Source organism: Phyllostomus discolor, chromosome 1 (genome assembly GCF_004126475.2).
Source record: "Phyllostomus discolor isolate MPI-MPIP mPhyDis1 chromosome 1, mPhyDis1.pri.v3, whole genome shotgun sequence".
Taxonomy (NCBI): domain Eukaryota; kingdom Metazoa; phylum Chordata; class Mammalia; order Chiroptera; family Phyllostomidae; genus Phyllostomus; species Phyllostomus discolor.
In genome coordinates, this window is record NC_040903.2 from 146183761 (window position 1) to 146320849 (window position 137089).

At 47.1% G+C, this 137089-nt stretch overlaps 11 protein-coding genes, 1 long non-coding RNA gene and 1 other non-coding gene across 37 annotated transcripts; 4 read left to right on the forward strand and 9 right to left on the reverse strand.

Annotated features, from left to right (window-relative positions):
- Positions 1 to 5703: 5703 nt before the first annotated feature.
- Positions 5704 to 8276, reverse strand: TMEM253 (transmembrane protein 253). 2 transcript variants are annotated; one of them, XM_036030860.1, is made up of 7 exons: positions 8180 to 8275; positions 7922 to 8084; positions 7424 to 7534; positions 7274 to 7330; positions 6886 to 7002; positions 6626 to 6772; positions 5704 to 6310 (listed from the first exon to the last, which is right to left on the reverse strand). In XM_036030860.1, the coding sequence occupies exons 2-7, from the start codon at positions 8027 to 8029 to the stop codon at positions 6230 to 6232; spliced, it is 621 nt and encodes a 206-aa protein (XP_035886753.1). In that variant the 5' UTR covers positions 8030 to 8084; positions 8180 to 8275; the 3' UTR covers positions 5704 to 6229. The 2 variants fall into 2 exon arrangements, with proteins under 2 accessions (XP_035886753.1, XP_035886750.1); XM_036030857.1 differs by lacking the exon at positions 5704 to 6310 and having other exon boundaries at positions 6324 to 6772; positions 8180 to 8276.
- Positions 8277 to 14200: 5924 nt separating this feature from the next.
- On the forward strand, positions 14201 to 18872 carry ZNF219 (zinc finger protein 219). The gene is given in 6 exon segments (XM_028504221.2): positions 14201 to 14707; positions 15389 to 15480; positions 15766 to 17185; positions 17429 to 17560; positions 17809 to 17952; positions 17955 to 18872. Coding segments are annotated over 5 exon segments (2154 nt in total). The 5' UTR covers positions 14201 to 14707; positions 15389 to 15474; the 3' UTR covers positions 18407 to 18872.
- Positions 18873 to 19347: 475 nt separating this feature from the next.
- ARHGEF40 (Rho guanine nucleotide exchange factor 40) lies at positions 19348 to 37255 on the reverse strand. Of its 8 annotated transcripts, none has more exons than XM_036030802.1 (24): positions 35411 to 35443; positions 34438 to 34635; positions 32584 to 33826; positions 32268 to 32435; positions 32017 to 32137; positions 31335 to 31431; positions 31146 to 31226; positions 30915 to 31031; positions 29888 to 29983; positions 29680 to 29795; positions 28948 to 29074; positions 27044 to 27166; positions 26801 to 26944; positions 25710 to 26320; positions 25343 to 25577; positions 24943 to 25029; positions 24174 to 24389; positions 23337 to 23507; positions 22368 to 22545; positions 21495 to 21599; positions 21132 to 21275; positions 20491 to 20633; positions 20031 to 20093; positions 19348 to 19895 (listed from the first exon to the last, which is right to left on the reverse strand). In XM_036030802.1, the coding sequence occupies exons 1-23, from the start codon at positions 35426 to 35428 to the stop codon at positions 20055 to 20057; spliced, it is 4578 nt and encodes a 1525-aa protein (XP_035886695.1). In that variant the 5' UTR covers positions 35429 to 35443; the 3' UTR covers positions 19348 to 19895; positions 20031 to 20054. The 8 variants fall into 8 exon arrangements, with proteins under 8 accessions (XP_035886695.1, XP_035886730.1, XP_035886722.1 ...); XM_036030819.1 differs by having other exon boundaries at positions 19360 to 19895; positions 20031 to 20078; positions 20491 to 20621; XM_036030809.1 differs by having other exon boundaries at positions 19360 to 19895; positions 20031 to 20078.
- Positions 37256 to 48850: 11595 nt separating this feature from the next.
- LOC114490380 (ribonuclease 8-like) lies at positions 48851 to 49180 on the reverse strand. Its single transcript, XM_028504349.1, has one exon. The coding sequence runs from the start codon at positions 49178 to 49180 to the stop codon at positions 48851 to 48853; it is 330 nt and encodes a 109-aa protein (XP_028360150.1).
- Positions 49181 to 51356: 2176 nt separating this feature from the next.
- Positions 51357 to 51463, reverse strand: LOC114490392. The gene has a single exon (XR_003683951.1). It is a non-coding gene; the product is annotated as a U6 spliceosomal RNA (small nuclear RNA).
- Positions 51464 to 64978: 13515 nt separating this feature from the next.
- LOC114490355 (ribonuclease 7-like) lies at positions 64979 to 65623 on the reverse strand. Its single transcript, XM_028504336.2, has one exon. The coding sequence runs from the start codon at positions 65575 to 65577 to the stop codon at positions 65107 to 65109; it is 471 nt and encodes a 156-aa protein (XP_028360137.1). The 5' UTR covers positions 65578 to 65623; the 3' UTR covers positions 64979 to 65106.
- A 7330-nt stretch (positions 65624 to 72953) lies between these two features.
- Positions 72954 to 75326, forward strand: RNASE13 (ribonuclease A family member 13 (inactive)). The gene is made up of 2 exons (XM_036030875.1): positions 72954 to 73529; positions 73896 to 75326. Exon 2 carries the CDS (start codon positions 73904 to 73906, stop codon positions 74363 to 74365), a length of 462 nt encoding a protein of 153 aa, XP_035886768.1. The 5' UTR covers positions 72954 to 73529; positions 73896 to 73903; the 3' UTR covers positions 74366 to 75326.
- A 284-nt stretch (positions 75327 to 75610) lies between these two features.
- TPPP2 (tubulin polymerization promoting protein family member 2) lies at positions 75611 to 78361 on the reverse strand. Its single transcript, XM_036030866.1, has 3 exons — positions 77425 to 78361; positions 77027 to 77180; positions 75611 to 76262 (listed from the first exon to the last, which is right to left on the reverse strand). Exons 1-3 carry the CDS (start codon positions 77595 to 77597, stop codon positions 76074 to 76076), a joined length of 516 nt encoding a protein of 171 aa, XP_035886759.1. The 5' UTR covers positions 77598 to 78361; the 3' UTR covers positions 75611 to 76073.
- A 5135-nt stretch (positions 78362 to 83496) lies between these two features.
- NDRG2 (NDRG family member 2) lies at positions 83497 to 92278 on the forward strand. Of its 11 annotated transcripts, none has more exons than XM_028504228.2 (17): positions 83497 to 83649; positions 85239 to 85305; positions 86028 to 86108; positions 86443 to 86484; positions 86898 to 87003; positions 87247 to 87367; positions 87560 to 87622; positions 88537 to 88597; positions 88823 to 88909; positions 89105 to 89161; positions 89337 to 89440; positions 89924 to 89968; positions 90262 to 90313; positions 90559 to 90606; positions 90865 to 90900; positions 91034 to 91085; positions 91319 to 92278. In XM_028504228.2, exons 3-17 carry the CDS (start codon positions 86034 to 86036, stop codon positions 91483 to 91485), a joined length of 1116 nt encoding a protein of 371 aa, XP_028360029.1. In that variant the 5' UTR covers positions 83497 to 83649; positions 85239 to 85305; positions 86028 to 86033; the 3' UTR covers positions 91486 to 92278. The 11 variants fall into 11 exon arrangements, with proteins under 11 accessions (XP_028360029.1, XP_028360034.1, XP_028360035.1 ...); XM_028504227.2 differs by lacking the exon at positions 83497 to 83649 and adding an exon at positions 84162 to 84303; XM_036030882.1 differs by lacking the exons at positions 83497 to 83649; positions 85239 to 85305 and adding exons at positions 84248 to 84303; positions 84620 to 84759.
- A 79-nt stretch (positions 92279 to 92357) lies between these two features.
- SLC39A2 (solute carrier family 39 member 2) lies at positions 92358 to 98390 on the reverse strand. 4 transcript variants are annotated; one of them, XM_036030947.1, is made up of 4 exons: positions 97817 to 98384; positions 97490 to 97620; positions 97207 to 97252; positions 92358 to 92523 (listed from the first exon to the last, which is right to left on the reverse strand). In XM_036030947.1, the coding sequence occupies exons 1-3, from the start codon at positions 97929 to 97931 to the stop codon at positions 97241 to 97243; spliced, it is 258 nt and encodes an 85-aa protein (XP_035886840.1). In that variant the 5' UTR covers positions 97932 to 98384; the 3' UTR covers positions 92358 to 92523; positions 97207 to 97240. The 4 variants fall into 4 exon arrangements, with proteins under 4 accessions (XP_035886840.1, XP_035886834.1, XP_028360089.1 ...); XM_036030941.1 differs by having other exon boundaries at positions 97207 to 97257; positions 97817 to 98381; XM_028504288.2 differs by lacking the exon at positions 92358 to 92523 and adding an exon at positions 95822 to 96770 and having other exon boundaries at positions 97207 to 97257; positions 97817 to 98390.
- LOC118501649 lies at positions 92522 to 94730 on the forward strand. Its single transcript, XR_004904283.1, has 2 exons — positions 92522 to 92752; positions 93918 to 94730. It is a non-coding gene; the product is annotated as an uncharacterized LOC118501649 (long non-coding RNA).
- A 764-nt stretch (positions 98391 to 99154) lies between the features above and the next one.
- Positions 99155 to 105440, reverse strand: METTL17 (methyltransferase like 17). Of its 4 annotated transcripts, none has more exons than XM_028504323.2 (14): positions 105306 to 105439; positions 105001 to 105154; positions 104781 to 104915; positions 103615 to 103696; positions 103280 to 103361; positions 102887 to 102960; positions 102363 to 102457; positions 101646 to 101716; positions 101333 to 101440; positions 100982 to 101050; positions 100231 to 100281; positions 99878 to 99970; positions 99477 to 99661; positions 99155 to 99402 (listed from the first exon to the last, which is right to left on the reverse strand). In XM_028504323.2, the coding sequence occupies exons 1-14, from the start codon at positions 105384 to 105386 to the stop codon at positions 99297 to 99299; spliced, it is 1386 nt and encodes a 461-aa protein (XP_028360124.1). In that variant the 5' UTR covers positions 105387 to 105439; the 3' UTR covers positions 99155 to 99296. The 4 variants fall into 4 exon arrangements, with proteins under 4 accessions (XP_028360124.1, XP_035886856.1, XP_035886860.1 ...); XM_036030963.1 differs by having other exon boundaries at positions 105001 to 105121; positions 105306 to 105426; XM_036030967.1 differs by lacking the exon at positions 99878 to 99970 and having other exon boundaries at positions 105306 to 105440.
- Positions 105441 to 131235: 25795 nt separating this feature from the next.
- Positions 131236 to 132139, reverse strand: LOC114490266 (non-secretory ribonuclease-like). Its single transcript, XM_028504216.2, has 2 exons — positions 132060 to 132139; positions 131236 to 131839 (listed from the first exon to the last, which is right to left on the reverse strand). Exon 2 carries the CDS (start codon positions 131832 to 131834, stop codon positions 131379 to 131381), a length of 456 nt encoding a protein of 151 aa, XP_028360017.1. The 5' UTR covers positions 131835 to 131839; positions 132060 to 132139; the 3' UTR covers positions 131236 to 131378.
- Positions 132140 to 137089: the final 4950 nt, after the last annotated feature.

Consider the following 137089-nt stretch of genomic DNA (forward strand, 5'->3'; position numbering starts at 1 on the left):
CAGAAGACCACTCCCACTAAGTAAATGGTTATCTGAATTTTAAAGAGAAGCAACATGCAGTAGAGCTTGGTAGCAGGCTATCTCTGGCCTGGGGCCCTACAAAATTATGCCAGGAGGCCCTGCCCTCTGACTTTTTATTCAGAGGAAGGTAGGTTAAAACACCAAAGGCAGTGGTTTCCACTCCTCTGCCACCCATCCTCCTTCCTCCTCTTCTGAGGTTAAGGGTAAAGGGAGTGGTAGAGTCAGTGCTCTCCAAAACAGACAGACAGACAAACAAACAAACAAACAAACTGTAAAATGTACAGGCAAAGCTAACAGGAGGGACAGTTCTAAAAAATTTGCTTTAGCAATTTGCAAAGTTTTAATAAATTATTATAATTAAAGAAAAATAGCACCAAGTAAAAATATTTTTCTAGCCTTTTCTCCTGTGCTGAGTCACTGCTCAGTCACCAGTACAGAAGTTCAGCTCAGGGCAGCCTCTCAGATCCAGTGCTCTGGAGAGGGACCTCTGATAACTTCAGTGCACAGACCCTGCATATTTATAGGAAACACCGTCTCACAGCGACCACACTGCCACTGTTCTGCTCATCAATCAAACATCTAACTTGAGTCAGTACCGGCTGGGCAAGACAAGATGAAGGGCGTGGACACAGAGCAACACACAATGGACCTTAGACAAGAAAGTGAAATCTAGAAACCCCACGGAGTAATCTTTTCTCACTGAGATTAAGAACATTCCAGTCCCAGGTGGAGAGTGGTGAGTGGCTACCGAGCATTCATCAAGCCAAGCAGGCGAGGTCAGCTCCGATTACTCCTGGGTAGTTGAGTGATTTCCGTCGCGTGACTCATCTCCAGGATTGCATAACAGACAGAGGCCCAATGGGGCGAGGATGAGTCGGAAGGGCCCTGCGCTTCACACCAGCTCAGGAGGTGCAGGTTCTGAGCCAAGCGGAGTGTGCTGCTGCCCTGGTGGACTCATTGCAGAGGAGGGACCCAAGGAGTGAGCCGCAGAGTACAGTGATTCTTGCCCCAACTAGGCAACTGCCACACGCCATTACTCCATTACTCGGCGGAAGGCTCTTTGTGAGACCTCAAGGCAGGCGGCCAAGAGGCCACGAGATGGCAGCAGAGGACATAGACCGGCCACAAAACCTGAACCATTTGCAAAAGCAGATCGTTTCATTTGGGAAATATTAGTTGTATATGATCATGTGCTCAGGGCCAGAATACATGTCTGAAGTTTTTTAAAAATGAGGATAAAATTCATCAACATTGGAGAAATTTCCACTTTTTACAGAATTCAGCTGCATATGATGCAATATGAATTGGATGTTTTTTCACTGCTTACCGTTAGGTGTATGGGTGAAGGCCTTTAAAACTGACATCAGCAGGAGCTTTAATGGTCACTTCGTCATGTGGCAGCAATTACCATATTTTGCAGTGTCTAATGCGCTCCCTTGTATAGTGCACACCTACATTTTCATCCCAAACTTTCAGGGAAAAAATCTTTGTTTTTTAAAATTATTTATATTTAGAAAAAACTGACCATATTCCAAGGTATTATTTTGTACATGGATATCATTATTGCTTTTCTAGAGTTACACTTTTAACACATAAGCATAAATAAAGAATTAAAAACATTTATATAGATATGAAATTAGTACTACCATTGTATAATGCGCATCCTTATTTTTCCCTCAAAAATTTGGGCAAAAATTGGTACTGTACAACAGCAAAATAATGTACGTAAAATATGAGTGACTTTCACAGAAGCTGCCAAACTGATGAAAGGGTAGGTACTTTGCTGGGAAGCATTGTAGCAAAGAAGAATGCTTTCATGGAGCAGCCAGGGACTCTGGCACCAGGCAGTGTGGAGGAATAATGAGGATCACAGGACAAGCCTCAGGCAGTCTTCACTTACAGGTGGCAGGATAATTAATGCACAGGAAAGGGACTGAGTGAGTATTGGGACTTATATAATGCCCTTTTTGTTATATATCGCCCTTCCCCCAGTTGTTACTACCAAAAACATCTCTAAAAATTGTCATAAACCCCTGGGGCAGGGTGGGGATGGGGGTGGGTAGAGATACTACTTGAGAACCAGTGTCATAGAGGGATTTGATGTTTAAAAAGTTTTAAGAACATGTTAAACATCTCCAAGACTTGAATTTCAGAAGAGGCCTCAAAGGCCTACCAAAACCACAGTGCACATCTAAAATCTCAATTCTTTTTTTTAAAATCCTCACATGAGGATATTTTTTGTATTGCTTTTAGAGAAACATCAATGCAGGAGAGATGCATTGATGGGTTGCCTCCTGTATATGCCCATACAGGGGATCGGGGATTGAGGATTGAGCCTGTAGCAATGTAGGTATGTGCTCATACCTAGGAATTGAACCCTCAACCCTTATAGGAAGATGCTCCAACCAACTGAGCCACACCAGCCAGGGAAAAACCTCAATTCTGTAATGTAAGAAACATCCAAACTTGTTAAGAATGTTTGTGAGTTTATTTGAGCAAAACTAATGAAAACTGCCAGGAAGCAAAATCTCAACAGATTAAGAAAATGCCCTGGAAAATGGCAGTTCTACCACTTAATTTATATATCAAAGGGGAAGATGAAGGGGGTTACATGAAATTCATTGGGAAAATGGGAGAAAGAAAAGGGGGGGAGGTATTTCTGGGATTGCATAAAAAATAAAACTGAGACACTTCTTTTACATAGGTGGATCTAGGATAGTTATTATTAACAATTAGCATGATAATAACAGTGAGGGAATTCATTGTCTCTGCTCTGGTGCATGAGGTGGTTGTGCTTTGAGGAGGGGTGGGTTGATATTCCAAAGGAATGTTATCAGGTATGTTGCTGTAAATGCAAACAAAACAACAACAAAAAACCAATGACAGGCTCAGGTTAGGTAAAGGTTTAGCTTTTTTAGGGAAAAATACTGGTCTAGGATGTGACTACCTGCCACGAACTGCTTTTAGTTAGAAAGTTTTAATTTCAGATCATCCTACATGGTTACTTTAGGTCTCTGAGTTTTTAAGGCCGCTATGTAGGCCTCCCCTGAGCTTATCAAGTTCAGTAAGTGGTCTTTTTTTCCTGCACAATTCCTACCATGTTTGTATAATGGAGAAACTATAATTGAAGAACTATAGACTGAATCTTGTCAATTTTTAAATAATTGGTTATTAACATTTTAAAATCAGAAGATTTCACCCTGGCTAATGTAGCTCAGTTGGCTAGGCATTGTCCCATAAAGTGAGATGTTGCCAGTTTGACCCCTGGTCAGGGCACATGCCTGGGTTGTGGGTATGGTCGCTGGTTGGGGCACATAGGACTGATAGATGTTTCTCACATCGATGTTTCTCTCCCTTTCTTTCTCCCTCCCTTCCCTTCTCTCTAAAAATAAATAATAAAATTAGAAGATTTCCTATTTAAAGTCAGAATTTCTGACTTTAAATGGACAATTGGAACTATGGAAATACCAGGCCCAGAGTCCCAAACAGCATATGTTTGGATGGAGTTGAGTAGGGGTAAGATCATTAAACAGAATGTGTGCTTTTCCAGTTTGCAACGGTTCCCACCACTCCCTATCATCTAATACCCTATCTGTTTCAATCATGCACACTACTCCTCATCTCTATAGGCAATTTATTTTTGACCTCTGAAGTGTTTTATAGTCTCAAGTTATTTTCTATATATGGTTTTATTTTAGCCTTGATACTCCAGTAAGGTTGAGAAGTTAAATGCTAGGATTCTTATCTTGATGCAAGCAAAATATAGTTCAGAGAGGTTTGACTTGCTCAAACTTACACAACAAAACCAGAATCTAAATGTACTAATCAGTTCTGTCCATTTTGGGGAGGACTCTATCGAGAACTTCATTTAGTGGTCCATGGAACAAAACCAAGGAAGCAGGTATGGAAATAACTGCTAGAATAGATGAGTTCCAACTGTTAAGCTGTTCAAGAATCAGTGCAAATGATCAATTCTTTTAATGAGTATTTCAGCTTCCCTTCTCTTTACAGAAGTATGAAAAGACTGCCCTTCTAGATGTCTTGAGTTTGAATGTGGCTATACGACTTACTTTGGCCAATAAAGTGTGGGTGGGAGTGTTATTTGTCCCTTTGAGAAAGAAGCACTTAAGAACTCATGAACAATTCTTCATGCTTGGAGAAGGGGAAACTCTAAGCTTCAGGGTGACATGGCAGAATCTCAAAATGGAGCTCTATCTGCTTGGATAACTGAGTAACTTAAAATGAGCAGAAGCTCCTGCCAGACTGCTCTAAACATGCAGTGTGAAAGAGAAACCTTTGTGATTTTAAGCCGTTGCAATTTTGGCACTGTTATCCCAGCATAGCCTAGCCCAACTTGACTAATATAGCAATTCATTTGGCCAGTCATTGAACTACTCCAAGAACTAGAATCAATTCCTACACTTCTGATCAATTCACTAAAAACTGTAGTTCTTATCTGGAAGACAGTGGGACTGAACTGCTGATACTTGACCCCCGCTTACTCACCTACCACCACCTTCTGACTTGGGAAAAAATTTATTTTGTGTATCTTCACACATGAGCTCTCCATTAGTCTGGCAGTTAGATTGGGAGGAGAGGGAGGCCCAGATCTTGTTTTCTCCATTCCAAAGCCTAATCCCAGAACTATCCCCACCCACTAGTATTCACATAACCTTGTCATAGGGTGACTATTACCACTCCCAAGGTGTCACAATCAGAAAGGAGTTGCCGCTGGCACCACTGCAATGTTAGGGCAAGGCAGCCAGGCTGCGCTCTTTCCTCACTGGTGTCTGGGCTTGGCTAAGTCCGGAGAAGCAGCAATCTCTAAGGGAAAGAAGCCTTCTCAAGTGGAAACAAAAATGAATGTGATGCGCACACCCATCCTGGGCACTATGTGAATTTGGGGTGAGTTTTTTTAGTACTCCAGCTCTGGTCAATTTCTAGTTTCTCTAGCGGCTAATAAGCTGCTCTGCTTAGTACTACTGGGCCTCTCAGTTTTCCTGGGCTTTTCTCAAGCCCACATATGCTTGTCATCTTTGCACACTTGCAAAGGTCATAAACGGTGGGGGGTTGAGCGCAACCAGAGCTTCAGCAACCGGACCGCTGGCGGGATCAAAGGTCGGCTGGGCCACGGAGAGGCTGAGCCTGCGCAGTCCTGCTCCCGCCTTGGCGAGAAGGGGTGGCGGCAGCGCGGGCTCCTTACACCGCGTGCTCGCAAAGGCGGGAAAGTCGTAGGTTGGATTGCCGCGTCCCTCGTTCTTTCTGCCCCGTCCACCCGTCTACCCAGCGAGCCGGTCCTCCTCAGGCGCCCAGGCCTCAGGGGAAGAGGGCGTGAAGGGCCCAGGGTTCTGACTCATCATCTCCAACCCCTTTCTCGCGCGCGCTCCAAGTCTCAGGACTTTGGACCTGGGCACTGTGGGAGGGGGCGCGGCGACAGCATCTGGGGAACCCCCGCTTTGCCGAGGGCCATCCCCCAACCCCTACCGGTTTCCGAAGCTGCCAGAGAGAGGAGTGTGGCCCCAATAGTCAGCTCTCAGTCGCTGTGGTTGGGGTAGCGGCGACCCCTTTCAGAATAACCCGCCCAGCTCCTCCCTGAACGCGGGGCCAGTGGTCGCGTCCGAGGAAACTGGGCTAGGCCCGGACTTTCAACGCCTCGTGTCACTCAGCAGATGCACAGCGCCCTCACCGCAAAGAAAAGGTTTATTTCCCAGCAGGCCACGGGGGTAGCGGGGCATCCCGGGACTTGTAGTCTCCGCTGGAGTAAGAAAGGAACCGGGTCTGGGGGAGAAAGTGAAACACCCAAGGATTGATTTCAGAGAGTGGGCGTGCCCGGGAACTCGGGCTTGGAGTGGATGGGATGATAAAAGGTGGAAAGAAGAGAAATAGTGAGATGAGGAAGATACGAATCCGTGTGGGGAGGAGGTGGGTAAGAATGGAAGGGAGGAAGCTGAAAGTTGGCTTAAGGATGCCCTGCAAGGGGGCAGCTTTTCAGGGCGGTGAGGGGACAGAAGAATCTGGTCTAGGTATTAGCTTCCCCTAGAAGAGAAATTATTCAGGTCTGAGTGGAAATTGAAGGCATTCCACCCAACTTCAAGTAGATTTCAAGGGACTCCATCTAACTTCTGAATTTGGTGGGTGGGGTGCCGAAGGGTCTGGAGAACTCTCCCACACGGTAGAAGAGCAGTACCGGCCTGCTGCTCTTACCAGCTCATTCAGTTGTTCGGTTTGCTGTGCTAGCCACCGTGGAACCATTCTCCAAATCAGTAACTTCCTCCAACTCAGAGGGACCCTGAAAACCAGAAAGAGGTGTGAGGCGTGAGAAAGGAGGAATTCCTTCTCCTCTCTGATATTTTCTTGTGTTCGCATAGCCCTTCCAATATTGAGGTGGCTTCCTAAGGGTCTCCCACATTCTAGCTCCAGCCATTTAGATAACCCAGTTCCCTCTTACCCACCACTAGGGGACGAACGTCCAAAGTCAGAAAACAATCAGCTTGAGTTTAGGACCCTTTGCTTTCCATCCTTAAGTGCCATTAGCCAGAACAGCCATTGAAAAAAATGAGTTCCTAGGTAAGCTGCTCCATACTTTCCTCCTTGCCCTCAGTACCTCCTGCAGTTCCTGGTAGTGCAGACTCTGTCTCCTGCAGCATCCTGGCTTCCTCTGGGTCAACAGGAATAGGGAATGTGCTGAGACCAGCACTTCTCCTAGGGTGAAGGCCTCGGCACTGAGCTCCAGCACCAGCAATCCGTCCAGCTGCAGTTAGACAGGGCTGAGGATGCTACAGGGAACCCAGCACCTGTTTGCCCGTCCTTATCCCTCTCCATCTCCTCTTGCCTCCTCATCTGCCCACCTTCTCCTTTACTCACCTGGACCTTGGAGGAAGCAGTAACAGCAGGCCCCAAGGCTGTCTTCATTACCTCAACCACCACCACGATGAGGCCAAAGATCAGATTGAAGGTGTTCAATATCATCATGGCCCGCACCTGCCAGTGAGCCAGTTTAGCCCTGCCTAGCTTAGGGGACTCATTGCAACCCCAAGCCCAACCTGCACCTACCCCAAAACAAAACTCAACTCGTTCTTATACCTCCTAACCGGGCCATCAGCCCTCCAAGGTTGTTTTTGCTTTCTGTCCTCAGTCTTTTAGGACAGTCAGAGGCAGAGAGCTGACTGGATTAGTTTAGAGGACCACTTTCTGGGTTGAGGTGTGTGTGCTTTGGGTGGGAGAATAGTATTGAATTCTCTTTCCTGCTCACCTTCCAAAGACGAGGTGCTCTGCACAGCTCAAGGGTAACAGTCCCAGTGAGGAAACCCTGAATGTTGAGAAAGGCAAGTGTTAAGCTCTGGCTCCATTAGTGAAGGGCCCCCAGGATCTTCCTTCCAACCTCTGGTGTGGTGGGTCTTACCAATGCTCCAGGTCCAAGGGGCAGTGCTGTGGCCATGTGACAAGCAGAGCTCAGACAGGCAAGTGAGATAGCAACGGGCACCACAGCCACTGCTAGCCATAGTTGGCTCATCTGGAGGCCGAATGCAGGGTGGTTGAAGGGGAACTGTCAGGGATCCCCTTCCCTCCTCCCAACACCCTCCTCTTCCAGAGACAAACAATTGGCAGGAATGCCTGGTGGCAGAAAGTAGTCAACCAAAGGCAGTGAAGGAAGGGATATCATTTAATTTGTTCTACCTCATGCCGTAGTTTAGTTTCTTACCTATGTGTTTTTCTTACATGATGGAAGCTACTTATAGATTAAGGTTTTTGCATTATTTATTCTTTACCTCCTCCACCCTCCTCCCTCTCAGAGTCTAGCAGTTTCAAACACATGGTAGGTGTCCACAAAACATGTATGGAATTGAATTAGGGTACAAGTGGATATGCTGAAGCTTGGGATGGGGCATCCTGGACTCACCGCCAGCACCAAGAGGTGCCCACTCTGCCTGTGCCTTGTCCAGTGCTGTAGCTTTTCCAGACGAGGGCTGGGTGTCTCCTGCTCTTGCTGACTGGCTCTGTCTTCCATGGCTCTCTTGATTACTGAGGCGTGGTGCTTTCCTGGGAATAGTGCATTACAGCACCTATCAGGAGACAGGTCAAGCAGGAACCTCTATTTCAGCTACCCCTCTGTGTGCTTCTAATATCCAGAGAATTGAGGCCCAGGGCCCTCACCTACTTACTCTGAAGCAGCTACTCCAAAAGGATGGGACCTAGTTGGGCCTGGAGCCCCTGGCAGGACTGGTAGCTCAGAGCAGACAACAAACTTGTCCTGGCGGACACAGGCTATCAGAGCTGGGGTGTGGTGGGGCAAAGGTCCCTATGAGAGCCTAAGGATCCAGGGAGTTGGCCGTAGGTAGTAGATACCAGCCTCTGTTTACTCCACAAGATACCCAGCTCTGCCTAGCTCTGTTCTTGTTTCCCCCATCTCTGTCCATTGTGGGTTCCTCTTCTTATCACTCACCCATGAACACGTCTACCCTGGGCCCCAATCCTCCCCATGCCCCTGCCACTTTCATCTAATCTTTTTCCTTTTTTTGGCTTCCTCCTCAAGTTACTTGATGTTCCCTAGGGAAATCCGACATTACTGTCTGGATTGTCCCCATGTCATTACCACTTGGTCTTGTCCCAAGACCAAGCAAGGTTTAATTCCCCTGGTTTCCTGTGTGTCATTTTCTGAATGGTTTCTTCTCTCTCCTTCCTTTCTTGAAGGATTTACTGTGGATGGGACACTGACAAAGTGGATGGGGTACCCTACTTATAGTGGGGATTTTCTTTGACTCAATGATAACCTGAAGCTAGGCATGTATAGAAGATAGCTTCCAAATGAGCAGTCTTGGGAAAGATGCTATTGCAACAATTAATATTTTTGAGAGATACAAGTTGCACTGAAGCCAGGCTGACCTGGACTAAAATCTCAGCTCCTCCTCTTTCCTAGCTGTGTGACCTTGAATATATTATTCAACCTATTTGAACCACTGTTTGTTCAAACTGAGTGATAAAACATAGGCTAATAATATGACTGTGAATGGTTGTTGACTCATGGTGAGTGCTTAGTAACCGTTAGTGGTGTTGATGAGGTCATACTGTTGTGCCTGATGCCCATATACTAAAGGGCTTATTCAGAAGCTAAGCTGGGAACATTTATTTCTATAGTGAGAAGCAGAACCAACTCAGCCCAAGTATGTACTCTAGAAATAAAAAATCAGGGAGGTCCATCCTGATGCAGAGTCTGAGGTCTGGAGGCAACCAGACCTATATTTGATATCTTCCTGGGTTACCTTGTGCAAATTGCTTAATCTCTTTGTTTCCTTACCTGTAAAGGGAAGTCAATACCACAGGTTTGCCTTGGGTATTAAAAGAGAAAATGCATATGAACCAGTTCAGCCCAACATGTGGCACTTAAGTATTCAATAAATGTTAGTGGCTATTATCATTATTATTACTGATGATGAAAGAAGACTGAGCAGAAGATCCCTGGGAGTTACTGCCAGGCCATACACTGGGAGGAAAGTGGCTTTCTTTGTCAGCCACTTCTGCCATGCTAAGTGCTGGGTGGACACTCACTGGAGCATTGTGTCGGTTCTTCTCTCCTAGGGAGTGGGAATCACAAAGGGGTGAGAACTGTTGAGCATCTTCTCTCTCCTCCACCCCCACATCTATTAACTTTATTTGGTGGCCATGGCCTGACAGAATGTGAAATGTTGGGCTTGCACTGAGGATCCCTGAGCTGGCAGGCCAGAAGAAACTCTTGAGCCTCATGTTCCTTTCCTGTAAATGCAGACTACTTGTATCTCAGAGTGTTACTGTAAGGATTATATACTATTAAATATGTGAACTGGCACTCAATAAATATTGACTAAATCTGAGTATACTACTTACACATTCGTAGCCCCTGTGTAGATTATAATTTCCTCAGAGGGTACTACCCCCACAACTCACTTTTCATCCCCCGAAAGCGCTGTGCCTAGTGCCTGGTACTTAGTAAGCACTCAGTAAATATTTGTTGTATTGAAGAGCCATTAAAGTGACTTAAGGAATGGAAAATAGAATTCGAGAGGAAGGCGTAGGAATTGTTTATCAAGAACAGAAAGGACTAAGGAGTAACTTTAATAATGTTTCTTATACGGCAGACATTATCTCTATAATCGCCCCTCCTCCTCCCCAAAAAGAGAGACAGAAATTGTAGGGAGAGGCTTTGAGATAAAACCCCAGGAAGAACTTCCCGAGTCTGTGCATGTTGGGGCAGAAAAAGCGGCAGAGCCAACTCCTTCCCTGGTATGTCCGGGTTTAGGGTGGGAGGGGCAGCGCAGCTTGGAGGCTGGGGGAAGGACGAGATGACCTTTCAAAATCTCTTCCAGTCTTCTGTAGGAATCGTCTGTGCGCCCCATCCCCCTCCCTCCGATAGCGCCCCCCGTCTCCCCCCCCGCACCCCGCCCCTGGCGGCCGCTTCTCCCGGCTCCCGGGGTGTCCCCAGCTCCCAGTCCCCGGAGCCAGAGCCCCGCTCCCCGCGCGGCTCCCAGTGCCGCCGCGCCGCCCCCCGCATGCTAATGGCCGGGCCACCTCCCGCGCACACAATGCGGGCCAGGGCCGGGGGCGGGGGACCGGGGAGGGGCGGGGCCGGGCCGGGGGCGGGGGGGGCCGGGGCCCGGCGCATCTCCCCCGGCCCCACGTAACGCTGACGCCCCGCCGCCGCCCGCCGCCCGCCGCCGCCGCCGTCCTTGCCCGCGTCCGCCGCCTGCGGTCCTCCCCCCCTTTGCCTCGTTTATTAGCCTCTTCCCCCACTCCCTCCCCCCCTCCCGTCCTCCCCTATCCCGCCTCCCCCTTCCCCCCTCCCCCCTCCCTTTTTTATTCCCACTCCTCTCCCTTTCTCTCCTTTTCGGTTTGCGGGCGGGGAGGGCGCCGGCTCGGCCCCAAGCAAACTTCGCCCAGAGCTCCTGGGGGGGCGGGGTGGGGGCTGCGGCCTCAGAATCCTGGAGAGCTAGGGGGGCCTCGCGGGAGGGGGCCAGGTAGGGGAGCCGAGAAAAGGGACACCAAAGGGGAAAGGCCAGCGGGGGGGGGGCGCGGGGACGAAGACGGGCGTCTTTGTAGGGGCCCGAAGGCAGGTCGCGAGGGCCCTGGGGGTGCAGGGTGGCAGAACCGGGAGCTAGAGTGGATGACCACCCCCCGGCCCAGGTAGGGCTGATGGAGGAGGGGAAGGGACCCAAACTCTCTGGGAGCCTGGGTGGGGGAGGGGAGAGGATGGGGGTGCTTCCCTCTCTGCGTCCCAAACAAAGTGTCACAAAGAGCTCGGCCGGCGGCAGCAGCAGAGGCGGCTGCAACTCAGCTTTTTCTCCCCGGCCTGGGTAGCTGAGCTCTGGCCTTCCAATCTCCCGACCCTGTCCCCCATCATCCTTCTGGCCTATCTTCTTGGGGAGGGGTCTGGGGTGCTGCTGGAAGAACCTCCTGTGCACGATCACAGGTCCTGCTCTACTTGCCAATCTACTTGTGGGAGGTGGATTTTCCCAGAGGCTCTCCTGCCCACCCTCCACCCCCTAATCCAGGCAGGACTGAGGCCCATATGGGTGCTAAGACTCTGACCTTTCTAGGGTCAGTTCCAGTTAAGGGGACTTAGGGCTGGCTATATGCCCCCTCCCCCAAATCCAGAACTTTCAGAAGAGGGGTCAAGTTGGGACATGTCTCTGGAATAAGATTAACCATGGTGGGGTGGCAGTAGGTGAGCAGGTGTACCTTCCTCTTGCCTGCTGGAGTCCATGACTGAGATTCCATGTCACCAGCTCAGGGCAGTGAGGATGGAGGGACAGAGGCCTTACCAGAAACTCAGTGTAAAAGGTGGGCAAGCTGTGGTCTGGTCAATTTGGAGGAGCTGCCTGAGCAGTGAGGTTCAGAGGACCATGGAGAGGAGACCATTAAAATGAACTACTGTCATGTCTGTGTGATAAAGGGTGGTTTTGACTGTAGACCACCTAAGGAAGCTCCTTTTCCTTTTAACCCCATCTAGTGCAGTGTTAACCATAATTGCTAGAGGATTTGTGGAGGTGTAGGATCCTCAACAGAGGGAAAAACATCATTAGAAATGATCAGTGACAGATGCCTAGTCACAATATACCTTAGAAGTGCTGAACCCTTGCCCCTTCCAGTTTGATCCTAACTATTGAACCACAAGCTTTAAGGGGCAATTTTCATGGTACTCTGGTCAGCAGACATTTCTATGTACTTGTCCTTGTTGTTTCTAAGAGTCTTCTCACCAAGCCTTCCATTCTTTCCTATCCAGTACCGGTTGGTGGTCCACACCCCCTTCCCCACCAGCTCTCCTAGCACAAACAAGTACTTGGCCTGTTGCTTTGGGAAGGCTTCTGATCCCTATCGCTGGCCTTGCATCCCTATAGAATCCAAATAAGGGCAAGATAACCCCTAACTCCCAGTGGGTGAGGAAAGTAGGTCAGTGCTACCGTCTGGCCAACTCTTGTGGATGGCATTTAGGGCCTGACTATAGGAAACTATAGAATTATCAACTCTGTTGATAATTGCCAATAGGCAACACATGCATGACCTGAGTTCTAAGACAGTTCACAGAAATCTTGGGCCCTGTCAGTGCTTTCTCCTTTTGAGGAAAACTCATGGGATCAGATATCCAAGACCTGGTTTGATGTGGAGGTAATTCAGAAGATCTTGATTGCACCTAGAGGGTCTCTATGTGGGTTTTATTGATTTGAAGCCACCTTTTGGGGGAAGTTTCCCTGCTTAGGAATACAGCTCAGTTTGGGTCTTTTTGTATATCACTGTATTTTTATCCTAGGAACTGCCATGTGCAAAGCAGATTTTGGGGTGAGGGGGGCGGAGGAAGATTTGCCTTATTCCTGCTTTACTTGCCTTGGATATGAGGTCAACTTCCCCTGAAGTATTTTGCTTACTATCCTACAGGCAGTTTCAGGGGCCCTAGAATCTTCTTAGAATCAGAGTATGTGCCTGTAGGTTAGTCAGCTATGACCATGCAGTATTCCCAGCCTCCCCCCCCTCCTCCCCCACCATCTGCTTCCTCTGAATATACCAGATTGGCTGTACACCAGGATGTTCCGGGAATCCCCAGGAGAGCAACAGAATGTGATGGACCCAAATATGATGCCTCACTCACTCATTCCAGGATGTACAAACTGTAACTGTCAGGACACTCCTTATAGCTAATTAAAATTCTTCTAGTTACATCTATTTTCTGTTACATCTATCTATTTTCAGTGTCACCCAAAAGGCAAAAATAATCCCTCTGGTACCACTGTTCCACCCCCACCCCCCTTGGCTCCAGAAAGGAATTTAAAAAAAAAATCCTCTCGCTTTTCTCGGTGCCTTAACTGGGGTGCTAAAATGTCAAATGCGGCCCCTCTAGCACTTAGTACCTTTATCTATGGTATTGAGGTGGCCACAGTGGCTCCTCTGGTAGCCCACTGCACTCTCCATGGTACTGAAGGGATGACCATTTGTTTTAACTTCTATCTGGGGTCCATGAGAGTCCTGTGACTCGGAACTACAAAGCTTTTGAGCTGGAAGGGACCATCCATATAAATTAGTCCAACCCCCTTATTTTATAGATGAGTAAGCTGGGATATTAAGTGATTTATTGAAGGTTGCAGGGCTATTAATGGTCAGATTGGGCCCACAATAGGCTTGTACCCCCCAGTCCTATTCTACCCCTAGAGTAGTGGTATCTTTCTTGATATCACTACTCTACCCCTTTCTTGAGCCTGGCTAGGCTCTTGATCTCAGAAAAGGGATTTGGGGAATCCAGAAGATGAGGGTGGATGCCCTAATTTGGAGCTACAGAAATACAAATGTTAAAAGTGTGGTGGAGGTTATTTAGTGACCCTTGGACAAGGACACTTTCTTAATTAACCTCCTGTTAATAAAATTTCCATAACCCAGATTCCACACATGACAGGTACCTGCCTGTTCCTGGAGTTTTAGCACATCCACTAAATACCAAAAATTAAAGAAGCCTTGGATTTCCAGAGCCTTTTTTCTTTGCTGATAAGCAGGGCTGACTTCTGGCCCAAGTCTCATCCATTAAAGATCCTTAAGCAAAGTAATGCTTGAGTCCTTTTCTTTCTCAGTATCCCATATCATGCCTATTGTATGGAAGTTCTTTGTATTTCAAATATTTTTCTATATGAGGCCAAAATACACACACACACACACACACACACACACATATTCATTCCACATTTGTCTAGCCTTGACCAGATAAAATTCTATATGTAAGCAGGAAGGTATACTGACTAACTTCTAGTCATCCTCCCAGGCCTATTTCTAATGAATCTTAATTCTGAGATTGCTTTTAAGTCCTAATGCTAACCTCTGCAGCTTAGAATCAGGAGTGCAGCACCCCCCCCTTCCTTTCAGTGCTCTTCTTCTTCCTCAGAACTGGAGCTCTGCACATCCCAGGCCCAGGGAATTTTAGCCTGGAGAATTTTAACCCTTTCCTGCTCAGAGCATGTACTGAGCTCCTATCTGTGCAGATGGCCCAGCCCCGCCCCCCGTCCCTCACTCCAGCCTCTTGAGCTCAGAGCCAGTGTAATCCTCCTCTTGTGTGAGGGAGCCTCTCCCCTGCAGAGAGGAGGAAAGCCTGCTTCGGAACAGCCCTGGACAAAGGGGCTGAGATGCCCCATCAAACTGCAGGCTCTAAGGTTTGAAACACGGGGATGAATCCTATCTGGTATTTGGTTTTTAACCCCTTCCCCAGGCCAGCAGCGCCCCTTAACTTCCACTCCTCCCCCAACTCTCTCTTCATTCCCTCTCCCTGTGGCTCTCTCCCCCTTTGTGCCCCTCCCCCTCTGTCTGTCTCCAGACTGCTGCTGCTGGGAGGTGTTTCTCTCCCATGCATGAATGAGTCTCTGTAATGAATGGAAATGAATGGATCAGGAATCCAGGCGGAGGGAGGGAGAGTGAGGGGGGAAGACAGAAAGACAGGGTAAAAGCAAAAGGAAGGACTGTGGAGCAAAGGAAGGATGTTTGGCTGGCTGGTCAGTTAGGTGTCTGAGAGCAGTGGTCCCACCTCATTTGCTTATCAAGCTGCACAGCCCAATCTAAATGAGAGAGGGCTGTACTGTGATGGTCTTCTCCCAACATCAGGGGTGGTGATAGTGATAGTTCTGGACCAGAAATTTAAAATGTATTTGGGGGGCGAAATCTGTGTTCTTATGGAGTCTTGGGGGTTGGCAAATCAAGGAGTATAAGTTTTGAAGATAGCAGCCCTCTCCTGCCTCGGGATGTAAGGAGGAAGAAGGGATAGGTTTCAGGAGTCCAGGGTGCTAAGAGTCTTGATTTTGGGGTGACTCTTTCCATTGCTGAACATCAGGACTTATCTTTTCTTTCACATCTATCTCTCTTGCTTTAGCTCTTCAGCACCTGTTGCCTTCACTAGCAACTTTTCCTCCTCCTCTTCCCTGCACTCCCCAGAACCAAAGAATGTGAAGGGGGTCCATGGAGGTGAGTGAAACTTGACCTGAACCTGCAAATACCTGCAATTATGCTCCCTCCCCTCCCTCCCTTTCTCTCCTTCTGACCAGCCATTGTGATGTTATCTCCGTGACCCCGTCAACTCAGTTCCCAGGCATCCTCCATCTTCCCCAAGATGAATGGGAAGGGTACCCGGTGTACCTGGTTCAGGCCCCAGCACACCTTCCCTTGGGCTCTTCCAGCTCTCCATGCCCTTATTACCCCACACAACTCTCCTTTTTCCACCCTTTGCTCCATATACATCTTTCTCCACAGGGCTCACGTCCCCGCGCCCTGGGCGGCCATTTAACGCCTTCACCGCCGGCCTTTGAGGGCGAACTGGATCTGCAGCGCTACTCCAACGGGCCAGGCCTTAGCACAGGGTCTCCAGGAATGGGAGCGGTGGGCTGGTCTGAGAGTCGCGCTGGCGAACGGCGCTTTCCCTGCCCTGTATGCGGGAAGCGCTTCCGCTTCAATTCCATCCTGGCTTTGCACCTGCGGGCACACCCAGGCGCCCAGGCCTTCCAGTGCCCACACTGCGGCCACCGGGCTGCTCAGCGGGCTCTGTTGCGCTCGCACCTGCGCACGCACCAGCCCGAACGCCCGCGCAGCCCCGCCGCACGCCTGTTGCTAGAATTGGAGGAGCGTGCGCTACTGCGTGAGGCCCGGTTAGGGAGATCCCGAAGCTCAGGGGGCCTGCAGGCCACCCCTGCCACTGAGGGCCTGGCGCCGCCCCAGGCTCCCTCGTCATCCTCCTTCCGTTGCCCCTTCTGCAAAGGCAAGTTTCGCACCGCAGCGGAGCTCGAACGCCACATGCACATCCTGCACAGGCCTTGGAAATGCGGCCTATGTAGTTTCGGCTCCAGCCAGGAGGAGGAGCTGCTGCATCACAACCTGACGGCCCACGGAGCTCCTGATCGCCCTCTGGCGGCCACCTCGGCGGTCCCCCAGCCTCAGCCTCCACCCAAACCTGAACCCAGATCGGTCCCCCAACCGGAGCCAGATCCCGAGCCTGAGCCCGAACGTGAGGCAACCCCCGCCCCTGCTCCTGCCACTCCTGAGGAGCCCCCTGCGCCTCCAGAGTTCCGTTGTCAAGTGTGTGGTCAGAGCTTCACGCAGTCCTGGTTTCTCAAGGGCCACATGCGCAAGCACAAGGCCTCCTTCGATCATGCGTGTCCCGTGTGTGGCCGTTGCTTCAAGGAACCCTGGTTCCTTAAGAACCACATGAAGGTGCATGCCAGCAAGCTGGGCCCAATGCGTGCCCCGGGGCCCGGATCTGGGTCTGCCCGGGCTCCCCAGCCTCCTGACCTGGGCCTGCTGGCCTATGAGCCACTGGGCCCCACGCTCCTCTTGGCCCCAGCGCCCACCCCGGCTGAGCGCCGTGAGCCTGCAAGCCTGCTGGGCTACCTGAGCCTGCGAGCTGGTGAACCCCGGCCCAATGGTGAGGGCGCTGAGCCTGGGGCTGGCCGCAGCTTCGGAGGCTTCCGCCCCTTGCCCTCTGCTCTTCCGGCCCGGGCTCGCCGGCACCGTGCCGAAGAGCCCGAGGAAGAAGAGGAGGTTGTGGAGTCTGAGGAGGATACCTGGGCCCGAAACCGGGCACTGGGCCCTCTGGCTTCACTGCACCCGCGCCCAGGGGAGGGGACAGGCCACTCTGCACCTGCTTCGGGGGCCCAGGCAAGGTCCACCGCCTCACAGGGTATGTAAGGGGTCTCCTGTTTCTGAGGTTGCTCACTCTGATGCCACCACAATGCTCTTGTCCCCTCCTTTTAAAAAGGGTCTCCTAGGGCACCAGTTCAACTCACATCAAAGCCAACCCATTTCTCCAAGCATGCTGTTTCCTTCTGTACCCTGAGGGGAGGTGGGGTAGGTGTGTGGGTGCATGGCTCTGCAGGGTTGGGACAATGGGCCCCCCTGATTTCCCTTAACGTGTGTATTGCAGAAGAGAATGGGCTGTTAGTTGGAGGGACCCGGTCTGAAGGGAGCCGGGGGGCCACTGGCAAGGATTGTCCCTTCTGCGGAAAATCTTTTCGCTCAGCGCATCACCTCAAAGTGCACCTGCGAGTACATACAGGTGAGGGAGTAGCTTCCAGGGTAGGGAGGGTACTGGAAGGCAGAAAGAGGTGAGGGGGCTGCAGATGACTCTTGGCATCCTTCAGACTGGCCAAGATGAGGGTTTTGGGAAACGCTCCTCTAATACATCCGAGCGGTGGGAGAGGCAGTTTTTCTTCTAGTCTAAAGGAGGTCTATATGTTGATCAAAAGGAGGGTGAGGGTGGGCAGTGCTCCTGACTCGAATCTGATAGCACTTTCCTCTCTTCAGGCGAACGCCCCTACAAGTGTCCGCACTGCGACTATGCTGGCACCCAATCAGGCTCGCTTAAGTATCACCTGCAGCGCCACCACCGGGAGCAGAGGAGCGGGGCTGGCCCCGGGCCACCACCGGAGCCGCCCCCTTCCCAGCGGAGTTTGCCCAGGCATCTGCCAAGGCGGCTCAGCAGCCTGCCACTTGGGCGGAGGGCACCTCGAGTCCTCGGCCTTCCAGCGGCTCAGCGCCGGGATCTCGTAGGAAACCCGCCAGTCCTGGGAGGACCCTGCGCAATGGGCGAGGCGGTGAGGCCGAACCCCTGGACCTGTCCCTGCGGGCGGGGCCGGGAGGTGAGGCCGGGCCGGGGGGTGCCCTCCACCGTTGCCTCTTTTGCCCCTTTGCCACTGGAGCTCCCGAGCTCATGGCCTTGCACCTGCAAGTGCACCACAGTCGCCGGGCTCGGGGCCGCCGGCCACCCCAGGCTGACGCGTCCCTGCCCTATCTCCGAGCACCGACAGGAGAGACCCCTCCAAGTCCTCCTCTGCAGGAAGGGGAGGAGGGCCCCAGGCTGTCGAGATCCGGAGAGGTGGGGCTGGGAGGGCAAGAAAGGTAGGGAACCCTCTTAGGGGCCATTAGTTTAGTGAGCTTACTCCGCCGGAGCGGGGGAGCCCTAGAGGTAGTTGGGTAGAACATCCAGCAGGGGGCAGCGTGGGACCCATATCCCAGCCCCAGGTGGACCAGAGAGAAGTAAAGGGTGTTGAGGGCATAGGGGGGTGGGCCGGGCGGTACCCACTCAGCCTAGGGGAGTCACAGTGCCTTAGAAGTGGCAGGGGTGAGGATCAAAGAACGGGGTCCCAGGACTGGCAGAGAGAGTTGTGCTCTTTCGAGGAGATGCTCTGCCAGTCCTTGCTGGTCCATAGGCATGAGAGTTTATTTTTGTACAATGGGTGGGGGTGGGGGGCACTGTACCCTTCTAAGCCCCTTTAGGGGCCCTGTAGACGTCGCTATTTTTGGTACGATTCCTGTCATCCCTGTCGCAGAGTTGTGTCCCCAATAAACAGGTGTCTTGAGGCACAGGACACTGAGTCTGTCTGCCTATGTCCTTTCCTTCTCCTTGGGTCATTCCCTCCAGGGAAGAAGCACTTAGTTAACACCCAAAGAGCATGATAAGAAATGCAGAATCTTGGATTTTACCCCCATGCTTTGGCTTCAGTAACTCCGGGGTGGGGCGCAGGAATTGGCATATAGCTAGTGGTCTGGGGGAGTCTAACACATTGTGGTCTGAGAACCTCTTGTTCTGAAATCTGCTGGACTGTGCTGAATCCACCTTGACTGTGACTAGACAGTGTGAGAGGAGGAGCTTCAAAGGGTACACTGGGCCTCTGGGAGCCACCCTGGAGGAGGCACATTCTCCCAGGCCATACCCAGCTTTGGGACAGGAAGGGATACAAGGTACCTTGTAGCCTTGTGTTTTGTGTGTTCTAGTTAATGATTGAGGAGAAGTATTCAAGTTAGTAGTATCACCTCAACCCAGAGGACTGCTCTAGCTCTTCCTTGGACACAAAATGCAAGTAAATACATTTAATATAACAATAGTATTATAATAACAGTAATTACATGTATAAAGTTTGCAGTTCCCCACCCCACCCTCATATATTGGTTTGCATAGCTCCGTTGCCTATGACACCCCAGAATGGAGTTACCAGGAATTATGGTTAACCTGGCAGAGATGAGTCTTCTTAGGGAGAGTCAGGGTGGGAAGAAGGGGAAAATACCGGTTATCCGGGGAGACCTGACATGGGGCTGTGCCCTGGGAGTGTGCAGTGGCCCAGGATGGGGAAGCACTGGGCCACAGATAACTCCTGCCTCCAGGGTATGAAGGCAAGTAAGTATGGCTACTCTGGTTCCTGAGGAAGAAGGCACCCAGTTTGGAAAAGCTACAGAGATAGCGGTAGCAGGGAAATGCGCTGGTCCTTTGACCTCTCTTTCCAGGAAGTAGAGGGAAGGAAGTCAAAGCTCTTCCAGTCCTTCACTATGTCCCACTGCCATCCCAGCCCAAAGTGTGCTGAGAGGAGGGGCTGTAGCCAAGTTCTGGATTTTGTCTAGAAGCCAGGAGAGAAGAAGGAGATGGGTTGGGAGAGGGAAGAGGTCAACTCCTAAGCAGCCGAGGGGACTAAGGGTGGTACATGCAAGAGGGAAGGAGTGTTGGGTGTGGTAGGAAGGGGACACCAACTCACCCAGGTCACAGAGGCGTGGTGGGGTCACTCAAGGCTCGGGGCATGACTCTTAGGAGAGAGAAACTGTGGTGAATTAAAAGGACAGAAATTACCTCTTTCCTGTATCCCATCTCTCTTTCTCACCCAAGGCTGTCAATTCACCTCTTTTTCCTCTCTGGAGTTTCTGAATTTTGCTGATTTAATCCAAGTCCAAACCAGGCTGTTGGCATTCTCCCCTTTCCATCCACTCCTGTACTATGCTGTTTATTAAAGATTGATTTTCACTTTTGACCTTAATGCCTCTCAGCCAGGGATGCAGGAGAGGAGAAAGACAGACTGGACAGTACAGCCAACCTGCAGCTTTGCTGGCAGCACAGGCTGGCTGGTTCCCTCTGCCCCCCATAGGATGAAAGATCAGAGGAACCCACCCAGAAAGTGGCTGAAGAGGGCACCCCTTCCCAGTCGTACTGCAGGGACTTACCTGCCGAGATAGCCCTAAGATCCCTCCAGTGGCCAAAGTGGGAGTGCTGCTCCCAGGGTTGGGGGGTTGCAGGCTGGGGCTGTTTCTTGGTCCTGGGGATGCATCTCCAGAAGAGTCAAGTGTTTCTGGGGCTGGAGGGGAAGCTAGGGTGAGAGCAGGGTATAGAACTCTTCTAAATTACCTGAAGCAACTAAGCTGCTCCATCAGGGAAGAAAAAGCTCTATAGCAACAGGAAGCTGTGAGTCACCATAGCACTCCACTTGCAAGAGAACCCCCGCTACCAAGAGGCAGGAAATTGTCAGTGGCATCATTAGAGCAACGAAGTGGGGGGAAGAAGCGATAGGAAACTAAGGATTGCCTCCTGGTGAACCAGGAGGGTACAACAGGAAGCTGAGGCAGTTTCCATAGAAACCCAAGGAGAGCTAGAGAGAGGTATAGAGGAAGTGCTTCTTAGCAACAGGCTGCTGTAGCATTACGCTAGCAACCCAATGGAAGGCTCTTAGCAATGGGGAAGCTGTAAATAGTTGTCATGGCAACTGGACTTCTTGGCTAGAAAAAGGAATTGCTCAGCAACAAGCAGCCTGAACATCACAGTGATGACCCAGCTGTTGGGGGGAGCCACCCCTTGAGAGGTGCCTCACCCAGGGAAATTTGCTTGACGTCCAGATCCCAGGCCTCCTCCTCGACGCGGGCAGGCAGGGAGCAGGCTCCCGGTGAGAGGCCCGGAAGGGAGGGGCCGGCATGCTCAAAGGATGACACGGCCACGGAGGCCCGAGTGCGGGCGGCTGCAGAGAGTCGGGGTGGGGGGTGGGTGCTGGTGTGGGAAAGCCCTCCTGGCTCCCTGAAAAGACCCTAAGCTTCATAGAGGGCTTCCCAGTCAGTCCCATAACTTCTGGGAAGACATCCACTCACTACCCTTCCTCACTTTCTACCATGCCTCCCCACTGTGCCCTCACTGTCAAGGTCTTGACTCCTGGATCACTCCCCAGCACTGTAGCCCTTACCTCTTCCAGTAAGCAGGGCACTCAGTGTCCGCTCCCCAAGGGCCTTGATGTCCAGGAAAGGTTTATTCCCAATGCCCATGGAGACCATCTGCTGCACTCGGAGCTCTAGGGAACAGAGACCCTGTTACCAACCTCCTTTTGCCCTTTCTCTGCTCCAGCCCTAGCATTGTTTTGGTTGATTCTTCCTTTTGCTCCTTCTCAACTCTTATTTCTCCCTCTCATGTCTCTGGCATCTCTTCTTTCTCTTGCGGGTGACACAGATGGAGATAGTGGTCCTCAACCTCCTCGAACATCTGTCTCTTTCCTCTTGCATGCTGCATCCTGCCCATTTACCATTCCAGCCCTCCAACTTTTCTTCTTATGCTCATGTTCTTCCCTTTATCTTGGGTGTTAAGAGCAAAACTCACATTTTTACATACCACTACAGTTTATAAGTACTTCCACATATAATTCTCCCTATCACACTGAGATGCAGATATTACTTTCCTTTTTTTTTCCCAGATGAGCAGAATGAAGTTCAGAGAATTGAAAGAAGAAAAAAACCCAGCAAAACCCCCAAAGCCAAAATAGAAAACGAGTTCATGTCACAGAGTTAAGTTCTAGAACACAGGTCCAGTGTATACTTTCTCACTCTCTTCTGCCCAGCCATGTGCTTTTTCTTCCCTGAAATTTGCTAGATTCCTCTTTCCTTCTGGTACACCTTAGACTAATTCGTATCTCAGCAGTCTCTCTCAGATCACATCCTGAAACTTCTCATAAGTCATTTCTCTTTCTCTTTCCTCCATCCTATTTTCCCATGTGTTCTCCACACTTTCCACCTAACCTGCCATAACCTTGACCCCAAGCACACCCTCCCCCAGCTTCGCCTGTTACCCTTGTTATGGGCTGCCTGTCTCCATAGCAGCTGGGCAATAGAACTTGTCCACTTGAGTTTGATCTCTGGTGAAGCTGCCTGCAGAGTGTATGCCTCCCGTGCCCGCCGCCGCCGAAACCACAGCTCAAAGCAGAGCCCACTGTCCCCGATGTTTTCTGTTAGTCCCATGTCAGCAGTCTGAGAAAGAGCAAAGGAGAGTGGGTAAGGATGGAGTGAGTTCTGGCTAGATGGTACCACATGGAAAAGCATTACACTTAGCCTGGCATCTGGTAGATGTTCAGTAAATGTTTGCTCAACACCTACCATTGGCCAACTGCTCTACATTTAGTTTCTATAGCAACCATAATTTATAGAAGGGGAATGCCCAGAGTCATGAAGCAACTTGCCCAAGCAAGGGTTTATCATAGCTTATTAGAGAAGGAAGGTTCAAACCACATCTTTTATTCCAAAATTAGGCTTTTTTCTCTATACTGTACTCTGCCGCCCCGTCCCGAAGAGCTGGAACTAGTGAATGGGGACAAAGTCTAGAAACCCTTAGAATCATGCTACATAGCCATAGGTTGCTATTGATGTTTATCTGGGTACCAGGGCTGTTTCCCTAAAGCAAGTCCTCCCTCCTCTTGGCTTCTTCAGTTCCATCATGCTAAGCTATATACACAGTGTCCTTTCTCCCATCCCCCAGGGACCATGTGTGTTCTTGATGGGAGGGGTCCTCCTTCTTTCTGGCTTGGAATGCCTCATGAGTCTTCTGAATGAAAGATAAGGAAAAGCTCAAGGAGTAGACTGACGATGGTCTTCTCTCACCCTCACACCCAACTGCTGGTTGGTTATAGGCCAAAATCTGTTCTAGATGATGCAGATTCTGAACGTGGGTTGGGCTGAATTTACAGAACATCCTGAGTTCTCAAGAAGAACATGACTTCCTGTCCTATTCCCCCCGCCAGCCCTCCTTCCTGCAGGCATTGTACCTTAAAGGCCTGTTTGTAAACAAAGATCTCTGACCCCCCCTCAGAGCCTTTGAGCTTGCTGAACAGGAGGAGGTGCTCGAAGAGAAAGACATGGCGAAGGCACTTCTTTCGGCCACAGATGACAGTGAAGGGATCCCGGTGCAGGAGCTGTCCTTGTTCCTTCAGATCTGTCTGTAGAAAGGAAAAAACATAATTGGCCCTGGAGCCCTTTGTGTATACTTTATGGGGAGGAAAAATGCAATTTATGGGGCAAGGACTTAATGACAAATTCTCAGAGAGAGTCAGGAAGTCAGGGAAGCCCTTGGCCTAGAATCCACCTACTGGTCACTGTTTCCTGGCCTAGCAGCACAGCCTGCCTCTGAAGGTGGAAGGCACATTGTGTAGTAGGGTTTATAGCCTCTCATGTGGAAGCCTTTGAATATTGGGGACCAAAGCACCATTTTGCCCCAGGAAGAGAATAAGCAAAGAATTGATGGGGAAAGAAGTCTACCAGAGGAAGTAGGTTTTCAACCTGTTCTGGAACCTCACAACAGGAAAGAGATTATGTAGAGGAGAATAAGGTATGTGTGAGTGTTGAGATGCAGAAAGAAGGCAGAGTAGATAGGTAAAGATAAGAATTAGGAAAGGAATAGGTAAGTGCAGGCAGATGTAGGATCTTGGGATGTTGGGCAGAAGTCCAGTGAAGTTCAGTCACTTGACTCTGGCCAATCAGCTGGTTAAAAATTAGAGCTTTGGGCCCTCTGACCTTGAGTCTAGTTCTCTTTTCACTGGCCCACATTGCTCTGGGGCCACAGGGCTAGGCAGTTTGAGCTGGAGTGACCGGAGCCCTGGCCTCACCTCACAGCCACGCACTGCCTCCACGGCCAGCAGGTCTCTACCACGGGTCTCTTGTTCCCGAAGCAGCTGCACTGCGGCCCCAAGGGCCTGGCGCTCAGAACTCAGCTCATGCCCAGCTTCCCTTAGGAGCTCCTCCAAGAGCCGCCCATACCGAGCCAGATGTTCCAGGGGCTGCTGCAGGGCCCTGGGCAGTTGAGGCCCACACTCTGTAGAGCCCTGGGTTGGGATGGAGACAGACAGGGATTAGGGAAGGGACTGGAGGTGGTGGGGACTGAGCTCTGTGGGGCGGGTGGTATTCCAGGCTTCTGGGGATAGGTGAAGCTCAGATATACCCAAAGGTAAGGTGAAAACCTTTCCCCAGAAAGACAGCAGGTGGGGGGCTACAGGAGATTCAGTCATCCTCTGTATTTTGATGGGGCATAGAGGAGGAATACAAGTAATCCCTTATGTCCTCTGGCTTTTAACTTTTGAAGTCACTTTCCCATCTTTTGTTGTGAGGTCTTTTGATCCTCAGAATACTCTGTGAGTTAGATATAGTGAACATTGCCCCCGCTTATCAGTGTAGAAACAGAGGCTCAGAAGAACCAAGAGTCTTGTCCAGTAGTTCCTCAGGTGGACTAGATAAGAACCTAGGTTCTAGGAGGTTATTGGTAGGTGATGTTCCTGGGCACATCCAGGAAAGCTTTTTCCCCTGAGAGATTTTGAGCTTGGGTGGATTTTAGGTCTTTGTGGCCCCACCCCTTCTCATGAGGATTGGCGAAAAGGTTACCTTGGCTGGGGGGCCCAGTGCAGACAGAGCATTTTCCAGTTTGTGTCGGTGCTTCACGTACTGAGCATAAAGGCTGAACTGGTCCCCCTGTGCCATTAGAGAAGAAATAAGATCCCTGCAGAAAAGACCCCTTCTTCTCCTCCTCCACATCCTCACTGTAGCCCAAAGGAGGGTCACCATGGCACACTCTGCCAAGGGAACGACCGACTGCCACGGAGATAGTGACGGTCAGGCAGCACTCGTGGACAGGGACCCAGAGGGACCCAGGAAGTAGCACTAGGCTCCAGAGTCTTGGACCACACATTTTAGTAGGGATGAGTTAGGGGACAGAGGCTAAGAAGGAGGTTCAAGTGGGTGGGGCTGAAACATGACCTGGAAGAAGTTTCACAGGATCACTCACGTGGCGAAGGAAGCAGGCCCCAATTCTCAGGGGGTGGGTGGCACAACCCTGAAGCTCCCGCAAAAAGTGTGTCCGATGGAAGCTGCGAAGCCTCTCCCGGACACTCAGGGCGGCGGCCCAGGTGCCCCGAAGCTCAGGGGTCAGCTCACACCCAGGAGGTGGCACTGGCTCACTCAAAGTGGCCACATACTCCTGCTCACAGGCAATCAACTCAGACACCAGACGCTGCTGGGCACTGCAGGTAAAACAAAGAGTGGCAGAGGAGACTGGGGCATGTGAAGGAGTCACCACCCCCAACAACGTCATGTTCTTTTCCTGCTGAGCAGTTGGGACTGCATCTTAGGCCCTGGTTGAGCTGGACTCTCACCTGATGCTTCGCTTGCGCTCCATCCGGGGGGTGCCTACTCCCCAGGGCCCATCTGGCCCCCCGGCCCGGCCTAGCAGCACGTGTTCCCGGGGTGAGCATGTCCTATCTACCACCTCGGTACTGGTGACCTCCAGGCCTCGGATCAGCACAGTCCTTGGTGGTCTGCCCTCTGCTTCTGGAGACAGTTCAGGGCCCTCCTCCTCATTGTCCTCCCCACAGGGAGCCAGAGAGCAGTGGGATGGGGCTGCCAGTGCCCCAGGGCTGCTGGGGAGCAGCAGGGAGGTGAGACTGGGTGAGGGGCTGTGGGGACCCCGCTGGGCCCCTCCACTGCTAGCACTGTCTGCCCGCCGTCGCCGGTGGCCTCGTGGACTGGCCTCCTCTCCCAGCTGTTGCTGAATCCTTTTCTCCAGCTCTTGGCAGCGGGCCCGGCAGCGGCCCCATTCTCTCAGGGCTGCTGGGCTACCCAGGTCCAGGGCCAGGGCTCGCATCTCCTGGAAGGTGCCGGCACTGGGCTCCGGTGCCCGTCGCAGGGCCAGGGCTGCCAACACTGCCTCTCGACCCGGCCCTGCTCCTGCTAGCCTGGCAGAGCCTTCATCCACCCATTCATGTGCCTACAAGACCAAAGAGGTTAGGGGTGGGGAGAGGAAGGAGTGGAATCCTGTGCTGCTCCCTTATGCTGCCTGATGATAGCTGTTGGCTTCTTTCACAATGGCTTCCCAATGCTCACCACCCCCCCAGGCTTCTCAGTACATGTCCCCATCACTGCCTGACCAGGCCACTTTAAACTGGTGTGGAGATGGCAGCCCAAATGAAAGAACACCAATACACACAATTTGCCACTGGCAGGCTCTGCACTAAGTGCTTTTTTATATGGCTTATAATCCTCACGGAGTCCTGCGAGGTAGGTGCCCATGGAGGCACACTTGGGCTTGGTATCTTGTCTCAGGCCATTTAGCAAGTAGGTGGCAGAGCCAGCAGGTGAAGCCAGGGAGATGGCCACCTGAGTCCCTGCTTTTAACAACTACCCAATCAGCCTCTTTAGACAAAAGGAAGACAATGGCGGCCGTGGAAGGATGAAGCTGTGCACACACCTGCTGGAAGAAGCGCTGTAGCCGCAGGGCTCGGTGGAGGCCACTCTCAACTTGTTCCAGCCGCTGCTCAAAGATATCCAGAACCTTCTGGGAGGCAGCATCGTCCTCCAGGGCCAGGGCCTCCCGTGCCTGAGCCAGGCGCTCCTGGAGAAGGGAGGCTACGCTCAGACCTGGCCCTCATTCCCACCCAGCCGCCCCTTCCTCCCCAATGTCTCGCTCACCTGCCCCTCTCCCACTCCTCACCTGAACCTCAGCACTGAAAGCCCGGAATCGGAGCTCTGTCTCCTGCAGGGCAGACAGGCAATCCCCTGGTGCAGTGAAGCTGGCCAGCTGCTCCTCCCCTGGACCTGCTAGCCATTGCAGCACCTGGGGCAAGCAGGGTGGAAGAGTGGGACTGTGAGGGAGGAAGAGGCTTGCAGAGGGTAGGAAAGGGAAGCTGAGATCCTGTTCAACCCCATCACCCCAATCAGCAGAACCTTGGGCGAACTGTTTCATCTCAGCTATAAAGTGGGGATGCTAACAGCGGATGGCACAGTGTGCTATCCGCTTTGTGCCGAGATCTTTGTGAAGCAGCAGATGAAAGGGAAGCTGGGCACGCGGGTTAGGGCTCCAGGGCTGTGCCGTGATGAAATCAATAAAACTGATGTGAGCCCGAGACAGGATGAGGGGATGAGGACCGAATTGAGGACCAGGAGAAATTTCACATTTTCTGAGCCCAGTGATGGGTGGAGAGATGGCTCAGGAGGTGGTATTGTGTGTGTGTGTGTGTGTGTGTGCGCGCGCACACGTGAGCCTGCATATGCAGGCACGTGCATGCAGCTGTAGTTGCCTATTACAGGCTCGAGGGACTCACTGGATACAGGATGTTTGGCCAAAAAGGTAAGTTTTTCCTCTGAAGAAAGGCTGGAAGCTGGGTGAGACAGCTGAGCATAAGTCAGGGTGTTCCCAGTAACCAAGGCCAACAGTGAATGCTTCCATGGTGTTTTGCTTGATTCGTTTGTTATCCTGACACCCCTATACATGTGATTAGCATCCCCATTCTACTGATGAGGACTTGGGAATTCAGAGACACTTTCAGACTCGCCCAACATTTCACTCCCAGCAGAACTGAAACTCAAGCTGAGCACTTTAGCCTTTAAATCCTGTGTGCTAACAGTTTTTAAGCAGTGGGAGAAAAGAACTAATAAACAAGCAAGCAAACATACAGTAAGATGTATAACCCTTTGGATACTGGGATGGAGAGAGCCAATATGCAGAAATCCCAGGAAACAGAGAGCCCTGCTACTACCCCCCACCCCCCACTGCTCCCACCTTTTGACACTGGCCCTTAATTGACCCTCCCCGATGCCCACATGAAAGTCAGTGAGGTCAATTGACTCACCACGCTTGGCACTAGGGAGGAGCAATGAAATTTCAAAGCCCTCTCTAACCCACACAGTAGAGTGGGGAGCACACCCCTATGGGGCTCTTAACCATAAGAGTAAAGTCAAGATTCAGAGAAGCCAGCCTTATCACTGAATCTTCCACACAAAGAGGCCTTGGTTCCCAAGGCATCTAGGGAGGGCTTCCATTGCCCTCTCCTTCCAAGGGGCCTTTCCAGCCTCAGGTCTGGAGGACGACATTGTATAGAGTTGAGGAGCCATGGCTGTGGGCTCAGTGGGTTGAGCACTGGCCTGCAAAGGGCAGCCGACTGATGTTTCTCCCTCTTCTTCTCCCTCCTTTTCCCTCTCTGAAGATGAACAAACAAAATCTTAAAAAAAAAGGAAGAGCTGAGGGAACATGGGTGGCAGTATAGATAAAGAGCAGGTATCAATAGACATTTATTGTTTTTAAGCAAAGGAGGCAGGCACTCCAGGATCAATCAGCTCTTCCCAGACCCCCTACGATACCAACCATCTCTCACAATCTTTAAGGGTCCTTGGTCAAACATGAACAGTGCAGAGGGGGAGACTTTGCTGGTCTTGCGATGCTATCTCCCTCCTGTCGACTCTCACACTGACCATGACCAACCTCCAGGGGAGGTGAGAGAGGGAAGGCTAGCCAACCAAGCCAGGTTAGGAGAACACCATCACCTCTATCAGTGGAAAGGGGGTGCTGAAGGCCAGGCCCCCAGGCCAAGTGAGAGAGGTCCAGGGGTCCTGGTTCACCTGCTGGAGTCGGCGCAGGCGCTGCCGCTGCTCCTGCTGTTGCACGTGCAGGTTGGACAGGCGCACAAGCTGATGAATGGCTTCGTCCACCTCCTGGTACAGTGTAGCTGGGCCTGGGCCCTCCAGCCTGGGAAAGGAGTGGGGCAGAATGAATCACTGCCCTTGTTTATCAAGTCCCCTTACCCTATTCCATCCTTGCATCCCTATAAGAGGTGGAGAGTATCATGGGTCATTGTATAGGCCTGGATTTGAATCCTGACTTTTTCATTTATTGACTAACCTTGGCCAAGACATTGAACACTTCTGATCTCCCAAATCCCCATTTTTATCATAATATGTAGACACCCTATGGGAGTTATGAGATAAGTGGAAAAGCATGGTATCTTGTCCAGATGACACATGCTCTGTAACAGTGCCCTGGCTAGTGTGGCTCACTGGACTGAGCACCGGACTGTGAAGCAAGGGGTTGCCAGTTCGATTCCCAGTCAGGGCACATGCCTGGGATGCAGGCCAGGCCCCTAGTAGGTGGCACATGAGTTGCAACCACACACTGATACACATTGATGTTTCCCTTTCTCTCTTTCTCTTTCCCTTACTCTCTTTCTAAAACTAGATAAATAAATCTTTTTTTTAAAAAGAGAATGATCTGACAGCTAAGGTTATCGGCAGTCCCCGGTTGTGTCTCCACCCACCACATCCACCTGCCCCAGCACATCCGTCCGTCTCCCATACTTGCTGCTGTGGGTGGAGCGCAGCCTCATCAGGATGGCTCCCCCATCCTTCTGTAGCTCTGTCAGCCAGGGATCTGCCAGCACCTTTTGTAGGGGCTCAGGCATTCCTACCGCCTCCTGGGAGCAGGAAGCAGTTGATGGTTGAGGTTCTACCACAGTTCCCACCACAGTCCCCACCCCGTGCCCTTTTGTCCCATCTCACTTCATACCTCTCCTTCTGGCACTGTCACTGCCTCCAGTTCCGAAATGGCTTGGCGTACAGAGCCCAGCACTCCTCGGCACAGACGGCACAGCCTTGCCACTTCCTGAAACACACACACAGGGATGAAGTCCAGGGATAGTCTAGGATAAGGAGCCTGAGCTCTTGGGTGGACATGGGGCAGCCCCAGAAGCTTTTACAGAGGCAATGCTGACTTCAGTTCCTGAATTCGTTGCTTACTGACTGGGTCACCTTGGGAAGGTCTAGAAACCTCCCTGAACCTCAGTTTCCTCAACTCTAAGATCTGGATAAGACATAAGGGTTTCGTGAAGTTTAAAGAGATGCTGCTACATAAGCACCCAGCGTGGGCCTGGCACACTGTGAAGCTTAGTAAACACGAGTCTCCTCTCCTCTGTCTCCCTTACCCTGTAAAACCCTCTACTCAGCCTAGTTAGATCCAGGTCCCAGGTACACAGCTTAGAGATCATGTTATAGGCCTCCTGTAATACTTGGCTGAGATCATGTTTATACCTCTTTTCTTGAATACTCACAGCACTTAAGTTCAGAGAACCAGAGATTACATCACAATGGATGTCTTTTGTGGGTGACAATCCCAAGGCTGCGATGTTGGTGCAGGAAGCAGGTACAGAAAGCCACCGTCTCAGGAAGTGGGGTGCAAGCACTTATCCAAGGTCACATGGACCCAGAACCAGACTTCCTGACTCTCAGCTCTTTCTAGAACCCCAGTGATGCTATTTCACACTGCTCTCTAGTAGTTTCTGACTTATCTCCCACCGAAAATCATATGCAGCTTCGTGGCATGTTAAGAATTTATTTCATATGCTCATCCCATTGTACATGCACAATATTCTGCTCATGGTTTATGAGCCATAAGTTTATTTGTTGAATTGAATGGGAGGGAAACCACGTTTTTTCCAATCCCTTGGTCAAGTTTCAGTTCTGCCTTGTCTCCTAGAATGTTCTCAGCTTGGTCATTCTTGGCTCCCAGTCTTCTGGGTGGAGGAGGTGTAGCTCACCTGGTGTACCTCTACCCAGTGGCCTGGAGAGGACTCCCTGTGACCTCCCAAGTCCCACTGCAGCTCCTCTGGCTTGGCCACTCTTTTCAGATCATTCTCTGACAGCAACTCAGCACCCTGTAGACACATGAAGGCAGGGGTTTCTTGCTTGGGCATTGCCCCCTGGGAGTCCAGCCAGGCTCTTCTCTCTCCACTACTGCGGCGCACTACGTGGGAGTGAGGGGCTCAAACCTGAAATCCATGGATCTCAGTCGGAGAGTCATTATGACTGAGAAGGAGCAGCCGCTGAATGATGGGGGGGTCTCCTAAGTCCTAAAGGAGGGAAGAATAACCCTAAGTTGTGGGGAATGGGGTAGCCTGGGATGGCCACTAGGGAAGAGTTGGGATCAGGAGAAGGATGTGTCTCAAGGGGTTGGTTACCTGAAGTTGACTCAGGACGGGAATGAGTGCGGGAGGCAGGGGAGGTGCCTTGCGAAGGTCCAGCAGGACAGACAGCCCCAGTATCTGTAAATCGGGCCTGCGGGAACAGGAAGAGCCAAGGAGGCCATGTGTGTGTGTGTGTGTGTGTGTGTCTGTTGAGGGGACAGTGGCACAGGGCCTGGCCTTAGTGTTATTGGGTTTCAGAAGTTAGTCCCTGGTATGTTTGGGAGCCAATGGGCAAGTCTGGGATGTGTGTCCAAGAAGCAGTGTGACCTAGCAATCAGGAGTCCATATTCATGTGGTTATTGGGTCACAGGAACAGAGTATAGAAAATTAAGAATTCTACGCTCTGGAGGGTCTAAATTCAAAGTCAGCATGTAGCACGGTCCCTAATAGGTTCCTGGTGCTCAATAAATAGTTGCTGAATAAGTGAATCAGTGTCCTGATAATCTAGGCAGTGTGTTGGGGTAGTGAAAAGCAGCAATGTTGATTTTCAGAGTCGATGTAGATATCCTGGAGGTTTAGGGTGAGTAAAGTCAGAAGTCAATGATTTGAAAATGTGAGGATTGAAGGAGCAGGTGTCCTAGATGTCAGGAGGTCACTGTCCTAAGATGAGAAGAGGTCCAAGTCCTCATGACCCAGGAGGTTAGTGTCCAGGGTACCAGCAATGCGCCTCTGTTACCTGAGCAGTGAGTGCAGGTAATGAAGAGCAGTGCTCAGCGTGTCTCTGGAGGGCGGGGGCTCCTCAGGAGGGCACGGTGGAGTGATGGTCAGCAGAGCTCGCCCACTCTGGTCGACCCCTCCTGAGAACACAAAATGGCCAGGCTGTCCTGGCTGGGGGCTACCTCCCATCCGCTCCACCACTCTCTGCAGCCCACTCCAACCTCTTCTCTTTCTTTGACCCCTTTCCCTTCAACCATGATGCCCACTGACCAGTCAGCACGAGGAATCCAGATGCCATCAAGTCCCAAGCTATGTCAGGGTCATCAGAGATAGAGACTAGAGGGGACTCTTCTGGGATCCTGTCCTCTTGCACTTCCTGCACATCTTCCAGAGTTGGTGCTGGGGGATCAGCAGGGAGCCCTTCGGGACCTGTGGGTCCTATACAGACACAGACAGAGCTATGGGCCTGACATGAGACCAGGTATGGCTGTTCCACTCCCAGCCTCTCCTCTGCTCCTGCTCCAGCCCCCTTCCCAAGGCCTAACCTACACTGGTCCTTGCCCCACTGACCTCAGTATCATCTCACCTGCTGTGCACACCAGGCTCAGGCCCTTCTGCTCCCTCTCTCTGGCTTTCTCGTCTATAGGTCCACATGCTTCCGGGGGCCAAGGCTCTTTCTCATCCGCTGGTTTGAGCTCCTCTTTTGGCTCAGACTCTGATTTCTCTGAACCTTCATGGACCTCCTTAACCAGGCCACCTCCTGGAAGCTCATTTGGTGAGGGCAAACTGATGAGGGCTTCTTGTTGGCTGGTCTCTTCCTTGTTCCCAGAGCTCAGCAGGACAGGAACACTGTCCCCTACTCGGCTTAGAACCCCTCTGCCTGCCGCTCGCTTCTTTCTCCTATTTCCTTTGCCTTTCCGAGGGGTGCCAGGAGGTCCTTCAGCTCCCTGGCCTGCTCCTCCTCCAACCTCCCCAGGCCTCAGGGGGCACAATTCAGAGGCTTCTCCCAGCACCTCTGCTGGGGCCTCAGATACCTCCTGGGCTGCTGCCTCCGGGAGGACCTCAGCTCCTGGGGGAGATCCCAGGGAAGCTCCGCTGCTGCTCCCCTCACCGGGTGGGCGTGCCCCATCCTGGTCCCGAGGTCCCAGACCCTTCTGGTGCATCCATGCTCGGTGTCTCCGGTGCCTGCCCTTCCCTCCAGCACCCTTTCGGGTGGGTACTGTCCGGGTCCTGGTGAGGCCTGAGGAGTCCCCGGCATCCATGGGGCTCCCCATCATGGGAAGTGTCACCTCCAGCAGCTCCACATATTCACCCTCAGGTTCTTCAGCAGGGGCATTGTGCCCATCCCCAGGGCTCCTGGTGCCCAGGGCCTCCTCAGGGAGTGGAGGGCTGGGGAGCCCTGGGGGTCCAGAGGGCAGTTCTGGGGGCAGTGTGCTTGGCTGATGTCCTACCATGAGACCTTCTTTGTGCACAAATCGGGGGCAGATGAGCTCAGCCCAGGGCAGCCGCTGAATTCCAGAGGGTGCGGAGAGTAGACAGGTACTGAGGCGACCTGTTGGCCGGTCCTTATTGATGCCTTGTAGCCACTCAGGTGTGAACAGGTAGGCACAGGCCTCATTGGGCACAGGCAGCTCCTGCACACGCCCACCCCCTGGGGCCAAGCACTTAAGTACCAGACGTGGTGCTTGGGCTGCTGAGGGCACCACTTGCAGGTAGAAGTCCCCTGGGCACAGCAGCTGCCAGGGCAGGGCTGCTAGCTGTACCACCACCTGCTCATGCAAGCAGAGGGGCCAGCCCTCATGGAAGAAGAGGAAACCACTGTACTGGGCCTGGGAAGAGAGATGGGAGGTTGTGCTCAGGCCTCTGCTGATGAAACCAGCAGGAGGGGACAGTTAGAATGGGACCATCCTAGGCAGGAGTGGCCTTATGCCTGGTGGGTTATAGCCCCAGGACAGTAGGAGGGGATATCTTAGGGTATTCACGTGGCAGAGGAGGGGCTTGGAACTGGTCAGTTTGCTGATGGTACGAAGCTCGTTCCATGTGTGGGAGTAAGAACTGAGTCATTACAAAGACATGGACAGCAGATGCCATTGTCTTGGAGGACTCAGAGACTCTTAGGAGGTCTTTACAACTGTAGAAATGAAGGATCTCTCTTGAGCCACTCTGGGGGAGTTAGTGTCTTAAGAAATTTGTGTGAGGGAAAAAATGTCTGGAATTGGGTCTGGAGGGTCAGGATGTTTAGGAGTTGATGTTTCTTAGGGGTCAATTTTTGGGGAAGATGAGTGTCTATGTGTTAATATCTAAGGGACAGTGCCTCTGGGGGTGATCAGTATCAGGGAGTCAGCGTGTCTGGGTTGGGGTAAGTTAGTGGGTCTGGCTAGTCTCTGGAGTTAGGCAGAGGATCTTAAAGGAGATAGAACAGGAATGCATGGCCACTCACACAGGCTTCCTGCTGGACCTTGGCAAGCAGATGCTTCGCGGGCACCAGGAAGTCCAGTGTGTACTTCAGCGCATCCTCCCGATAAGTCCTTTCCACCACCTGGAACACCTGGCCCAACAGTGTGGGGGCCGTTGCCTCGAAGGGCGGATAAAGGGCAGCAAGTGTGCTCTGCACACAGTCTTCCACTGGCTCAGGCTCCTGGTAGAGACAAGACCAGACTGCAGATCCTTAGAGATCACCCTAGCATGGTTCCTTGGGAGCTGGCTGTGTCACCCTAGGGCCCCATTGGGTGCACAGAGAGAACAATCAGGAAATGCTGGCCCAGGATGGGAGCGGGGTGGGGCCAATCAGAGTGTGCAGGCCTCGAAGTGCACTCCATGAGAGAACCCTGAGACACTGGCTTTGGAGAGTCAGGGAGAATTTGCTGTGAATGTCTCTGATCAGGGTCCTCCCTGGTTCTTGGGAATCAGCGGGATTGCATAAGCCCTCCCCCAGAGAGCAGAGACAGGCTCCTGGCCTGTCAGGGGGCTGACTTATGGCTGAGAGCTCTGGAGGGTGGGGCACTCATGTGGCCATCCTGCAAGCCCCTCCTCACAGGGTATACCATCCAGAGACCCCCATCTTAGGAGGGGGTGCCACCACACATGAGTCATGTGCTAGAGATGGTCGCTGGATGGGAAGGAGGACTGGAGGGCTGTCTATGGTGAATCGTTTTAGCATCCCCTCTCCCAGAGTGGCTATGAAGCAATCCACCCACCAATTCCTGGAGCACGTGGGATTGGGTTACAAACAACTGGGTGGGGACAGTTGAAAGAGGAAAAAGTCACAAAAGTAATGAGTGGGGAAGGGAAGAGCAGGCCTTGACAGCATGAATTGGAGCTGAAATCTTTTCTGATTCCAGCAGGAGGTCTTTGCCAATCTCCTCCTAGAGCCACTGTCTCAAAAGACTCAGCCCTACTTCCTCCAAACTCACCTGCCTAAGTGAATCCATGGGTTCTTGTTCCCCATCCCTCTCTAAGCAAATACCCTTCAAGCTATTCTTCTGTAAACGTATTTGTCCTTCAAGATGGCTTTGAAGTTTATTTTATTAGATCTATTTGCTGTAAATGGGCAAGGGGAAGCTCACTGCACAGTTTTTCTAGTTCTTTACCTACGCGACCCCCAGCTCTCCCTTTGCCCTGAAGACAAAACTGCATACCGGACTTGCCTGCCTGTCTCGACCACGAGATGCTCGGACAGCCACTCCAGAGAGGGCCATTGAGTGCGTCACACAGAGACCCGATCCCAAGGTCTGTGGGCGAGCAGACAGACCCCCCAGTGTTCCGGGGACCCGGCCAGCGCAGAGAGCGTGGGTGGGGGAAGGGTGGAGTCGGGCGGGGCGGGGGGCGGGTGGCTAGGCAGAGTGGGCTGTCTGCTCTGAGGCCAGGAACGGGGATCTAGAGCTGGAGCAGCGAGGCAGCTGCAACCCATTAGGGGCGGTGAGCTCATGGCTGAGCGAGAGTCTCAGCCACAGGAAACGACACCGGCAGGAGGGGAGGAGGGGTCTGGGGTGGGAGGCGGCGGGCAGGAGCTCGGAGACCAGGCTTCCAGACGGCTGGGACCAAAGAAGAGACCAGAGAGACTGAGTCAGCTCTCCCTGGCCCAGTTCCTCTTTCTTCTCGATCCAGCCTCCCTGCCAGGGGGTGCCCTTCCTTTAGTGCTCTCAGCTTCTCCACTCCCGGTAGGGAGCGCCCCCAGGCAGGGCCTCTCCCCCTCCTCCACCCCCGCAGGGGGGCGGCCCTTGGGCCGCGTCCCCCCTACCCCACTCCCGCAGTGGACGCTCCCTGGCAGTGCCACTCCTGCAGTGATTCTTCAGAGAATACTTCTGGAGTGAAAGTTCGCAGGATAGTGTCCACTGCTGTTGGTATGGGCTTCCCTTTAACTGTGCCCTCCAGCTCCCTGCGCCCTAAGCGGCTGCTGCCAGGGTCCCCTACCCCCTACAGGGAGCTCCCGCCAGTGCCTCCCCGCCCCACCCCCTCCTGCAGCGGGAATGCCCTAGGACGGTTTCTGTTCCCTGCAGCGGGAGCTCAGGGGGACTCCCCCGACTCCCCGAAGTCTCTTGTCTGCTCGGGCAGCGTCACGCCTCCCGTCACGGCGAGCCCCCCTCCCAATTCTGTCCACTATCCTGAGGCAACCTCTCTTCTCCGCGGGAATTTCCCTCTTTGGCTATGTCTCTGGCCCCAGCCCAGCCTCGGCTGTGGCCGGTCCCCCAGGGCCGGATGGGTGGGCCCGGCTCACCGGGCTGGGGACTGGGATGGAAAATGGTAGTTCCAGGCAGGTCAGTTCTCATGACCTGAGGCCGCTAGGGCTGCTGCAGCACCCAACCCGCAGGAGGGCCCCGGAGGGGAAGGGAAGATCCTGCAAAGGAAGGCACAGGTCAGGGCAGAGGAGGGCGAGAGGAGCTGTGTAGATTAGGGGAGAGACCAAAGAGAGAAGGGGGGAAGGGGCGGGGAAGAGTAGTGAGAAAGAAAGGGTGAGGGCAATGCCCGGTGGGGGCCGAGCCAGACAGTGGGGCGGACAGCCAGATCAAAGAAAAGAAGAGGGGGGGATGGGAGGGGGGAGAGTCCCGGAGCGCTCAACAGTCCAAAGCAGGCGTCAGAGGCACAAGCCGGGGGACTGGTGGCCCGAAGTGGGTTGAGCGAAGGCGGAGGGGACCCCTGGGTTACGACGCGGGACTCACCATGGCTCGGCGCGGATTTGCGTCCGAAGCTCCGGCCGGCGGGCGGGGCCGGGCGCGCCGCCGCTTCCCTCCCGCCGTTCGCGTCTCGCCGGGTCTGGCTAGGGGACAGCGCCGGCCGCGGTGGCGGCTCGGCTCGCTCCGGCTCCCAGGCCGCGGGGCCCAGCCAGGGAGGGCCCAGACGGCCGCCCCGCCCCGCCCCGCCCCGCAGTGCCCGCCTCCGACTCCCCGCCGGAGGGAGCCGGACCCCAGCTGGGACCCCCCTACGCGGACTCCCTCTCCCGCGCTCAGCCTGTCCGCGGCTCCCGCGACTCCTCCAGCGACTCTTCCCCGCTCTCCCGCAACCTCTTCCTCCTCCGCCCCGCCCTCCAGTGGGTAACTGCTACCCAGACCCTCGGAGGCCCGCCTAGCTGAAGATGCCCTTCTTTTCCCGCCGCTGGCCTCGCTCCGTGCGGGATCTGTTTAGTCCCCGCGGGGGACACCCCAGAGGCTGGGGCGTCCGTGAATTCCCAGGGACTGGAATCGTTTAGCAGCCGGAAGCCTCCGGTCTCTAACTCGCCGGGGAACCTCTTCTCCCTTCGGCTGCCAGACTCTGAAGAGACCCCCGCCCCCCAGGCCCCGGTGCGCCTTGGGTGGAGCGAAGGGCAGGGAAACCAGAGGATTCCTCCCACCCTCCGAAGACTTGCTGGCCCTCCTCTTTACCCTCTCTTCTCCTCAGTCCTGGAACGTTCGGTCTCTGACAATGGGCTCCTCTGTGCGGTCTGGGGAGGGCGGGAGCGTGGGGGGCAATTAGGGAGCTGTGCAGGCTTGGGGTGGGCATGGTGGCTGAAGCGGGGAAGGTTCCTCGGATCAGGATCCTCCTGTAAGAGTGTGCACTAACGCAAGCATTTTCTGAGTTCCTTTGTAGCTACCCTATCCCCTCTGCACCCTTATCTCTCCCATTTCTGCTAGTGGAGGGAAGGCGCCAGAACCTCATGATTTACTATTGGATATCAGAGCCTTCCCCTTTGTGGGGTGGCGATAGTCTTCCAGGACCACTGGGGCTCAGGGCGGTGGGGACGGCTGTCTGACACAGCAGATAAAGTGGGTGTAGGCTTATTAAGAAAGTTCTAGCCTCACCCACTCGCTCGCTCTCGGATGGGCGGATGGAAAATGAAAGCCCAGCGAGGGTCCCACAGGAGGGTTGGGGGAAGTTAGACATAGTAAGGAGATGTGTTGTCCCTTCCTCTGAGCGGACGCTGGAAGCTCTGCAGGGGCAGGTGGGGTGGAGGGTAGGGATGGGAGGTAGGAGTGGGTGGTGCTTCCAAAGGGTGGGAATTTGAGAGGAGAATACAAAGCCAAATACCTCGGCTGGGTAGCTCAGTTGGTTAGAGCTTCCTCCCTATGTGTCAAGTTGCTGGTTGGATCCTGGGTAGGGAGGGGCACATACAAAAGTCAGCTAATGAATGCATGAATGAGTGGAAAAACAAATCTCTCTCTTTCTGTCTCTGTCTCTGTTTCTGTCTCTGTCTCTGTCTCTCTCTCTTTCATCAATCAATAAAAATTAAAAAGCCACATAGTTCTCAGAGAGGAGTTTGAGGCCATGTGCCACTGCAGCTAAGGGGTGGCGCTTGGAAAGCATCCTGCCAGGGGATGCAGCTCCTAAGAAGCCAGGAGGCCAGAATTTCTGGGCAGTTCTTGGAACAGCTGGAGAAGAGGACGTTGCTTAGATGTAATGGCTCTTCTCGCACCTCCTTAGAAAGCTAAACTCCACACTTTTTCTGCTCCACTGGATCTGTAAAAGAGGTGAGAGGTTTTTTGGGTTTTTTTTTTTTTTTTTGAGGCAAGGTCTCTCTACTCCATAGTGTCAAAAGATTAATCTAGAACAGCAAGCCCTAGTGACTATCTTTCCAGCAGAGTTAGAGACCAGGAGTTTGAACTCTTTTCTGTCAACGGGTTACGAGGCCCTGAGTCAGGAAGACTCTCCAGCTTCCTTAGGGTTAGTGCCTGGGAACTGGGAGAGTGTGATTTTGCTACCCCCTGGTGTTCACTGGGTAAATGTTGCCCAATAGCTGGTTCCAGAGGCCAACGCTTAAGAAACTTTCTTAGAGGATATGCAGTTGACTCCGAACGCTGCTGCAATAAAAAATCCATATACAACTTTTGACTCCCCTAAAACTTAAGTCGTTTCTCAGTATTGGAGGAAGGTTGTTTCCAGGAACCCCCATTAATACCAAAATCCATGGATGCTCAAGTCCACCATATAAAATGGCCAAACAATGCAGTTGGTCTTCTGCATCCTTAGACTACCAATCTTGGATGGGAACAGTACAGGTATTTAGGAAAAAATCTGAGTATAAGTGGACAAGGGCAGTTCCAACCTGTGTTGCTCAAGAGTCAACTGTATTATGAAACTTATTCACTTGTTTCAAACCCAGTTCATCCATTCTTAGTATTGAGGCAGTCCGAACCTTCCTTTACCTGGTCTTAAATTCCTTATATTGAATCAAATTGTTTGGGAAACAGTTGGTAGAGCCTAAGGCTCCCACAATTAGAATGTGGAATATAAATTAAGCTGGCTGTGGGAGTCCATGAACTCCTGGAAAAAAGGCGTGGATCATTTTTCTCCCCTATGGAAAAAAAAGAAGAGTCATTGAAAGTCTTTGAGCTTGTAGTGTGAAGGGAGTTCCGTGCAGGGTCTGGGATCTGGTGACTCCTTTCCAGGAGTTGTTTCCATCTGTGATAAATTAGAAAGGTTTATTTTATTAAGTATAGTGGTTAAATACCATTTTCTTAAGAATGCAGGCTCTACCTCAGAGTATGTAGGTGTGGTACGTGTTTGTGTGCACTATAGGGTGCATGTCGATGTGTATGTTTTTGGGAGATGTGAAAGGGGAAGATTATGAGGCATTGGGGATGGAGCAGGTTTAGAAGCCCTCTCCTGCCTTCACGAACAGTTCTCATCATATTTCATCAATTTCAGATTCTTTGGGGCTTATCAAGTTCCCATTTCACAGATGCAGTGCTGGCTTATTGAAGTTAAATAACTTGCTGTAAACTATACAGTAGGTGGAGAAACCAGGATTTGATCCCAAGCAGCCTAACTCTAGAGCCTTCATTCCCAACCACTGACCTACAGGGTTTCATCTTAGCCGTCCAAGTCCATAAAAGAAACACTTTGAACACTATGCCACCTCTTTCACCACCTAGCCATCATGTTTAAAGGTGATAACTTTATTTTTATAGTAGCCAGTCCTGAAAAAATTTATAAAAGTGATAGATATATCCCTGTGGATCAGAGAATAAAAGCTATTTTTTTTCTTTAGACTTGTTCTGGGGTGTTATAGTTAAAATAATCCCCAAGAAATTTCCAATATGGTTCTTATAGGGAAGGAGTGTCATCCTGACATGAGAGTATGTAGAAGAAACATTGTGTCTGTAATGTTTATTATCTAGTTTGTGTACACCAAGGGACACGACTACCATTGTACGTAGTATTGGGGCTCTAGGCTGCTCCCTATTTGTCCACTTGGAGAGTAGCAGCAACTAATGAAGGACCACAAAGGGGAATTTTAGGGACAGGAAGGGACAGACTTGAGAGAATATCTTCTTGTTTCCTCTGCCTTCCAAAAATGGGGGCCACACCTTACTTATCTTAGGATAAGAAATCTGTGCAAGATACATACTTTAATCCTATTTTTAAATTCCCCTTAGTTTTTGTTTTATTTTATTGTTAAGATTCCTTTAAAAATTTATACTTTTTTCTCTGAACTAGATGTTGCCAAAGTCCATGGCACCAACATCTTGCCTGTGCTAGCACATTTGTTTCCACACTTGTCTAAATGTTCCAAACATCCACTCTCACCTCCTTATAAATCACTGGCAGCACCCTTGCCAGAGTGGTCTTCCAAAAACCTCAGTCAGATCACATCAACCCTTTCCAATGGTGATGACTCCTTTCTGCCTATTTCTGCAGCCTCATTTCTTACCCTGAGTCAGAAACTACTAGTAACCCTCCAGCCATTATGGCCTTTCAGGTCTTCAAATATGCCTTCCTTATTCCTAATTTGGGGCTTTTTTACTCACTTTTCCTTCTGCCTGCGGGCCTCATTTCACAATTCTAGTGGCTGGCTCTCATCCTTCAGTCCTGCTCTCATCCTTCAGTCCTAACTAAAGTGTTGCATTTTCATCTTCTCTGTATTGTTCCAATTTTAGTATATGTGTTGCCGAAGCGAGCCCCAAAGTGTTGCGTTCTCAATTGTCTTCCCTGACTACCTGGTCTAGTGTTCCCATTGCCTCCTGATAACATTATTTTGTTTTTTTCTTCACAGCATTATCTCTACTTGATTATGTATTTATTTGTTTATTTTCTGTTTCTCATAAGCCCACCTTCACCACTACACATTTTATTTTAAAAAATATTTTATTTATTTATTGCCAGAGAGAAGGGAAGGAATGGAGAAAAAGAGGGAGAGAAACATCAATATGTGGTTGCCTCTTGTGTGCCCCCAGCTGGGGGTCCTGGCCTGCAACTCAGGCATGTGCCCTGACTGGGAATTGAACCAGAGGCCCTTTGGTTCAGGAGCCAGCACTCAATCCACTGAACCACACCAGCCAGGGAATCCACTACATATTTTAAAATACGCTTGATGAACTCAGAGACCTTGTCTATTTTGTCACTGCTGTACCTAGACAGTGTCTAAATTGGTCCCCAGAGATATCACCCCTCCAGGTAAAGACTGTAAGGAGAGCAGAAAGCCCCACAGACCAAGACTGGTGGTGGAAAACAAGTGAGAAGTAAAAACCAGGCTAAGGCTTGGGGTCTGCTGCTTAGCTTTCTTTCTTTAGCCCTCACAAGTTGTTTTTTATCTTTGGTTCATATTTGCGAGTGGGAGATGCACAGGGTGAAATTAAAAGCAAGTGTGGAACAGCTTCTGGGTTGGATGTAGATTCACTGGGCTGGGAGACTCTGGAGGAAGCATAGTTTGGAGAGGGAGTTCTGGAAAGCCTCCACATTCATGTATGGACTTTATTGATATAACCCAATGAAAACGTAGTTTCATGTTCTGTTTTCTTCACGTGGCACTGCCCACACTTATTTCCACATGTCAGTGTGATTTTTGTGTGTTTGTCTTCAGTTAAAGTGATAAATTGATGCTTCAATTAAAGTGTCAAATAGTTCCCTTATCATTTTGTAGTCATTCTCAATTTTGAGGAATTGTATTATTTTTTTATTTTATTTTTTAATTACAGTTTGAATAATATTTTGTATTAGCTTCACAGTGTAGTGGTTAGACAATCATATACTGAACCAAATGGTACCCCTGGTATTTTGAATACACCCCTGGCACCGTACATAGTTATTAGAATATTATTGACTATATTCCCTATGCTGTACTTTACATCCTGGGATTATTGTGTGACTACCATTTTTTTACTTCTTAAGCCCTTCACCTTTTTCACCCAGTCTGCCCCCCCAACTACCCTCCTTTCTAGCAACTATCAGTCTATTTTCTCTGTATCTATAAGCCTGTTTAGATTGTATTATTTCTAATTTTTTTCTCTTACACAAAGAAAAGTGTTAGCAGATTTGCATAAATTTACTCCTCCTCACTTTGACTTACTTCCATTTAGCCTAGTTTAGCAAGTGGAATTATTGGATCAAACAGTAGGAGCCATTTTATAGCTCTCGCTATTACCTAATGAGGCAATACAGGGTGGGGCAAAAGTAGGTTTACAGTTGTAAGTCGGTAAAGCAGTTTATGCTTGTATATTATTTATTAATTATTGTATTATTTTCCATACAAACAACTGTAAACCTGCTTTTGCCCAGTCCTGTATTAGGAGGGCATAGGTAATGAAACCCCTAAAACATTGAAAAGGCTGAGCGTGAAGAGGAATTGGATTCGTTCTGAGTGGCTCAAGTGCTAGGGCATCATGAGTTGCTGCAGTGACAGAGATGTAGATTGGGTTCCATAACGGGAATTTTTAAAAATTTTGTTTATTTTTAGAGAGAGAGGGAGGGAGAAAGAGAGGGAGAGACACATCAATGTGTGGTTGCCTCTTTTGCACCCCCGACTGGGGACCTGGCCCACAACTCAGGCATGTACCCTGACTGGGAATTGAACCGGTGACCCCTTGGTTTGCAGGCTGTCTCTCAATCCACTGAGCCACACCAGCCAGGGCAAGGGGAATTTTTAATATTTAGAGCTGCCTGAAAATGGCGCAGGCTGTCTCCTGGTAGTGGATTCCCCCTCTCTGAAGATTTTAAAGCACAATGAGAAAGTTTTGAAGGAAATTATAAACTTTCCAGATTTGTGATGTGTGTATTTTCCTAGCCCCATTCCTTTGCTCTGAAAACAAATGCTGTTAAACAAACATGTGTGAAGATGTGACATGTGCGAGGTATGTCTAGTGGCAGCCCAAGCCCTCACTGGAAGGCTCTTAGCTGTCTCCAGCAGCCAGCAAGCCAGGAATTGTGCCAACATGAGGTCAATGAAGACAAGCCCACAGTCTTCAGAACTACTACACAGGTGGGTACAGATTTATCTTCATTTCTTTGACATCCCCTTTCCTGGACTCATTGTGCACTTACAGGTCTCTGCCTGCACTCCTCCCATCCGTGTCACAGAACTTCCAGTATGCTGTACTGTGCCTCCAAAAGCTCCCAAGTCAAACCGGGCACCCACGTGACTGATTCCAAGTAAGTATTACATGATCATGTCTTGTTTTTACTTCTGCCAAAACTTAAGTGTACTTTAAATGAGGAGTTTTGGTCCCCAAATAATCTGTAATTAGTGGAATATAATTCCACTAACATAACTTGACCTCCACAGCAAGAACATGTGTGTGTTTACATACACACACACACACACGGCCTGATTTTATTGAAGGAATCAGTTGCTTGTCAATCTGTTGTTTTTAGTTTTTGTTATTTCACCAAATAAGGATACCTATTTGGTGAAATAGATATAAGGATATCTATTTAAGGATACCTTATTTGGTGAAATGATGTCTGAAAACTCCAAGTTTGGCTAGGGAAGAAAAGCCTCTTTTGAGGATGGGGATTCAAACATAGTCTCTGAGTTTTACTTTTTTTTGGAGTATATTTTGCTGAATTCCTCCACCACCACCACCACACTGGCCTCAGGGAAGTACACTTCTCTTTCTCAGTTCCTCTAGAATCCAAAGGGAGACCCCCTTTAAATTGGCAGGATAACCCACCTGAAGGCAGCACAGTGCAGAGGAAGGGGGCACTGAGGAGAGGTACAGTTCTGGGTTTAATTCCAGTGCCACCACTGCCAGCTGTAGGCCTTGATCCGGGCTATTGCATCATCAGTGGCCGCCCTCCCTCTTAAAAGCTCAGTAAAAGCCACAAACATGAGAACACCAGGGAATAAGATCACCGAAGCTAACTGCATAGTGCAGATGAAAACGACACAGAAAGTGGACTGGTTTTGCAATGGCAATGTGAGTTTTTTAATATGTACCTTTTGTGCCCAGAAAAGAATTTCAGAGGGCTACTTTGGCTTTTTAATATTTATTTTCCCTGTATTAAAAATGAAAATTAGAAGCCCAGTTCTTCCTTAAGCTTTTTTAATTAAAAATAAGTATTTTAAAAATATATTGATTTGAGAGACAGACAGAGAGAGAAAATCAAGCTGTTGTTTCACCTTTGCATGCATTAATTGATTGATTCTTGCATGTGCCCTGACTGAGGATCAAACTTGCAACCTTGGTGTGTTGGGATGATTCTCCAAGAAACTGAGCTACCCACCTAGGACCTAAGCTTTTATATTTAACTTACAAACAAGTACATTTTAATCTCTTTAAAGGGTTGTATTTGATGACTATCTGATACCACTTATAAATGTAGTTAAAAAGACTCATTTAAACAAATTTAAAATATATTTTATAAATTCAAATTATTTCATGCCCTTATAAAGTAATTTGGTCATCTGAGCTAACCAACAAAACATTTGAGAAAACCTAAAAAGCTCTTACAAATCTAACGATTTATAAATATGGTGGTTCAATTCCTTTTTTCTTATTAAATTTTTTAAAAAGATTTTTTTATTTACTTTTAGAGAGTGAGGAAGAGAGGAAGAAAGAGAGGGAGAGAAACACTGAAGTGTGAGAGAGATACATCTAATATTTGCCTCTCACATGCCCCCAACTCGGGACCTGGCCTGCAACCCACACATGTGGTCTGACAGGGAATGGAACTGGCAACCTTTCAGTTCGCAGGCTGGTGCTCAATTCAATAAGCCACACCAGCCAGGGCTGGTTTACTTCTTAGGTTTTCTTAAATGTTCTAAAACTGCTTTTAAAGGAAAGTTCTATTTCAAATCACGTGTCTAAACCAATTACACATTTTAAATTAGAATTACAAGGCCAGTTTGTTACTATAACAGACTAAATTAATGCAAAAACCTAAAATACCAAATATGCACGAATTCCTTAATATGAACATACTGACGTTATGTTTGATTCTCTTAAATATTTCATCCTAACTTACAGTTTTCTCTATATTAAAACAAACTTACCCACCAGGAAATAATTATGTCATCCTAAATGGCTGAGGAGCCCCTTCCCAGGTGACTTTTTGGAAACAGGTCTTCAGTGGCCCAGAGAGCGTAACCAGCAGAGATTTGTCCCAAGGCTTTTGGAAAATTCTTCTCAAGCCTCCAAGTGCTCCACTGAGCCCTGTTTTATGGACACTGTGTCATTACTTTCTGAATGAGCCAATTTCACAGCCCAAGGCCCCTAGATTCAAATTACACTCCATCTAATTCTTCAACCTACACACGGAAGTCAGAAACTCCTACCCAGGTTGCTACACCACTTGCTTAGATATAATTAATCTATTTAAGGATTCATTCTACTCTGAATTCTTTCCAGCCTCTAGGGCAACAACTCCTACAGATGGCTGAATTTCTCCTGGTTTGCCTAACTCTGGTCACAGACCTAATGTTACACCAGAGACATGTAACAGGAAGATTAACATATAACAGAGAATGGGCTTTGGGTTAGGATGAATGAAACTCTGGGGAAGGTGGGAGGAAGAAGTTATGGAATTCATTATACTCTTCTGTTGTTCGATATGTTTCAAATGTGTTCTTTTTACCTGCCTCTGAAGCCAGACAGGTAATTCTTTTTTTGTTTTTTTAGGATTTTATTTATTTATTTTTAGAGAGAGGGGAAGGGAAGAAGAAAGAGAGGGAGACAAGCATCAATGTGTGGTTGCCTCTCAAGCACCCCCTACTGGGGACCTGGCCCGCAACCCAGGCATGTGCCCTGATTGGGAATCAAACTGGCAACCCTTTGGTTCACAGGCCAGCACTCAATCCATTGAGCTACACCAGCCAGGGCTAGACAGTGAATTCTTGATTGCAACAACTTAAGTGTGTTTGCCTGGCTCCAAATCAAACCTTCCTCCAAAGCCATAACAAACATTGGGCACATATTAGGAACCTAGAGATATGTGGAAAAAGGAAAACTCAAGAACTGCTGTGCTCCCTTAAGCCAGTACCTGGGATAGATGGGAATTACTGGAGAAACAAACAAACAAACAAACAAACAAGATGAGCTGACACAGGTGTCTGTTAGATTTAGACCTTGAATGATGGGATATGATGTTTCCACTAACCAAGACTGAGAGACTGCGGGAGCAGGGGCAAGTTTGGAAGCCAGGCAGATCTGACCTTGGTTCTGAGTGTTTTTCTTAAGATGGCTGCAGGACACTGAGGAGGCTAGTAACAGTAGATAGATGGAGATATGTGCTTGGAACTTGGGAGATCAGGGCTGAATCATGGAAGCAAACCAAGTCACTCAAGATAGGGCGGTTTGAGCTAAGAATAGGGCCCTGAGAAACACCATCATTTAAGGTGCAGACAGAGGAAGTGGAGCCTGCCCACGGCATGGCACTGAGGTGAAGACAGAGGGGTAGAAGAATGTTGTTTGTCTCTCACTTCCAGTCTGTCTTCCTTGGTCGGTCAGAAGCACTGGGGTGGGTAAATAGTGACGCTGGTGGGCAGAGCACGGTATGGAGAGGCCTCCTGGATGCTGTAGGGAGCTATATTTGGGGTGATGGTGTGGATGTGGTGGGTAGCAGGAGCTCACTCTGCCTTAGATCTTTTTTTCTAGAAAGCAGGGAGGGGTGTTGGGAGTCAGAATTTGGATTCTGTGCATTCTCTGCCACATTACATTTCACCAATCGTCCTTTCCTTATTCTGAGCCCTAGTCTGTGAAGGAAAATCTTTCTAAATATGGGAGGGGGTGTGTGTGGAGGCAGAGTCGGCAGAGGGAAGAAAAGGGGCTGGTTTACTGTGTACGTGTGTGTTTGTGTGCTATGCACACACGTGTGAGTGCATATTTCTATGTATGTATGTATGTGTGTCTTATGTTGATATTTTTGTGTGTGTATTATATGTGTATGTTTTTCTCTGTGTGAGTATATATCAAGATAAGTATAGAAATTGAGAGGCAGCATTGAAAAACTCTTATGCTAATTTTATAGAATGATTTTATGTTAATTGAATCCAATAATATAAAATCTGACCATGGGTTTTCTATGTCTGTATGTTCTATTTTATTTTATTGTATTTTATGGAATTACTGGTCTGAGGCAGATTTGCCTACAAAACCAGTCTTTCACCACAGTTAGTTAAAGAAGCACTAGTTAGGACCAGATCACGATTCTTAGAAGGTCTTGATTCTGATATTCCCAAGGGAGAGAAATTCACTTAAGGAGTCTGAGGTTCCTGCTCTGGATCATATCGATGAGGTGTGAGGTCAGGTGTTGAGGACAAGCAAGGGGGTCAGGCCCCAGGCGTGACTGACATCCCAGGGCTTAGCCTGCTCTTCTCCTTCCTCCCCTTCATGTGAAATGGGACCACCAGGCAGTTCTCAACGGGGTGGATAGCAGAGTCCAGGCTGCTCCTCTAAGCTCAAGCCTGCTCAGGGTATTGCCCTCTCTCCTGTCTGCCAGACAAGTGAAGTTGACACCTCACAGAGATAAGAAGGGGTTTTCCAAACCCCCATGCTTTGCCCCAGACAGTAACACACCCTCGGTCAGGAAGAGCAGTCTTTTATTGGAGCAAAAAAAGCAGACACATAATCGTTGCAGATTCTCCTGCCCTCCTTCCTGAGATAATCTCCCTTGCCTGGGGTCCCTCTGAACTGTCTAACCACAGCCCTTCTAACACCCTGACCTCAGTTTGTATTTGTAACTTTATATTTTTCTTTTTTAAGGTAGTCTCCAAAATTATATATGCCGTAGACCCCACCAAACCTGGACCCACCCTGCTGACTGGGATCCTTAGGGCTGGACGGGCCACATGGTGTTACACACTCAGAAAGCAATACAAGCAGCAGTGAAGGGCTAACGAGAACCACCTCTCTTCCCTCATAGTTTAAGGCACCCATAAAACTCCCTTTGGAATTAAGAGTATGTGCAGCTGGGTGTGTGGGAGAGAAGTGGTATTTGCAAAGCAGCTAAGGATTAGTAAAGAACTCAAGGGAGGAAATACAGCAGCAGCAGCGTCAGGAGTCTGCAGAGCTTGGGGTGAGAGACACACCTGGCTTTAGATAACGTTATCCAAGGGCACAGAAACCAGCAGGTACCTTGTGCCATCCTTCTGTGGTGAAGGGTCACAGCCATGACAAAGAATGCTTCTCTGTGTACCTGCAATCTCAGTACCTCCCCACATGGAGCTCTCACATGGTCAGGGACACAGGCTTCTGGCTCTGGTGGCAGCTTTCGTGACTGTTCTTGCAGCCTGTGATGGGGGTCTGGCAAGCGGCGGCCACACTGGAGAAGGATTCATGCAGGAAGGTGTTGAGGCTCTTACAGTGTTTTGTGTGCTTGTTGTTGTTGTTGCCCATTGCCATTTTGCATTCCCGGGGGCTGGGCTGCACATGCTGGGTGTCAAAGCACTGAGCTGAGGTCATGTGTTTGCATTTGGCGCTGACTGGGACCTCAGCCACCCACAGCCCCAGGAGCAGGAGCAGCAGCAGAGGGCAGAATCTCGCTCTGGCTGGTGCCATCTCTCCTAAGTGGGACAATGGCACAGAGGAAGAGTTTCATGAGTGAGTAGGTCACCATGGGGCATGGGGGTTCTGCTAGCCCTTCTAAGAATTTCATACCCTCAGTCAACCATTGCAGAGCTCTTGCAGCCTCGAATATTTAAGAACATCGTTGGCATTTTATTGTTCAATTTCAGGAGGTCATATGCTTTTTATGCTCCCAATGAAAATTTACATTGTTCATCCCTCAAAATAATTTTATGATGTATGATTACTTTTTTAACATATGAGCAAACTGAGACTCAGAAAACTTAAAGAATTTCCCCATCATTGCACAGTTAGAGTGTATCAAATACAGGATTTTAATCAAGGCCTCTTGGCTTCCAAAGCCCCTATTCTTTCTCAGTGTTTCTTCTTTGAAACTCTGGGAAGTCAGACCACAAAAGGAAACTAATCTTGGAAGAAAAATAGGCCACGGGTCCATGCCTCACTCTCCCAGCTTGGCACAGGCGTTCCTGAAAGAGTCAATGTTAAGGTCGTGGAGCCAGGTTAATTCCTGTCTGTTCTCACTGAAGCTGGATAAACAGTCACTCCCAGCAGGGGGATCACTGCTCCAGCCAGCAAAGCAGTGTGGTGAATTGGGTTCTTTCCATGGCTGACGTTTTGCCCTGTTGGATAAAGTTGTGGGATGATGGAGGGTCAGAGCTGGAAGAGTCCTTAGAGATCATCTCAGTCAACTCTGTATTTTACAGATGAAGGAACAGGAGGCCCTGACAGAGGAAGTGCCCTTCTCAGGGCCACCAGATGAGTGGCAGAGCTGGGGCCACGAGCTTCCTGACTTTCAGTCCATCCCTTTGGTCTAGCGCCAGGCTGAAAGGGGAAGGAGAAAGTTTTTTCCATGGAATTAGAGCGTAGTGAGTGTGTCTCTGTTTGTGGTTTCAGTGGTGTAAGAACATTGCCTTCAATAATTCTCTTTTAATCCTTCTGATAACATTTAAGAGAAAATCTCCCCATAAAGCAAGAAGGTAAATTCTTTCCAATAGGGACAACAGACCTCAGTCTGAGTTTTCACCTGAAAACAATTCTGAATAGAATTTTTAAACATTGGATGACACTCATATTTATTTTTACTTCTGTTTATTAAGTGACGCATATTTCTTGAAATATGGTGTCACACAGTTTCATTTTCAAAGTGTTATTTAAACTAAGTGAGTGCGTACTATTGAGTAAATTATATTCCTATATTGCTGGCAGTAAGTGGGTTTTGCAACAATTGTCAAGGGAGGAAGCAAATGACTTAAGCTGGGGAATTTGATTTGGCTATAGCCTCTCAGGTCTGAGTTGGTGTGTTAGACCTGATCCAGCCTCTCCATCTCTGGGGTTTGTGTGACTTCACTGTCTTTCAGATAAAATGCTCCTCAAAGTGGCAAAAATCATTTAGGCTTCTAAGATCTGCATTGCCAGATGGGAAACTTCTGGGAAGTTTGTCCTTCTGCTTTCAAGATGGAGCCTGGGTCACCAGCATAGCTCACTCTTCCCATGGTGGGGACCCCCTCATGCACTCCTCCCACAAAGTTAGTAGTTGATTCTTGAACTCAGCAGAACATTATCCACCAAGCAGCTGACTTGGGTCCCAGGGGGTAAATATATTTATCCAGGAAGTCATTTCTCTCCCACAGGCCCTCAGTAGAGCTTCTCCCATTGGGATGGAAGGATTACCAAGTGATTATTCATTAGCAGTGGGAGAGCCAAGCTTTGGAGTGAGGGGCTGGGCATGGCAGCAGGAGCCAAGGCTGGCAGAAACACTGGTGCCCACCAAGATGATTGACCACAAACTTTGCAAGCACTGAATCCAAGTAAGTTGTAAACATGCTTTCCCTCAAGTAGGTGCTGACCCAGCAGCTGGCCAGCCCCACTCAAGGAGGCCTGGGGAAGGGGTTTCTTTGATTGTGTATTCGATCCTCATCATTCGTCACAAGTCTTCCCAACTGTCATAGTCTCAGGGATGTTTTATACGTTAAGCTGTATAGGCTCAGTGCTTAGGGTCTGGGAAGTTTTCATGAGTCTATAATGTTTGGGATGGGAAAAAAATCTTGGCTCCAATACTGGAAAAGTCAACTGAAAAATCAAATTTAACATATTTACTTACCAGCTAGCTGCCACAGTGACATAAAGTAGATTTATTTATTTATTTATTTATTTTTGGGGAAGCTTCAAGAATTTGAGTGTCATCCTTGCACAAGAGCTGTGCTAATCTTCTTTGTATGGTTCCAGTTTTAGTATATGTGCTGCCAAAATGAGCATGATTTTATTTATTTTGAAATTTGGCACACATAAGATGTTAATTGCTTTGTAGAGTGATCTTATGTTAGATTTTCTTCTTTTAGAGGAATTCACAAGTACCACGATGGGAGAAGGAACAGTGCCAATCATAAGTTCCTGTAGTGAAATAATTTCAGAAGTAAAGCTTATTAAAAATAATTTCAGATACATTTTTATAAAAATGCTATTGAATGAGGAATATATATTTTATATATTCAATGTGGTGTGATGAAATGTTAAAGTGCCTAGTAAGGTATGGTGGTACCAAACATGGCCCTAGACATAATTCCCGCCATACTATTTAAGGGCCGTGCCAACACAGGGCTCTACAACAGCAACAGAAGGAAAGCAATAGTACTGAGCACCATTTATGAGCATATAATATGTACTTGGCACAGTGCTAGTTAATAGACAGCATTAAAAAAGTGCTTATTATATGCCAAGGCATTGTGATTTATATATAATTTTATATACAGAACAATATTATGTGATCCATGTTATTATCCCCACTTTACAGAAAAGGAATCTGAGGCTTAGAGAGGTTGAAGTCACAGGTTTAGTAAGTGGCAGGGCCAGAACTGAAAATGGAGTAAGTCTGACTCCAAAGTTATGTTGTCTCTCTCTGTCACACTGCTTTCCTATTTACTAATGGTTACCTTATGGGCTGGCAGTCACCTTGTGACCAAATTCTATTCTTTTTTTATTTAAAGATTTTATTTATTTATTTTTAGAGAGAGGGGAAAGGAGGGAGAAAGAGAGGGAGAGAAACTTCAATGTGTGGTTCTCTCTCGCACACCCCCAATTAGGGACCTGGCCTGCAACCCAGGCATGTGCTCTGACTGGGAATTGAACCGGAGACCCTTTGGTTCCCAGGCTGGCACTCAATCCACTGAGCCACACCAGCCAAGGCCAAATTTTATTCGAATGGACTGGTCTTCCTTTTGTCTCCTGGACATGTTTTGTTCCCTTCAACTTTACTTCTGTTTTTTTTTTTCTCTTTCCCTTTCCTGAGAGCCCTCCTCCAAATACTATTTGTCCTTCAGAGCTCAGCTGTATCATATCATCTTGATCATACATATGAGCCTCCCTGTACAACTTGACCTCAGGCTAAGCCCTCCAGAACATAACCTCGCTCAGCATTAACTCCTGGTGCCACTCATTAGGGTACCTTGTTTTGTAATTTCATTCTTACGTGAGTATCCAGTCTTCCCAATTAGATGGTAAATTCGTGGCTCAGGAGTCTGGTCCGTTCATGTTTCTCTGTCTCCATAATGCCAACACACCGACAGTGACTGTGTCGTCAACACAAAGAGTTTCAGTGTAATAATTTCTAAAATGCCTCTTGGTTCTAGCTCTCTATGAAACAAGAAGAAACATCGGAGTGTCAATACCCAGATTAGAAAGTAAGGAGGGGTCTTTCAGGGAAACCCCGAGGTAGTTCCTTCGAAAGAGGGCAGTAGATAATAAGCAATGATCCCTAAAGACCAGTTTTTTTAGGAGTGGGGGTGAGAGTGCCACAAAAGTCTGTCTGGGTTGCTGGCCTGAAGGACAGAAGCACCACGAGGAAGTCTTTGAACTACGAGTGCCACCCCCAGGGTGACTGTCAGACTTCATCCTGCATACAGCCTCCTGCTGGTGAAAGGCAGACTGCTCAGGGGACGGGGGTCCTGGAGGAGCTACGCTGGTGCAGGATGGGTCAGGGCCACTACAAGTGACCAGGAGGGACAAGAGGGAAATGAGACATACATTTTCTAAACCTCAGCTTGGATTTTGCGCGAGGTTGTCCAGCCTAGGTTCCTGGTCCCTCAGTGGAGGGCCAAGGCTGTGTAGGAGAGCGGGACCAAGGACCAACTGTGATGGATGAGCTGAAAGCTACGCTGCTCTGACATGGTACTTATGATGGGGTGTGAGAAGAACTGCTGCTGGTGCTGTTTTCCATTGGCACCAAGGCTCAGCCAAGGTGGGATGTGGAAGCCTTGAAGTAAAATTCACAAAGAGAAAAGCTGAACGATGGTGTAACATTGGCTTCAGGAGGCAGGTAGCTGCTGATAGTATCTTGTTTCTTTGGGCACAGCACGGAAGATTGTCAGCTGTCTGCCAACAGCGCACACCTCCATGAGATGGACCAGGTGGGGCCAGGACAGGTGACTGGAAGGAGCACCCCTAACAATGGATTACGCTGACATCCCTGCATCTGACCAGCTCTGGCTGTGAAACATGACTGCAATGCTAATTCAAAAATGAGATCAAGTTTGTGAATATTTAGCTCCCCACGTACTTTCTGAATATATACAGCAATATCCCTGGGAGAGAGAGAAGAGGGAAAAGAAGAGAACAGTGCAAACAGAATGAAAGTTTAGGAAGCTTAGAGGCAAGCTCAGGCTGGCAAAGCCCAGAGGGTAAAAAGGATGGGAGGACTGCAGGGCAGCATCCTGCTCCTGACTAATCGGAGAACAACAGGGCTACCTTGCCCTAGCTTCTCTGAATGTCCTCCTTGGTCTCCTTGTTGGGATCTGGGGTCTTGGCAATGAGGCAACAACCAGGGCAGGGGAGTGGGTTGGTCTCAGATTGAGATAGGAACCTTGTCAGAAGCTTCACAGGGAATTTCTCCAAGAGTGATTCTCCTTCAAGAGGGGCTCCTGGCTCTGAAGGCCCATGGCTATGAGATATCCTGGATTCTGAACTCTGAGCCTCATAGCTCTCTCACATGAAATTCAGTAGCCACATTCCTTCCAGGAAGCCTCACTCTGTTCCCAGGTTCACTTTGTTTACTATGTAGCTCTTTGGGGCCTTCTCAGGGAGCTGAAGACCACCATGATCTTGTCTCAGTGGGTGGTCTGTCTGCCTTTACTCCTGACTGTAGGATCTGTCCTCAAGGAGAGGATACAGCCTACATCCCAACCAGAGGTGAGGCATGTGGCTATCCTTACATGGGTTTTGTGTCCTTAACTCACTAGAAGCCTGTGGGCAGCATTTGGATCTCACAGAGATGACAAGGAAAACCATGATAAAAACAGCCATAGCTACCATTTACTAGGGTTTCAGTCACTATTCCATGTGCTCTGTGTCTATTTTCTTTTCTTTTTTAAAGTATATTTTATTGATTGTTATTACAGTTGTCTGAATTTTTTCCCCCTTTGACCCCCTGTGCCCTGTACCCCTCTTCCTTCCAGCAATCACCTGCCTTAGTTCATGTCCATGGGTCATGCACGTAAGGTTCTTTGGCTTCTTTAACAGTCCTCCTGTTTTATACCTACTGATTATGTTTTTTTTAATATATTTTATTGATTATGCTATTACAGTTGTCCCATTTTCCCCCTTCACTCCCCTTCACCCTGTACCCCCTCTCCCACCCATATCCCTCCCTTTAGTCATGTCCATGTGTCATACTTATAAGTTCTTTAGCTTCTAGATTTCCCATACTATTCTTACCCTCCCCCATCTATTTTCAAACTACAATCTATGCTACTTATTCTCTGTACCTTTTCCCCCTCTCTCCTCCTCCCACTCCCCTGTTGCTAACCCTCCATGTGATCTCCATTTCTGTGGTTCTGTTCCTGTTCTAGTTGTTTGCTTAGTTTCTTTTGGTTTTGCTTTAGGTGTGATTGTTAATAATTGTGAGTTTGCTGTCTTTTTACTATACATGTTTTTTCTTTATCTCCTTTTCTTAGATAAGTCCCTTTAACATTTCATATAATAAGGGCTTGGTGATGATGAACTCCTTTAACTTGACCTTATCTGAGAAGCACTTTATCTGCCCTTCCATTCTAAATGAGAGCTTTGCTGGATAGAGTAATCTGGGATATAGGTCCTTGTCTTTCATGACTTGGAATATTTCTTTCCAGCCCCTTCTTGCCTGTAAGGTCTCTTTTGAGAAATCAGCTGACAGTCTGATGGGAACTCCCTTGTAGGTTACTGTCCCCTTATCTCTTGCTGCTTCTAGGATTCTTTCCTTCATTTTTACCTTGGCTAATGTAGTTATGATGTGCCTTGGTGTGTTTCTTCTTGGGTCCAACTTCTTTGGGGCTCTCTGAGCTTCCTGGATTTCCTGGAAGTGTATTTCCTTAGCCAGACTGGGGAAGCTCTCCTTTATTATTTGTTCAAATACGTGTTCAATCTGTTGCTTTTCCTCTTCCCCTTCTGGTACCCCTGTAATTCAGATGTTGGAATGTTTAAAGATGTCCTGGAGGTTCCTAAGCTTCTCTTCGTTTTTTTAAATTCTTATTTCTTCATTCTTTCCTGCTTGTTTTTTTTTTTTCTTCCTTCTGGTTCACTCTATTGTTTTGAGCCCCAGTTTCCTTCCCATCACCATTGGTTCTCCGTGTATCTTCCTTCATCTCTTTTATGGTAACCTGCATTTTTTTCATGTAATTTGCGCCCAAATCAACCAATTCTGTGAGCTTCCTGATCACCAGTGTTTTGAACTGTGCATCTGATAGATTGGCAATCTCTTGGTTGCTCAGAAGGATGAGCCCTGGGGCATTGATCTGTTTTTTTGTTGGAGACATGTTGTTCCTGTTTTGGTGAGGGGTGGAGCCTTAGGTGTTCACCAGGGCTGGGTACCCCAGTCGCTAGGTTGTGACGTCGTTTGTGGGGACGGGGGCGGGAGGGAACACTGGCAGTAGCTCTGCTCTCCCGGGATCCCAGTCCCCTCCCTGGGATCCTAGGCTGCGCGCTCTGCCCTCGTTCACAATCGCAGCCTCACTGGGTCCGCCAGTTGCCGCTTGCGTACTCAGGGTCCACCCGCTGCGATCCTGCGTGCCCGGATGGCCTATGGATGGCTCACGTGCTCCTGGTTGCCCTCCGCGCCCAGTTCTCCCCGTTTTCCGTGCTCCACGACCCACGCCCGGCTGCTGCTTGTCTCCCCCCCTCCTACTGGTCTGGATGAATGGGTCTACTTCAACTTCTTGGCTGTCCGACTTCCATTCAGATAAATTCTCTATCAGTTCTAGGTGTTATTCTACCTCTAAATTGTTGTTGTTCTAATCTTGGTTGTACGTGGAGGTACGGTGTGTCCACCTATGCCTCCATCTTCCTGATTATGTTTTTTAATCCCTGCACCTTTTCCCCCATTCTTCCCCTTCCTTCTCCCAGCTGATAACTGTCCAAATGATCTTCTTACCTGTGATTCAGTTCCAGTTCCAGTTGTTTGCTTAGCTTTGTTTTTGTTTTTGTTTTCTTTTTAGATTCAGTTTTTGACAGTTGTGAATTTGTTGCCTTTTTAATGCTCATGGTTTTGATCTTCTTTTTCTTAAATAAGTCTCTTTAACATTTCATACAATAAGGACTTGGTGATGATGAACTCCTTTAGCTTTACCATATCTGGGAAGCACTTTGCCCTTCCATTCTAAATGATAGCTTTGCTAGATAATCTTGGTTGTAGGTCCTTCCTGAAGCACTTTGAATACTTCTTGTCAGTCCCTTCTTGCCTGTAAAGTTTCTTTTGAAAAATTATGGGAACTCCTTTGTAGATAACTCTCCACTTTTTTTCTTGCTGCTTTTAACATTCTCTCTTTATCTTTAACTATTGGCATTTGAATTATGATGCATCTTAGTGTGGTTCTCTTTGGGTCCAACTTGTTTGGAACTGTCTGTGTTCCTTGGACTTGCATGTCTATTTCCTTCACCAAATTATGGAAGTTTTCTTTCATTATGTTTTCAATTTCTTGTTCTTCCTCTTCTCCTTCTGACATCCCTATGATTTGGATGTTGGGATGTTTGGAGATGTCCCAGAGTCTTATTACACTATCCTTGTTGGTTTTTTTTTTTTTTTTTTTTGAATTCTTGTTTCTTCTTTTTGTACCGGTTGACTGTGTATTTCTTCCTTATGTTCCAAATTGTTGATTTGAATACTGGCTTCCTCCCTTTCCCTGTTGGTTCCCTGTAGATTTTCCTTTATTTCACTCAGTGTAACTTTCATTTCTTTCTTTATGTTGTTGCCATACTCAGTGAATTCTTTGAGCATCTTGATCACCAGTGTTTTGAACTCTGCATCTGGTAGGTTGGCTACCTCCATTTCATTCCGTTTTTTTTCTAGGGTTTTGTTCTGTTTTTTTTTTTTTTTTTTTTTTTTTTCATTTGGGCCATATTTCTTTGTCTCCTTAATTTGGCAGCCTCCTTGTGTTTGTTTCTGTATATTCAGTAGAGCTGCTTTGACTTCTTTAAAAGGTACCCATCTGCACGATTGTGGCTTCTTTTAATCCTTGGTTGTTGGACTTCTGTATGGTTCGATTTTCTGACAGTTCTAGGTGTTGTTTGTTTTGAGATTTAGTTGTAATTCTTTTTGTGGTTCTGTGAGGAGATGAAGTGTGTCTACCAATGCTTCCATCTTGACCAGAAGTTCAGTGTCTATTCTCTCTCTCTCTCTCTCTCTCACACACACACACACACACACACTCACACTCACTCATGTCAAGTAGCTTCCTACTGCCTTGGCCTCATGATTAACTTATTTTCTTCACTTGATTCTTGAAGAGAAATTCTGGTGAGAGACACACCCACAGAGAGAAAGTTAAGAAAAACTTCATCACCCTGTCCAGGTGACTCAGTTGGTTGGAGCATCATCTTGTACATCAAAAGATTGTAGGTTCGATCCCCATTCAGGGCAGATACCTGGTTTGAGGGTTTAGTCCCCAGTTGGGGCATGTAAGGGAGGCAACTGATGGATGTTTCTCTCTCACATTGATATTTCTTTCTCTCTCTCCCCCTTCCTCTCTCTTTAAAAATCAATAAATATATCCTTGGGTGAGGATTTAAAAAAAAAGTAAAATTAAAAAAGGAAAGGAAAGCCCTGGCTGGCGTAGCTCAGTGGATTGAGCACGGGCTGTGAACCAAAGTGTCACAGGTTCGATTCCCAGTCAGGGTACAAGCCTGGGCTGCAGGCCATGACACCCAGCAACCGCACATTGATGTTTCTCTCTCTCTCTCTTTCTCCCTCCATTCCCTCTCTAAAAATAAATAAATAAATAACTCTTTAAAAAAAAAGAAAGAAAAGGAAAACCTCATTAAGGTGCGTGTACTCCTGCCCTAGGCTGAATGCTGATGTGTGTCCAGAGTATACAAAACCACAAGATAAATCTCTCTCAATTTTACTAAAACTATTTTTTGAGGAGAGGAAGTAAAGCATTATTTTTACATAAAATAAGACTATATGATGGAGTATTCTGAAATATTCAGCTTGCTTTTTTTTTCTTTACAAATTATAATTTACAACTTTTTTTTTGTCTGACCTTGAACCTTACTTTATCTACTCTTGGCTAGGAATTTTTTGGCAAGGGAAGTGAGGAAGAGTTTGTCTTCTTTGTTTAAATTTTTTTGTTCTGTCACGGAAGTCAGTCTTGCTCCATCCCTCACAGGTTCTGCCACTCAACACTTGACACTACAGTAATAAATATAAATGATAACACCTCTCAAACTTTTCCTACATGCCTGCCCACTGTGCTAAATGCTTTATATATAGTCACACTTAATCTACAATATATTCCTATGAAGTAGGTTACCTTTATATAGACGAGGACATTCCCATCTCCCTAAGTCAAGAGGACTTTCCATCATAGTGAGTGTCTCCATTATGGATAAACTTCTTCCCTTACCTCCCCTCTTGTGAACTGTGGACCTCCTACAAAGCCTTATTGGCAATATTTTCTCATGTCCCTGTGACTTCATGGATTCTCCCAAGCTTACTGGCTTTGGAGTCCTGCACAGGTAAACATCCTGGTAAGAGCTATAATTGCTCTATCTACCTCTGCATGGTGAAATGAGGGTTGGAGGAGGGCTTTAGAAGAGTAAGGGTTTGAAGTCTTTGAAGCTCTTTTGGAGGCCCAGTTTTGTGGGAACATTGGAGAAATGTGATAAAATGGGCTAAGGCTTTCTTAAAGAGAAGGCTTCTTGGATATTGCTGCTACTGGTATGTTTTCTGCGGCCATAGCTCTAGGGTCATTCCCTAGAGCCATAGACACTATGAAGGGGGCTAAATGAATCAGTGTGAGAAGGGTTCTGATTTCAAGGGCATTTCCTCTTTCTACATCCTCCCCTTAAGGTCAGGACCCTTCTCATTCACATTGACTCAGTTGTTCCTCTTCATAGTGTCTATGGTTCATTTACTTCAGAGTGTGGAGACTTTGCAGGAACCAGTGTCAAGTAGAAAAGTGTCCTACCTAATCTATCTCAGTCTCATTCCTAGGAAAGCTAACTCATTGTGTGGTAGGCAGTTAGATAGACATGAGCAGAGCAAGGAAGATGGGCCAGGTAGAGAAGGCTGCCAGGGCAGAAAGCCCTAAGGTGCCCAGCAATGAGCAAAACTGGAAAAACAAGGTCCTTGCCCCCAGGGTAACCTTTCCTCCCCTAGAATATCACTGATCATGAGGTTTAGAATCCCTGACCTTTCATGTCACTGGTCATGTGGTTTGGACACTCCTCTGAACTTTCCTCCACTGGCATGTTGCTAGTCATGCGGGTTAGACCCCTGTACAGGGGAAAAAAACAAGTGGGCCAGAGAATAGCCCCTAAGCATTAAGCCCCCAGGACAATGAGGTTCTGACCTGCATCAAATACATTTAGACTTCAGTTTGTGCTTCAACTCCAGGCCCAGAAAAGCAGTAAAACCAGACAAGCAATACCACAGATGACATTAGGACCAGCTGTTTTGACTAATGACCCCCTGCTCTGGCATCACCCAATCAGTAGACACCATGACCCTGAGAGGGCACACCTGAAAAGCTGATGAGTATTCTATTGGGATCCTCCCCTGAGACCTCTAGATAAATACCCTCACGCCGAGGACCCAGTATAGCTCTGTCTAGGGAGCAGGCCCACCTTTTCCTACCCCATTACCCCCAGGCACATTTTCCTTGTCTCTCTCTTTCTCCTAGGTTCCAGGGGCCCTTCTTTTGCCTCCATAACTTGTTTCCTGAGCCCATTTCTTCTACCACTCACTTCTTCTAACTATGTGGGTTTTCTTTCTAAATAAATTTCCTCTTACAGTTTGAGTCTTGGCTCTGAATTCTTCCCTAGCCAGAACTGAAGTAACAAGGTTGCTGACCCAAGGTCCGGTCTGACTCCACCGGTCTAACAACTGGTGCCATTCTTGTCACCAACAATTCTAGCTCCAGGTCTTAGTTTTAAAAAAAGATTTTTTTAAAAATTTATTTTCTAGAGAGAGAGGAAGAGAGGGAGAAAGAGAGGGAGAAGAACATCAATATGTAAGAGATGTGGATTGGTTGCCTCTTGCTCATCTCCAGCTGGGGACCCAGCTTGCAACTCAGGCATGCCTCCTGACCAGAAACCAGACTGGCAACCTTCCAGTTTGCAGGCCAGCACCCAATCCACTGGGCCACATCAGCCAGGGCTAATTTTTTTTTTAAATTGGGTTTCATTATAATGAAATAATTCTTTAAAGCTTGCTACACAAGGTCGGGCAATACTTCCCTAGATACCTTCTTCCCTAGATACCTTGTTCCCTTCTTTAAGCTCCCACTTCCAGCAACAGCAAGTCTCAACAACTAATCAGTCTCCTCTTCCTATTTTTCAGTTTACAGATAGTAATGCATCAGGTTCAGCCAGTGCTGGTGTTTGGCTCAAATCTATTATTTATTTTGGACCTCGGCTTTGACCTTTGGAAGGCTGAGTAGCCAAATGCCTATTTCAACATTATTTCTGGCATTCCTAAACTTGGCTGTGATCAAGATCATGTGAAGGAATGGGTGACTGTCAAACCTAATCAATTAAAGCATCCGATAATGAGAAAAAGGCAAGTCATTTCAATTTATTATTAATATCTGAATAGTCACTGTCAAATAGTGGCTAGAGCATTCTAGGTGAAACTTGTAGTGAAATTTTTCTTACAAACTTTTAAAAATGTTGAAATTCTACCACTCAGTGGAAGTATAAATGTATATTATTTTAAGAAAAATGCTGTAATGAATTAATGGTTATGAAATCTTACATTGGGCACAAAACAATTATTAAGAATTTTTACTTAGTTAAAAATTAGGAAAATGTTTAAAAATTAGGAAAATTAGTTTACAATATAAATAATAGAAGAGAGTGTATTGGCTGGATAACTTTAGAAAGAATCTTAGATACTTTTTGATCCAAAAGTATTTATAACAATTGAATAAATAATACACGTATAAATTTTTAAAGATTTTATTTATTTTTTAGGGAGGGGAAGGGAGGGAGAAAGAGAGGGAGAGAAACATCAACATGTGGTTGCCTCTTGCACTCCCCCTACTGGGGACCTGGCCCACAACCCAGGCATGTGCCCTGACTGAGAATTGAACTGATGACCCTTTGGTTCACAGGCCAGTACTCAACCACACAAGTACTATTTAATTTAACAAATAGTACAAGGCAGAATAATAAAAATTAGATCATAACATAATTCTGTCTATAATTCCATCATATCATTTTTGCTGTTAGCACTTATAACGTCAAATAAAATAATCCTTAAGAACCATACTTTTTAGGGGGATTTTTTTATTGAGGTATAATTTACATACAGTGAGTACACAAATCTTAAGTGTACAGCTCAATGAGTTTTCACAAAGTATACATATCCAGACCAAGTAAGACCATATCTAGCTTACCTTTTACCCCTTCCCAAGGTAATTTTTATCTTTGTCATCACAGATTACTTTTTAATTATGTTTAGTTTTTAGTTATTTAATACTGTTTGGGTCAAGAGTCTTTCATGAAAAAGTCCCCTTTGGGCCCTGGCTGGTGTGACTCAGTGGGTTGAGTGCCGGGCCTGTGAACTGAAAGGTGGCCAGTTCGATTCTTGATCAGGTAACACATCTGGATTGCAAGCCATGTTCCCAGTTGGGAGCATGCGAGAGACAACCAGTTGATGTTTCTGTCCCTCTCTTCCCCACTCTCTAGAAAATAAATAAAGTCTTTAAAAAATTATATGTCTTATTTGGAAATTCTTCTCATTTTGAGAGGATGTGTGAAAGGCATAATTTTAACAAATTCAAAATTTTGTGAGGAGGATGTCTTCAAAACCATGACATCATCAATAAAGAATATATGAAAAGTTGTGAAAAAAGAAGAAAATGAAGAAAACATCAGCTACTCCCAAATATCTTGTACCCTAGTTGAAAATCTATTTGGAATGTTAAATGTATAGGGTAGTAACCATAGGATATACAGGTTTTATACTCAGCCATTTGGCCACAATATATGTTTCATGTACCTCTTTTTTCAATCCTCTGTGATGTAGTTAGTGCATCTCTACTTTCAAGACTTACCAGCTTATTGGCCCCACTCTCTGCTTGAATTATTCAGTGTTCTTTTCTTCTCTCTCTTTTTTTTTTGATCATCCCTTCCCCACCTTCTCTCTTTATCCTCTCAATCCACCCAGCCCACCTAACAGGACTCTGCCTGCAGTCTTGTCCTCTAGCTGACTCATGAACATTGTACCAGCAGAAGAAAGCCCTCGAGGAGAACTGAATGCAGTATTTGTCTTGGTCTGCATGTTTCCCTAAGGTGGATATGACTGGGCAGGGATATTTCTATTACTACTACCATGGCTACTACTAGTTATTGTTGCCGAATGCCTAGCAGTGCCTGAGGCTGACTAAGCCTTCGTAAATGTCATTTCTAAGTCTCCAGGAATCCTGTTGGGTAGGTGGTATTACTCCCATTTTTCTATGTGGAAACACAGCTGCAGACAGGTTCAGTAGTTGGCTCCAGGTCACATGGCCATGATTCTCTAAGCTCAAATTTACACCCAATTCTATCTGGCTCCAAAGCTTCCTCTAACTTTAGTAAGAGGCAAAGGAGCACTGGAATTGTTAGGACAAACTTCTCAGCTGGATGCTGAAGGAGGGCAGATATAGGCCTGGTGCCATTTGTCTGGGATTGAGATAAAGGGAGAGAGACAGGCTGGTAAGAGTCAGAGCTTCAGGCAATGTGGGAGAGGCTATCAGCTCCAGGCAACATAAAACCATAACTTCTTCATCTCTGCTCAGCAGGGAGGGAGAAATGGTATCTGCAGACCAGGGGGAAAGGGAGGTGGCATTTCTACATCTTAACCCCAACTGCCCGGGGTGACTGCCAGAGTGGAGAGCCAGGGAAGCATCGAAGCAGGAGAGATGATTATCAGGAGGAAGGAAGCTCTGGCAGCTCCTGTCAGCCTGTTTGTGACAAGTAGGCTCTGGGCCACGGAAGTCCCTCGAGGTCAAGGGAAATGTGACCTGAAGCAGAAAGCTGAAGCTGGGATACTCCCATTGCTGTATGCCTTCAGGCCAAGGGGATCTAGCCAGAGACAGGCCCAGGGCCCAGGTTGGAAAAACAGTGGCTGGAGAAGGGGGAGGACAGTTAGAGAGGCAGAGAGAGAAATAATGAAGATCCCTGAAGCACCACATAAATAGTCTCTTGGCTAGAGAAGTAATGACCTTTATTGAAGTCAACCCAGAGTAACTGGCTCTTCAGAGCTATCAGGGTATATTTCCTCATGGGTGAACTCTTCTCAAGTTCTCCTCTTGTCCCTGCAGAGGTCTCACTCCTATATTTTTGCCCAGCGGTAAGCTAGGAAGTGCACTGTATGTAGAGGGAGGAGTCTTAGGTTCAAGTCCAGGTGCTGCTATTAACCAATTTCACAGCTCTTTAATTAACTAAGATGTCTGAAATCTCAGTTTCCTCATCCCTAATGAAGGCAAGTCATCAAGTCTATCTCACAAAGGTCTCATGTGGCTATACCATGAAAAGCATGAAATACTATGGAGTGGTACTTCTTTGCAAAGAGGACACTTCACTGCCACATCAGAGCTAGGCAAGATTTCTAGCTCTGTCCATCAACCCCATACACCCCTCTTACATCGATTTACTCCTGTTGTCATGCTGCCATAACATGGGGCAGGGGAAAGATGAACAAGGCATAGACCACGGAACCTCCACCCCTGAGTTTGCTCAGCCCCTCTTAGGTATAAGTTCCTAGGAAAACAGCAACAAAAAGTAAAAGACTATCTCTTCTGGAGCTTAGCCTATCAAAGCATAGACCTCAGCTGTTCTTCAACTTCTCAGAAAAGCCTGAGCTAGCCTGGCTGGTGTAGCTCAGTGGATTGAGTGAGGGCCTGTGAACCATAGGGTTACCAGTTTGATTCCCAGGCAGGGCACACGCCTGGGTTGCAGTCCATTCCCAGCAGGAGGCGTGCAAGAGGCAACCATACATTGATGTTTCTATCCCTCTTTCCTTCCCTTCCCTCCCTCCTTTCCCTCTCTCTAAAAATAAATAAATAAAATCTTGCCCTGGCTGGCGTAGCTCAGTGGATTGAGCATGGGCTGCGAACCAAAGTGTCACAGGTTCGATTCCCAGCCAGGGTACATGCTTGGGTTGCAGGCCATAACCCCCAGCAACCACACATTGATGTTTCTCTGTTTCTCTCTCTCTCTCTCTCTTTCTCTCTTTCTCTCTATCTCTCTCAAAGTGAATAAATAAAAAAAAGTCATGGAGTAAGTCAGTCATCATAATAAAGTAAGGTTTAAAAAAAAATCTTAAAAACACCTGAGCTAGGAAGGGCTCCAAGAAATGAAGGGAAGAGAACCTTCTGGGCATGGGAGGAGGAGCACGCAGAGGTCTGGAGAGGAAATTAAACCCCAGGCCAAGAGTGAAGAAGGCTGGAAACCTAGAAGACTTTATCCAAGTGCACAGGAACCAGGTGGAATTTTTCAGAGTCCCCTTGCTGGGGAGGGTCACAGGCTATAATGTAAGAAGCATGCAGTTTCTTCTCTTTGTACCTGCAGTCTGGGTACTTCCCTGAGGTGAGCTCACAGTTGGTCAAAGACACAGGCCCTTTGCTCTGGTGGCAATTTTTATGTCCATTCTTGCAGGCTGTGGTAGGGGTCTGGCAGGTGGCAGCCACACTGGAGAAGGATTCATGCAGGAAGGTGTTGAGGCTCTTGCAGTGTTTTGTGTACTTGTTGATGTTGCCCATTGCTCTTTTGCATTCCTGGGGGTTGGGCTGCACGTGCTGGGTGTCAAACCATTGAGCTGAGGTCATATGTTTGGGTTTGGCGCTGACTGGGACCTTAGCCACCCACAGCCCCAGCAGCAGGAGCAGCAGCAGAGGGCAGAATGTCGCTCTGGCTGGTGCCATCTCTCTTGCGGGAAGAGTCAGAATGGAGGCCTGGGATCACTGGGGACAGAGAGCAAGTGGTATGTAATTGAGAAATGAGACTCCCTATCCCCGTTCTTTCTAGTTAACCAACATCTCCTTCCCTTTCCTCACCCTGGGTCTCATCCCTCCCTCTCTGTTGTGCCACATATACTGTGACCCCAGCCCCTAACCCTACACCCACCCCGTGTATCCTTATCTTCTTTCTTTCTGCTCTTCTTGCCTCATACTCTTTGTTCTAGTTCCTTTCTCTCAAGTCCCAACCTCTTTGTGTCCCTATGTCTCTATCCCTTTCTCTGTGTCTCATCCCTTCCATGACCTGTCCCCATCTCCTCTGCATCCCCATTTTGTGTCTCCACCCCTGCCATCACTTTTCTCTTTCTCCTGTGTGTGTCCCTATCCCCTTCACATCGAGTCCCTCCTTTGTCCATTTTATTTCTCACTGGAGTGTACTCTAATCTTGCCAGAACCCATCCCTTCTCTATTCAGTCTCCTCACCCATATCCCGTTGCCGGTCTCACCTCTTCACTGGGGATTCTCGTTGCTGCCGCTGCTGCTGCTGCTGCTGCTGCTGCTGCTGCTGCTGCTGATCCTTCTCAGTGGCCTAGGATGCACCTCCCACCACTGGGCCTCAGCTCTCTGAGGGCTTCTTCTCACCACCTGACTCCTTAAGAGCTGGCCTGAGCTATGGTGCTTCTGTTAGGGAGAGGTCTGGGAAGCTTTCCTGGATCAGGAAATGAATCAGGTGCATGCCTCTCCACCTACATGTGCCAAATAAGTCGATACCTATGGAGCTAGTGTACCTGCCTAAACTTGTTTGGCAATGAGGAAGCTTAAATCCTCACACTCATACTACATTTGGCCCCTGGCCACATGATTTTAAAGAGTCTAATAAAGCACCTGACCCAGGTGTCAACCCAAAATGAATTTCAGGGAGAGTTGTCATTTAGCTCCTTCTATATATACCTCTGGCCCATAATTCTGGGAACAACCAATCGCTGGGGTGATAAGAATTGCTTTTTTCTTGACCTGAGATACAGCTAGAATAGCCCCAAAATTAGCTTTATATGTTTCCTGTCATCAGGATTTGCTGCTTATCTTTTTGAGGAGACGAAGATGACAGAGAAATGGATGAATTGTCAGTCAGGATGCCCAGCACCATCCCAACTCAGTGATGCCACAGTGACTTACTCCTCTGGGCCCCTCACTTCCAGGTGGTAAGCAAGGCCACCTGTCTTTACCTGAAGAAGGCACCCAATGCCTCTCCACCCTTCACCCTTCCTCTCCCTACTTTATTAAAATTTTTAAAACTAAAACATTATTTACCTTAAAATGCTGTTGGTGGTGGTGCCTTAGGCCTTCCTTTACCTTTTATGTCCTGTTCCTGGCGGTAGTGACATCTCTGTGGAAAACGTGGGTAACTGCTGCTCTAGGGGATTGTGGGAGTTTAGCATAAAGCACTCATGAGAACTGGACTGTAAGGCAGAGAAGCATCGCTCTGCATGGTTGGAAGGCCTGGAAAACTAAGATGAATGATTTTTAGACCCTTGAAGGGTCTATTCAGTCCCTATTATATGCCAAGGTGCTTGGAATGTATTAGTGAGCAAAAGAAACAAAAATCCCTACCTCTGTGGCACTTACATTCCATTGAGGGAAAGTAACAATATGTACTGAACTTTGCTCAAAGTGATCATTGCTAAGGAAGAACAGGATGGAAGTTGGCAGACAGTGATTTTTAAAAAGGGCCATTGAAGTAGGTGATTCTGGGACAAAGACTTGAAGGTATGAGAGTGAACTTGGGCTCGCCTGGGGAACAATGCTTCAGGTAAGGAGAACAGCACTGCAAAGGCCCTAAAGCAGATGGGTATGCCTGGGGGAATAGTCAGGTCTAGTGTGGCTGGAGCAGGAGAATGGTGGCATGGGAGAGGGACCAGAGGCCAAATCGTGACAAGCCTTAGAGAACGTTAGGACTGAGACTTCTGCTCTGGGCACAGTGAAGTGCCCTGGGAGAGTTCTAAGCAGAGGAGTAAAAGACCTATTTGTTTAAAGATCCCCTGGCTGTTGTGTGGACTGTAACCACAGAGAGGCCATGTAAACCACCTGGAATATAAAGTTTGTGTTCTGGTTCAGAAGTTAGGATTTGGGTGTTTCTTTCGAAGCCAGGGGGGACATCATTATAGAAGATGGGGAGTGCAGCTGTGGGTCAGGATGATCTTGGGAAGAAAACGTGGTGTTAGAGATGGGAAACACCACTAGATGGCAACAGAGAACCAGGAGCAAGCTCACACAGGCCTTGGCCTCTCTGGTTCACCCTCCCTGAGGCCTTGGCTGTGGGGACAGCTTTTCACTGCTTTGTTAAGGTGTCTGAATCTCTGCAGTTGAACTTTTGCATAGAGAATTATGCCTCTGCTGCTGTAGAAATGCAAATGTGTGGAGATAAAATCCATGGTTTAAAGCAGACTGTGGATAGAATGCAGATCAGCACAGGCCAGTGCATCCCTGGGCTGGAGGCCTTCGTTACAGGAGGGGGTGGGAGACCAAGTGCTCATTTGAATTCCTTGCCTAGACTCCTTCTCACTGCTTATTATTCTAGAGTGAGATGTTTCCAAACCAGGACTTGCACTGCCCTCTTCCCTTGTGTTTCCCTGTCATTATAATTAACCTAGTTTGCTCTTCGACTCCATTATGCCAGATTCTCCAGAAGGCCGTCTTAGAACTATGTGAAAGTAAAGTAAACACAGCCCTACTGTGTCAGGTCAGAGGGAAGAGAGAGTAAAGGTTTAGGTTAGCACAAGAAATTTGAGGACTTGAACCTACCGTCTTCACAATTCAAGTCAAAACCCTTACCTTGACTCAATTATTTGGATAAGGCTGGTGATTTTATTTATTTGCCTAAACTATCCAGCTTCTAAGATTGGCTTGACTTTGGACTTAGTAAGATAATTTTGCCATTTTCCCCTCACTTTATGTATGTGGCAAGAGGAAAAGATGGAGGGATGGGGAGACAAGGTTAGGGAGAACAAAATAAGTCAGGCACCAAGCCAAGGGCTGGTCAGCGAGTCTGGCAGGAGGAAGAAGAGACAATTTAGAGGACAGAAGACAAAATGGTGGGAGAGAAGATGGGAGAGAAGAAAGCCCCTCACACGAGCAGTCTGTGTCCAGGGACATGAGGTAGCCAGTTCCCCAGCCTCCTTCTCTTTGATCACCATAGTCACCGCTCTTGGCCCAACTTCTCCCCAGACCACTGGTGCATGTGCGTGCGCGTGCTTAAATAGTCACCGGGGCGGGTGTTGTGAAAACCCCAGCAGTGCCAGGTGGACCTCTGCCTGTCTTCCCCACAGGACAACAGCTGCTGCTTCCTCTAGCCTGTGCTGAGAGAGGGTAAGGGGGGCTGGGAGAGAGGAGGGCTGGGCCTGGATAGGTGCCCTCCCTTCAGAGCCCAGCCTGTCTCCTTCCAGATTTCTACACAGCCTCTGGATGCCAGTGGAAAGCTCATGAGAGTTTTCCTCCAAGAAGGAGCAGATCTGAGTTCTGTTATCCCAATTTTGTTGTTCCTAGGGTAAAATAAGGGTAATGGGCTCATTTGCATAAATGGGTAAAGTGAAACAAACAGCATGTTGGGGTCAGATGTGGAACTTGCTTTGGGTCTTTGAATTCTCATGACCTTTTCTGGAACAGCTGTGGGTCTGGAGGAGGCAGAACTGACAGGAGGTTGGAATCCTTGGCTTCCAGGCCAGTGTGTTTAGTCAAGCCAGGATGTAAGAGAGGGGAACCTGACCTGGGCTTGAGACCTCCCTCATGAGAGGCCATTGTCAGCTCCCCATTTATCTACAGAATAAAATATAAATTCCTTAGCCTGATATTTAAGGTCTGCTACAATTTCACAAACCTGCCTTTCCAACTTTATCTCTGACTTTTCTTCCACTGAGTGCCTCAGCCCTAGCCAGGCTGTTTTTCTCTCTTTTTCAAATATACCTTTCATAATTCTCTTTTATCTCCGCTTAACTATTCCTTGAGGCCCACCCCCAAGTTTCCAGGATAACCCTTCAAAAGTTGCTCTGATTCTCCCAATTCAGAGAGATCTTTCTCATTTCTAAATTCCTACACTTACTATCTTTAAGATGTATAATTTTCTGCCTTGAATTGTTGGTTATTTCTTCATATGGAGTTTTTATTTTCCTCCAGTTTAGACTGTCAATTCCCGGAAGGCAAGGACCATCTGTTACATTTCTTTTGTACCTCCCACAGGACACAGTATAATGCCTTGCAGATAAATGACCTTAACTGATTCAGCTTCTGGGTTAGAAGGCCTTCGCTCTGCCCCTGAGTGATCGCAGTTCCAGATGGGATCACAACCAATCCATAGCATTGGTTAGCAGACTAAGGAACTGACAATGCAGCTCCTAGACATCAACCCTGAGGCTGACCTGTAGCTATGACAAGAAGTTGAGATGACTGAAGCAATCCTTTGGGTTTGAGGACAACCCAGGAATAGTCTGTGACATAGTACACTGTTCGAGCAATTTTAGCTGGATGGAGCAAAAAGGGATACCACTGAGACTGAGGTGAGCTTACTCTGCAAAAAGTCTTGGGGGTTCCCCTCAGTCGTAGACAATCATCACTGCACCTGCCACTCTAGCCAGCTCTTCTAGAAATGTATACCCTTGGGGAGGTGGGGGGAGAGAGAATATATAGTTGGGTACATGCATAGGGTCACCTTTATAAGAAAAATAACTAAAAATTATTTCAATGGTGAACTATCAGTACTCCTTTTGCTGGTGAAAAAACCAATACCATTACAAGCAAAATCTAACAAATAAGTCTGCACTTGTTGGGAAATCTGATTGTCCCATTGGGCCAGGATTCTCAATCTCAGCACTATTGACATTTCAGTTTGGATGCTTCTCTGTTGTGGAGCTGTCTTGTGCAATATTGGATGTTGAGCAGCATCCCTGGCTTCTATCCACTAGATGCCAGTAGCACCTCCCAGTTGTGACAACCCAAATGTCTCTGATATGACCAAATTGTTTTCTGTTGAGAACCACCAAACTAGACTTGTGACCTTGAGCCAGCTGCTGAACATCTCTAAAACTTAGTTTCTTCATTTCTAGGATAATTCTTGCGTATGTAAAGTCCAGTGTAATGGGGTAACAATTCCACAAATCTCAGGGAGCAGATGAGACCATGACAAGGGTGTCAGAATGGAAGAAGTGGTCCTATGAATCAATCCTCTAGGATAGGATTTTAAAAACCAGACTATTAGGACGGCAGTTTGAAAACCAAAGGCCCATCACACATTCAGTGCTTTTCCTGGCTCTGTGGCTCATACCTTTGTAACATATACTCATATGTGTCTTTCCTTTTGAATTGTAAACTTAATTTGGACTGGATCTGTCATATTGACCTTTATATTTCCCCCTAAATTTGTCATAGTGCATTTCATATGATATTTTACAATTATTTAAAAAATATTTTGGAGTAATCAACATGGGGTACAGCTAATAATAGAAAGCTTTGTGAAGATGAATTTTAAGTCAGGTGTTCGATGGAGCTCTAGATTGGCAGAGTAGAGAAGGTGGCAGGTCACTTGGCCCATTTGGGGAATGAAAGCGGCTTTGTAAATAAATGTTCAGTGAGTTGGGGAAAATGTGAGTTGGTGTGGAACCTAGGAGACCACCCACAGTTATCCATTTAAATATTGTTTAATTGTTAAAAGGCACTCTCATGCAGACCATGTCATTCTATCTTATAGCCTCAAGAGGTAAGAAAGGTGTTAATCCCATTTTATAGAAGAGGAAATAGAAACTCAGTAGGTTACCTAATATCAAGTCCTGAACTCTTTCTTCTGTAGTGTGCTGTTCCATTTCTGTAATTGTGTGTACAGAGGTGAGTGGTGGTGGGTGGGTAGTATGTGAAGAAAGAGGAAGACCAAGTTGCATCCTTGAGCAAAAAGGGAAGAGATGGCATGCCTTGATGTGGGGACCACACAGAATAGTAAGCTTCCTCAAACAAAGACTTGAGTCAGCCAGACACCAGTACCTCCATGCATGGTCTCCCAATCAGTGTTGGCTTGTACACCAGCCTGAAGGACACAAATAGGCCACCTGTCTGTGTGGGATTTTCCCTCACTTGCTTGGCTGTGCACACTTCCCTGGAGAGGTCTTCGGAGTAGAGGCTTCTCATACAGGATTTCTGGGATGTGTCTTCCTATGAGCCAGCTCAGTGGAATTCATGGGGGCAAGAGCAGGAGGAGGAGATGACATGAACAAGGACATGGAGGTGGGGTGAAGCACCCTGGGGGAAGCAGGAAGGCATGGAGATGCAGTTGGAGACATGGCAAGGGCCAGGTCATGGGAAGTTTTATGTCTTATGAGGGGTAGAGCCTTACCAGAGTTGCAGTGTGTGTGGTGTTCAGGAGACACAAGAGACCCAGCAGGGGAAGAAGTAGAAATGGAAGAGAGGGGTTTAGGAAAAGTTTAGATAAGATTTCTAGGGCTTCATGACCGATGGACTCATGGTCATTTTGAATACTCAGTATGTGCCAGACCCTGGGCTAAAAGCTCTTGATATACATCTTAATGAATCCTAATATTGCTACAAGGTATAAAATATCATCCTCATTAACACATAAAGAAACTGAAGTTTACAGTGTTTTAATAAACTCAGATTGGTGGTGCACAGCCTGTAAACAACAGAGTAGGATTCAATTTCTGGTGTTTTACTCAAAAGCCTCCCCCCAGGTGCAGTTTGAGAGAAGAAGGGGTCTAGGATCAGTCTCATATTTCAAATACAGTTGTATTTGAAATTCAGTTGTACAAATACAACTGAGGAAGCTGAGATAGACAACAAGGAGGAGAAGCAAGTTATGGAAAGGGATTCAGTTTTGTATTCTCATTTGTGCTGTCAGAAAGAGCAAGTTAGGGGGGCTATGAATGAGGAACACCAATATGTCTCTGTACCTCCTACTGAACTACACATTGGCCTTGGAGCACTCAAGTTTCTGTGGTCTGACTCCCTGATCTCCTGAGAGGAAGCCCAAGACCTGGCTCATATCCTGCAGGGAGACCAGGCTGAGGGGCCTGTGGAAGTCAAGGGCTGTGGCTGGCAGGCACTTTGTTTCTGATGAAGGGGCAGTTGTCGATGAAATGAGGAGTTAGGAGCCCAGCAACTTTGCCAACATGACAAACAGTAGCAGGAATCTGACCTGCTGGGCTCACGTGGCCTACGCCACCTCAGTCCAAGCTATGCTGTCTAATCCAACCTACTGACAAGTTTGGGGCTTCAGGGCCAGCAAGCAAAAATGTCCACATGTGCACTGACTCTAAAAGGGTCCAAGGTTATTGGGGAGGGGGTGGTGTGATTGTGTCATTGTAATTGTTGTGAGGTTGATGATGGGGACCGTGGGGGGTCTACACAAATGTCTTTGATTCTCTGTGCATCATTCTGGTGGGAGGCTCTTGCATGTAGGTGGGCTCTTGTGCATGGGATGAGGCAGTGGCAGACACTCTGTTCTCTAAGGGTCGGGAATAAGGAGCCCTTTGTTCCTCAGAAACATGAGACTAATTTTCTCCTCACCTTCTGCAGGAGCAGGGCTTATGGACATCAAAGAAAGCCCAAGAACTTACAGACTTCTTGCTAGGAGGCTGGAACTAAGTGTTCCTATGACACCAGAAAGGAGGAAACCAGACTGTAATGTCTCTTTCCTCCCACCCATCCAACCCCCTCAGCACAGGGGCTTCTCAAACTCAGGGGACATTCCATCCTCCCAGACTGGTATTTATCCTGAAACCTTTCCAGCCTCTTCTCACCTTTGGGCTGCCCTTGGCCTCAGGAGAGAAGGAACCCTGTCTGCTGCCCTGCTCATCTTCCAGCTCCTTTCCTTCCTCCAGAGCAATCAGAGAATCATAGCTCAGCCTGTTCCTTCTACTGCCGCTGTATCTTTTTACCAGAAGGGTTGACCGGGCCCAGGGATAATCATGAAGAGTTGCTCACCCAGGGACCAGTTGGATCTCTTATTCTGTAAGTGTTATAGCTCATGAACTGGGTGAGGCTGGGACTGTAGGTGGACCTAGGGAAGGGGGGAATGGCTGAAGGTGACTGATTAGCTGGATGATGGTGGTTAAGTGTGTCCCCTCTCTGGGGCATGAGGTGTATGGCTGGATGACCTCTGAGGTACAGTCCTGCTCTTCAGGTATAAGGGAAGGCACACAGGGAAGGTTGGGAGAATGCTGGAGGCTTAGGGAAGAGGCAGACAGCTACTCTAGGCCCACTTCTGCCTCCAACCACCTTAACTCTACCAGCAGGAAGAATGACACCAGCTATGGCCTGGCTCCTGTTCCTGCAGCTTGTTCTAGAGCCAACTTTGGTCGTGGACATCCGTCTGCAGTTTGCCATCAAGGAATTCTACGACTTACACACTGACTATCCCAGGCTTAACTACCCACAAGGTTTTCAGGGCTACTGTAATGGTCTGATGGCCTATGTACGGGGCAAAAAGAAAAGCTTGTATTGCCCAAAGAACCATTATGTGATACATGTCCCGGGGACAGAAATTCAGAAGTTCTGCAAATACTGTGAGAACTTCTGTGAGAATTACAATGAATACTGTACACTCACCCAGGACTCTTTCCCCCTCACAATCTGCTCTTTGGTTACCAAGCAGCCACCCACCAGCTGCCGCTACAATGGCAACCTGACCAACCAAAGGCTCTATCTGCTCTGTTCCCGGAAGTATGATGCTGACCCAATAGGTATCATTGGCCTCTACTAGGGAAAGGAGGTTTTCATTGAGAACCACTCCCTACTGCCTATCACAGAGCAGCCTGTCCTCATTTCCAAAACTCTGATCCCTGGTACAAAGTTTCCTCCCTGATTTTGAGGGTAAGCAGGATTCCCTCCCAAGATACCAGTAAGGTAGGAAAAAATATCACATGGCAAAGTCATAACTGTCTTCTAGGCTCTTTCTAAGTTGTTTACCTTCCCCCTCCCCCATCATCTTCCCTCTCCCACAGACAGTTCTTCCCACCCAAGAAGCTGACTGTATCCAGTTGGCAGTGACTGTCCATCCATTGGGCCAGATACTGAATCCTGGATGGAGGCCCAGAGCCTCAGCTCACACCATGGCAACAGGCACCCAGTTCAATATTTCAACTCCCCATCCCCAACACCTTTCTCTTTTCAGTCTTCCTCATTTCCCTATGATTCCGTCCACTCACTCACCCACACTATAGGTGGATACACTATAGGTATCTCTTCCTGAGACCTTTAGGTTCATTTTAGCCTCACTTCCCCTCAGTTCCCTGTCTGTTACTCTCTGTGAAATCACGTTCTTCACATAACATGTTCTTTCCTCCCTCCTTTCATCATGGAGCAGTGTCTCTCCCTAACCTTCCCAGCCTCCGTTACTCACCATCTTCTCCAACCCCTTTTCCACAATTCTCACCTTGGTTCACTGTAAAGTTTCACATCACTTTCCCTGATCTATCTCCCTAGACATTCCTGTATCCTGTTCCTTCCCAAAGTTCCTCCTGATGATCCCCAAACTCTGGGATCTGCTGCTGACAAGATGGTTGAGGTGAGCCTGGCTGTAGTTGCAGAAGGTTTCAAGGCCACATCTGAATTATGTAAGATGTAACCATTGGACAAAATTGAAGAGTACATGGAACCTCTCAGTACTATTTTTGCATCTTCCTGTAAATCTATAATCATTTAAAAATAAAAGGATAAAAAAACCACATTGGACTCAGTTCTGATTTCATTCGTTTTTCCTTAGTGCACTAGAACTCCTACTGTCAAAGTTCTGGAGACCACTCACCATCTTCCTGGGCTACCCTTAGCTGTATAGGATCTTCTGTTTCACGTGAACCATGATAGAGGTGCAGTGGGGTAACATTCACTTCCAGCTGAGTGTTGAAAATGAATTCTCCCTTCCCCTAGCTCGAGAACAAACTTGTAATGAATCAGGCTAAGTTGATCCTTGGCCCACCCCAGTTGGCTTTTATTTCTCCCCACAAAAAACCCTGGATTGCAACAGATGAGGAAGGTGGAGGGACAAGGGTCTGGTTGATGGTATCTGGGTCATTCTCCATCAAATCAGAAATTGCTACTCCCCTTTGGCAGGTGTGTCTACATGGGGTGAATACCAGTAGTGTGTGTGTGAATGCAAATAGCAAATACTTTTACCTCCACATCTGGTTCATCGTTTATCTCCAAATATATTCCTCAGCCCTGAGGAGAAGACTAACTTTTGATTTGGAGGCATCAGGCTAAGTAGAGCAAAAGATGGAAAGCTGGAAACTCTGATATCTTGGACTTTCTCTCCTGTCCTCTCTCTCTACACCCATGAGCCCACCCATACCTTACCCTGGTTGAAAACAGAGCTCCTTAGCTGCTGCACACACAGATGTTTATTGTTCCCCAAACTCCATGGTGTTAAAGATGCAGGGTTGATGGCTGGCAGGCTAAGATGAGGCTATTCCTTATTTGGTAAACTTCTTATCATAGGTGCCAGCACCCTTGTAGGCACTCACATAGCCGGAGTTGTCGGTCATGTCTTCCCGTCCTGCGAGGCCTTTGCCCTTGCCACTCTCATCAAATCGCTCCTTGTGGGTGCCAGTGTACTTGCTGGTGTCTGTCAGCCGGCTCACCCCACCCACAGTTGTTGCTTTCTGCAAGCCAGAGGATGATGGGTCTGATCCCTCTCCTTCCCCCTCCAGAGTTTTACCCCTTTTCTAAAGATGGCCTTTGATTCTTGCTCTACCTGTGGCATGGTGCTGTTTTCCTTGAGCCCAGATGTGGCTGTGGGCAGTAACTGTGGCAAGAGCCATCCACCAGTGAGGGAAGAGGAGTCTGGTGTATGGGAGTGAGTGGACTGTGTGTGGATTTTTCTGCTTCCAGAGGAGTCATTTTGATGATGCTATGGCCAGGGGACTTCAATCCCAGAGTTCATATGCAAAGTTCTTCCTACTGGGTAGGTCCTATTTGAAACCTACCATAGTAGAAAGAACTTTTAGTAGAGAGGGGACAAATAGGGAACAGAGAGGGATGAGAGGAAGAAAGTCAGAGACCAGACCTTATATAAGAACAGGAAGAAGACTAGGGATCATGTACCAAGTCCTCTGCACTCTGTGTCCACCAGGCTCTAGTTGCCTGGCTCAGACACTTGAGAATGAGTCTAGATTTTGCTATGAAAATAGCTATGGACCTTGGGCAAGTCACTTCCTCTCTCTGGGCACAGATTTCCTTGCCTCTGAAATGGCCAGGTGGTCTCTGAAGTCTGTTTCAGTACCAAGAGTGCCCCAGAGGAGTTCTGTAGTATCCCTACAGTACCTGTGTTGGCAGGCGTTAGGGTCAGTGGAGGGTGGAAGAGGAGAAGGAACAGTAGAATTTAGGGAAGTAGGGTCAAGTGTTAGGGATAAAGAATGGCACTCACAGTAACACCAGTGGTCGCTGGATCCTTGCCTTCTATGAGTTTAAAAACATTCTCCAGGGCTTCATCTGGGTTTTTACTTTTGAACCGCTTCTGGCCCAGTTCCTTCATTGCTTCCTGGAACTGCTGAAAAGTGATGGTTCGGGCATTCTTGGCCCTGGTTAGTCAGACAGAATTTCAGGAATTCTGAAACATGAATTCATTACCTACCAAGGGCCAACCCTCCCTTTACTCATACTTGGCCACTGAATGTCTTGAGGACAGAGAATAAATAGACAGTGCCTGGTACCCAGTAGGTACTCAGTAGACCCATTACAAGTGCTCTATCACATAAACCCTTCCACGTCTCACTATCTTGTTTGTTCTACTCACGACCCCTACTCTCATCTTTGGTTCCTTACTTGACTTTACTGAACACGATGTCCACATCAGTGGAGGTGACTGTCTTGCCATCCATGACACCACAGTCTTTGCACAGCTTGGAGAAATTCTTGTTGTTCATTTCAGTGCCACTGCTTGATGATTCTCCGAAGACAGCAAACCGCTGGAATGTTTTTTCTGCTTCTGATGCCATGATCAGCTGGAGGCTGGGGAGGATAGTAGAGGAGGAGGCTGAGGGGTGAGGGAGGAAAGGAAGGGAGGACTGAGGAGTAAAAAGGATGGGGGTTAAGATAAAATCTGAATCAGCAACAGTGGAAAGAAAAACTCTCCTCCCGGTTCCTCTCTCCCTTCTTTCCACCTACTGTTCCCAGCACTAGGGAAACTAGTGTGGATCCTACATTCTGAGAAATCACCACCCCCAACCATGTCCCCACTTTTGGTACCTGAGTGGCCGGATGGTGTCTGACCCTTCCCAGGCTTTGTATGTAAGTGTGTGTATATGTGGCAGTGAGGAGACAGGCAGGGGAAGAGAGGGAAGCTTTTATGACCTCAGTAGATTTTATGACATCACCTCCAGCCCCAGCTATAATCCTAGTCTTTGGGGGAGGTATCTTTTGGTTTCACTACCTTGCATGTTTCATTGAACAAATTGCCAACCTTCTGATCTCTCCAGGTGATCAAATTTCCCTCATCATCCCAGCCCAGCCTGACTTAGTCCTCTTGGTCCTGATCAAATTGCCTTATGGAAAAAAAAAATTACTCTGACCCTCAACAGAGGCTGAAGGGGGCCCGGGGAAGGGGTTAATAAAGATGAGTTAGCATAAATCTGACATTGCTCTTCTTTTTGGTTTCCAGGTCCAGGCCAACTTGGAAGATCTCATTGGCTTTAGCAGACCAGCCTCAGTAGGAACTTTAAATGGTGTTGTGTTGGGGCTCAACATAGAAATGGTCTTGTAGTGTAACAGATCTGGGTCGGCCAGGGTGAAATAGGTCAGAGTGAGGGTGAATCTCTGACTCTGAAAAATTTTCAGGTGAGTTTCCTTGCGGTCAAGAATATTCTTCAGGGATTCCTCTATGGCCTTTTCTTTAGCTAGAAACCATATAGGTGGATGAACTTCAGGAATCCTAACAAGAGCAACTAGGTTGGTGATTTCCTTCCCCTTCCTGTCTAATCAGTTACCAATTCCTATAAGTGTTTTTTCCTTGTTTTATGTATCTATTCCTTTCCATTTTTGTTACTCTCATACATTTAAAAAATTTTTTTAAAAATATATTTTATTGATTATTCTATTACAGTTGTCCCATTCCCCCCCTCCCTTTTATTCCCCTCCACCCTGCATACCCCCTCCCACCCACACATTCCCTCCCTTTAGTTCATGTCCATGGGTCATACGAATAAGTTCTTTGGCTTCTACATTTCCTATACTATTCTTAACCTTCCCCTATTTTCTACCTACCACTTATGCTACTTATTCTTGGTACATTTTCCTCCCTCCCCCTTCCACTCTCCTGCTGATAACCCTCCATGTGATCTCCGTTTCTGTGATTTTTGTTCCTGTTCTAGTTGTTTGCTTAGTTTGTTTTAGTTTTTGGTCTTGGTGTGGTTGTTACTAACTGTGAGTTTGTTGTCATTTTACTGTTCATAGTTTTTATCTTCTTTTTCTTAGATAAGTCCCTTTAACATTTCATATAATAAGGGCTTGGTGATGATGAACTACTTTAACTTGACCTTATCTGAGAAGCACTTTATCTGCCCTTCCATTCTAAAGGAAAACTTTGCTGGATAGAGTAATCTTGGATGTAGGTCCTTGCCTTTCATGACTTGGAATATTTCTTTCCAGTCCCTTCTTGACTGCAAGGTGTCTTTTGAGAAATCAGCTGACAGTCTTATGGGCACTCCTTTGTAGGTAACTATCTCCTTTTCTCTTGCTGCTTTTAAGATTCTCTCCTTATCTTTAATCTTGAGTAATGTAATTATGATGTGCCTTGATGTGTGCTTCCTTGGGTCCAACTTCTCTGGGACTCTCTGAGCTTCCTGGACTTCCTAGAAGTCTATTTCCTTTGCCAGATTGGGGAAGTTCTCCTTCATTATTTGTTCAAATAAGTTTTTAATTTCTTGGTCTTCCTCTTCTCCTTCTGGTACCCCTATGATTCAGATGTTGGGACATTTAAAGATGTCCTGGAGGTTCCTAAGCCTCTCCTCATTTTTTTGAATTCTTGTTTCTTTATTCTGGCCTGGTTGAATGTTTCTTTCTTCCTTGTGGTCCACACCATTGATTTGAGTCCTGGTTTCCTTCCTGTCATTATTGGTTTCCTGTGCATTTTCCTTTATTTCATTTCTCATAGCCTTCATTTTCTCATCTAATTTGTGACCATATTCAACCAATTCTGTGAGCATCTTGATCACCAGTGTTTTGAACTGTGCATTTGATAGGTTGGCTATCTCTTCGTCACTTAGTTGTATTTCTCTGGAGCTTTGATATGTTCTTTCATTTGGCCCTTTTTTTTTTTTTTTTTTTTTTTTTTGTCTCAGCCCACCTGTTGCATATAAGAGGCAGAACCTTAGGTATTTGCCAGGGTGGTGCAACCCCCTTGGCTGTGTTGTGGTGCTGAATGTGGGGAAGGGGTCCGAGAAGAAACGATGTCGCTTGCTCTACTCTCTGCTGATTTTCAGTCACTTCCCCCGCTACCTGCAAGCAAATTGGGCCATTCTGGTGCTGATTCCAGGGTGGATGGGCCTGTGTATGTTCTAAGACCCTGTTGGTCTCTACAACGAACTCTCCTGTGAGGCTGGGAGTTTCTCCCCTTGCAGCCTCAACCCCCAAAGGTGTTTTCAATCAGAGAGTTGAGGCGTTATTTCCTCACACCGAAACTCTGAGTAGTCTGTCTCACTCCCCAGTTGTTCCTCCTGGTTTATCTGCGTGCTAATGTTGGACCTGTCCAGTCCACAATCTGCTGCCTTGTCAGGTCTGCCAGCTGCAGCCTTGCCCACCCCAGTCCTCCAGCTGCTGCCTTGCTGTGAGTTCTCTCTGCCTGGCTGCCGATCTCCGCCCATCCTACTAGTCTGGATGAATGTTTCTTCTTTAACTCCTTGGTTATCCGGCTTCTATACAGTTCGATTTTCTATCAGTTCTGGTTGTTCTTTTTTTTAAAATTTGTTGTTGTCCTTCTTTTGGTTGTGTGAGGAGGCATAGTATGTCTACCTATTCCTCCATCTTGGCCAGAAGTCTACTGTCACACTTCTTGAAGTCCTTGCCATCTCATATCTAGTTGAGTACCCTGGCTTCTTTTTTATTTTTATTTATTTTAAAATAGATTTTAGAAAGAGGATGGGAGAGGGGGAGAAAGGGGGAGGGGGAGAGAGAAAGAAACATTAATTTGTTTTTCTACTTATTTACTTATTCATTAGTTGATTCTTGTATGTGCTCTGACCAGGTATCAAACCTGAAACATTGGTGTATCAGGAGGGTACTCTAACCCACTGAGCTACATAGCCATACTTTGGCTTCTAAATGATCACTTTCCTAGATTGGATGCTTTACCCCCATCTACCCCATAATTCATCACTATTATCCACCCCCCCATCAGATTAATTTTCACAAAACTATTTTTTATCCATTACTCCTGCTCAAGAACATTCTATGGAGCTTTAGTGCCAAACTGTTTTGCCTGTCATTCAAGGACATTCATACTCATCCCCAATCTATCCTACCAAAAGTCACCCACCTCTCATCAACATTATTCTTCATCTGGCCTAATCACTATATGCTTGAGGGGACACTATCTCATAGTGGAGAGAGCATATCTTTAGAGAGTGGAATGAACCTGGGTGAGCATTTAAGTCTTAGATAATATCATTTACTAGCTGGTTGGCCTTGGGCAAATCACTAGACATCTCTGAGTTTCAGTTTCCTCTTCTGTACAATAAGGACAGCAATACATACCCTATGGTATAGGGGGATAATATATGGGAAGTTTCTTGTAAAAGGTAGCCATTATTCCATTCTTTGAAATAATGTGTGAATTTCTGCCCTCAAACTTTCTCCCATGCTCCCTCCTTCTTGGTTGAATGCTCCTCTCTCCTACCAAATACTTCATGGCCTCACTGCTCATAGGGTGCTTCACCCTAGGAACAAAACCCTTTTCCTCCTTGGTATTGTACAAAGACAGTATTTCCTAACCTGCTGACCTAAAGCCTCCTGGGGTGAGGATTTCTGAATTATTGCAAAGGCCCCCAGAATCTGTATGTACACAGATTTATTGTCAACTGGATAAATAATAGGCTTTACACATGTAGGTATTGCTATATACATAGATGCTGTGATGATCAGAATACCATACAAACTTGAAAGTACTGCTGAATTCATGGTTTGTCTCCATCAGGGGATACTACACCCATCATGTGGGAATGGACATCTCTGACCTCCCACTTGAGAAGGATGGGAAACTACTGCCATAGGACTTACTGTTTAAACAATTTTATATTTAAAAAAAAAAACTTCTTCTATTTTTATACCTTCTCTCAGCTATTCCATCATAGGCTTCTAGAGAGTGTTATGACTAGACTTCACACTTTGAATTCCATCTACTCAGTGACTGCACAAAGCAGGTACTTAAAACGATTACTTCGTTGATGTTCAGTTTGAAGCTGTTCTGGCCCAAGAGAAGGAAGTTAGAGTAGTTATCCTTGTTGGGCCACTTACACCAAGGATGGACTGGGACCTGCCCCGACAGAGAGGAACCCTATATTAGGGCAGAAGCAGCGTCATTTTTGTCTGTAGCAGGCTGAGACCCCTAGGCCTAGGAAGTAAACGGGCTCCCAGTGGAAATTTCCCACCTCCTGCCCCACCCTCCACACCCCTGCTAGGCCCCTTATCAAGTTCCCCCTGAGTCATCCCGACCTAGAGACCGATTTAGATGCTGGAACCTCCAGGTCCTTCCCTCCCCCACTCCAAGTAAGACTACTTTAGACACATAAAAGAAGGCAGCAAGCATAAGTTCATATTCAGACTTTCTTTCTCCCCCAGTCGTAGGAGCGCTGGTGAGATCTCTATCCTGTCGTATGCATCTTTGTGTATGATCCTAATTCCAGCAGGGTTTCCTTGTCCAGGAGAGCGTTAAACTGGCATCCAGAAGGGACAGGGGACTAGGCAGGGAGCCAGAGTGCCCAGCTTCTGTGCCAGTTTCTGGGGATATAGTTCTGAAGTGAGTGGAGGAAGGGAATAGAGGAAAACTTGGGTGCTTCAACTAGTTGAGTGTAGGGGGATCCTTTCGATTTTGGGTTGTTGAAAGCTGGGTTTTATTCTGACCAGCTCTCCTCCTCTGGGTCACCTCCGCCCTCTTGGCCCCTCTTTTTTTTCCAATAAACCCTGCCAAGTCGGGAAGAAAGGGGCATTGATGGTCCTTGGGTGGGAGGGGTGTTGTGGGTGGTGAGGGGGGTTGTGGGGGGTAGTTCCCAGGCAAGAGGGGGTAGGGCAATTTGGGGGTCCTGGGGCAGCAGTGTGTGCTGGTGTTGCAGTTGGCAGCTTCAGTTCCATTGGTTATTGTTCCCAACTGGCCTGGTGCCCAGCCCCCGAAATGGCAACTCAGGAGCCAAGCTGGAGGAAAGGATGGGGTGGGGACCCTGGGAGGAGGGGAGCTAACAGAGAGGCAGGTGGGAAGAAATTCAATCAGGTTTCCTTTTTCCTAAGACAACTTTGAATTTCCTTAGCCACATAACTATCTCATGACGGGTTGCCTTCCTCTTAGGAGGCCTGGGAGGGTGCATCTAAGTGTGGAGAAGCCTGGGCAAGTGAGGAGTCTAGAACAGCAAACCCACCCAAGCCCTGAGGGAGAAGCAGCGGTCCCTGAGAAACCGTCGCCTGGGCATTGCGGTTCAGCCAGACCGAGCTGGTCTCCCCCTTCTCTGCGCCGGACTAGGAGGGGTTAGCACCGAAGCCACAGGGTCTCTTGGGCCCCAGCCTGGGACACTGCGTCCTCCCCAAGCCCCCATTCCACCCGCGCAGAGTTAACTCCGCCTCCGCGCTTGTTTACCCAAGAGTCAGAGCCCCTGGGGGGTCCCTGGCCCCTCCTCCACCCCTCCTTAGGGCCTTGACCTGGGAGTCCCCGTTGGGCCATCCTCTTCCCCCACCCTCCTGCGATCTCCCTCTATTTATAGTGACCCCCGCACCCCCCCCTCCAGTCTTGTTTTCCAACTTCTCAGGGAGCAGCCGGACAGCAGGCATCGGACGCAGCAGAGAGAGGAGGTACCAGGACCCTAGGCGCCCCGGAGTTGGAACCTCAGCGCCCTCGACGCCCCCTCCGCCCCCTCCCTCAGTCGGTGCCGGCACACCTGCCCCTCCCAACGGGCGAGACTCCTGCCTCTTCAGCGGTGGTCCCCGCCCACCTCCTCCTTCCTGAACCAGGATCTTTTTCATGGCGGGCGGAATCAAAATCGTGGGGTGTCAGCACCCTGGGTTCATCCCCCCTACCCACCCCCACCACTGAGTCTAAGGGTGAAAGACAGAGCCACAGTGCGCTAGGCAAATCCAGGTCATGGGTGAGGGCGGTGTTGTGGGCGGGAGTGGGGATCCCCTGCAGGACTAAAGGATCCCCACACACCCCACAACCGCCCTCACCCGTGGGGGGGCTATTGTAGGCAGCGCGAACGAAGCACGGAAGCACCTTTGCTTTCCTTAGACTTCCCCTTTGGCCCCCTGAACTGCCCTTCCCTAGCAGCAAACAGCTTGGGGCGGGGTAAGGGGGGGCGTGTTTACTGGGGGTCTGGGGCGGATCTGCGGGGAGTTGTCGGCCCGTGGGCGGGCTGGGGCGGGCCGGGGGCGGGTCTGTGGGGAGCCTGAGCCCAAGCAGGCTGCAGAGTCAAAGGCAAGTGAAGGTGGAAGCGGCTGCAGCGGCAGCAGGTAGGGGGAGGGGTAGGCGAGGGGCCGGAGGGCCTGGCTGGGGCCTGCGGGTCGGTGGGAGGCTAGAGCTCTCCCTGGAACCAACCCTTTGCATTGGGAAGGGGTCCTCAAGAGGGCCAGTGCTGGGCTGCTGTGCACAAAGGCGGTGGGCTCGGCGAGCGGCAGGGCGTGTTTGGGACGTGCGCGAGGTTGGGTCCAGGATCCAGGGTGTTCTGTGCCCGCCTCAAGAGGGTATCGTTTCCCACGAGTTCGGGCAGCGTAGGGACTTGGAGGAACAGGTCCCGGGTGCTGGGCCCGGTCAATCCCATCCTTCCAGCTGGCGCTCGGCCCTTTTGGGTCGTCCGTCGGGGGAGGCTGGGAGGAGATTGTGGGATCACCCTCCTCGCCTTTTTCCACTCATGGGACCCACACCAAGGCTGGATGGAGGAGAGAAGCAAAGGCACGAGGCTTTTTAAGGTTTTTTTAATATATATTTTTTAATGGCGGAAGGAAACAGTCATGCTCTGCTACCCTCATATCATTCGAGAGCTGTCAAAAATCTTGGGGATAGCCTAGTCCCCACTTCTAGTTTGCAAATAGGAAATTGAGGCCAGTAGTACTGATTGGGCCAAGGTCATACCAGTAGCGGCAGAGCCGGGACTAGAATACGGAGGTTCTGAGCCATGCAGCAGCGCTCTTTCCTCCACATCAGCACTTCCCTGTCTCCTCCCTCCTAGCCTGGACTAATACTTGCTCTCTGTTTTCCCTGCTGGCCCCTCCAACCGGTATTGATTCAGGTTGAAACCTAGAGAAGACGTGTTTACTGGACTCAGGGGTACAGGTTGGGGAGGGTTGGTGACCCAGGTAATCTAGGTCTTGGCTGAGGTTTTATGTCCCTAAAAGACCAGGGTCTGCCTCTCCTCCATGTCATTCACCTCATTGCCTTGTTTTCTCAGACCCCAGAGCCAGGAGCACTGAGAACCCTGACCCCTAACCCCACTGCATCCAGCCAATAGGAGCCCAGTAAGTGACCCCACCCCCAGGCTGCAGGCTTTTTACTGTGCAGGTCTACAGGAGTGCTTTGCTCCACACTAGCCCCACTAATATTGAATGTATGCTAATTTATATACAGTAGGGAGAGAGGGAGAACCTTGGGAGCCAGGGAGACATTAGGTCAATTGGATACAGATGTCCCTTGTCCCCCTTTTCTTGTTTTCCCCCTCCCCCTCTTGGCCATGTTACTCAGGTCATTTTTAGCCCCTTTCCTTTTTAGCTGCTGACATTGGGGCTTTAGTTGAAGGTCACAGTCAGTCGTGAACTCTTTCTACCTGTCCCTTAGTGTCTTTGGAGTACCCAGTCACTAAGCCACTAGCTTCACCCACTACCTAACTGGGAGTGTGGGTGGTCCCTAAATATAGCCTGGGAAACCTGAGCTGCAGGGCTGCCTCACCCTGGTATTTCCATCCAGGATAGGGGAGTTGGGTATGGAGGTGTGGGTGTTGAGGGGGGCAATGGGGATGGCCAGTGAAAAGAAGTGCTGTCCTGGTTCCTTATATATAACCTTCCCCTCATTGGCGTGGACATGGAGCTGGGGCAGGAAAGGCTGTCTGTGTCCTAGTCATCTTAAGCTCCAGGGGCCCCCTGCACCCTGCATTACCCTGTTCTGAGGGAGGAAGAAGGTATTCGAGGAGATGTGGGGGTGTGGAGGCAACCTCCCCAGTCGTGGTGTTTCCTCACCCTGCCAGGCCACCATGGCGGAGCTGCAGGAGGTGCAGATCACCGAGGAGAAGCCGCTGTTGCCGGGGCAGACACCTGAGGTGGCCAAGGTTATTAAAGACCCTCTGACTCCCAGGCCCAAATTCTAAACATCCAAGCATCCCCCTCCTGTCCTGCCTTTCCAAATTATAGTCTCATTCTAATCCACACTCCTACTTTCTCTATTTCTCCCCATGTTTCTCTCCACATATACCCCATTTGGGAGTCCAGGCTTTTGTCATGTCACTATACTAATCTTAATCCTCTCCATGTCTCTTTTTGTCATTTCTTTCCGTCTTTCATTCTTAACCTACCTCTCTTTATCTGTGTCTGTCTCTCTATCTGTCTCTCCACTCTACCTGGCTGTGTGTTTCTGTGTGGGTCTGTCTGTGTGTCTCTCTCCAGGAGGCTGAGTTAGCTGCCCGAATCCTCCTGGACCGGGGACAGGTAACAGCTTGGGGCAGTCAGGGGGCGGGAAGGGAGAAGGGGCATCCCCCCCGGCCCACCCCCCCCCCCCGCCCCAGGGTAAAAGAGGACCTCCTACCTGGCTCTCCTCTGCTCCTTTTCCTTCTATTCCAGTCCTTGCCCATCCCCATCTCTGCCTTTTCCTTCCCTTCTCCCTTCTCAGGTTTTCTTGGTGCTCTCCAATCTTTCATTATTCCTTTCTACCCTCAAAATCATCTCCACTATAAATTTAATTTACCTAAATTAAATTTTTTCTGATTGTATTTGTAATACTTTGTTCCCTTCTCCTCGATCTGAACCTCCACCATTTAACTCCTGGCCTTTGTGGAGGTCCTTCTCCTGCTTCTTTTCCTCTCAGCCTAACTCCTACCTGATGATGACCTGTTTTCCTGCAGACTCACTCTGTGGAGACACCTTATGGCTCTGTCACTTTTACTGTCTATGGCACCCCCAAACCCAAACGCCCAGCGATACTCACCTACCATGATGTGGGACTCAACTGTAAGGACCTTCACTTCTCCTTTCACTCCTTTCTGGGAAGAGTCGGGGTGGAGGGTGGGGGTGCCTGTAGCATGTAAAACCACAGTGTAAAGGGGAAGGGTCCTCGTGGGCAGGAATGGAGCCATGTGGTGTGTCAAGACGTTCTCTCCTACTCTGACTGTGGCATGAAAGAGGGTGGGTTTTCACTTGGGGACACTCTTCCCTGTCTGATTCTATTGTTTGGGTGATGGGAATTCTCTTTAGATAAATCTTGCTTCCAGCCGCTGTTTCAATTCGGGGATATGCAGGAAATCATTCAGAACTTCGTGCGAGTTCATGTGGATGCCCCTGGGATGGAAGAGGGGGCTCCTGTGTTCCCTCTGGGGTGAGAATTAGCTCCCTCCCTCATCATCAGATTGTGAGGCATATGGCAGGTGTGGGGGAGATTGAACCAGGGGAGGAGGAAAGGGAGGACAGTGGTGATTCTAGGAAAGGATGAGTAGGACACCCTGAGGTGGGGGATGTGGGGGCCATTGGGGCAGGTTGGTATTTTCCTTAATATTCCCCTCTTCCCCAGATATCAGTACCCATCTCTGGACCAGCTTGCGGACATGATCCCTTGCATCCTGCAGTACTTAAAGTGAGAAGCCTGGGGATCCCTCCAAACCAGATTTCTCTTTCGAGTACAAGGGCCATTAGAGCTCCTATGTCCACCATGGTTCCTGGATGAGTTTTGGTTTCTGGTGTAGATATATCCTTTTTTCCTCCCTGTTCCCAGCCTGATTGTTGAGGGGAAGGGGTGGGTTTGGAAAACTGACGTGAGTCAGTTGAGTAGCCCTAACGGATGGAGGAAAGAAAAAGGAAGGGGCTGTGTGAGGCCCTGCCTCAGGCTGAGGAGGGATCAGAAAGCTAGATAGGAAGAGGAGGGGGTGACATAATCCCTGAGGAACCAGATAGACCTGTCTCTGTTCCTCTGTTCCTCCCACTCCCCCTCCTCTGTATACACGTCTGGGAACTGGGAGCTCTGTGTGTAAGGAAGAGTTGGAGGAGGAGAAAGCCAGGTGAGGCCTCCTTGGTATGCACTCCTGGGCTATGTCCTTGTCTTGGCTCTTCATGGACACCAAGGCCCCCCAACAGCTCTGGTGCACATCTTTGTCTCTCTTTAACCCCACTCTTGCTGTTCACTGAAGCTGTTTTTTTGTTTTGTTTTTTTAACATCTTGCTTCAAATTTCCTCCTTCTCAGTTCCTATAGAGGAAGTAGGAATTAAAAGAGAACAAGTTGAACGAGCTTCTGAAAATTGAGAATGGACAAAGAGCTGCCTAAGAAAATAGTGTGTGGCTCTTTGGTGGATGGGTGTTTCTTTTCAAGATACTAGCTCTTCAAGAGGGAGCTGGGGAAAGACTTCAGGGACCTACACTGACTACCAGTGTCAGTTTTTAGCTTCTTGGCAGGTCCCTTCTGTCTTTTGTGCCCATGGCCTTAGGAAGAAGGGTAAGGAGTTTGGCGAGCCAAAGTTTTGGACACCAAGTAGACATACATCTTCTTTTCACAGTTTCTCCACAATAATTGGAATTGGTGTTGGAGCTGGAGCCTACATCTTGTCTCGATATGCTGTAAGAATTAACCCCACCCCCGCCCCAGTGAGGGAAAGGCAGGTCCAAGGCCCATGGAAGGCTGATTAAGAGGGTATTGTTTGCTAGTGTGTATTTGGCAGGAGGACATGGGTCTGAGGGTGGGGGAGGGAGGTCCCATGGGAGCCTAAGAGTGACTAGAACTTAGTGGGGAAGAGATAAGGGCATGTCCTGCCTCTGATTTCCCTTCTTTCTGCTGCCCTTCAGCTTAACCACCAGGACACAGTTGAGGGTCTTGTCCTCATCAACATTGATCCCAATGCCAAGGGTTGGATGGACTGGGCAGCACACAAGGTTTGAAGGGGTCTGTGAACTGAGATCTAGGGTGGGTACTCCACCCTAGCATGGGTCCGGTGAGGCTCTACTAGTATAACTGATTGGCTTGTGACCTTCAAGGAGGGGTATATAGAGCAGGAAAGCAGCTCTGTCACTTGCCTAGGTCTCCTTCCCACAATGTTCTGAGCTTTCTCACCTGCTCTTTCCTCATAGCTAACAGGCCTCACCTCTTCCATTTCGGAGATGATACTTGGACATCTCTTCAGCCAGGTAAGTGGTTGTGGAAGATGGAGGAGAAAGAGAGGACCAGCAGGGGCTTAAATGCTTGGGGTGACTTCCTTAGCTAGGACAGGAACTGGGAAGGGAAGAAAGCTTGCCATTCTGCATCTAGTAACTGTTGGCTTCTCTTCCTAACCCTAACCTTTCTCCCTTTTCTTTCCTTCAGGAAGAGCTGTCTGGAAATTCCGAATTGATACAAAAGTATAGAAACATCATTACACAAGCACCCAACCTGGACAACATTGAACTGTATTGGAACAGCTATAACAAGTGAGTGGCAGTGTTTGTGTGCGTGTCCCTGCATGCATATGAAAGTAATTTACAGGCAGTGACTGGGGTTGGGGGAGGCAGAGAGGTGAGGGAAGTCCAGAGTGTATACCGTGTGCAAGGAAGGCAGGACTTGGTGTGCCTCTGGGACAGCTGCAACATGGACCCAGTGGGCAGGCTGTCTGTCCCCCTTTCTCCTGTTGACTTCTTTTGAAATGTTGGATTCCCAGAAGTAAGATGATGATCTGTCCTTGTGCCTTTCCTCCTCATTCACTACCCTCTGACCAGGGACCTGGGGGCACAGTGGCTGTAGGGATTGTGCTTGAGGCCTGCCTACCACCTTCCCCTTTGGTTCCCACTTTTAATCACCAATATTTGACTATAGTTTTTGGGAGAAAGACAGCTTCCTTATAGGAGACATACCTTATATCTGGACGGATGGTATTCCTGTCTAAAATTCCTACTCCTTTTTTAACCTCTCTCTAGCCGCCGAGACCTGAACTTTGAGCGTGGAGGTGATATCACCCTCAAGTAAGACTTTAAGAGATACAGCTTTGTCTCTCTCCCTGGATCTTCCCTTGGTGCTTATATCCTTTAGGAGGAGGGTCTTTTGCCAGGGAATTTTCTTGTTACCTTCCATCCCATCCCATTTAGCAAATTACTGCCCTCTAGGTCTTCCATGTTTAAATCCTCTTGGTGGGGTTGGTGGGATTCAGAAGGCTGTTTCTTCTTTGGAGTCCAACATTTTCCAGTTGCTTTCTGGGAAGAGGTGGGTGAGTGAGTGCCAGGGGCTCACCACCTCCTCCCTGACACTGTGCCTCTAGGTGCCCTGTGATGCTGGTGGTAGGAGACCAAGCACCCCATGAAGATGCAGTGGTCAGTAGGGAATTGGGGGCTTGCTGAGAAAGGGTTGGAGTCCTAGGGTGTTGGTTAGAGGGGTCTCTTGCCAGGAGGCAAGCTCCTTTTGGGACATAGAGAGCAAGTATGGTACAGATTCCTTTTAAGAAGGAAATGGGTAGGGGTTGATAGGAATGGAACTGGGGACTGGGTCCCTGGGTCCCTTGGATAAGAGGGGCTACAGGGAATGTGATGTCACTCATTCAGCCTTCTATTTGCTGTAGGTGGAATGTAATTCAAAACTGGACCCCACCCAGACCTCTTTCCTCAAGGTCAGTAACCCTGCCCCATGCCGTGCCTGATTCCTGGCCCCATGTCCAGAACCATAGATTCTGAATCCTAGATTCAGCTTCTAGGCTTCCAGGGTCCTGCTTGGGAACAAGTGGGGTAGATGAAATAAAACAAACAAGTAATTAAAAACCCTAAGGGCCTGTGTGGGGAAGCAGAGAGGAGTTACCCTTTTCTACCTCCTGGCTGGCTCACTTTATTCATGTGTGTATCATTTTTCTGGGGGGCTTTCTTTTGAATAGATGGCCGACTCTGGAGGTCAGCCCCAGCTGACTCAGGTGAGTCCCCGCTGCCATCTGGGGATGGGATATTAGTGTCACTGAACTATATACCTTTTGCCATACATTCCATCCCCATCCTGCCACACAGCCTTGGGCTCCTCATTGTCTCCCTCTCATCTTACTTCCCTAGCCAGGCAAGCTGACAGAGGCCTTCAAGTACTTCCTGCAGGGCATGGGCTACAGTGAGTATGGGGGTCAGAGGCTATCATGAGGACAAGGGATTGCTGCAAGGATGAGGGATGGTCAGTAAGGGGAGGAACCATTTTAGGCTAATTCCTGGACTTACCACCATCTGTCAAATAGAGCTCACAGACCACCCCCCAGCCCCATTTGTAACTCTTGCACCCCACTTGAGTTGCCAGCCTCTTTTCTCCACCTCCTCTCTGACTGCCTGCTTATCCTCCTGTCTCCACAGTGGCCTCATCCTGCATGACTCGACTGTCTCGGTCTCGCACAGCCTCCCTGACCAGTGCAGCATCTATTGATGGCAGCCGGTCCCGCTCTCGAACCCTATCGCAGAGCAGCGAGTCTGGGACTCTCCCTTCAGGGCCCCCAGGGCACACCATGGAGGTCTCCTGTTGAATGGCCCATGTTGCCCTGGTGTGGGACCCAGCCCCCACCTCCCCCAGCACTAACCTGGGAGGTGGATAGGGCATTGGGCCAGAGTGAGCAAGGGAAGATGGGCAGATCATGTGGAAGTATGACCTTGATCTTTGATTGCTACCCTAACCTTGACCTCTAACTTGTGATTCCCCTCAGCTCCTGGGAGAGCTGTCCTAATATCTCTTAGGGACCCAGAGCCCTAAATGAGAGCTATCCCCTCCCTCATGCTGGTGTTAAGGTGGAGAGGGGATGAATGCCCTCTCCTTAATCTAGGTGTCCATAGATGAGGGATAAGGGTCGTTGTAGTTGTCCATGGTGCCTACCCCAGATTCTCCCTACTCATCCTGTTGTGAGGGTAAGGGACTTGGTGCTGGGTCTCCATTCACCAAAGTGGATATGGCTTCTCATTAAACCTTCAGATTTCTGAAGGATATGGGCCTAAATGAATGTGTCGGAGGCTTGCTGGTGGGTTAGTAGTCCTCAGGATGTGATAGAAATATCCAGGGTGTGAATGGAAGTTGGACTGGGAGGTGGTAGGCAATGAACAAGTTTGAGGGAAGGATTGGAGCTGGGACAATGGGAAGGGGCCTGGGGCCATTGGCTGCACTAATTTTGGTAGCTGTCTAGACAGTGTGTGTCTAGAGTGGGGGTGGGGAGGGGGCCAAGCTGGGGCAGGGCTACCTGGGGCTCTGACCAGAGTGTGTTATGGGTGGAGGGTGCTCTCCTGTCTCCCACAGCTTCTGCTGTAACAATAAACTGTAGAGGAATCTGAGCGCTGTTTTTATTCTTTGTCTCGGTATGCCTGCATCCTGCCCCTTTCCTACCTTCTCTGGGCCCAGCTCTCAAGTCTCTTCTCCAAGTGACATAACCATGGGAGGGGCTAGTATAGCACAGACATTTCACAAAACGTGACTTCATAGTCATTGGCCATAGTCAGTAGAATGGTATTGTCCTTGATATTGATAGTATCTTCATGTCTTGTGAGAGGCACTACCTAGAAGACTTCCATATCAGTTACTGAGAAGCACCATAGGATTTCAGAGATGTCACCAGTATGATCTTAAGGAAGGACAGAAAGCTGACTGAAGTGTCCAAGGACATCTTTTGACCACCTTTGTGCAGGATCCTCTGGGAGGTCACCTAGATTCCATTTTAGGTGGCTCAATAAATCAGCAGGCCACGCCTCATGCAGTTTCTAGAGGACTTGTTGGGTCTCCAGTGGATCCCAATCTGAAGACTCCTTCAGGTGAGCCACAGCAACCAGGGCTTCCCCTCAGGAATTCTTCCTCCCATACCAATCCAAAAATTTGGGAGTTAATTAGGCTAGGCGTATGGTTCTCTGAGAAGGTTCTCAACAAGTAACAATAATCATGAATAGAACTTCAGATATTATGTGGCGATTACAGGCTGATTCTTGGGCTCTTGAGGCACAAGAAGGGAAAAGGAGAAGGCAGTTTATAGTACCATTGGCCAGAGTACTGTGGGTGGAATGTTACACAGTCATTTGCCAGGTTATAGAAACCCACAGGCAATTATATGTCTCCTCTGAAACTGAGCTGACAACTAATGCAGCCTGACGTCTAGTGCTGACGTGCTGACGTGGAAGTAGGGCATGGAACATACTCTTGGTTCTTGAGCATTTCATGACTCTCATAGGACCAAGTCTAAATGTGGCAGGCCAGGTTCAGAAAGGGTGAGGGCATTGGGTGACCACACATAGGGCAGGTAGCAGGTGCTTAATGTGGCAAAATTGGAATCATTGGCCCAGCTAGCTTCTAGGTAAACAAAACACGAAGAAAAGGCAGAGAACTCCAAACAGCATCAGACACGACTGCCAATAGCTGCTGCTGGGCGTTATGGAAGAAGGGAAGATGGGTCTTCTCAGCACATTAAACTGCACAGATAACACTATTGTGTTAGCAGAATAATCTTCGGAAGGAGAAAAGCTCATTCCTGTGAACCTATGTGGGTGGGTGTGAATGTGGCTGCCATGGGGATGGTGTGAGATGGGTGGTGACCATGTGTGTTTCCTGTAGGTGTCTCTGTACATAAAACCCAAGAGTTAGGAAGAGGGAGAGATGCTCTCTGCTGGGAGCAAGGGAGAGGGGTTTGCTGTCCTTGACTGACCTCTCTACTTCTTGGCCCCAGACGTTGCAGACGAGTCCATGGGGACGCAGTGCCCCCCTGTGGTTGGCATGGTTCTTCCTAACTTTCCCCAGTTTCCAGTTCCCTTCCTCAGCCTCCCATTGTTCTTGGCGATTCTACTTTAGGGAGATAGGGAGGGCCTGACAACCACAATTGCAGCTCCTGCCCATTCTCAAGATCAGAGCTCAGAGGCTCAGAGAAGAGGAGGGGTGACTTCACAAATGATGAACCACAAACTCTACTTTGCATTTTTGCTTCAGCCTTAGGACTCCTGTTTCTCCCTTCCTCTCATTCTCAAGGAACATGTTTCCCTGACTTTAGGGGCATTAGTGCAAGATGGCTAAGGGAGGGTCAATGGGAAGGAGAATAAAACAGAAGAATATAGTGATGAGAGCCTTGAGGTATCAGCTTGAAAACTGTGGAACTCATCAAGAGATGTTAAAGTGCAATTCTCTGAAGGTACCCAAACAGTGAAACTGTGGCAGGCGGGATGGATGTGAAGCTTTAGAGCACTCCTTGCCCAGCTGCTGCAGGCTGGTTGTGCTCCTTTACCAAAGGCTGCAGCTCTCAGTGGATGGCTCTCTGGAGTTTCTGTAACCAGCTACCTCCTGGGGCTCCTTCTCTCCAGCCTGGGTACCAGCATCACTGTTACTCAGCCCCAGGGTATTGCACCAGCACTTGTTGCTCTGTCCCAACCCTGCCCACACCTTCTACATAGTCCCTGTACTAAACTTGCCTCAATTATTCAACGTGCTTTCTGCTTTCTCCAGAGACACTAATACACCTGACAGGAGGTACCAGTAAAGTAAAGGTAGGGAAGGTAAAGACAGGAAGGAGAGGAGAATCTATACATTGAGCTTTTCTTAGCATCACAGAAGCATGGGTTTGAAGCTCAGTTAGTTATGTGATCAAGTTATTTAACTTTGGAGTAATTTCCCTGGACTCACAATGGGCATAACATCTACCTGGCAGGGTTGGGAAGGGGAGACAATGTATGTGGGAGCGACAGCAGAGTGCCTGGCACATGGCGGGTACTCAGTGCGGAAACTCTATTATTACGACAACATCCTAGGCCCTGTTCTGAGTGTTTTACTTGTGAGTGTGCTTAACAGTGAAGGGAAGCAGAACAGGATGATTCTTCAGGGAAATTATTTCCTGTGTCAGATGTTTTAGTTTAGTTTTGCCTTTAGCTTGGCTTTTCACCGACCCCTGGCTGTGTAAGCTGGGCTGGTGAAGAGGTTTACACATCTTAATTTGTGGGGAGGGAAATGGGATGGATAGAAGACAGAAACGAAATGAGATGAGAGTGTACCTCAGGAGACCTTGCCCATGTTGAGGCCACTTGGGCCGCTACACCGAGTGAACACAAAGGGGCACATGGGTGAGCGTGCCTGAGCTCACAGGACTCACCTTCCCTGTCCGTGTCTCCTCCGAGTCTGAGACGTTCCTCCATCCCACGGGCCAGGGGCTGGGCAGCAGTCGTCCCACTCCTCCTCAATTCCAGATATCTGGTTTTTGTACTTGTGCAGTTTTTATGAGAAGCAACACATTGTAGGGTTACTCACTTGAAAGACGAATGGTCCGGGGGGAGGGGCCAGAGGCACAGTGGCAGGTAGGGCAGGCCCAAGGAAAACCACCTCACAGGACACAGAGCCAAGTAACCGCCCTTGGAATCTCTCTGGCGCCCTTGTCCCTTTCCAAACACACTGCTTCTTAATCCCGCAGCACAAGGCAGATGGAGGAAGACAGAGGCTCAAAGAACATGTACCCAAGGCCACATAGGGCTCAGTGTGAAAAACAGAAACCAGATGGAAGGAGGCTCCATGGAGCCTGATCTTGAGAGTCTGCAGGACATGTGGGTGGCTGATAATAGGTACTGGGAGTGGGGTGGGTGTGGCTAGTGTAGGAAAAAATCTAGATCCCCACGCTTTGTTTTTATACCTCTTCTTCTCTAAATGCTGGGAACTCTGGCTCAGAACCTCAACACCTGTAGGCAAGGTGAGAGCTGCGGTTGGAATTTCAGCAATGCTGCCGTGTCTGTGGGGCATGGCTGCAAATGACAGAGTGGCTGAGGGCCCTGATTCCAGAGGAGGAGACTGCATCCAACCCTCACCCTTCCCACTACACGGGGCAGCTCTTAGGTAACCTGGAGGAATGAAGCATAGCATGGTTGAAGAGGGAGGGGAAAATGGACATTTTATTACACATAGCAGCAAAAATGGAACAAGAGTCAAATTTGGAGCGGTGGTCTTTGTACCAATTCCCCAAAGTATAAGCATTCAACCAAACATACACATCCTGTTCCCAATCCTGGATGAGCAGAGGCATCTCATGAGGAAAACCTGGGATCCAGTTCATGTGGATGATGCCTAGTGAACACTGCTTAGTCTCAGCAAAGAAATGTCTGAGGGTCAAAGCCATCTGGGGGTGTCTGCTGGTGGTGGGGACACCCTTCTAGATGGGTCTGCAGGAAAGTCAGGAACCTCTCAGGCCCACAAAGCAATGAAGGCCATGAAGGCAAAGCCAGCAGCTACACAGCCCCACTTGAGCAGAGGGCCCTCAGGACCAGCTAGCTCCCGGGGCAGAATTTCTAGGAAGGTGACATATAAGAAGGTGCCAGCTGCTACACCCTCTAACACAGCCCGGGCTAAGTCTCGGCCCCTTTCAGCATGCCCTCCAGCCACAGCCAGCCCCAGGGCTAGGCCCAGGGGGGACATGAGAGCAAATGACAGTATGGAGAACACGGACCATCGTGATCCAGTGCCTCTCTGCACCAGCCGCAGTCCTACCCCAAACACTATGAGCCCCTTGTGAGCCAGGACAGCAAGACAGAGCTGCACGGTGGCTGCTACTGTTGTCTGCAGCCCCACGGCCAGGCCTTCAAACACTGAGTGGAAGGAGAGTGAGAGCAGGAGGACGAGGGCTCGAAAGGGACTCCTTGAGGGTGAGGGTAGAGGTCCATGACTGTGGAGTCCAAGGACACGAGCCCCACCCATCTCCTCCTCCTGCACTTTTGATCCTCCATTGGCTCCACGACAGCTCTGCAATGCCAGCGACTCCAAAAGGAAGATGAGGAAGAAACCCAGGGAGATGACGAGCTCTCCATAGGGATAGCCTGTCTGGGAACACAGAGAGGGGCTGTGGGTTGGGGAAGGGAGTGCAGTGCAGTGGGTAGAGGTGAAATGGGAGACTGGAGAGAATGGAAAAGTGGGACTAGAACATTAAAAAGTGGGAGGGGGGATAAAGTCCCGAGGAGATATGGACATGCAACAGGAATACCAGAGGGACCAAGGGACAGTGTCAGCAGATCTGAAATATGGAAATGCGATAGGGAGCATGTCTAAGGGACCAGGGAAAGAAGGAAAGAGTGAAGCAAGAGGTTTGTCTGGGGTTCCATAAACCCAACAAGATTGGGTTGGCTCCTCCCTTCCCTAGTGTCTGAGGTGAGGAGCAGAGGGACTCTGGGTATTCCTCACACCCTTGCCTCAAAAGGGCCTGGGTATGAGGAGTCTCTGGTTCTCCTCACCCTCCAGGTTGGGTGTGGGAAATACTTACATAAGCTGAATTAGCATCACCAGAGGAATAACCCTCACTCTCTGTCCTGTTCTAGGGAGAGAAAAGCAGAAATTAGGTGGGGGATGGAGCAGCTCAGCTTCCTGTCTTTCAGCTCCACTGCTTTCCTTAAAGCTCAGTGTGACCTGTCGTCGTCATTCCACAGAACACAAGAGCTGCCATCTTCCCTACCAGGCCACCCATGTCCTTAGCTCCATCACTTTCCCCTTCTCCCCTCAGTTCTCTCATCATTCTGGCCTCTCAGCCCTGCTACTCAGATGCTCACCCGCATCATGAACTTCTGGATCTCCGATTCAATTCCCTCCAGGGCCTCAGCAGTCATGTGCATGAGCCCCGCACCCAGGAAAACACCAGCAGAAATGCAGCCCAGGAGGCTGAGGACCCGGCGGCGATGACCTAATGAAAAGCAAGAGTGACAATGCAGTAGGCAATGAGTCACTAAATGAGATGGACACAGGCGACTAAAGAGCAACAGGCAGCACCCAACATCCAAGCTTGGGGTGGCAAGAGAATCAGAGCAAGGTGTCAGGTTAGGGTGACAGGGTTGAAGTCAGACTTAGGTTATGGGGCCAAAGACGCAAGAGGGCTATACCTGTGGCTGCCTCAATCTGGAACCATTTGAAGCAGATGGGAATAAGGCCACAGACGAGGGTGAGAGCCAGCAGGGCAAATAGGCAGCCAATTTTTACTCCTATTAGTAGTTCCATCCTTGGGGTACAAGATGAGGCCTCAGATGACAAATGGAGTTGCAAGCTTTAGAACAGGAGTGGTGCCTTGGGTGGTCAAAGCCGCAGTGTCCACTCCCCAAGTTTCAGGAGGCTGTTGGGTCCTGTTTGGTGCTGCCTCTGCTTAGGCAGCCTTGCATAGCTGACTGGGGCCCTGCCCCAGCCTCCTGCCTGCCCCCTGTGTGGAGGCCCCTCCCCTGCCTCACACCAAACTGGAAACTCCAGACTCCCAGCCAGGCACAGCCCTGTGCTGTCTTCTCCTCTTCAGTTCCATGACTAATCCAAGGGCTGTGGACTGTCTTTGTTCATGCCTGGGGCTGGCCTAATTTAAAATGAGACCATCTATGGTAGCTACTTCCCAGCTATTTTGTGTTGGGGATAATCTGGTCCTGCTTCACTCAGGACACCTGATCTAAACCTTCCATACCCTCTCTACCCCACCCAGGTCTTGTATGTGGCTATGTTGACACCTGAACCATACCCTTTCAGAGGGGATTTGGCGCCTCCTGGGGGTAGGAAGCAGGTAGGGCTGAGGAGTGTGCTGCTGCCATTCTGGGAACTAGTCATGAGGGACTCCCCTTTCCTGAAACCCCTGAAAAATAGCTCCAGACATGGAAATGTCTAGTGAGGCGCTGAGATTTCTAGTTTGACAACATTGATTCTGTTACCACTTCTGATTGTGCCTATTTCCTGATGCATATTGTGGGAGAGAGACTGAGTTTTAATACAATGGAAGCTGCTCTAGCTCTGAAACAGCAAGGCCTGGGGGAAAACAGAAATGAACCAAGCAAACTGAAGGCAAAGCTGCCTGGCCATAGGGGTGGAGACGGAAGATACAGTCCTGAAGGGATTAACTCTTGAGGAAAACTCACGAGGCAAGTTCTTGGGGAGCTGATGAACCCTGAGACAGATGAAAGAAAAGGACGGAGGGAGAAAAACCAGAGGTTAAGCAGCTGCTGGTCCCCTATGCAGGTGGCCTAAGAACGTTGAGACCCGTTGAGCCAGTTCTCAGTGCTGGGGGCAGTTTTCCCCAGGACCCCAGATTACTTCCCCAGGAAGTCCCAGTCTCTGGTAGAAGGAGCAGTGTTCTTATAGGAGAGGGTGAGCTTAAGATTTGTGTGGGAAGAAAGGTGTTGCAACTCTGAGGACTTGCTTTGTTACAGCTGGGACGACTGACCTCTATAAGAATCACAGATCCATTTCCATTCTTTGAAAACTTTTAATTATTATTAAAACCTTAAACAAATGTAGGCATATAGGGGTACCAGCACTTCCATCCTGGATACCAGGTAGCTCTAGCCTTGGCAGGCAGGCATGACACAAGAAAACTCTTGTTACAGGTCTTTGTCAACTCTCAGGGGGATCTTCAGCAGGGGACGGAGGGAGCTCAGATGGCGTGATCACAGGTAAAAGATCGCCCCAGGAGCTGACACGGGCACAGCGATACAAATCCCTGTGAAATAGAGAAATCAAGGTGGGCTGTAGGTTCCTGCCACCTCCCCCTAATTTTGGTCACAGCCTGTATACCTGCCATGCCGGCGAGCTGTGATCACAGCATGCTGCACGTGCCCATCTGGACAGCACAGGTGACAATGCACATGGCGTGGCCGTTTAAGGACAGGCTGAGTGATCCGGGGCCAGCGAGTAGCCTCCCCTGGAGACCCACGGGCAAGGATTACCATCGAGAACTTTTCCTCCTTTGGCTTCTTGTTCTAAGGTAAGGATAGAGAGACTGTTTGGGGGAGAAAGATATGGGGAAAAAATTTTTGACCCCATTGCTGCAGCCCTTTTCATATTCTGTGTCATGCATATTCAGGACCTACAATCTCCAGGCTATTTGCTGAATTTTCCAACTCTTCCCACTGCTGACTTTCATCCTGCTTTCCCAAGCTATTTCCTCCCTGCTATAATATTCCCAGAATACATACCCAGCTGAAGGGGATGGGATGGTAAGCCTGGGAAAAGCTACAGGCCAGGGGCTTAGAGGCTGTCAGCTGGGGACAAGCAAGTTCATGGGGACACTGTAAACACACATAAAAAAACATGAGGTAAGACAAAGAACCACAGACCATAAAACTGAAAAACTAAGAGTGACAGGGCAGGAAGGGCCAAGGATAAGGGAGCATAGGAGCAGGAGGCAGGGTGAGCAGGGAATCCACGAAGAAGAACTCAGATAGGGGCACAAAGCAGTGGAGGGTGGCTTAGCTTTGCCCTCTCACTTGTCCTGGACACAGCTGAGCTCAGACCTTTGCATGCTGGGAAAGATAGAAGTAATACTCACTGGGGCAAAGACAAAACCAGGTCGAGGGTCCAGAGGTGACTTCTCCCTTCCCTGAAATAAAAGGAAACAAACAAAAAAAAGTTTAGTTGGGCCTAAGGGGTCTATTCTTACAAGTCAATCTCTGCACTCAGTCAACTGAGGACTCCTTTAACATTCAATCCTGGTAATTTTTAACTCTGTTCTTTGAGTTAAGCTGGCTGCTTCTCTAAAACTCAAAACAAAGAACTCTTTGCAGTAGAAGAAGGGCAGGAACTTGGCACATAGGATGGCGCTCTCCTTGTCAGCAACTCCACTCTCAAAAAACCCCACTCCAGGACAATTAAATTCAGGATTATACACTGGCTCATATACTCTCAAAGAGATCAAGTTTTTGGCTCAGCCATGTCCTAGGTCAGGGGTCAGCAAACTATTTTTTTTTTAAGGCCCAGAGAGTAGCCAAAATGTGTTTCTGTCCCAACTACTCAACTCTGCCATTTGTAGTGTGAGAGCAGCTGCACACAACAGACACTCACATAAGCCCGGCTCACACACACACACACACACACACACACACACACAGGTGGCAGGCCAGGTTTGATCCACAGGCCCCAGTTTGCCAGCCACCACTCTTCATCATAATGACTTTGTGTGCCTACTTTCCTGAGAGTCACCCTTACCTTTGTATGACAGTCTTTTCAGTTTTCAAGACAGTACTAGTCACTGGTGACAGACAGGTGGGGGGCAGGAGGGCGAGAAGGAGAAAGAACCTTACCTTAAGGACCAGGTCCCTGGCTTCCATGAGAAGGCGGTGCCCTGCTTTTGTTCCACTCTCCACCAGTATCTGTTCACAAAGGGAGAGTGAGCAGAAGCCCTGAATTACATGACAACACAAAGGTCAGTACTCTGTAAGAGCATTCACACATGGAACAGCAGTCCGAAAGGAAAAAGCATTATATATAAGATGGGGATGGTGATCCTAAAAGAGGGACAAAGGACTCTACTCAGGAGAAAAAGATGGTCAAAAACAAAGACAAGCTCCAATATAGAGAAGGAAAAGCATAAAAACTGTGAAGCTAGCAGCTTCACAGCTAAAGCTTGAAGGGAAAAAGGAATTTCTACTCACCAGAAAATCACTTGTTTTGCGCCACAAGGTTTGGACCACCTCAGCGCGGTCAGCCTTGCTGGGCAGTTCACTAAGGGAGAAGGCTGATACCACCACACTGAACTGTACCTGAGGACCAAGACAAGGAATGTGACAGACCCGCCATCACCCCCTTCCAAGAGCACAGTGAAGTTCTAGCTCCCTAAATTTCTTCTGCGGTCTTTGGTCTTCTAACATTCAATGCTGGGTTGCAAAGCTGAGGCCAGTTTTCCATCTACCTAATTCTGCATTTTCCATCTACCTAATTTAGCATACTCTACACATTGCCACTTGCCTTGGGTGATACTGGTAGAAATTGTCTGAAAAAGACACCTGGAACATATGGCTCCCCATATTCTGAACCACCTGTGGAGGAAAGCAGAGGTGTGCCAACCATGAGTGTATAGCAATGATTTCCAACCGGTGTGTCCCAAGAATTGTTAAAATGTGCAATACCTGACTCTTTAGTCAGGGGCACTGCCCTCTTTTCCCTTAGAATGTCAAATAAAAAATGGCAACAGTGAAATAAACAACAGCCATCCAGGGTGAATGAATCAAAATTATATCTATTTTTTTTGGTTAGATTAGCAAAAAATGTAACATTTTTTTGGTGTGCTGAAGAATTTTAGTAACTAATTTATATGTGCCATGGGATGAAAAAGGTTGAAAATGGCTGGTGTATAGGTATAAACTGAAGTGATATTCTGATAGGAAACATGGCCCTGAGAATAAAGAAAAATGCTAGGTGAGAGTGAGATGCATAGGGTAAGAAAATATTAAAGAGGACAGGGAGAATATTAGGTAACCTGTCCTGTTCATGTTACCCAACCCATCCACAGTCCAACAAGGCCTCCATCACTCTCTGCTTGACCATAACAGTGAAAGGAGACCAGATTCATCTTCAACTTTCAGCTCTCTCCTTTACTCCCGAATAAAATAGACTTTTTAGTATTCCTTTGTTTTCTTAATTCCTTCAACTTTGGAAGAACCCTTCCTTATACCTTGTCCTCACCTTTCAGTAGTTTTTCTGCCAAATCCAACATGGCAGCTGAACTGTCCACACACATGTATTCACGTAGGCTCTGGCCCCAAATACTATGAGCAGCCCTAAGATGACAAAATATAAACCACCACTTTTCATGACAAAGAATCATTACTACAAAAGACCCCTCTATCACGAACCCTATGTCTAGAGAAACAAATGTTGGAAAAACTAAGTGTTATTTGTTTATTTAATTCACGACTCCTTAAAAAAAAGGCAGACTCAAAAAAACTACTTGTGGGCAAAAATTTTTTTGATGATACATAAAACTTATGCCCTACACTAATTCTTCCCCCCTTTTTTTTCTTTATAAACGTGGGTCTCTTTTCACTTGATATTTAAATTCTGGCCCTAATCGATATACCTTCTCATGTCTTGCCTATTCTGAGAGAAGAAACTTTCCTATTCTTCCCCTGGTTCCCCAGTCTCTTGATATTGGAGTGGTATAAGCATGGTTCTCTAGAGCTACAATGGATGGAGAGAAAGGTACTCACCAGGTGACAGAACCAGTACCCGATCCAAAGTCCATCAAGGTTTGTGGCTGAAACTCTGGAATTTGAGCGTGAATCTGAAGAAATATACAATACCACACCGTAGGGTAAGTAGACATTTATTTAGGGCTTTGCTAAATATGAATTAGGAGAACAAGATAGGAGGAATGAGATGTGATTGTATTTTGAGATGCAATACAAATACTTTTATAAAAGGAAGCTCCTAAACAGTGATTCTAATCCTTCCCTGGGTCACAGTATCTCTACGGAAAATAAAGAAAGCCTCTTAAACAAATACACATGAAAATGTCCCAAGAATCCTACCCCAGAAGACTACTTTCTGAATAAGGGAACTGATGGTAAAAAAGGTCAGGTTGGAAGTTGTGGGACTTTCACCTCATGGAATGCCCTGGAGACTGCTGCAAAGCCACCATCCAGTCTTGCTGCCATATACACCAGGCTCAGTCCTTCATTATAGCTGACAGAAAAATCAGAGTCATTTCCACTGAAAAATAACCTCTATCCCATAGCTACCTCTAGATTTTTAGGAAGTAAAATCTTTGGAAAGGGCTCTTCTGGTTAGCACTTTCCCTTCACAACACAGAAGAGTCCTGGGGAGCCCTGCAAACCAGGTTGCTTTTTGAAATACAAAATTGTGCAGTTGTACTTGTCCAACTTCCCTTCAAAAGACAAACTTTTCTTTCTTCTGCAGTTCCTCTAGCCTCCCTTACCTCAGTTCTTGCCAATGATAAGTAGTTTTACGCAGGGCACGCAGCACTGCTCCACGAAGTTTCTCCTCTCTCTGAGGTGAGTCTGGGATGAGAACAAGGACTGGAAGTGAGGACCTAGGAAGAACAGGGCTCAAATCCAATATTTGAATACACTGCCTGCACATTCCTCCCCAATTCCCACTTGGGAAAAGCCTCAAAGCTTAACAGAGAAGTCAATTCCAGAGAAAAATTTCAGATAAGAGTAACAACAATCATTACTACTACCATTGGAGCGTATCAAATAGTATTTTGTCTCTAACAGCAGTTTATTTACTTGATCCATCCTATCCCAGGGAATGTAGTCAAGATTTAAAGGATAGGAAAAGGACAATATTTTGTGGATTTCCCTCACTTCCCCCAAACTTAATATTGTGACAGTGTTCCTACAGGGAGGAATGGGATTTGGAAATCTTAAGACTCATGATTATGTTCAGTTCAGTACTATTTTATAGGCTAAGTGTCTATTATGAGCCAAGTACTGTGGGAAGTACAGGGAATACACTGAGTAAAAGGCAGGTCTATAAGATGAAGGAGCTCGCAATCATGAAACTAACTTGATGCATTATACTTATTCTTCTATCCCTGAAGGTTTCAGCACTGGACAGGGAGCCATACAGGGACTTTCACTGGAATAAAACCTTGGTCTAAGCCAGTAGAATTGGAAGAAAACAACAAAGATCTAGATTTTGACAAGATACTAGAGCACTCATTTACCTTCACCAAAGACCCAAGAGTAATCTCTGAAATAATCTATCTTCTCTTAGTGGGTTATCATTGAGGTTACTCTCTGTGCATAAAGTCAAATAAGAAACAGTAGTATCTATTTGAGAGACTAAAATTACTTCTTGCTCTTCATTTCTCACTGACATTCCCATTTGACCTACTCTTTTTTTAAAAATGATTTTATTTATTTATTTTTAGAGGGGTAGGGAAGGGAAGGAGAGAAGGAGAGAAACATCAATGTACGGTTGCCTCTCACGGACCCCCTGCTGGGAACTGGCCTGCAACTCAGGCTTATGCCCTGACTGGGAATCTGACCGCGACCCTTTTGTTCGCAGGCCCGTGCTCAATGCACTGAGCTACACCAGCAAGGGCTGACTTACTTTTTAACTATTCTTAAACCCTACCTGGGTTTTCCAGAAATCTTTTCTCAAGATGTACAGCCCGGCTTTGCAACTCCTCGGGCTCCACGGGTACATGCCGGCTCCAGAGATAATTGGTCAATGCTTGCACCTGCTTCTCCACATTGGGCACTGAGCTCTCTAGGGGCCAAAGATGAAAAGCCGCATCAGTTTTATGCAGGAACGGTCTCCGCTTCTCGAGCTTCCCTTTCCCATCATTACTTACTGAGCAGCAGTAACTGTGCGGTGTCAGCCAGTGCCTGAGGCAGGCGCACTCGCGGTAGCTGCAGGATGCCGGGGTGCCGGCGATGGGGCCTCTTTCCCAGAAAATCGGACTTGTTATCCACCTGGGATACGCCGGGCACAAGGGCGGCGTGAGCCTGCAGACCCGGGGAAAAAAAGCTGCATGCAGGGCAGAAAAGAAGACTGCCGGAGCTCGCTCGGGGAGGAGCTGCCTAGAGCGCTCCTGCTCGCGCGGAGCTGTTCCGGAGACCCAGAGTCTCTCTGAGGGAAGGGACAGTAAGCACTCACTCGGGACTGGGGTGCAACTCCAACGCTTCGGCGCCATCTGCCTACTGTCAACAGATACCTCTGGCCTCTCACAGTCGCCATGGCTCCGGAGGCGAACCGGAAGCGGAAAGGTAATGCCTGCGACCCTCACTCTCTACAGCCAGCAAAAACACTCTCTACAGAACTTTGGCACGGGAGTATTAGCCAATGAGGAGAGCGAGTGCTTGCTAGCAGCCAATAGACAAATCTATATGTAAATCACCTCGAAGGATCAGCGTACGTGGGTGGGACTAGAACGTCAATTTCAACTTTACCGGGCGGAAGCGAAGTGATCTACTTTGGTACTGGTTTCTGCGCTCCCAAAGCCAGGGGTGAGGGCTCTTTTCTGGGGTGTTTAGGAACGCAAGGTAACCTGCAAGGCTATTTTTTGCATGTTCCCTTGATTATTTTTCTCTGGAGAACTCTGAAGTCTTGGTCCTCCCCCATCCCCTCATACTATCACAGGGAGAATGTACTAAAGATGAGATAGAAGCCAGGTTTAGGGGACTAAAGAGAGCAAAAATGAATAGCTAAGAAGTGTAATGCTTTTTACATGTTAGTTTCTCTTCATATTAACCTAACCCCCTAAGGTAAATAGCTAACACACAGATCATTATGTGCCAGATACTTGGCAAGCAAGCACTTTTACATAATATTACCTCATTTAATCCCCATAATCCTATGAGTAGATTCTGCTTTTAACCCGTTTTGCAGTTGAGGAAAGTTGAGTCTTCAGGTGGTTAAATACCACACCCAAGTTCACTTAGCTTGTCAGGTGACAACTACCTTTAAACCTAGGCAGTCTAAGTCTGAGCTTCACCTTTAAACATATGCCCTATCACATTGTTGGTATTTGGAATGCAATTAGAAAATTAAGAACAATGTGCTAAATGTTCTGAAGTGTTACATTAACATGTAGCATTAAAATGAATTCACCGTGCTGTAACCTCTTGATTCCTATTGCAAACACAGCCAACTGTGGTATATCGTAATCTGGTGACTGGTAGGTAAAAAGTTTGTCCCTGCTGTGTGGACCCTGAGAAAGAAAATACATACTAAGAAAGGCTCCCAGTGGCTAAACAAAGGCTGTTCTTGGCTGGAGGCAACCAGCCTGAGAGCTTGGCAACCTTGGGCCCTGACCATCCTTAGAGGGCAGAGGGCATCAGAAACAATAAAGAATTGCAATAAGAACAAGTCCCCATCATGGTAGTCATGTGCATTGGAAACAACTCATCAGAAAAGGCCACGACTGCTGAGGATAAAATGTCAAACACAGTTGTCAGCTCTCAGTGTGTTGTAGGGACAATACCTGAAATATTCAGCAATAAGAGAAAGGTTAAGCAGGCGACAGCTCATCTCTAGGATGGAAAACTATGCTGCCACTCAATTACATTCTGTGAGAAGGGGTGTCCGAACTTTTGTCATCTCTGGGCCACACTGGGAGAAGGTTGTTTTGGGCCACATGTTAAATTGACAAACACTAATGAAAACTGATGAGCAAAAAGAAAGGTTTTAAATAAATTTACGATTTTGTGTTGGGCCACATTCATAGCCATCCTGGGCCGCATGCAGCTTGCAGGCCACGGGTTGGACACCCCTGGAATAGTCCCTTTATACTGTCAAGCAATATAATCAGGAACATGATTGGTAGGAAATTTGTAAATATTAATAGTCTTTATCTTAGGCTGCTGAGATTACAACAATTTTTTTGGTGAGATTTCTGGTTTTCTAGCACTTTCACATTGAATGTGTGTGACTTCTCTAATGAGAAAAAATGAAAAAGTTAAAAAAATACTGAAATACTGACTCTTTAAATTGGACTTTCTGAGGTCCTTTCCAGACCCACAGGACCCCTCTCCTGGGTCCAACAGGGACCAGTGGAGTTTTGGATTCTTCCTCCAGGTAGGTGATACAAATAGAGCAATGTTTGGAGCACTAGGGTTTGCTCAGAGAATTCTCGAATGATTTAAATGGGGTCTACTTTTCCCCAAGAAACCATTAAGAAAAATGCTTCACTCTCTGTATAACTAAAACTTACTTTGTTGTCTTTCAGAAAGTTGATTGGTAATGCACACCATCCAGTGAACTTCTACTTTTGCTACAAGAATATTTTCCTCCAAGATGAATCATCATTGACTTCTCCCATGTCTCCTGCTATTCTTTCTCGTGAAGGCAAAGCTTGGTGTTAAAAAGAACATACAAGCTTAGTATGAGGACAGGTAGAGTATCAGTAAAAGCCCTGATTTTTAAGCTGTGGCAAAATATGAGGAAAAGGCAAATAACTCCAATTATCATTAGCCTTGACTGGCAGTAGCTGCTGCTGTGAATATGGACGGATAGGCTGGTCTTCTCAGCACATTCATCTGTATAGATAACACTTATGTTAGCAGGGTAATCTTCAGAAGAGGGAGCAAAGCTCATCCCTGTGAACCTATGTCGGTGGGTGTGTATGAAGCTGCCATGGGGATGGTGTGAAATGGGTGGTGACTGTGTGTGTCTCCTGTAGGTGTCTCTGTACACAAAACCCAAGAGTTAGGAAGAGGGAGAGATGCTCTCTGCTGGGAGCAAGGGAGAGGGGTTTGCTGTCCTTGACTGACCTCTCTACTTCTTGGCCCCAGATATTCCAGGCAAGTCCATGGGGATGCAGTGCCCCCCTGTGGTTGGCATGGTTCTTCCTAACTTTCCCCGGTTCCCAGTTCTGGTCCTAAGCCACTCCTGGCTTCTTAGTCACCATGCCCCCAGCTAACTCAGCTCTCTCCTGTACTGTGGTTCTCACACCTGTTCTTAGTCCACCCTTTCTTGTTTCAATCTCATTTAAAAATCACATTTATATTCTTTTAACCCTCTCTGTCTCCTTGCTGGGGATTGATATCCTTTGAAAATAGTCAAGATATTTCCTCTTCCTGATCTTGATGTTCTCTTTATGGGGTCATTCTCTAGCCTTATTCCAGCTCTTGATGTACTATTGTTTGGACTAAAGATGGTTCCTGTTCTGACTGGTAAGGATCTTGGGAAAGGGAAAGGCAGTGGTCATGGGAAGGAAGCACTGATGGTTGAAATTACAGGTGGCTAAAGGGGAATCTAAGGACTCCTGGGTTGGGAGGAGGCAAAAAACATGACTCACTCTGCTTGAAATCTCCTGACCTCTGCTCGTTTACCTCAAATGCTGATTGCATCAGTGACCCAGAAATACATGAAGAGCCCTGGAGTCCAGTGTAGTTCTCCTCAAGTCTCTTTTCTATAGTCATACAAATCCTCTGTACCAGAAATAGCTCTGTAATGTCCATATAATCATGTTCCTTTCAATTCATCTTTCCAAATCCTGGCAAGTTGAAAGGACCAGAGAACTGATGGTATGCTGGACATTATCTGTTGGAAGGAAGGCAGACAGGTTGTCCTTCTAAAGGCATAGCTGAAGTTTTATTTTTTGCATTAATTCAGCAAAACCACTGTGTCATTATAGTCTGTATTTTCACACGGTTTTTGTCCTTCTGATAGCAATGAATGTCAAATTAGCCAATCTTCCTTGAATCATTGTAGTTATTAGGTAGTTCTTTTTTAAAAAATTTTTTTAGATTGTATTGATTTATTTTCAGAGAGGGAAGGGAGGGGGAAAAAGAGAGAGAGAGAAACATCAATGTGCGGTTGCTGGGGGTCAGGGCCTGCAACCCAGGCATGTACCCTGACTGGGAATCGAACCTGTGACACTTTGGTTCGCAGCCCATGCTCAATCCACTGAGCTACGCCAGCCAGGAGGTAGTTCCTTTTAAAATTAATTTTAATTTGTAGATATATTGCTATTAAGGCTATAGCAACTGATATTGTCAATATAATTCTTAAAGTAATACTTAGGTTTGGAAAGTAATTGTTTTACATATCATGTTCTAACATTGTAAATGGGTTGCATATGATAAAATGATCACAGTAAAGACTACATATCTTCTAATTTTATCATATAAAGTGCTATAATTTATGTTGTAATTTTACCACTTCTTAAAGCACGATCTAGATACATGGAGTATTATAAAGAATTAGTATCAAGTTCCACACATGTTGTCCAAGCCTATGTACATATGCATATATATAATATACATATATACACAATATACAAATTATACAAAGTTAAGAGTAAAGAAATAGTTGTAAAATGTGTCTCAGGTGCCATGGACAACTTGGGGAATACTGGGCTTAATTTGTGAGTACCTTCTGAACAGTGCATTGGAATCCAAAGGGAAAGAATAAAATGGATGCTTGGCATCGTGATACATCATGATCTAAAAAGGCATTGCAGTCATGCTGAGAAAGAATTTGATAAATTAGCTTTTTCTTTTATCCATATGCTTCTGTTGCCTAGATGCTTCTAATACTTGGAAGCAATGTCTTTCTGCTATCCTGGCCAAGGCACCATTTGCAAACAGTCTTGTCACTTAAATGTAGTCACCTTTTAAGACTCTGAACAAGAGATGTGGAGACATGTTTCCCTTGAATGAGCCATGTCAGTCATCAAAGCTGAGGGGAGGGTTATGGGTTGCACTGGATCCCGAGTGACAGAGGAACTGCTGTATTCTTTAATAAATTTGTTATTTTATGTTTGTATTAGTTAACAGGTGGGGCTTTCCTAAACGTGAGGCAGTTCTGGCTGTATCTTCAGCACTTAGATAAAGTCAGGTAGTCATAGCAGGCTCCTGGAAAGAAACTGATGAAATATATTTTGTGTGAATATGATGAGTGCCTAAAAGAGACATGGCTCCCTGGATGCCATGTAGTTGGTGAATTTGAAGAGGTTCTTTAGAGTACAGATGGGGGAAAAAGCTTTTAGGGCAGAAGTTTAGACTTGTTGACCTGAAGAGACCAATAGTTAGGAATGTTCTCCAAACACAACACAGATAAATTCTTAAATTGCTTTTGTATGGACATAAGGTGGGTAGTTTCTACTTAAGCCATGAAGGCTGGACTCAAGAGTTCAGATTCTGAGAATGCTGTTTCTTCTGAGATCAAGGGGTAAATAGCTCTGGCCTAAATGGGGATTGTCAGTACATGTGAACTTGGAAATGAACTGTAGGAGGCTTCAAAGCCTGAACGGTGGGTGAGATTGTGCCAGGGCAAATTGTGTGGCATGAGATAGTATCTATAATTTTTCCCACATATTATGTAGTACATGCTGTAAAACATTATTACTGTGGTAAAATAATATGCATTTTTAAAAAAGATTTTATTTATTTATTTTTAGAGAGAAGGGAAGCAGGGAGAAAGAGAGGCAGAGAAACACTGATTTGAACCTGCAACCCAGGCACATGCCCTGAACCACTGACCTCTCACTCTGTAGGACAATGCCCAATCTACTGAGCCACACTGGTCAGGGCAAATAATACACTTTCTTTACACAACTACCCAGTAGAGGAAATGGGGAGGCTGACAGCAGGGGGGTATAGGGATAGAAAAGGATCTCAGCTCACCCTTCATAGAGAAAAAGACTTTGTCCTTCAAAGTTACATCACAACAACTTAACAAACTGACCACATAGCTGGTTAAGAAGTTCTCAGTGGGAGTGTGTCCTTGAGCTGTGCTTTGTCAATACCACTTGACTTCTAGTCCTGCTTTCTCTCTCATTCTAGAGGTTTAAGGGGAGAAGTTCTAGACAATAGACTTGGCAACTTTCAAGAGAGAAGAGAGAGAATTTTTTTTACAGACTTGCACTCTTCCAGAAATTTTGGGTATCTGCTGAACAAGATAACAGTATTTCTTATCTGTAGCTCCCACCAAAGAAAATAGCATCTGCAATGTGGAGAATCTTAACTGCCTTAGGCCTTGTAACAAACTTAGGTTGTAAACTGCCTTCTGGACTACTTCAGTATGGATCTACAGAATTTAGAGGAAAAAAGCCTTTCATTTAACAACTTGCTTAAAGGAAGAAAGCAATTTGTGGCTCCTTGCTTGGGGGGGTGGGGCAGACAGTGGAGAAAGAAATTTGTTTGTAGTGTTGGCAAGCTGTCAGAAAATGATTACTGGAATATAAAGAGCCAATTCTGATAGAAGATTATAATTAGTGAAATTAACTGTGGGGAAATTATTTAACTTCACTAGTAAAGAAATACATGTTAAAATATTAGGACACAGTTTCTCCTAATAAAATAGCCATGAGACCTATACTCTTTGTGTTACTGAACAGGGGACCTGGCGCTGAGCAGTTCTGCCTAGGGCGAGCCGGTAGTGAGTGGGTTCTTGACTTTGTACAGGAAAAATTTCACAACCCAAATCCAGATGCCTATGAGGGCATATTTACTAAAGCTGGGGACAATGGAACAGGATGGAGGAAACAACAGGAGAGCCCAGGCTGGGCTGCCTTAACTCGCTGGGAAAAGAGGGCCTTGGGGACAGGTTAATCAGGGGATTAGCCCTGGAAGAGCTGACTCTGCCCATCTCTCCCCTGGTTGCAAGTCTTGTGGGGACCTTTAGAGTTGAAGAGACGTGTGCCTCGGGTGAAGAAGGCGGAGGTAGGGCAGGAACCGCTCAGGCTGCTCACCAGAGGGAAAGCACTCAGGCTGGGTCCTTTGTCTTGAGGCGTTTATCTCCTGCTGGCAGGAATCTCAGGGAGGTCTCAGGGGAGGGTTTCAGCAGAGAATTCGTCAGTTCTCCAGGTGTGCTCTTTCAGGGTCTTGGTCTTAGTGCCAGGGCACGGGGTCCTTTGTCTTTGCAGCAGGTCCTGGCTTCGCCCACTTGGTTTTGCTGCTTTTCTGGGCCTGGAGCTGAAATACTACTGAGCCTAGATGTCATCTCTAGGGAGGTGACCTGTATCTGGCTGTAAATTGTTCAGCTGTCTGTCTCAGTTTCCCTATTCTATTTGCCAAGGAATTTTCCTAGTTTTTTACTATCCTGCCTCATATGCATAGCAGATGGCATTGTAAACAGATGCAAACTTTTTGGAGGACAGTTTGCAATATGTCAAGAGACAAAAGGATGTTCCTGTCTTTTGGTCAATGATTCCATTTTTGTTATTCTATGAATATTTACAAAGTTCCTTCCATATGACAGCATTCTAGGTGGAGACATCAGCAACTGATGTTATAGATTGTGCCCTTTAGGAACTGACAGTCAGCTGGGGGGAAACACACCTATAATTAGATAATAACAGTACAGAAGTGAGAAGAGAAGGAAAGATTGGGGGTGGCGACTGTAGGTCTAGGGAGTTCATGGCAAGGGACAGCGAAGATTTCCTCTAGGAGATGACACCAAATTGAATCTGGAAGGATAGATAATAAATTCCCTAGAAGACCAAGTGGGGACAGATGTTTCAGGCACAGTCAGAGCAAGGCCTGGAGGTGACTGTCCCTAGGTGCAGGCCTAGAAGGGATTTCTGGAACTCTTTCAACCATTCCCCAGGATGACTCTAGAAAAAGATTTCACATGTTTGGTTTCCTTCCCTTGACTCTGGTTTTTATTTTCTGTCTAGAGGTACAAAGTTGTCTCTTCCCTTCCTCAGGATAAGACATTGGTAAACCATGCCACCTTGGTCACAAGCACCCCTGTGGTAGCAACTGGCAAACAGGAGCTGTGCTCCCTGGGTCCCTTTACCCACCATGCAGGGATTCAGGATCCTGAGCCCCTAAGAAGAAGCAGAAATGACCTCTTGTGTGGAAGAGACTGGCAGCTGGTGTCATAAGCAGAGGACAGGCAGCACCTGCATGATCCCTTTTCTTCTCTATAGCCTCTCCATTTGGCAAGGGTCCCCCCGGGTACCTTGGCAGAAGAGTGTTAGGCCACAGCACAGGAGGAAGTAATGGGGACATACTCTAATGTCTCCAGAGAGGAATGGATTTATTTCTGCTCACCAGCATTGCCAAGAATGAGGTGGGAGGATCTTTTAGAAGAACCAGAGATGGTCAGCAGACATGACTGATAGCTTAGGAATTATAACTTACAGGAAAAGTTCAAAGAAAAGTCTTGGAAAAGGGAAAGTTTTGCAACACTAAAAAGAGTCAACATATAGTTAGTTTTTACATGCCATCTCTTCTAAAAACAGGACAAGCTGAATGGGTCACAATTGCATTGACCCCATTAGTCCCAAAGGCATTCAGGTAAGCAGCACATGGGAGAAAGCCCTCTCTGGTGTTGAACCATGCTGACACTACAGCAGGGGCCAGGACAATCAGGAGAACTCTACAAATAGGAGTAGCCCAGTCATCACCCTGCCGTGTTGTAAAGGGCCAGATGGATGAGAAGCCTAGTTTTGGAACCTTCCTTTCACCAAGGCAGCCCCATTTCATCCCATGAAACTATAGTTAGCATTTGCTGTGGACACTGCATCATAAATGAATATGTATCTTTTTAGTAACACTTCAATTTTCCAGATGAGAAACAATGATTCCTGTTTATGGGTTTGTGGCAGATCAGAATAAGGTCAGAATCACAGAGGGAGCCCTGAACCCAGGAGGAAGGGGACTAGGCAGGGTTGAGAGGTTGGGCTAGGCAGGGCTAAGGGGTCAAGCTAAAATAAATAAATAAAATGAAGACTGGTGAGCCCCAGGAGTGATTCAGGCCGAAGTGTATAAGGCTAGTGAGGCATTTGGAGAGCTGTTCCAGAGTGTGGACTGTGGCAAAAAATCTTGAGACCAAAACTCTAGCGCTGGTGCGGGAAAGAAAAGAGTACCCGGGGTCAGGGTTTTTTCTTCATGGAAGCTGGGAGGGCCTGAGAGAGGCCACTTCAGCAGAACCCGTTCTTTTCCTCAGATCTCAGCTCCTGCTCTCCCCTCCCCACCGCCAAGGGCTCCTCAGGTCCTCTTCCCTTCCTTCCAGCCAGCTTTCAGGAACTCTTCCTTACTGGAAAACGATGGATACTATTTTCCCCAGGCCCTTTGATATACTGGCTTCAAGTTAGAGAACCACAGGGCTACTGAGGGGGAGTAGAGCTTGGGGAGAGCAGTCAGGGTGGAGGCTGGTGTAGGATTTATGCTTTCTACTTAAGCTCTGCTCCTCCTCAGCCACTGCTCTTCTGGATGGGCACAGGACCCCTTCCCCATATGGCCTGTAGCAAAAAGGAGGCTCAGGGAGTGGAGACACTTATTCAGGGAGCCCAGGAGTAGGGACTTCCTTCCATTTGCTTCTCTTCATTCTCCAGGCCATACATAGGTCTGATTTCCCCAAGGACCACTGGGCTCCTGCTGTGCTGTCTCCCCACCCATTGCTTGAGGTCCTATTTGAGTGTTAGGACTGAAAGTCTCAACCTTCATCCCTGAAAGATAATGGGGTAGTACCCTACTCAGGCTCACCACATCCAGTTCCTCCCTACATCTGGGCATTAGAATAATAGTACCTTAGGAGGAGGAACACAACCCCTCCCCAGTGGCAGAATCCCCAACTCTAACTCTGTGGGGTCCTCAGCCCAGGGCCTAGTAAACTGGGCCGTCATGGCCGAAGCCCAGACTATGAATGTGAAGATGTGCACTGGAGGAGTAGAGGTAGCTGTGGTGACCCTTCTGTGGTACTGGGGAGAAGAGTGAGAAGGCAGGAGTGGGTAAGGGCCCAGGTGGGATAGTTATAAATTAGGTATAAAGTGCAAGGCAAAGAGGAGGCTGTTGATGCTTGCTTAGTTTGTAGGCTGAAACAGGTTTCTAATCTTGGGGGACTTTATTTTTATGGATAATTTGAAAGGCTTGCCATTATTCAAGGCTGTTTCTTTCTCAGCTGTTTGACTTTGGGCAGGTCATGGACATTTTCTGAGAGTCAGTTATCTCTACAAAATGGGATTGTAAAAATACTTGTCTTAACTTACAAGTCTGTGGTAGAATCAGATGAAAAAAATATTGTAATCCCTAAACCACTTTACAAATGTAAGTTATGGCAATTACTGAGAATCAATTAGGTGAGGATCAAAGATCCTTTGGGATAAGATGATGTGATGTCTCTGTAGTAGATCTTAGAGGAGGTGAACCGAGGGAGAAGAGCCTCTGTCTCCTCCGAGTCTCCTCTGAGTATAGCTGCCCTTGCTGCCAGATGAATGCAGGGCCCCTGCCACATCCTGAACTGACTTGCTTATTTTCCAGCTTTTCCTTATTTCTCCTTTCACCTGGGGAATCTTTATTAGGTGCACAGTGTGGGATGGTAGCATGTACTTCGTGGGGCCCTGATGCCCTCTGAGTTATGAAGCCAATTTGTTCAGGAGCTGCTCTAATAAAACTCCTGAAGACCTTGATCCCGATTCCGGCTGGCAGCAACTTGGTGGTTCCACTCTCTTCTCCCGCAGAGTCGCCACTGCTACACTGGAAGGCAGAGGGCGCTATGGTACTAGCTCCCCTGAACCGACAGGTCCCCAGAACTTTCCTTCCTGGTTCTGCTTAGCAAGGCTGAAACCTGCTTTATCTTTTAAAAGTCTTTATAAGCCTCTAAGAGAACAAGCAAGAAGTAGACACATAAGATTTAAATATCACATAACAGATCATCTCCCAAAGCACAAGGTTTTTACCCTTCTGCAGTGAACTGGTCTCCCAAGCTCTGTCTCAATCTCCCTGTTGCCCTGGGGATAGTCACTGTCTTTTCCAGTTTGTTCCAACCTTTTATTACTATAAACAAGCTGGAATGTATATCCTGGACCAAAATAGCAACAATAAACCCTGTGTTTTAGGTGGTGAGAAGCTCACTACCAGGCACTACCAGTGTTCCTAGAACCTGACATACTGAAGCTCCTGTGTATGTGGGATGGGGGAAGCTGTAGGAAGGCAACGTCAAATCTTCCAGATCACATGTGTATCACTGGCTTCCAGGAAGTCTGAGAGGGTATTATTTTTCAGCATATAACATGACCAGTAGAATCTTTTCCTTGTAACATTTCCAGTACCATCTTTGTACATAGAAGTCAGCATTATTGTTTCAAAGTTCTGATCTTTTACTACTGGAGAGTGTGAAAGTAATACGTGTGTGTGTGTGTGTGTGTGTGTGTGTTTTAAATCCTCACCTTAGGATATGTTTTGATAGGAAGGGAGAGAGAAAGAGAGAGAGAGAGATGTGAGAGAGAAACATCTATTGGTTGCCTCCTGTGTGCACCCTGACTGGGAATCAAACCTGCCACCTGTATATGTGCCCTGACCGGGGATGATGGAACCTGTAACTTTCTGGTGTACCAGAGGATTCTCCAACCAACTGAGCCATCTGGCCAGGGTGATACCTGTTTATATGTGTTAGATAAACTTAGGTACAAGTGATAGGGAAACTCAAGAGTGGGAAAATTTTAGTTTTAAGTCATAGTAATAAGCTTAGTAATTAATGTACATAAAAGCTATTGTCCCAGGAACTGAAGGTATGACCCACCCTGGCTCCAGGAGACTATAAGCCATTTGACCTTTGTGCCCCAGGAGGACTGCAAGCAATCAAGATGGTGTCTGAGCCATTGTGCTCCGGGGAGAGCCGTCCCTCTGCCTGGACACAGGTTAAGAATCACTGGTCAACAGATGAAAGTATGCTAGGGAAATTGCTGGGCTGCAGTTTTTATCTGATTAACCTTTTTCCTGAATTCCAAACCCCTGACCTACACTTTTTTTTCTCCTAAAAAAAAAAAGAGACTGGCTTGGAATGAAATGTAAGATAGTCCTTTAGGGCAGTGGTCTCCCATCTTTTTGGCACCAGGGACCGGTTTCGTGGAGGACAGTTTTTTTCTATGGATGGGGGGTGGGGTGGTGGTGGGATGATTTTGGGATGATCCAAGCACATTACATCAAGCTCACCTCCTGCTGTGTGGCCTGGCACTGGGGGTTGAGGGCCCGTTTTGGGGCACAGAACTTGCTGTCTTCTCAGATCATCAGCCATCCAAATAAAGTGCTCATAAAGATTCAATCCCTGTCTCTGTTTATTGGTTCTGGTGGTGACAGGCAGCATGAACTTTTCCAGTTTCACAAGTAAGGATAACTAATTCATTTTAGAAAATATAGAACATTTTAGAACAAATTTCAAGCTCTCAGTTTTAAGCAACTGCTATGGGGTAAGCATTTTAGTTAAATTAATTCATTTAACCCTCACAACAACCCACAAGGTAGATAAGCAAACAGAGGCCCATGTAGTTAACAAACAGCAGTGGCAGAACCAGGGCTGTCTCCCTTAAGAGCTGGAGTGTTCCCATTTATTCCCGGCTGCCTCTTAGAGGGAACTGGGGTACACAGTATATTTATAGTAAATCTTTTTCTTCTTGCCTCTGTTTCTTTATCTCTAAAATAGGAACAGTCCCCTGGCTGGTGTGGCTCAGTGGGTTGAGCATTGGCCTGTGAACCAAAAGGTCATTGGTTCAATTTCCAGTTTGGGCACATGCCTGGGTTGCATGCCAGGTCCCCAGTTTAGGGTGCATGAGAGACAACCAATCAATGTTTCGCCCTCTCTAAAAAAAATATAAAAAGGAACAATCATCCAGGATAATGTTTCTGTATTATCTGGTTTATTTTCTAGGAATTATGTTATTTCCATAATAAAGTATGCATTCTGGAAGGTGAGAGGTGGAAGGGGGTCTTCATTTATTACATCTCCAGGGACCCCTGTCATGATGATTGCATGTGAAACCCATGTTTTTAGAACATACTGAGTAAATGAGCTATGTTTACTTTTAGCCATTTTAATTGATCACTTTTCTTTGTCATCTTGTTTTGTGGAATTCCTTTTGTTATTAAGCAAGTTTTTTTATAGGCACCATATTGAAGTACTTTTATAGTGATGAAAATGTAAAAATGAATTAAGTATATTGTAGCTCCTCTGTGATGCTTCTAGTCTAAACAGAGAGAGACAGCTGCTCTCCAGTGTTTATACTACGAGGCAAAGCCCACACACTGCAGTCATAGGGCTACATCTGGCCCAGGACCTGCTCTGATTGGCTTATTCAGGGGGCTCTTTAACTTGTTTGTTTCTAAAATAAATTTTGGAGTTGGTGATAACCTTTCCTAACAGGGATTTTCACATAGAAAATTTGGATTCCTGGTTTAACTTAAAATAGCCAAAAATGTAGCCACATTGAGCCACCATTACGCAATGTAACTATTGGCTAGAGCTGAGCAGCAGCTGCCTCTTCTTAAGGGGGCAACAGCTCAGGAGGTTTTCACTGACTCCAGTCCTCCCAACTCCCAGCCTGTTTACCCAGTCCTGATACCTGCCTGACTCGTGTAGACATTTGCATCAGGCTTCTTAAGTGTCCTGAGAGAGGTCTGGCCAATACTCTACCTAATCCTTGACCATCCTCCTTCTTTAAATAGTGTTCAGAGCACATCCCCAAACACATTTTTTGGTAGTTTCTACTATAGATTCCATCCTCAAATTTTAAACTGCCCTCCATTGTCCCCAAATTTAATCCAAGTAAATAGATTCTAATGGATAGGAAAGATTGGGCTGAGGACCAGTTTATTTGAAACAAAAACCCATACATACACATTCTAATAAAATCACACTGAATTGTCAGTATGATTTTGTCTTTATTATAAAAAAACCCTGCCAAATATGAACTCTATACTTTCACTAATTTAATTACCACATCGGTGTCACAGCCACGGCTGAATTATCAGCTAACTTCACTATGCCATTATTTGTAATCAAGGGACATTGTAAGATAAAGTCCCAGGAAAATGTCTTCTGCATTGTGGCAAGAACAACTGTTGAGAACACTGGTCACAGGGTTGCTCAAAGTCATCTTACTGTACAGTATTTGCAATTTGTTCCACCCCAGGGCACCCTGGCAGTATCTGCCCTTAAGCTGCTAACAAGGTTTATCAACTGCCAATACCTTCTTCACATGGATTTCACAATGCAGTAGCTATCTACGGGAATGACAACACACATTGCTTGTTGGTATCACTTGGAGGACTGTTGTGATAACATGGTGCAGGTTAATTAACTTGATGAGTGGAGGGAGCTAAGTAACCTGAGCTCAAATGACAGTTGGTGTGCTGGTCTCTCCCTGGTCTCTCAGGTCTGCCTTATTCTTTCTGGGGCCTCTTACATATCTCCTCTGAAGGCCTTGGAACAAAGGCAGATCTTGATCCCTTTGGTTAAGTTTCTGGAATGAAATAGGAAAGTAGAGGAAAGGCTGCAGGGATGCATTAGAGGTGGCCACCCTGCCACTGGCACAGATATGGAAGGTGGAGCGGGCCAGTGGTTGGGCCTCACCAAGGAGGGCTATAGTGGGGAGGCCTTGCAGAGACTTCCTAGGGGTTTCTCTTGCCAGTTTTTCATCTTTTAAGGAGGAATAGAAAGGAACTAACTTCAGTGTGTTACAGGGCCTTTTTATTTGCTAGTCATTTTTTAAATTTATTTTTTCTTTGATTGCATTTATTGGGGTGACACTGGCTAACAAAATTACACAAGTTTCGGGTACACAATTCCACAACACATCATCTGTATGTGGTATCGTGTGTTCATCTCCCCAAGTCTAGTCTCCATCTATCACCACTTATAGTCCAGTCCACCTCCCCTGAGCCCCCAACCTCCGGAATGTGTTATTTTGGGATCAAAAAATCCTGACATATTGTTGTGTATCATAACTGCCTGTGAGCCTCCAGTCTTATGACTGGAGCTGGGGAGGACACAAATTGTCTTTATACATAATTTGCATTTCCAGTGCTTGGAGGAGGGCCAGGCAACTTGTCATAAAAGTTGGAATGTGGATCCTGAATGAGTGAATAGTTGATTATTGTTAGAGTGCCTTAAGAATAAACCAAGACTTATGAAATCAAATATACACAACTAGGATATGATGATGTGAATAAAATGCATTCTGAGCTATTCCTATTTAATCACTTAATGGCACAAGAAAAGTAATTTGATATACATTTTTATCATACTTTTAAGCCAATTATTTTCAGTGACTTTGTGGCTTTGAAAGTTCTAGAGGTAATTTTGGAAACTGTAATGAATGGGGTGGGGCCAGCACTGGCATTTATCGGGCAGGGGCCAGTTGTGTTCAGTGTGCAGCAACATTGTGTAGAAAAGTCCTGAAAAGTGAAGAATTAGTGCATGTCCCACCACTTATGACTCTCCTCTTGGATGTGAATGAGAAAGTAGCTTATAATGATCCTCGACTCTAACCAATTCCTTTATATTTGTCATAATTTTAAAAGAAAAACTTTGCTGGGAATGCAACTATCATGTATATTGAAGACAATTTTACTTCTATCTAGCTCTTTGATAGACACCCAGTGAGCTAAAGGTGGACAGTGAGCTAAAGGTGCCAAACAAGGTTTTACCTTTTTTTTCACCAAGTCCCACTAAGGTGTACCAGAAACCTGGGTCATTCATTGGTCCCCACTTCTCGGGGACCCTCGCTAAAACTGAGACAGAGGAATGAGCTTTTGAAAAATAAAAAAAGTCAATTACATTTGACATACAGTGCAACATAGTAAAATCAGCTTTTTAATGTACTACTTTACTCATGGACTCAGAGCAAAAAGAAATACATGGTTGCAGAATTCTTTCATTAATTTTATGAAAAATACAAGAAACAGCCCTATCAAGCAATTAGAAACACTTCCAAAATCATGAGAATATAGAGTCTGCTTGGTTTAGCCTCTCTTTTGAACAGAATGGGATATTTGTGACCCAACATTTGGCTGTGGACTTCATTTTTATCTTCTGCTCTTGGGTCTTTCATTCTTCTCTGAAAGCATTTATCCGGGTAGGATTTTTCAAGTTAAAGCTGAGGATAAAGCTGTTTGTAAGGATATGAAGTGTGGACAACTGGTGTTCTGAGATATGACTGATGTCAGGGAGTATATGAATAAGTATTAAATGTGTTCATTGTTATGTGTTTGTTTTGATGTTAATGAAGGAGCAATGGAACGAAGCCGTGGTTTCATGTGTATTATTGTGTAGAACCAAACTGTGTGAACAAGTGAGTTGATGAAAGTGTATGTTAACAATGCGGACAGAATGGAGCTATGGCGCAGGATGCCTGATGTCTGAGAAGCCCCAGGGAAACAGCCAGGCATACCTGGGTCTCTGGCCTCTGTGACCCGTGTCTTAGTCTGAGCTGTTCCACCCATTTCCCAACAACAGACATCACTGCTGCTATTTGTAGTAGGTCGATGTTTTTCTGAGGAAACTTTGGCTTCTTAACTGTTGAGATATGTTCTTCTTCTGAAGCCAGAATGTCTTCCTGTGCAGGGCATCATCCCTTACTCCATCTCAGTCTCCTACTTGCCTCACATCGTCCCCTTAAGAGGGACAAGCCAGAGTGTCTGTTACAGATCATGGGCTTTAAAAAAAGACAGATCTGGTTTTGCCTCACAGTTCTGCTATTCAGCAGTCATGTGGCCTCAGACAAGGAGCTTGTCTTTTCTTTTCTACCAGAAAAATAGTAAAATTCTATTGCATTCCTCAGACAAGAAGTGTGAGGGTGGGTCACCCTGAGTCCTGAGCACAGGTGAAGACTGGAAAGTGTAGAGAGTGCTCCCAACTGGACAGCATTTTTGTGAGGCTTAGTCTAAAATGCCTTGTTTGAAATAGGTGAACCAAAGAAGTGGTAGCTTCCTTGTTCATTCCCAACACTCCTTGCATTTATTGTCAACACTTCATAGGTATAAAAGTTGTAAATGGTGCTGAGATATTTTAGGCTGTATAAGCACCCATCAAAGCTTCCTCTGAGGTTTAATGAGTTTTAGGCCTCTCGTTTTTTTTCTAGTAAGGTTTACAGGGGTTGGTAAACCTTACTAGAGATAGCCAAGGACGGAAACTACTTCATTAATATTTACTGACTAACTGATGTTCCTCAGTTTAGTAGCCAATTAGTCAGTCTTCATACCTAGAAAGTCTCAGAGGCATAAGAGCATCCAAAATCTTCTATGCTGAGCTTTTCTCTCCCTCAGTTGAAAAACAGCTCTTGGGAATAGGGATTTGCATGTTGCCTGCAATAGACTAGTTAAATGTTTTCCTTGATAGTCTTAAAGTGACAAGAGCAGTAAGTATACCCACTATATTTACATTTCACCAGAGAGTATACATGTGTGTATATAAGGAAATTTATTATAAGGATTTGGTTCATGCAGTTATGGAGGCTGTCAGGTCCTGAGATTTCCATGTAAGCTGGAGACTAGTGGTATAGTGCCAGCCTGAAGGCCAGTGGTCTTGAGACCCATGAAGAGAACATGTTTGAGTCAGAAGGCAGGGAAAGGCTGATATCCCAGTTTCAAGGCCATTAAGCAGGACACTTCTCTCTTATTTGAGGGCAGGCTCAGCATTGTTGTTCTAGTCAGGTAGGCCTTCAGCTGATTGGGTGAGGCCCACCCACATTAGGGAGAGCAATTTCCTTAGTTAGTCTACTGACTTAAATATTAATGTTATCCCAAAATACCTTCACAGAAACATCCAGATCAATATCTGGGCAGCTAATGCTTAAACATCACATTACCAAGGTGGCTTACTTTATCCTATTAAAAAATGCTACTCATAGCTTCATCTCATCCCCCTTTCTGTTATATATTTCCATAGAGCTTATCACCTAGTGATCTATATAATTTATGTATTTATTATGCCTATCCTCCCCTCCCCATCCTCCCCTCCCCTCCCGTCTCCTTTCCTCTGTTTGTTTTATTCTCTGATGACTCCCACATACCTCTAACAGTACCTGGCACACAGATACTCAAATAATGTTTGCTGAATAAGTGTCCCCAAATCAAGGGCCCAATTGCCATTGCTCGAGATCCTGAAATGTCAGGATCACAGACTGATTTGGACTCCAGGACAGCCCTTAGCAGCTGCTTGTGCCACTGATATCTCCACTCTGGTTTCCAGGATGGGGAGGGCGGGGCGGCTAGTATAGGCATCCCCTTCCACTGTAGGGCAAGTGCTGCTGATCTAACGCCTCTTTATCTGTGAGGAATTTCAGTTCATTTTTCCAGTGCTGCCTCTCAGGAATCTGCACCCCTCGCTGACCCTAGCTAGCTGTCCCTCTGTCTCCCTCTTCCCTCGGTGACAAAGCACCTTAGGAGTTCGCCCCCTAGGCGACCCTCAGTGACCGCGATGTGTAAGTGCTGCCTTCCGCTAGTGGGGAGCATGAGCTGCTGCGAAATCCTGTGCTGGGCTCAAGCCGAGCTCCAGGGCAGTTTTCTGGACTGGTGTCCCTGCTCTCCCCCAAACTTCCGCCTTCTTTCTGGGTGGGAATGAGGGAGGAGGAAGGCCCAGAGATGGGGGCTCTGTGTGTGTGTGCGCAGCACCGATGGCCTGGCGGGCATCTGTGCTGGAAAGCTGTGTTCTCACCGTGGGTTGTTACTCTCCCGGCTCACGGTCCCAGGTGCTCATGGGCGCTCTAAAAAACCCCTCCGTAGACGCTGACCCTGAGCGCCCAGTGTCCACAGGGGTATTCTTCAGTTCTGCGGAGGCGGGCCACAGGCTCCTGGAGAGGGGTCTGGAGGCCTCTCACTTCCTTTATAGCCACTGTACCCCGACTGGAACACAGCTCAGAACCAGGCACTGTGGGGAGAGGGTCGAGCTAATGCCCGCAACCCTCCTCTGATTCTCTGCCTCTTCTCTGGCTCAGGCCGGTTTCGCGGCCGCCGCCGTCTTGGCCGGTAGGGGGCGCTCCACCTCCTGTCTGCGGGCCAACTAGGACCAGGACGTTCCCTTGTGGTTCTTGGAGATGGCCTCAAACTTTCAAAAGCCTCATGTAATTACTGAGGAACACCGCAGGAAAATAAACAAAGGTTTTAAATAACGGGCGCCTACAGGGTACCGTGAACTCTCCTGAGAAAGGAGGAAGGAGGGTAGAGCCAGGAAGAAGGTGATATCTGAGGCACTGCTTGTTTGCTCTGTAATGAGGGGTAGGGTAGGGGGTTCAAGATCAGATCTATGCTGCATCTCCAGGGTAGTTTTCAGTTGTACTTCATAACCTCATTGTTTGACCTTTCTTTTATCAGGGACCCTTCCTTACTCAACTGAGAAAGGGCTACCTACAGTAAGGTAGTCTGACTTTTTCCTTTCTATGTGTATACAGAGGTACTGTACATGCAGGTGGCAGACATACATTCAAACACTGAGAGCAAGCTGAGTAAAAAGGATGTCTTCCTCTGGTCCTCGTCTTTCAGACCCCGACTTTCTTTTCCAAAAGTAATAATTATTCAGTTTTTCCTTACCCTTTCATAGTCTTTATCTATGTATGCCACACACACAAGGTTATTGATGTGTGTGTGTTTATCTCCTCTCCCCCACACCACCCTCCGCAGATAGTAACATTTTGCACACAGTGGTCTACACCAGGGGTCCCCAACCCCACCTCCACCGCCAAGGACCAGCACTGGCCTGGCCTGAGGCCTCTTAGGAACTAGCCTGAGCTCCACCTCCTGTCTGCCTCACCAACTCCACCCCTGCCTCGAAGAACCAGTCTCTGGTGCCAAAAGTTTGGGGACCACTGTTCTCCACCATTACCTCTTTCCTGCTAACAATATATTTGGACATATTCCACACCAGTAGCAAGAATACCTCACTCTGTTAAATGGCTTCATTATATTCTGTTGTGAGGACACTTGAATCAGTCTCATATTTGGGATGCTCTGTTTCTGAACTTTTACTAGTATAAACAAGCTGGAATTAATACCCTGGAACAAAGCAGTGACATCAAACCCACATGTATTTATGTACAGTGTATGTGCCTCTGATAAGTCACTCCATGCACTCTCAGGACCAGATGTTCTAAAGCTCTTGCATGAGTGTAAGGTGGGAGGAGCTGTGAATTGACAATGGAAATCTCTTCCACACACACCTGGATGACTTATCAGCCTGGGGAAAGTGAACATATTTGGCACTATCCAGTTATTTTTTTCTTGCAGTGAGAACCCAGAAAGTCAGTATCAGTTGGATCAAGCTTTGGTCTTTTAATACCGGAGAGGGTTAAAATAATAACTATCTTTATATATGGTGAAGAAGCTAAGATGCCAGGGTGGACAACTACCTTATTTTTGCATTCACATAGAGCTTATTCTAGAGCAAATGAAAGTTTGTAAAATAATTTCTTTATTTAAATGGACTCATTTGACTCTCTCGGTAGTCTGTCAGGCTGGTATGATTATCTGCAGTTTACTGAGGCCCAGATAGATAGTGACACAATGGCAGGCAGTAGCAGAACCTTCAGTGTTCCCCTCAAAGCTTGTGAGTTCTCCTTCCTGGTGGGCTGCTTCTCAGAGGGAGGCTGGATGCACAGTGGATTTGGGGAAGTTCTATCCATCCAGGTTGCCTTTGATTCTCATCCCTAAGACAGGCATATCATCCAAGCTGAAATACCTGCTTTATCAGGGTTTCCCCAACCCCAGGTAATAATGTTGTTTCCTTAATAAAATGTGTTTTCAGAATGTGAGAGATGAATTAATCTCCTTTCTAAAGGTTCTCTACCTTTTACATCCACAAAAATTGTTATCATTCTCCCTTAATGTGGACACTGTTTATAAACACAAGCAATAAAATGATTATTTTGCCATTTTAATTGATCATATACACAAGTATATATATAATCGTTACATACTTCTGAGTACTCATACTTATGAGTTAAGTGGTTTTACCACGGTACAGACACCTGATGTTTGTTAGCTCCCCTTATTTATCCTTAATATGTGTGTTCCTTTTGGGGTGGTTGCAATATTATGTAGTATACTACTTGTTCTCTGGTAAAGCAGTTGTCAAAGTGTGGTCCAAGGACCCTGATGGTCCCTCAAACCCTTTTGGTATGTCTATGAGGTCCTAATCTATACAACTATATATCTGTGAGAGTCTGGGTTTTCTTTATATAATTCAACAAAATAACATTATACAATAGATTGACTGGAAAACAGATATGACAACCCAGCTATGTATTTTAAGGCAAACTTTAAGAAATTTTCAAAACTGTAAAACAATGCCATTCTTCATGTTAATTTTTGTTTTTGAAAATTGAATTATTTTACATAAAATATGATTTCCATGTCTGTATACAATGAGTCCACTATTGTTATTTTAAAATGAATTAATGAGCAAGTATTAAAAAGCTCCCTCAGTGTTCAATTTATATAATATGGTAAATATAAATAGATATAATTCCACAAAGCTCTTTGGAATCCTTACTAGTTTTTAGGAAAGGAGAGACAAGAGCAGAGAAGTTTGACTCCTGTTGCTGTAGAATATCGGGCAGAAGCTTGGGGTGTGTGGAGGAGGTGAGGTAGTCTCACCCTCAGAGCAACCAGGTTGTGAGAGGGACAGTGGATGGGACATTGTTGACAGCTTCTAGTAGCTGAGTGTGGCTCCTTCCTGACAACCAGCCAGAGAATGGGCCCTCGATCTTACAGCTGCAAGGAAATGAATTCTGCCAACAATGTAAATAAAGTTGGGAATACCTTCTCCCTGAACTGAGCCTTGAGATGAGAATATAACCAGGCCAGCACCTGGACTGCAGCCTTGGGAGACCCTGAGCAGAGGACCCAGCTAAGCTGAGCCTGGACTCCTGGCCCACAGGAGCTGCAAGGTAATAACTGTATATTGTTTTTAAGTTGATAAATTTATGGTAACTTATGATGAAAAGCAAAAAAAATCTATTCTCTTCACTCATTCAAAAAAATTATTGCACATCTGTTCAGCCCTAGGTGAGTTCTAGGCACAGGTAACATAGCAGAGAGGCTGAGGCATTTCATTGACATAGAGGGTCTCAGCCAAACCCTCAACTATGGTTCCCTTTATTTAAGGGAAAATGTTTTAATGACCGGTACATCAGTTGTGTGCTCTGAGGTGCTGATTAAGTCAGGTTAACACTGGCCTATGGTGGCATTTAGGGGCTTGATTCGAAGTCTTTGTAGCTGGAATTATCTTGGGCCCCAAGGCAAATGGCACCTCCACTTCCTCTCACCTTGAAATGGTCTCAATACCAAGACATAGCAATTACTATCATAGGCTTCTGAAGACAGGGTCAGGTCAAAGTAGGCCCCAAATGCCAGGCTGGGGACAGGTCATGTCAGAACCACCTGAAGAAAGATTTGGAAGTGCTGAGTCCTGAGCTCCACTTCCAGACATTCTGTGTCAGTGTACCTGGAGTGGAGCTCAAGGATTGACAGTATGAAAAGCTCCTCAGGTGATTATAGTAGAAACTGTTGTGTCATAGAAGGTGTTTCACATGTGGCATCCCATAAGCATGTTGGCAGAAGGGTTACTCATGGGTTTGTTTATGTTTGGTCATATAACTTACTGTGAAAGAAAGTTGGCTATTGGTCCTAAGGAACTGTTCTGAAATATTCCAATGAGACAGAATGGGTGACCTGAGTGTGGGGCTCTATGTATCACCACTCACCTGTGGCTCCTTTTTCAGATAAACAAGGTTTGTCCTCTTGCCTCTGCACTGGACTAGAGGCAGTTTAAAGGAAGAAGAAAAGGTCTTTCTGTTTGAGGCATATCTGATAAATTTGCACTTGATGAGTGACTGATCTCTCCAGGGTTTGCACAGGTCCACTCACCCAGGTGGTCTCATCATCTCTTGTTCCTAGGTTCCTGAAATGACACCTTAAGCTTTTGTGCTAGTTTTTGATTTCACCGAAGTGTAGGGTGAGGGTCAGACCAACCGTAAATACATTTAAATTTTACTGTGGAGTCTTAAAGTAATAATAAACTATGCATATGCAATTATTTATTTTTAATTAGTCATGCTTTTTCTATCAAATTCACGGATCTTCTAAAAAAGCCAATTTAAGTCATTAAACAATTTACAAATATGTACTCAAAATTCCACACATATACACCTCTACAATTACACAGATACCTACACACAGAAAATTATTTCTCCCTTACAGACTCTATGAGCTTCAAAGTATCTTGGCTGGAACATCGTTTAATAGAAGCCCATTATTTGTAGAGGAAGAAGAGTGTGTTGCGATGATCCTCCAAAATTACACAACCAGGTAGTGGAAAACCTAGAGTAAATCTTGTAGCTTCTTGTCCTGAGAATTCTATTTCTTTAGCGGAGGTCATATCACAGCCCAATACCACAACATAAATATATACATAGACTGTGTTTTGTGAATGACTCATTGTAGACAGTTTGTGCAAGGAAATCACTGTTTCCCATGTGCATTCATTACAGCTTATCATCCAACTACTTGTGTAAAACCTTTCCACAATGTCTGTGCTCTAGGATAAGAGAGGGAGATAAGACACTTAGGAGCTTAAAGAAATGATATAAACATGAGAATAGAAGAACAGACCTACACAGAAAAGATATATGGACTAGTCAATACATCTCTTCCTTCCAACTAGAAAAAAGGGGAAAGTTCTATGTCAAGGAATGAAAGGCAGTTTTTGGTAGAGTTGAGAAGCACGTATGGAGAAGAAGAGGGTCAGACAGGAGAACAGTTACTGAAGAAGAGTGTAGAGCTTCTTTCTTTAGGGAATTTGGCCCTTTTTCCCTCTTCCACTTCTGCCATTCTTAAGAGGATGTTGGAACTATTGATGTATTAAGACTTTTCACAACTAATAGTGTTTTAATGCCTCTTAGTCAAATGCAGTAGGTATAGACAGAAAATTAATATATTTTAGGAATGCATATGTTGTTATAAGGATCAAGTGAGGGTCAGGATCTTTAAGAGAAATCAGGAAGATATAGAATCTGGATCTGAACTCCACCACAAGCTATTTCCCAGAGAAGGGGTGAGGAAGTTCATTTCTAGCACAGCAGCCAGATTAATCTCAGGTGATGTCAGTGTGCTTTTTAAACCCTTCATTTGATTCTCAGTTAGACTGTCTTTACCCAGATGTCCTCAGCCCTGGAGGGTCTGAATCTCATTACCTCCATTATTGATGCTCATGGTTATTAATGCTCTAGTGCTACTAGGCTAAGCTTTTATCTTTCCAAAATGCTAAACCTGCTTCTATCTTAGGGATTCTGAACATCCTCTTCATTCTGCTGGGGTGGTTCTCCTTCTGCTCACTGCATGACCAACTGCTTCTCATCTTGCTCAGATTTTGTTCCCTTCCACAGGTCTTTCTTGCCTCCTGTCTGCTGTCACTTCCATGACACATCCAAACTGTTGCCATCACATGGTGCTGTCTTACTTTTTCCTGACAGTTATCACTAGGAAAATTAACTTTATATGTTTAGCACTTAGCCCCAGGAGAGTTTCTTCTCTCATGGTACCATGAGACAAGAAACTCGTTTTTGTTCACTTTGCATTATTAGTACCTGTAATAGTGCCTGGAACACAAAACATGCTCAATAGTCCTGGATGAATGAGGAAATGACTGAGGGAAGGATGAAAATACAAAGTGGAGAGAGCTTCAGACAGGTGGGTAGTTGATTATCTCTCTCCTGAGGTGTGGAAGATGTTGGTCCTAGATCCTAGACGGGAAAAGTCATATGAACTGATGACAGAAGTGATCACGTCCTTCACAAGATAGTGATTCCCCCTTTGCTGTGCCCAGTCTCCTCCTTCTGCTGTTCTGTGTCTAAAGGAAGAATGGACATACTTAAGCCAGGACTTATTTTACCTAAAGTCAATGGATTCTGTTGAGCATGGCAATTTTCCAACCCAGGGTCCCTGTGCAATAGCTTCAAGGAACAACGCACCTGGAGGTGCAAAACCACCATTGACTTCTCTTGGGGAAATGCAGAAATGCAGCTGCTGTTTGTAGTACTAATAAGAGCAAGCAGTAGCCATAGTGGAGTAGTGCTTGCAATGGAAACATTCTCTGAGAGGGCCTTGAAAAGGGAGGTCAGGACTCCCAGTGCCAGGAACACAAGTGCACATTTGATGACTTGCCACATCTGCTGTACCTAAGTCAGACACTCCAAAAAAACACCCCCCACCCACTTCACCAAAGCAATCACCTGAATGCTGCTGCTGACCACAGTTTCTAGGAGCCTTTCCTTCCTGTTCTTCACTGAGTCCTGAGTGCAGCCTTGAGAAGAAAGCAAGCAGGGGATGTTAATATCTGGCCTTTGTGTCCGTGGCTCTACAATCCCCTAATGCTGGAGCCTAGGCCTCTCCTGACCTGAGTGAGAAGGAGCCACTGATTCCCCCTTGGGGACAGCAGTGGAGGACAGAATGGGCAAGAGGGCCCTCACCCTGGTGGACATGTCAATGTTGGGCTTCCTCCCTGCCCTTCCATGCAACATAGGACCAGATAACCCTTTACCAGAATACAGAAACTGCCAGGGAAGACTTCCTGTCTTCTCTAGGCTGGGCTAGAACCTACGCATGGGCTACCTGAGCAAGTGATCTCATTCCATACTTGCCTCCCTCCCTGGACTCATCCCTAGTAAAACCACTAGTACCTGTGGAATTGATACACTGTCATACAGAAAAACTTTCTTTGAGGTTATAGTTTTGTTTTTCTGTTATTGTCTCATTAAATATGGCAAATTTTTACTTTAAAAAAGATTTTATTTATTTATTTTTTGAGAGAGGAAGGGAGGGAGAAAGAGATGGAGAGATACATAAATGCGTGGTTACCTCTTACAGACTGCCTCACTGGAGACTTGGCCCACACCTCAGGCATGTGCCCTGACTGGGAATTGACCATTGAACCTTTGGTTTTCAGGCCAGAGCTCAATCCACTGAGCTACATCACCCACAGCTTTACTTTTTTTTTTAACAACAAAAGTTTACATATATTATGGAAAATTTATTACTCATTAGTCAGACAGAATCAAAGACATTTGCTTCTCACTTACTCAACTGGACTATTTACCTCTTTGGGTGTAAATATGCAGATCAGTTGATGCTTCAGGTTTTCAATTTGAGGAAGAAAGAGAGAGAGAAAGGGAGGGAGAGAAAACTCTTGAGTTGCTTTATTTTACAAGAATCCTGTTATCCTCGTGTCTCTCTATTTCCCTCAAATCGAGTATTAGAGGAAGAAAAGGTGATCTGGATGAGATGTGTCTACGTGACTATGGAGGGGCAGAAACAGATGCACACAGATGTGTAGGTGATTCGGCAGAGAAGTTTATTGCAGGTGCATAGGATCTTCACTCAGTGGAGAGTAAAAGGGGTTGTGAGCTGATCGTGGGGGCTGATGCTGATATCCAGGGTGGATGGTGGTCTGAGACGGTGGCTGTGACTGTGGGGCTGGCACAGAAACTTGGCACAGAGGGCTGACCCAGGTTTAGTAGAGTCTATCGAAGTGGACGGGAACATTTGTATTGTCACAGGCAATGCTGTAGTTCTTCAGCACGAAATATTGCTGGTATTGGCACTGCAAGTAAGATTGAGCCTGTCCTGTGGAGTTGCAGTAGGTAACATTCACTGTAGCTGGGCTCCTATGACAATTACGGCCTTGCCTGAAACAGGTTATATTAGGAGTATGACAAAGATTAGTTACAGCAGCTAATGTAGTTGTGTTGAGGAAAGTATTTTCGTTTTTGCATATCCTTGGAGGACGATTATAGAAGTTAATTGCCCGCATTGCAATGTTGCATACATCGCTGGTCATATTAATGTGCTGAATTACAAACCACTGAGCTGGGGTTATACCAGGAGGTGGGGCATGGACCAAGATGGTCATTCCCAACAGCCCCAGCAGCAGGAAACAAAGCTGGGATTTCCACTGTGTTGGAACCATGTTTCCTGTAAAAAGAGAAAAATATCCTGCTTCCCTGTCCCATAAGTGACAACCCTCTCATCTCTCTCTCTGCTGGTGCCCTGTAGTGAACTGAGGTTCTATGTCCTTCCCCTTCAGCTGTCCCAAATCTGTCTTGTGTTTTGGGCACTAATTCAGCTCAGTTCTCCCACGGTTTTTGTCCCATCGGGGCCTGTCTGTTCTGGGTTAGGAGGCTCATTTACTTACCCAGCCTCTGCTGTGGCTGCTCTGAGCAGAAATCCAGCTGGTTGTCCTGGGATTCAGGGGCAGCTGGTCTCCCCTGTCCTGTGGACTGGAGATATAAAGCAGCTCCTGTGGGTGGGGCTGGCAGAGCAAGGAGGGGTCTGAGTCTAAGATGTGAAGAAACCCACAGATTGGCACATGGTCCAATGTGCAATGAGCCTCTTGTTTTATCCATTACTGATCAACACATACCCAAGGACAGCTGGCTGCTATTTACATGGTTCAACTCTAATTACCAGTGTCCACACAGGACTGAGCTCTGCTTGTGGGTCTGCTTTCTGTTGATGAAAACCACAAACTGGCTGTGGAATGGCCTTTGGTTTTAACTTAACTTGGGGCAGACACTGAGGGACAGAAAGACAAGCCTATTTCTCAGAACAAATAGAGCCGGGAGGGCTGTTGGCACAGGAAAATCCCAGGGCCCCCTCACTTGCATGACCTCCCCGGTTCTATTTCAGCCAAAAGTTCCCCTTCTCGTCACTTTCCTGTGCTGCTGACTTGAGCTCTGAGTTTCTTGTTGTTTAAAATCCTGAAGGTATGTAGTAGTTTCTGACATATCTTTGAGGTTTGTTTTTTTGGCTCCCCCTTTTTTGGAATCACTTTGACTTGTTTTAACACTGGCTTCAGTTTTGTCCACTTCTGTGAAGTAGCATAACTTGAAAACACCCAGGGAGAAGCCTTTGTGGACACTCTGCAAACAATAATCATGTGGTGTCATTTAAAGGAAAATGTGGACAGAGGAGACAGATCCCAGTGGGGCAGACCTCCTATAAACAGATGTTAAATTTCTGGTCCAACGTGTAGGTTAGAAACCTGAAATTAGACCCTTCAATGGTATCATATAACCTTCCAACAAAAGTGAGTGACATTTTTTTCACTACCTTCCTATATTTCTGTTGTGGTAAATGTAGTTATTTCACTCTTGAGGTTTTATGTCAACATGGGCACAGTGGTGACCTGCTCAGGACCTGGTGCAGAACACAGGGAGTCTGCCTTACTATCCGGTTCTTACTGAAATTCATCAGTATCTTTTATCATGAAGTAAGTTTTTGTAGTGAATTACTTGTGGAAATCATTTTTATAAGCGATGAGGACATAAAAATGCATTAGATGTAGTGTCACCTCTTTGTGTTGCCATTTCAGGTAGAAAAAAGACCTGTACTCAAGACCTGTACTCTATTATGTGGTGAAAGACATATTCTACAGTCACCTGAGGTGTATCTGGTCACAAACCTCTTCTGATGTACACATCCAATATGACTTACAATGTTGGGTTTTTGACGTTATCTTTTCAAATTGGGATATTTCCCATAAAAATTTGCATTTCTGTCTTATTTTTAAAAAATGAGGAAATGCTGATTGGTGCACTCAGTTTCATTACCATAAGGGGTCAGTTGGAGCTGAATCAGAAACTTCCCCTGTTGAAGGGGGCAATTGTTCAGGGGTCTCTTCCCCTGGTTCTACTCCTCCCTACTGATTCACGTCCTGCCTGTTCACTCAGAGATGGAACCTGCCTGGCTCCTGCAGACAATGGGTTTAAGACCTCTCAGACTTGTTACTGAGAAGCAGCTCACATAATCCCCTGCCCAACTTGCAAGCATGCTTTTCCTTTAATAAGTGCATTCTGAGCACACCTGCTAAGATTTTTGTGAATGTTTCCTCCATAGATTTCCTCTGAACATTTTCAGCTGCCCTTCTTTGCCTCCAGGGCTAGCACAAATAATGGAAGTTGATATTTAAGATCTTTTAGAGAGGACTTCTTTATCTAAAGCAGGAATAAATATATGCCTATGTTAATTTAAATACACTGTAACTTGGTGTAATTTTGTCTCTTCTAGGTCACAGAAACTTCATGGGCTCTTTCTTTCTATTTCTGCTTTTTATAACACAACCTTCCTTGCAGGAAGTGCACATTTCTGGACAGGATCCCTATTTCCGAACAGGATCCACATTTCCATGGAGAGAAATAGCCAGAATTATGACCTGGTATTATTAAGTCACTTGTTGAAATCTAGGAACATTTTAAAGTATTGTTCCACAAAAAGACTTCTGCATTTGTGTTAAAAACCAGTGCTGAGTACATTGACCTTGGCATTTGTCAATGTCTTTTTGAGAAAGGGCCCATGTGCAACAGTGTGATGTTCATTGTTTGCAATTTCTTTAGCCCACAGTACTTTTGCAATGTCTACTCTTAACCTGCTGATAGAGCGATGCTAGTAACTGTATTTTTTCAAAAGCATTTGGTCCCCTTATATCTCCGCCCCCCTGCAAGCACCACACTGTCATCCATCTCCATGAGTCCTTTTTCTTTGTTGCTCAGTGCCTGTCCCTCACCTCCCCACTTAGCTGTCATACTGCTATCTATGCATCTGTCTCTATTTTGCCTGTTAGTTCCATTTGTGCATTAGATTCCACATATGAGTGAAATCAATTAGTATTTGTCTTTCACTGCCTGGCTTATTTCACTTAGAATAGCATCCTCTAGGTCCACCCATACTGTCACAAAAGATGAAAGTTTCTTGTTTTTTACAACCAAGTAGTCCATTGTGTAAATGTCCCATAGTTGTTTTATCTACTCATCTGCTGATGGACACTTGGGCTGCTTCCATATCTTGATGGTTGTAAATAACACTGCAACAAAAATAGGGGTGCTTATTTATGTTCTTTGGAAGTAGTGTTTTGGGTTCCTTTGGCTGTATTCCCAGAAGTGAAGTTCCTGGGTCAAAAGGCAGATCCATTTTAATTTTTTTGAGGCATCTCCATACTGCTTTCCACAGTGGCTGCACCAGTCTGTATTCCCACCAACAGTACAGAAGTGTCCCCCTTTCTCCACATGCTTGCCAGCACTTTTCAAAAATTTTATTTTAATCATTGTTCAAGTACATTTTTCTGTCCTTTACTCCCATCCCAGCCCACCCACCCAGCCCTCCCCACCTCCCTCCCATTTTCACCCCCCCTAGTTTTTGTCCATGTGTCCTTTAAATTTGTTCCTGTAAACCCTTCCCATTCTCCTCGGAAATTCCCTCCCCTTTCCCCTCTGGTAGCACTTGTTTTTTGACTTATTGATGATAGTCATTCTGACAGGTGTGAGATAGTCTCTCATTATGTTTTTAATTTGCATCTCCTTGTTGATTAGTGATGTTGAGCATCTTTCCATATGTCTATTAGCCATGTGTATATCCTCCTTGGAGAAGTGTCTATTCAGGTCTTTTGCCCATGTTTCAATTTGGTTTGTTAAGTGGTTTAAAAAGTTTGGTTATTAAGTCCTTATCTGAGGAAATTCAAATGAGAAACTAAAGGTTTTACATGCTGTGCACCACCAGGTCTTTTTTTTTTTTTAGGTGAACCAAGCCATCATATATAAAGAGCTAAATTTTGCTTCTAACTATTTAACTTTTTGTAATTGCTGGTGAAGTATTAGTGTAAGGAGAGATAAAGTGCTCCCCAGAGAAGGTCAAGTTAAAGAAGTTCGTCATCACCAAGCCATTATTATATGGAATGTTAAAGAGACTTATGTAAGAAAAAGAAGATCAACAATTTGAACAGTAAAATGACAACAAACTCACAACAATCAATGAATGAACCTAAAAGAAAAGAAAAACAATGAAAACAAAAACTAAGCAAACAAATAGAACAGGAGCAGAATCAGAGAAATGGACGTCACACAGAGGGATTTCATTGGGGATGGGGAATGGAGGAATAGGGGGAAACAGTACGGGGAAGAAGAAGCGTGGTTAGTAGGTATAAAATAGACGGAGAGAGAGAAAAAATGGTATAGGAAACAGAAGACTCAAGAACTTACATGTACAACCCATGGACATGAAGTAAGGGGGTGTGGATGCTGGAGGGTTGTGGGGGCAGGGTGGAGGGGGATAAAAGGGGAAAAATTGGGAAAACTGTAATAACATAATCAATAAAAATACTTAAAAAATGCAAAAAAAACCCCCAAAGTGGATGATTAAATGGATACCTACAATAAATACACCTATCTTTATAGAATGGGGAGATGAAACTAACAGGCCTAATGCCATTAATTAGGCCTATTTGATGTTTAGAAAGTAGATTTCAATCCAGCTGTCCCCCTTAAGGATAAAAAATGTCTTAATGATGATCAGTATGTATTCTCACTGGCTAGAAGCATCCCCAGGTTGAAGGGCTACAGCAGTAGCAGTTACTTCTTAATACTTAAATAAAGGATTTATTTTCCTGCCTGGAAAATTGCTACAGGTACCATAAGGTTGGGGAACCTATTTTAGTAGACGAATTTTGCAGCTCTAAAATTCTTGGAAATTTTCTTGGCTGGCATTGAAACATTTTTAGAATGTGGAAATCTTGGCTGACATTGAAACATTTTTATTGCACTTATCCCTGGTCCTCTGGTTTATAAAACAAACAAACAAACAAACAAACAAAGTAGTTAAATTTCAGTTGGGAAAACTTGTTAATCTCCCTGGCCTAAAGCCCTTGTCTTGGTATTGTTTAGCTTAAGCTCCATTTCATCAATTGTCCCTTTGTAAGACTGTGTCAAGAAGACCTCTGAGAGTAGATGAAGGAATGTGCAAACCTATCTATTAAGGAGACCTTATCATTTATTGCAAAGAATGTATAAAGGCTCTTAAAATAAATGGAAGTTCATAGAGAAATCCTTCCATAGCATGCTTTCAGGAGACCAAGTCATTAAGCATCATAGCCTGGAGGTACTCTACATTCACAACCATCAAAGCACTCTCTGCATCCATGAGTCTGTCTCTGTTCTTCTTGTTTGCTGAGTTTGTTTTTTAGATTCAATTGTTGATAGATATGTATTTGTGTCCATTTTATTACTCTTAGTTTTGATCTTCTTTTTCTTTAATAAGTCCTTTTAACATTTCACATAATAATGGTTTGGTAATGATGGACTTTTTTAGTTTTTTCTTGTCTGGGAAGCTCTTTATCTGCCCTTTGATTCTAAATGATATGTTGGCTGGGTGCAGCAGTCTTGGCTATAGGTCCCT

Excerpts from the sequence above, each read along its gene's own strand:
- TMEM253 (XM_036030857.1), bottom strand. The coding sequence starts at position 8,029 with ATGGAAGACAGAGCCAGTCAGCAAGAGCAGGAGACACCCAGCCCTCGT. Across the intron at positions 7,535-7,921 it reads GGCACCTCTTGGTGCTGGCG|ATGAGCCAACTATGGCTAGC; the intron begins GTGAGTCCAGGA and ends TTCGGCCTCCAG. Across the intron at positions 7,003-7,273 it reads GAGCACCTCGTCTTTGGAAG|GTGCGGGCCATGATGATATT; the intron begins GTGAGCAGGAAA and ends GCTCACTGGCAG.
- ARHGEF40 (XM_036030802.1), bottom strand. Across the intron at positions 32,436-32,583 it reads GAGCCTGGTGTGCACAGCAG|GACCCACAGGTCCCGAAGGG; the intron begins GTGAGATGATAC and ends GTGTCTGTATAG. Across the intron at positions 24,390-24,942 it reads CACTGGGCCCCCCAGCCAAG|GGCTCTACAGAGTGTGGGCC; the intron begins GTAACCTTTTCG and ends ATCCCAACCCAG.
- LOC114490380 (XM_028504349.1), bottom strand. The coding sequence starts at position 49,180 with ATGGCACCAGCCAGAGCGAGATTCTGCCCTCTGCTGCTGCTCCTGCTC.
- LOC114490355 (XM_028504336.2), bottom strand. The coding sequence starts at position 65,577 with ATGGCACCAGCCAGAGCGACATTCTGCCCTCTGCTGCTGCTCCTGCTG.
- RNASE13 (XM_036030875.1), top strand. The coding sequence starts at position 73,904 with ATGACACCAGCTATGGCCTGGCTCCTGTTCCTGCAGCTTGTTCTAGAG.
- TPPP2 (XM_036030866.1), bottom strand. The coding sequence starts at position 77,597 with ATGGCATCAGAAGCAGAAAAAACATTCCAGCGGTTTGCTGTCTTCGGA. Across the intron at positions 77,181-77,424 it reads ATCGTGTTCAGTAAAGTCAA|GGCCAAGAATGCCCGAACCA; the intron begins GTAAGGAACCAA and ends CTGACTAACCAG. Across the intron at positions 76,263-77,026 it reads CAGCGACCACTGGTGTTACT|AAAGCAACAACTGTGGGTGG; the intron begins GTGAGTGCCATT and ends TCTGGCTTGCAG.
- NDRG2 (XM_036030882.1), top strand. The coding sequence starts at position 84,724 with ATGGAGGAGAGAAGCAAAGGCACGAGGCTTTTTAAG. Across the intron at positions 88,598-88,822 it reads ACATCTTGTCTCGATATGCT|CTTAACCACCAGGACACAGT; the intron begins GTAAGAATTAAC and ends GCTGCCCTTCAG. Across the intron at positions 90,901-91,033 it reads GTCAGCCCCAGCTGACTCAG|CCAGGCAAGCTGACAGAGGC; the intron begins GTGAGTCCCCGC and ends TTACTTCCCTAG.
- SLC39A2 (XM_028504288.2), bottom strand. The coding sequence starts at position 97,931 with ATGGAACTACTAATAGGAGTAAAAATTGGCTGCCTATTTGCCCTGCTG. Across the intron at positions 97,621-97,816 it reads CCAGATTGAGGCAGCCACAG|GTCATCGCCGCCGGGTCCTC; the intron begins GTATAGCCCTCT and ends GCTTTTCATTAG. Across the intron at positions 96,771-97,206 it reads GTGATGCTAATTCAGCTTAT|ACAGGCTATCCCTATGGAGA; the intron begins GTAAGTATTTCC and ends CTGTGTTCCCAG.
- METTL17 (XM_028504323.2), bottom strand. The coding sequence starts at position 105,386 with ATGGCGACTGTGAGAGGCCAGAGGTATCTGTTGACAGTAGGCAGATGG. Across the intron at positions 101,717-102,362 it reads GGCAGAAAAACTACTGAAAG|GTGGTTCAGAATATGGGGAG; the intron begins GTGAGGACAAGG and ends TTTCCTCCACAG. Across the intron at positions 99,662-99,877 it reads ATCCCATCCCCTTCAGCTGG|AACAAGAAGCCAAAGGAGGA; the intron begins GTATGTATTCTG and ends TCCTTACCTTAG.
- LOC114490266 (XM_028504216.2), bottom strand. The coding sequence starts at position 131,834 with ATGGTTCCAACACAGTGGAAATCCCAGCTTTGTTTCCTGCTGCTGGGG.